Below are 144,179 nucleotides of genomic sequence, written 5' to 3' on the forward strand. Positions count from 1 at the left end.
AGCTCAGGTTACCTTTTATTTTTGGATAAATGAATGAGCTTTTCTCTGTTTTGAAGATTGGAGAACCCCTGGCCCCAACACACACACCTCACCCCTTGACCTCAGAGTTGCTTTACCTTTGCAGGAGCATGGAGAGGGAGGTCCCTGACTGGGAGTCAGGAGACTTGGCTACTGGTCTCAGCCTTGTCCCAAGCCAGTCATGAAGGGCCTCTCATTCCTCACGCTCCTCACCTGTAGAATGGCGGCTGCTGGGGGGCATTTTCTCCTTTACTTATACAAAGCTATGATGTGACAGGCTAGGAAGGGGCGGCTGTGCAAGCACACTGCGGGAACTGGGGCTGTCACTGAAGGAGTGGGACGGGGCAGTGCCCTTTAATGTGGCAGAGGGAATGCTGGTCCCCCAGAGTTCCCTCCACGGGCGTGGTGGGAGCGACAGTTGAATGGGGCAGTTGGAGAAGAGGGCTCCAGGTAGGTGGGACAGGGAAGCTGAATCTGAGGTCCGTGGATGGAAGAAGACTCAGGCTAACAGGCAGCAGGCAACAGCCGCTGAGCCCCGGGACTTTGGACCCTTCCTCCTCCTCGGGACCAGGACGCTAGCATTTCTGGCACAGGTAGAGCTTCTCTCTGAAGCAATCAGCCCCCAATGCCCATCTGTCTTCCCCAGGACAGGCTGTGGGGGGTGACACCACATCAAACGTGGCTGCCCACGTGGGAGTCGGCAGGGACCTGTGGCTTCCCAGAGTAGAAGGGAGGCTTGGGGCACTTCTGTCTTTGGAGCCCACTGGTATGTACAAGAAAAAGTAGAAATGCCAAGCCAGGATATCCAAATCTGTGACATACAAAAGCCTACATTGAATAAACGAAGTCTTTTAACACACACACATGGACACACTGTCTTGTTCACAGTTTAATCACAGGACTTTTAAATTTAAGAGAACGAAAAGCAACTTAAATTCACTGTGCACCCCCGCGTGGTTCCCACAGGTCTAAGATGGGAGTTCTCATCTTCCTTCCATCTTGTCAGAATATCTCTGTAACTGAATGGGTGACCTCATTTGGAGACTTCATCAGAGGTCACTGTGTGGGACCCCTGTTCTTGCTCCCCAGGCTTAGCATCCTCTCACCTGTTTGAGATTCCTTCTGCCCTCTCTTCACCTCCTGCCTCTCTCTCCCAAAAGCAGCCCCTCGTCCTGGGTCTGGCTACCCACTTGGGTGCTGGGGACAGCTGGACAGAGCTTCTCCTCTGAGCTGGAGGCTGGCCAGGGCATGGAGGAAGGGGCTATGGGAGTTGGGGAGAGGATATAAGACCATTTGATATTGGTTGTTTGGGTGGCTTAAAATTAAGAATGGATTTATCAAGAAATCAACAGGGTCATAATCTCTTATCTGGGAAGGATTTTATCATTAACAGTATATCTGCATTTGACTGATGCAGGGGAATGCTAAGGAAGGACTTCCATTATGGGCACAAAGGAACACTAAGAATCCAATTCTGAAACAAGAATTGCTACTTGTTAATTTTCTAGGTTAGAGAGGCAGAAATGGAACATAATTGAGCAAAGTAAGTAGATGTGGAAAATATTTCTTCTTGAAACGCCCTCTAGGTATCTTTTGTCCTCTACTTTTGTAGAGCAAGGATAGAGAAAAATGGATCTACTATAAGGAAAAGAGCAGTGCAAAGGTGAGGATAAATGCTGAGTCCCCAGAGCCCCAGAGTTGGGGAGACAATAAGGAGTGGTGGAATTGTGGCAAAAAAAGGGTTGCTGTTGCTCAGTATGAGGGGATTGTAGCCACATGGGCTTGCAGAGCTCTTGATGTTTCATCACTGGCCAGAGGTCTTTTCTCTTTTAATATGATATCTCCTAATTCAAATTCAGAAAAATTTAAAAACTGTACAGGCCAAATAAAATGGACCTGTAAATCATATGTGGTCCATAATCCACTGCTCTAAAGAGAGTCCTTCCTGCTTCTACCTTGTCAGGTCCATTGAGGTCAGGTTAGGAATGCCCTGCCAGAAAGCAGAGGGATGGATGCACCAGGGACCTTCTTCCATCCCCTGCCAAACCTCAGATGCTATGAGTGGAAAAAGGCTGCCAGGAACAGAGTCATGATAGCTGCAGGGGCCCTGGCCTGGTCCTGTCTTCACTCCTTTCAGCTCCCATCAGGCCCCCCCCACCCCCACCCCCTAGCTGCCAGCAAGCAGATTTGCCGCTCCAGGCATCTCCTCACGCCTGGCAGAGGATGGCACGACAGACGGGGGATAGAGACGTTAGCCAAAGCAGACTTCCTGATTTAAAAAGTCTCATTTTCCCCCGAGGCTGCCAAATTTAGCAAGGTGCCATTCCTGTTGCAACACTTCCAAACCATCTTAGGTAATCATAACTCTGCATTCCGTGTGGAGTACTCAAGGAAATTACCTCCCAGCACCAATTTCCTATGCACTCTGATTACCTGAACATGGCCAGGGAGGCCTGGTCTCCTGTTTGGCATTTTGGAATCCAGACCCCTTAAGATGAGCCCATGACAGCTTGCTGCCAGGATTCGTTGCCATTAGGAAAGCGAGAAAAATTACAGAGGTCATAGTAATGGTTCTCCATGGATGGTGAAGCCCACCCTCTCAGGAAGAGGAAATCTGGATTCTAGGGACTGGGGCATGTAGTTTGGACAGGGGAGAAATTGCAGATGGGTTGCTGAGGGTGAGCAGAGGAACACAATGATTGTCTTCACACATCTGAGGGCACGTAAGGAAGGATAAATGTAGCCCGCATGACACCTGAGCACAGAGTGACTGCTGCAGGAAAATCACGTTCAGTTCCACAGAAAGAAAACAATTCATTCCCTTTAGGGCTATTTCTTTAAAAAAAGGTTTAACTTTTTATTTTGAAATGATTTTAAACTACATAAAAGTGACAACAATAATGCTAAGAAATTTTAACTACCCTTCACTCCGAATTGCAAATTAACATTTTGCCGCATTTGCTTTAACATTCTCTCTCCATGCATAATTATTATTTTTCTGATACATTTGAGAGTAAATTGGAGACATTTTGCTCCATTATCTCTAAATACTGTAGTATATATTTCCTAGGAATAAAGACATTCTCTTATATAACTGTAATTATCACAATTATTAATTGTCAAATTGTACAATTATCAACATCAGAAAATTTTACTTTGATAAAATGCTACTATGTACCCTACAGTTCATACTCAAGTTTCCCCAGTTGTCCCAAAATAACATGCTTAATTTTTTTTTTCCTGGTCCAGGATCCAATGCAGGATTGGATATTGCTTTTAGCTGTCAAGTATCTTTAGTTGCTGTTAATCTTTCATAATGCAAACAATTTTAAAGACCACAGGCCAGTGGTTTTGTGGAATGTTCCTTTGGGTTTGTCTGATATTTTCTCATGACTAGAGTCAGGCTATCCATTTCTTTGCCGAAATATCCAGGAGGGCTGTCTTGAGAGGTGACTGGGGTCTGTTACCAAGGCTTGCTGAATCATGGTCTGGTTGGTTAGAAGAAAATTCTCACTCGAGACACTGAGTTTTCCATGGCTGATGTTTTCTTGAATTCTTTTAATTCTTGGATTCTGTGATTCTCTCTCCCCCAAATAATTTCAGATGGGTTTCAGAACTTGTAGTGAGCTCTTTCTTTATCAGCTGCCCTGCATTCTACCTCTGCTTTGCTCAGACTAAGCTTTTGCATAGCGCTCAGGGCACGGCAGGCAGGGGAAGTGGCCGAGAAGCTGTGGGATGTCACAGACAGCTGGTCAGGGACCACGGCTTAGCTGTTCATGCCCATGTTGTGACAGTAACAGGGAGGATAAGAATGTGGTAGAAAGACTGCATGCAAGGCTGTGCCCATGTCCAGATTTCCTTCCTCCTATCTCTCTGGCCAGGGCTGGATTGCATTTATTTAAGGAGCCAAGGACCCATCCAAGGATGAGAAGCCAATTTCTTTACTTTTCTCAGTCTGAGCATCCCTGAGCATCCCCCTTCATTGCCTTCCTGCAGGAAATCTGGAAAAGCTGATGGGACTATGGGGCTGTGCATGATGCTTTGGGTAGAGGAAGCTGTGAAGGGCTTTCTGATAAATAGCCAAACACGAAGTCTCATGGGAAGGCTCTTGGGGTTAGGGTGGGGGACTTTTGCCCAGGGTTTGGTCTTGCTCACGTGGTGCCCTTAAGAGCCTCACTGTGCAGGTACCACACACCCAGTATCAGCTGAATGCCTCACCTGGGCTTTCTCTCAAACTCTCCTTCTTATCTCTCTCTTTTGCAGTCACCCAGCTCTAGTGTCACTTCCTATAAGTTCTCCTTAACCCCATTCTCCTCCCACACCATACTGTTCTCTCCTTCCTCAGAACTTGGGTAGCACAGGTGGTCCACATTACTCAGTGACACTGAGCATAGACAGCCTGGTTCCAGGGTTTCCGTTCTTAAATATATGGTTAAATGTTACAACGTCATGGGGCAATCCCTGTGTAACTTCCAGGTCTCATTCCTTTGCCTCCTGGAGGTAACCATCATCTTGAAATTGGTGTATATTTTCTTACTCATTTTAAAAAAGTCAGCTATTTTTTAAGGATAGTTTTGGTTACAGAAAAGTTGTGAAAACAGTACAGACGGTTATTGCATCTTACTTCACTATTAAAATCTTACATATGTGTTAAGATTAATGAACACATATTGATACATCATTATTGACTAATATCCATACTTCATTTAGCTTTCCTTAGTTTTTACCTAATGTCCCCCCCCCCTTTTTTTTGTTTCAGGATCCCATCCAGGATACAGTCATCATGTTTCCTTAGGCTCTTCTTGGCTGTGGCAATTTCTTAGATTTTCCTTGTTTTTTGATGAACTTGAAAGTTTTAAGTAGTACTGGTCATGTATTTTGTAGAATGTTCCTCAATTAGGATTTGTCTGTTATTTTTCCTATGATTAGACTGGAATTATGGGTTTTGGGGAGGAGGACCACAGAAGTAAAGCGCCCTCCTCATCCCATTATATCAAAGACACGTGCTATCCCCATGACTTATCACTGTTGATGTTGACCCTGATCACCTGGTTGAGGTAGTATTTGTCAGGTTTCTCCCCTGTCAAGTCATTCCTTTTTTCTCTTTTCCACATCATACTGTACTCTTGGGAGCACTGTATTCTAGTTGATAGAGCTTTTTCTCACAGGCCTATATGTTGACAATTCTGATACTTCTGTGTCTGTGTATGGGAATTGAATTAAGCAAATAGCTGGTGAATGCTGAGAGCCAGGTTTCTCACTTTTGGAGTGGGAGTTTATAGGTAAGCAAGGGGAGGAGGTTAGAATTATGATAATTACAGTAATGAGTTATAGCTGGAGAATCAGGAGGAATCCATGCTTAGATTAAATATATTCAGATGGTTACATATAAAAATAATTTTAGATATGTCTATATATGCTAGTTAATACACACACATACATTTCCTTGCTCTGTCAGCCAAGGGGGTCCAGAAGAAACAAACAATATCCTAGTAACAACATACCCAGCACTCATATCTTGGTTTCTAATGCTATTTTCCAATAAGATGAATCAGGGCTACTTGGAGAAATGGAATTTTACTATAAATATATTTATCAGTGCACACTTGCTTTGCAAGTTTGTGAACTTTACACAAGTGGTTATCACAGTGTATGTGTTTTCTTGCAATGCCTCTTCCCCTTTCAATTTATCATGTGCAATATTCACATGGGTTGATGTGTGGATTTGCATTCATTTTTATTGTTGAATAGTAATATATGGTATTCATATTATACAACACACCCATTTTCCTATTGATGAATATTCAAAATGTTACAAAAAGAGCTGCTACAAATATTTCTATAGAGGGACCACTGAGATATTTTTACGTGAGATTCTGTCTTCTGTGGATTTTTTAAAAGTTTTTTATTTAAATTCAATTTAGTTAACATATAATATATTACTAGTTTCAGGGGTAAAATTTAGTGATTCATCAGTTGCATATAACACCCAGGGCTCATTACATCAAATGCCCTCCTTAATGCCCATCACCCAGTTACCCCATCTCCCCTCCCCTCCAGCAACTGTTTGTTTCCTAGAGTTAAGAGTCTCTAATAGTTTTGCCTCCCTCTCTGTTTTCATCTTATTTCATTTTTCCTTCCCTTCCCCCATGTTCATTTGTTTTATTTCTTAAATTCCACATATGAGTGAAATCATATGGTATTTGTCTTTCTCTGATTGACTTATTTTGCTTAGCATAATACCCTCTAGTTCCATGGATTGTTTGTGTTTTTCTAGATTGAAGTTCAGTGTTGACATTAGTATGATTGAAAAGAGGCAGCAGATGTAGGGGAGAATTTGTGAGGACAATGAAAAGGAGCATGCAAGGTTTATGGTTACTCTGATGGGACTCCTTGAACAGACGGAATTGGTTCTGAGCATTTATATACCTAAGGAGTATAATTGCTGGCTATGTTAGTAAAATAATCTTGAATTGGTTCAGATAATGCCAAGTTGAATTAGAAATTAGTTAAACAATTCTGTATGGAGCACTGGGTGTTATGAACAAACAATGAATCATGGAACACTACATCAAAAACTAACGATGTAGTATATGGTGATTAACATAACAATAAAAAATTAAAAAAAAAGAAATTAGTTAAACAATTTATATTCCTATCAGCAGGGTTTAAGAGCTGCTGTGATCCATACATATACCAAGACTTACAATTTTCAGACTTAAATATTACCTATCTGAAGAATGATAAATAGTTCTTACTATGATTGTGGCTTTAATGCGTACTTCCCTGATACTCAGAGATGGAGCATTTTTGTGTCTTTCTATTTGGCTCATCTGTGAATTGCCAGTTTATATCTTTTGCCCACTTCTCTAATTGATTGTCCTTTTTTTATTGATATATAGAGCATTCTTTGTAACTTTTGCATACTAATTCTTTGTAGTTAAGTGAATCACATTTATACCAGCATGTTGCTTTACTTTTTAATCTTTAAACAATGTTTTAAAATTTTTGATCTTTTAAAAAATTATGTCTTTTGATTAACATGACTTGTTACTGTTGATGTTGACCTTGGTCACCCGGTTTGAAGTAGTGTTTGTCAGGTTTCTCCACTGTAAAGAATGGTGTTGCTCACAGAGTTGACAATTCTGATACTGTTAGCATGGTAGTTCTTTTTTTATCTTGTTACTCACAATCTATTTGTGTCTTTATACTTAAAATCCATCTCTTGTAGGCACCATATCATTGTGTCTTGTTTTTACATCCAGTCTGACAATCTCTAGTTTTTAATTGAAGTGTTTACTCCATTTATATTTAATGTAATTATTGATGTCATTGCGTTTAAGTCTATCAGCTTACTATTTGTCTTCCACTTATCCCTCTGTTTTTTCTTTTTCTGTTCCTCCTTGCCCACTAAGGGTTAGCACTTAGATGTCAATTATATCTTAATAAAGCTGTTTGGGGTTAATCTACTATTTTATGCTCCTTTTTATTTCTTTGATTAAATTCTTAGCTTTAAGTCTTTGTTTTCTTTCTGTGTGCCCCCCCTACCCAGGGCTAACACTGTGCTGTGATTTACATTTTCATGTGTGTTATTGTGTGCTTATTTTTCAGTCTGTTTAGGGAAATAGATAAGTAGGAAAGTTTTCCCAGAGGAGAAAATGTCTGAATTGAGCCTTGAATGCTGAACAGGAATTGGTCAAGTGAAGGGAAGGATGTTACATTGTTCTAGGTTGTGACAGTGGTGAGTGCAAAGACCAAGAAGCAGAAATAATTGGGGATTTGTTCAGACTTGTGGCATTGCTGGAATGTAGTGTTAGGTGGTGCAAATGGAGGGTGGGCCATGGAGTACAGCTCAGGTTGACAAGAAGTTTAGGGAGTTCTTATTTAAATTAGGAATCTAGAGCTGGATCCATAGTATTCATGTCATTAATATTCATTAATAGAATGATAGAAGAGATTTTGAGCAGAATTATTACCTACAAAACATTTGCCACCTCCAGTTGTTTATGTTTCCATTTTGGGGGATTTGTCTTTTTGAAGTGAAGACATTTTAATTTTAAAATTCTATTGTAAGAAAGAATATATTATTCTAGAGGAGTGCTTCTTGTAATATAATATATGCAAGGGGTTTTCCAGGGTAACTGGAAAAAAGTGGGCATGTCAGTTTCTCTGTATCTAGCCTGCCCCAGATGAGATAGTGCCACTCATTTTATATACACTCTGCTTTCCCCCTAGCTTTATTGAGGTATAATTGACATATAATACAACTTCTTGTATCATACATGTAAATGTGTATGGCATGCAGATTTGATAGACTTCATTGTCTATCAAATGTGGTAGCCATTGAAATGGCTACCACAGTAACATTAATTAATACCTCCATCACCTCACATAATTACCATTCTCTTTTGAAGTGAAAATGTTTAAGATCCACTCTCTTAGCAACTCTCAAGTATATAATACAGTATTGTTAACTATAATCACCATGCTGTACATTTGATCCCTAGAATTTACTCATAACTATAAGTTCTAAACTACCTTTGACAGACATGTCCCCATTTCCTCCACCACCCAACCCCTGGCAACCACTGTTCTACTCTCTGTTACTAGGAGTTTAGCTTTTTTAGTTTTTAGATTCTAGATTTAAGTGGATATCATACAGTATTTGTCTTGTGTCTGTCTGACTTCCTTCACTCAGCATAATTCCTTCCAGGTCCATCTTTGTTGTCCCAAATGACAGAATGTCATTCTTTCTCAAGGCTGAATAATATTCCATTGTGTATGTACACCACATTTTCTTAATCCATTCATCCATAAATGGACACTTGGGTTGTTTCCATATCTTGACTATTGTGAATGATGCTGCAATGGGTGTGAAGGTGCAGGTATCTTTTTAGAATCCTGATTTCATTTCCTTTGGATATATACCCAGAATTGGGATTGCTGAATCATATGGCAGTTTTATTGTAAAATTTTTGAGGAGTTTACATGCTGTTTTCCATAGTGGCTGTGCCGATTTACATTCTCACCAACAGTGCACAAGAATTCCCTTTTCTCTATGTCTTTGTCAATACTTTGTTATCTCTTCTTGTTTTGGTGATAGCCATTCTAACAGGTATGAAGTGATATCCCTTTGTGGTTTTGACTTGCATTTCCCTAATGATCAGTGATATTGAGCACCTTTTCATGTACCCATTGGCCATTTGTATGTCTTCTTTGGAAAAATGTCTATTCAGTTCCTCTGCTCATTTTTTAATCAGATTTTTTAAATTTTATTTTGCTTTTGAGTTGTAGGAGTTCTTCATATATTTTGGATATTTACCCTTTATGAGACATGATTTGCAAATATTTTTTTCCCATTCTGTATGTTGCCTTCTCATTTTGTTGATTTTTTTCTTTTGCTGTGCAGAAGACTTTTAGCTTGATGTAGTTCCACGTAATTACTTTTGCTTTTTATTTCGCTTGTGCTTCTGATGTCACAAACAAAAGATTACTGCCAAGACAAGGAGATTTTCCCTCTATTTACTTCTAGGAATTTATGGTTTTAATTCTTATGTTTAAGCCTTTAATCCATTTCAAGTTAATTTTTTGTGAGTGAGATTAAGATAGGAGTCCAATTTTATTCATTTGCATGTGATTATCCAGTTTTCCCAGTATCATTTATTAAAGAGAATATCTTTTCCCATAGAGTATTCTTGGATCCCTTGTCAAATATTAGTTGACCGTATATGTGAGTATATATGTATATGTTTATTTGTGGGTTCTCAATTTTGTTCTATTGGTTTATGTGTCTATTTTTATGCCAGCACCATTGATTACTATAGCTTTGTAGTATAGTTTGAAATCAGGAAGTGTCATGCCTCCAGCTCTGTTCTTCTTTTGTGGCTATTCAAAGTCTTTTGTGATTTCAAACAAATTTTAGAATTGTTTTTTCTATTTCTGTGAAAAATATCATTAGGATTTTTATGGGGATTGTGTCAAATCTATAGATAACTGGTGTGGTATGGACACTTTAATAATATTAATTTTTCTGATCCATGAACACAAGATAGCTTTCCAGGTTTGTGTCTTCAATTTCTTTCCTCAAAGTGTTGTAGTTTTCAGTGTACAGATCTTTCACCTCCTTCATTAAGTTTAGCCAGGAGTATTTTATTGTTTTTGATGCTGTTGTAAATGAGATTGTTTTCTTTATTTCTTTTCATATATTTTGTTTTAGTGTATAGGAACACAACTGATTTTTGTATGTTGATTTAGTATCCTGCAACTTTACTGAATTTGTTGATTAGTTTCAACAGTTTTTTTTTTTTTTTGGTAGTCTTATGGATTTTCTATATATAAGATATCATCTGCAAGCAAAGACAGTTTTACACCTTTCCAATTTGAATATGCTTTATTTCCTTTTCTTACCTAATTGCTATGGCTAGGACTTCCAGTACTATGTTGAATAAAAGTGGTAAGAGCGAGCATCTTTGTCTTCTTCCTGATCTTAGGTGAAAAATTGTCAAACTTTTGCCATTTAGTATGATGTTAGGTGTGGACTTGTCATATATGGCCTTTATTATGCAGAGGTATATTCTTTCTATACCTGCTTTGTTGAGAGTTTTTATCATGAACAGATGTCATATTTTATCAAGTAATTTTTCTGCATCTATTAAGATGTATCTTAATGTATTAGATGAATTATTTTTCTGTATCTATTGAGAAGATCATATGACTTATATCTTTCATTCTATTAATGTGATGTCTCATATTTATTGATTTGCATATGTTGAACCATCCTTTCTTCCCAGGGATAAATTCCACTTGATCATAGTGTATGCTTTTAATGTGTTGTTGAATTCAGTTTGCTAATTTTTTTTGAGAATATTTGCATCTATATTCATCAGGGTATTGGCCTATAGTTTTCTTTTCTTGTAATGTCCTTATCTGGCTTTAGTATTAGGCTAATGCTTGTCTTATAAAATGAGTTTGGGGGTAATATCTCCTCTTCAATTTTCTGTAGGAGTTTGAGAAAGTTTGGCATTCTTCTTTAAATGTTTGGTAGAATTCACTAGAGAAACCATCTGGTCTTGGATTTTCTTTTTGAGGGATAGTTTGGATCACTGGTTCAATCTCCTTATTGTATTGGTCTGTTCAGATTTTCTATTTCTTCATTATTCAGTCTTGGTAAGTTGTGTGTTTCTAAGAATTTATCAATTACTTGTAGATTATCCAATCTGTCAATGTGTGGTTGTTCTAGTAGTCTCTTATGATCATTTGTATCTCTGTGGTATCAGTTGTAATATCTACTTTTTCTAATTTTATTTATGAGTCTTCTCTTTTTCCTTGTAGTCTAGCTAAAGTTTTGTCAATTTTGCTTATCCTTTCAAAATATCAGTTTTTACTTTCATTAATCTTTTCTATTGTTTTTTTCTGGCCTCTAGTTTATTTATTTCAGCACTGGTCTTTGTTATTTCCTTCTGCTAACTTTGGGCTTAATTTTTCTTCATTTTTTGGTTCATTGAAGTGTAAAGTTAAGTAACTTATTTGAAATCTTTCATTTTTCTTAATGTAGACATTTATCACTATAAACTTCCATTTGGGGGCTAGTTTTGCTACATCCCACAAGTTTTGGTATATTGTGTTTCCACTTTTTTCAATATTTTTTTTCATTTTCCTTTTGATTTCTTCTTTTATTCATTGGTTGATCAGAAATATGTTGTCTAATTTCCACATACTTGTGAATTCTACAGCTTTCTTTTGTTAATTGATTTCGTTTCATACCATTGTGATCAGAAAAAATATTTGGCACTATTTCAATCTTCTTAAATCTGCTAAGACTTGTTTTATGACCTATCATTTTCTATCCTGGAGAATGTTCCATGTGTTCCTGAGAAAAATGTGTATTCTACTGTTGTTGGACAGAACGTTCTGTATATGTTTGTTAGGTCCACTTGGTCTAAAGTGTAGGTCAAGTCCAGTGTTTCCTTACTGATTTTCTGTCCAGATGATCTAGCTAATGTTGAAAGTGGAATATTAATGTATCATTGAACACTACATCTAAAACTAATGGTGTACTATATGTTGGCTAATTGAATTAAAAAAAAAAGTTACCTACTCTTATTTTATATTTCTCCCTTCAGATCTGTTAATATTGCTTAATATATGTAGGTGCTCCATTTTTAAAACATATCTATCTATCATCTGTTTATATTTATACAATATATATGTGTGTGTATAATATATATATTTGTATATATATATATGATTGTTATATCTTTTTGAGGAACTGATCCTTTTATCATTATGTAGTACTTTTGTCTCTTGTTATAATTTTTGGCTTTAAAATCTATTTTGTTTGATATAAATGTCTGCTGTCTTTTGGTTTCCATTTGCAAGAAAAACCTTTTCCATCCCTTCACCTTGAGCCTGTGTGTGTCTTTAAAGCTGAAGTGAGTCTCTTGTAGGCAGCACATAGTTGGCTCTTATGTTTTCATCCAGCCAGCCACTCTAAGCCTTTTGATTAAAGAATTTAATCCATTTACATTTCACATATCTCTTGATAGGTAAGGACTTACTAATGCCATCTTACTGTTTTCTGGCTATTTTGTACTTCCCTTGTTCCTTTCTTCCTCTTTTGCTGCCTTCCATTGTAAGTTGATGATTTCATAGTGGTATGCTTTAATTCCCTTCTCTTTATCTTTGTAACTCTACTGTAGGTTTTTGCTTAAAAACCTTTTACCTTAAGGCTTACACAAAACATTTTATAGATGTAATAGTCTATTTTATGTGATAACTACTTAATTTTTTTATTATGTTATGTTAATCACCATACATTACATCATTAGTTTTTGATGTAGTCTTCCATGATTCACTGTTTGCGTATAGCATCCAGTGCTCCATGCAGTATGTGCCCTCTTTAATACCCATCACCAGGCTAACCCATCCCCTGATGCCCCATCCCTCTAGAACCCTCAGTTTGTTTCTCAGAGTCCATAGTCTTTCATGGTTCATCTTCCCCTCCGATTCCCCCCCCTTCATTTTTCCCTTCCTCCTATCTTCTTCTTCTTCTTTTTTTAACATATAATGTATCATTTGTTTCAGAGGTACAGGTCTGTGATTCAACAGTCTTACACAACTTACAGTGCTCACCATAGCACATACCTCCCCAATGTCTATTACCCAGTCAACCCATGCCTCCCACCCCCCACCACTCCAGCAACCCTCAGGTTGTTTCCTGAGATTAAGAATTCCTCATATCAGTGAGGTCATATGATACATGTCTTTCTCTGATTGACTTATTTCGCTCAGCATAATACCCTCCAGTTCCAACCACGTCATTGCAAATGGCAAGATTTCGAGTTTTTTTGATGGCTGCATAATATTCCATTGTATAAATATATACCACAGCTTCTTTATGGATCATATTTTGATGGGCATTGCATTGAATGTGTAGATTGCTCTAGGTAGCATTGACATCTTCACAATATTTGTTCTTCCAACCCATGACCATGGAACATTTTTCCATTTCTTTGTGTCTTCCTCAATTTCTTTCATAAGTGTTTTATAGTTTTCTGAGTACAGATTCTTTGCCTCTTTGGTTAGGTTTATTCCTAGGTATCTTATGGTTTTGGGTGCCATTGTAAATGGGATCGACTCCTTAATTTCTCTTTCTTCTGTCTTGTTGGTGTATAGGAATGCCACTGATTTGTGTAAATTGATTTTATATCCTGCCACTTTACTGAATTCCTGGATGAGTTCTAGCAGTTTTGGGGTGGAGTCTTTTGGATTTTCCACATAAAGTATCATATCATCTGCAAAGAGTGAGAGTTTGACTTCTTTGCCGATTTGGATGCCTTTGATTTCTTTTTGTTGTCTGATTGCTGTGGCTAGGACTTCTAGTACTATGTTGAATAGCAGTGGTGATAGTGGACATCCCTGCTGTGTTCCTGACCTTAGGGGGAAAGCTCTCAGTTTTTCCCCACTGAGAATGATATTCGCTGTGGGATTTTCATAGATGGCTTTTATGATATTGAGGTAGGTACCCTCTATCCCTATACTCTGAAGAGTTTTGATCAAGACAGGATGCTGTACTTTGTCAAATGCTTTTTCTGCATCTATTGAGAGGATCATATGATTCTTGTTCTTTCTTTTATTAATGTATTGTATCACATTGACTGATTTGCAGGTGTTGAACCAACCTTGCAGCCCAGGGATAAATCCCACTTGTTCATGGTGAATAATCCTTTTAATGTACTGTTGGATCTTATTGGCTAGTATTTGGGTGAGAATTTTTGCATCCATGTTCATCAAGGATATTGGTCTGTAATTCTCCTTTTTGATGCGGTCTTTGTCTGGTTTTGAGATCTAGGGAATGGTGGCCTCATAAAAAGAGTTTGGAAGTTTTCCTTCCATTTCTATTTTTTGGAACAGTTTCAGAAGGGTAGGTATTAATTATTCATTAAATGTTTGGTAGAATTCCCCTGGGAAACCATCTGGCCCTGGGCTCTTGTTTGTTGGGAGATTTTTGATGACTGCTTCAATTTCCTTAGTGGTTATAGGTCTGTTCAGGTTTTCTATTTCTTCCTGGTACAGTTTTGGGTGTTGATACATCTCTAGGAGTGCATCCATTTCTTCCAGGTTATCTAATTTGCTGACATATAGTTACTCATAATATATTCTTATAATTGTATTTCTTTGGTGTTGGTTGTGATCTCTCCTCTTTCATTCATGATTTTGTTGATTTGGGTCTTTTCTCTTTTCTTTTTGATCAGTCTGGCCAGGGGTTTATCAATCTTGTTAATTCTTTCAAAGAACCAGCTCCTAGTTTTGTTGATCTGTTCTACTGTTCTTTTGGTTTCTATTTCATTGATTTCTGCTCTGATCTTTATTATTTCTCTTCTCCTACTGGGTTTAGGCTTTATTTGCTGCTCTTTCTCTAGCTCCTTTAGGTGTAGGGTTAGGTTGTGTATTTGAGACTTTTCTTGTTTCTTAAGAAAGTCTTGTATTGCTATATACTTTCCTCTCAGGGCTGCCTTTGCTGCATCCCAAAGATTCTGAACAGTTGTGTTTTCATTTTCATTTGTTTCCATGAATTTTTTAATTCTTCTTTAATTTCCTGGTGGACCCATTCATTTTTTAGTAGGATGCTCTTTAGCCTCCATGTATTTGAGTTCTGACTTTCCTCCTGTGATTGAGTTCTAATTTCAAAGCATTGTGGCCTGAAAATATGCAGGGAATGATCCCAATCTTTTGGTACCAGTTGAGACCTGATTTGTGACCTAGGATGTTGTCTATTCTGGAGAATGTTCCATGGGCACTAGAGAAGAATGTGTATTCTGTTGCTTTGGGATGGAATGTTCTGAATATATCTGTGAAGTCCATTTGGTGGACTTCAAGTCCAGGGTGTCATTTAAAGTCTTTATTTCCTTGTTGATCTTTTGCTTAGGTGATCTGTCCATTTAAGTCAGGGGGGTGTTAAAGTCCCCCACTATTATTATATTGTTGTTGATGTGTTTCTTTGCTTTTGTTATTAATTGCCTTATGCAATTGGCTGCTCCCATGTTAAGGGCATAGATATTTACAATTGTTAGATCTTCTTGTTGGATAGACCCTTTAAGTAGGATATAGTGTCCTTCCTCATTTCTTATTATAGTCTTTGGTTTAAAATCTAATTTGTCTGATATAAAGATTGCCACCCCAGCTTTCTTTTGGTGTCCATTAGTATGGTAGTTTTCCACCCCCTTACTTTCAAACTGGGGGTGTGTTTGGGTCTAAAATTAGTCTCTTGCAGACAGCATATCGATTGGTCTTTTTTTTTTTTTTATCCAATCTGATAGCCTGTGTCTTTTGATTGGGGCATTTAACCCATTTACATTCAGGGTAACTATTGAAAGATATGAATTTAGTGCCATTGTATTGCCTGTAAGGTGACTGTTACTGTATATTGTCTGTTTTCCTTTCTTGTCTATGTTACTTTAGGCTCTCTCTTTTCTTAGAGGACCCCTTTCAATATTTCTTGTAGGGCTGGTTTTGTGTTTGCAAATTCCTTTAGTTTTTGTTTGTCCTGGAAGCTTTTTATGTCTCCTTCAATTTTCAATGACAGCCTAGCTGGATACAGTGTTCTTGGGTGCATATTTTTCTCATTTAGTGCTCTGAATATTTCATGCCAGTCCTTTCTGGCCTGTCAGTTCTCTGTGGCTAGGTCTGTTGCCACTCTCATGTTCTACCATTGCAGGTTATAGATCTCTTCTCCTGAGTTGGTTTCAGGATTTTCTCTTTGTCTCTGAGACTCGTATGTTTTACTATTAGATGTCGGGGTGTTGACCTATTTTATTGAATTTGAGGGGGGTTCTCTGTGCCTCCTGGATTTTGATGCCTGTTTCCTTCCCCACAGTAGGGAAGTTCTCTGCTATAATTCGCTCCAATATACCTTCTGCCCCTCTCTCCTTCTTCTTAATTGTCTGAGCAACCCAGGCACCCTGCCATTATTTCTTTAAATAAGTCTGCCCCATTCTCCCTCTTTTTTTCTGAAACTCCAACAATTCGCAAACTGTTTCTTTTGATGGTATTCTATAGATTGCATAGGCTTTCATCATTCTTTTTTTACTCTTTTTTTGTTCTCCTCTAACTGCATAATCTCAAAGTTCTTGTCTTCTAACTCATAGATTCTTTCTGTTGCTGATAATATTACACTTTTCATTTATTCATTGTATTTTTCACTTCCAGAATTTCTGTTTGGTACTTTTAATAATTTCTGTCTCTTTGTTAAACTTCTCCTTTTGGTTGTGTATTGTTTTCTTGATTTATCTGAATTGTCTTTCTGTGTTTTCTTATAACTCATCGAGTTTCCTTAAAACAGATGTTTTCACTTCTTTATTGGGTTCATTGCAGATCTCCATATCTTTGGGAAGATTATTATTGTCCTTTAGTGGTGTCATGTTTCCTTAATTTTTCATGCTCCTTGAAGTTTTGCATTGCTGTCTTCACATTTGAAATATCAGTTACCTTCTTGAATCTTTACTAACTGCCTCCGGGAGAGAAATACCTTCCATGATCCTTGCTATGGAGTCTAGGGCTTTCTCAGACCTTCTGTGGATATGCCTGCTCCATACTTCTTGCTCTTCCTTGTGGCAGAATTCTTAAGCCTATATGCTTTCTCTCAATTCTGCAAAGGCACCAGGCTAGGTTCTGACAGCCTCTCTTTTGTTTTTCCAAAAGTGGTGCTAAAGCTCAAGTTTGTGGTCTCTCCCTAGCCCACAGATTTGGTGTGGTTTTCTGTGCATGCTCACCAGCTGTCTGTCAAAGCTTCCTCTTACTGCTGCCATTGGCAGCATGCACAGGGAGCTGGCCACAGGATGGGTGTGTGTGTAGATGAGGCATGTGGAATTCTAGCAGTGCCTGTGAACCAGTTGGAGGCATGTGTGAATGAGGTATCCTCAGCAGCTCAAGAGCAGGTTTCTTGATATAGTCTGTGATGCAGTTAGTAGGATCCATGTTCCTTTAATGCCCACGAAGAGTCCTATGTGCCTCTTTTGCAGCATCTTCCTGCACCTGCCATGTAGCTCAGAATCTAGTCCTCTGAATATGGTGAAAGAAAAATAGGCTTCTTTGTCAGTATCCTGTACAGCTGGATGCCAGCTCTGGAAGCCAGTTCTCACCTTCCCCTGTGAGAGAAATCATGGGCTGAGAAGATCTCTTTTGACTCTAAACTATGCTGCCTTGGGGGAGTGGTAGTGTGAATAAAGTCAACTATTAACATTTCCCTCTCCAACACAACCAAACTTATATATGTTTTTGCTCCAGTGGTGTGCTGGAAATTTTCCACTTAGAAACCTTAACCTGGAAAAGTTCTCTTGTCCTTAGTGATTGTCTAAGGCAATATTTTTCAGGGACTCCTAGACCATGGCTAAGGGGTCTGGAGTTAGTTCATGGCCCACTTCAGGGCCCACAGTCAGGACCAAGGTCTCTATGTCCATTGTTTGATACCTGGGTGGGCAAGACTCCTCCTGGGTTTCTTGGCAGATGGTGCTGGATCCCACAGCTCCCAGAAGGGCAATTTTGCTGGTGAATAGATGCCAAATTGTTGTTGGGAGTAGGGGAAACACAAACAAAGGTTGTATTTTTTCAGCCACGATGCTAGTGTCACTACTATGTATATTCTTGAGTAAGTCCTTTCCCTTCTTTGGGCCTCTGTTTCCTCTTCTGTATAATGAAGAATTTGTAAAAGATTGAATCTGAGAACATTTCAAACTCTGTCATTAGTTTATTAGTCATTAAAACCTTGATGGGAATTGGTTCATTGGATGTTTCTAGCCAAGAAAACTTTCTGAGAAAATTCATGGGAATGGGACCCCCATGTATATATATAATAATGAGGCCTCTGGTGGTAAGTGACAGAAACCAACTCAAGATAGTTGGGTAAAAAGGGACAATTAATCTCTAGTGTCTAGGGAGGGAGGTGTTTGGAACCCTAGGGGAAGAATAGAGCTGGGGTCTCATTCAGGAAAGGACTGAAACCAGGAATAGGCAAACCTTCAAGGATTATTCTCTATTCATTAGGTTTAGGTGATTGGTGAATGGGGTGGTCGGTTTATGGACTGGACAGGCACTCCAGAAAGTGTTCTCTCCACTTAGATTGTTGGTCTTCCTTAGGGGCAGTGGTCCCAGAAGTGGGGTGGGGAGGAATGTGTGCTTGTCCAGATGTGCCTGGTCTTAAGAGGTAGTCCCATTGGAGGTCTCTAGTCCTTAGGTATGGGACAATGTGGACACACAAGAAGCAGGAAGAAAAAGAGGTGTGTGTGACAAACTTCACCCTGTGTGAAGCAAATTTGTGTGACAGCAAACACACTTTCCTGGAGCTCTTTTGTTGGTCTGGGATTCAGGGTTGGCCACAGACTGGCTCCTAACAGACAATCCACAATAGGCTTTCTGCTCCTCATCAACCCAAAATGGTAAAAAAGAGGCACTGAATGTCCTTGCTAATAAAGAAACCTCAGAATGGAGTTGAGGGATGTGGCAGGGTTTCTGGCCACACCTCACCCCCCATCCCCTACCCGACCCATAAATGTAGAAAGCTAATTGGTGAAACTGTCTAAGGGATTGGAGCAAGGAAGCTGATCTGGGTAAAGTATGGGTGGAGTAGGGACTGCCTGATCCCATTCCAGAGTGTCCTCATTTCTCAGTGACCTTCCTCATCTTTCTGCTCCAGAGTGAAATTGTCCCTAGGCCAAGAGCCCAGGGCTCCAGGCTGCCATCAGGATGGTGGGTGAAATCCCCTACCTTATCTCAGATCTGGATCAATGAGGCCATCGGAGATCCTTTATAGAAAGATATGACCCCAGCCTAAAGACCATGATCCCAGTGAGACCCTATGCAAGGTAAGCCAGGAGGAGGATTGGAGGGAGGGCCAGGGTAGAACCTCCAGAATTAGTTTCTAGACCATCAGGAGAGTAGGCACTGGCCCTGCTCCCCATGCTGCTGCTCTATATGCTTGTCTTTTTGTCTTCCTTCCATCCATCCATCCATCCATCCATCCATCCATTTATTAACCACTTCTTTACTCCTATTATCCTTTGGTGAGAGGGAAACAATAGCCAATGCTTAAGGAGAGCTTTCATTGTGTCAGAATCTGTCCAAGGTCTTCACAAATATGGTCTCATTTACTCTTTTTTAAAAATTTAATTTAATTTTATTATGTTATGTTAGTGACCATACATCATTAGTTTTTGATGTAGTGATCCATGATTCATTGTTTTTGTATAACACAACCACCATGGAGGTATTATTATCTTTATCCGATGGAAAAGTGAGGCACAGAGAAGTTAAGTAATTTGCCCAAATTTCATCAGTTAGCTTTTTCTCTGTAACACACAAACTTCCTAACTGTTAATACTTAGAAGCCTAAAACAATTGCCATTTAGTTAGCATGCAATTTTATGGTTGGGTCAGCAACTTGGGCTGGGCTCATTTGGGTGCTTCATCTGGTCTTGAGTGGTTTACTTATAAATCTGCTGGTCAGCAAGGTAGCTGTTGACTGGGGCAATGGGGATAAGTGGGCCACATGGGCTATCAATCCCCATCAGGGTATCCTGGGCTTGATCACTTAGTATTAGAGTAGACTGCCAAAAGGATGAGATGAAGAATGTAGGGTTTCTTGAGACTCAGGCTCAGAACTGGCACACAATTTCTTTCACAGCATTCTATTGACCAGATTAAGTCACAAATCAGCTCAGATTCAAGGTGTGGAGAAATAGACTCAATCTACTGATGGAAGCAGCTGCAAGCTCACATTCCAAGAGGTTGTTATACATATGGGGAGAGGGAATTAGGTCAATTTTGAACTGTAGGATAGGAACACATACAGCTTGACTTTCAAGCTCACATGCTTAACTATAACATGATATGATATGATATTATTATTATATTAGTTATACTATTATAAAATGCTGCCTTTTCTACATGGAAAGGGTCCTGTGTCTTCTGAACAGCAGAAGGCCAAGTGGCATCTCTATAGTGAGGTGATACAGCATTGATCTCTTCTAGAATCTCTGGACTGAAGATGCACCTTGAGCTCTCTGAGGGGAGAGGTGAAGTTTGAAAGGTGAGGGAATAGGCTACCATAATTAGCCCCAGGCAGGAAAGCGCTAACTACTTTGGTAGTAACCAAAGTAAAACTTTGGTTAAGTTTATAATTGCTTTGTGGAGAGGCAATGTGGTGTAGTGCTTAAGAGAATGATGGGACCCTGGAGTCAGCAAGCAGTGGGTTTGAATCATTGTTCTCCCACTGATCAACTGTAAGATTTTGGCCAAGTACTTTAACTTCTCTGTGCCATGATGTTCTTGTCTATGAAATGGTGTCATTATACTACCCTTCTGTACATTCCTCTGATTTGTTGTAATAATTCTATGAGGTAAGTATGACTTTATCATAAAAGCCATCTTTTAGAAAATTTTGCCATGTGCCAGGTACATAGTACATTGTTAATTTTCTCTTAGCTTGAGTTCTCCAAAAGCAGAGTGTGAGTTGAGAACTTGGGTGCAGTTAGCTCATTTAGGAGGTGATCCCAGGAAGAGGAAGCAGGAGGGAGGATTTAGGGGAAGTGAGTCAGGAAAAGACAACATGGTGTCATCAGTGTCACTGCTGTAGGAATGGGGACTGGATTCTACAAGTTCCTCCTGAGAAAGTGTAAAATTTTCCACCCAAAGGATGGGGGGTGCATTTATCCAGGGGCTCCTATACTCCATTTGTTAAGATTTTCTCCTGGAGGCATCAGCACCCTGCAATTCGGTGCTGCACTTATGCTCCTGAGAAGGCACCGAAACAGGTGGTGAGAAGAAGCATAGCTCTCATTCGAGTTGGGATGCTGTCAGCTTGAGCCAAGAGTCTGTGACCCAGGGCATCCTGGCAGCATCTGCTACAAATATAAAGCTCTTACAGGGTCCAGAATATACTAATGACTTAGTTATCAGTAGATATTACTCCATGTCTCTGACTTTATTCTGTCTTAGATGATTAATTTCTCAAGGGCAAAACCAAGGTCTTTTCCTCCTTCATTTCCTCTTCCTCTTCTTTCTTTTCTTCTCCTCCTTCTCTTCAACTGTTTACTCATTCTCCTCCTCCTCTTTTTCCTCCTGCTCCTCTCCATTTCTTCTTTCTCCTCTCCCTTCCCCCTTCTCCATCTTCTTTTTTTTTTATCTGCTAGCTAATATTTATGTAGCCAGAACACTTTAAATATTTTAATTCATTCCATCCTCCTGATCTGCAGAACCACGAGTTTGCCACCAGTATGTGCCTGCTTAGGTAGCCTCCCCACCGGTCCCTGCCCCCCACATGGTGGCATGTCCTGCTCTGCACCTTCCTCATCCTTCTGAGAGCACAAGACATGCACCTCACTCCTCTGATAATCAGCTTCTGGGTCTTCATTTCCTCCTGACAAATGGGTCAGGTGCTCTCTTTCCCATGGGATGGTCATGAGGCTTGAACACTGGCTCACTAAAATAATTCCATGGTTTGTAGCATTTATCAGCTCTGATGGCCTACCATGGCCGATTTCAAGTCAGTGTGATTTCACCAAATGCTGTTGGCAAGAGATGCACAGTAGCACCCTGTTATATGGTATTTCTACCATATAGATGCAACAGATTTACATAATCTAAAGACCATAGATACTAGCAAAATCTAGTAAAATAATTAGGAAGTGATGACTTTCAAGTGCTTATTACCTTTGTCCTTAAGATAATTTATTTAAAATTATGTAATTTTTAATACTGGTCATGTTTAGCAACTAACTTGCAAAACTCCTGAAAATTTTACAATCAGTTCTCACAAGCTGATATGAGCTGGTCCCAGCACACACCATTGCTCAAAGGGCTAACAGGTGGGCCTCACAGCTTCGAAGTGTGGCTGTGGTTATTACTACAGTCAAGAACTCAAGTCAGGGATTCAGGGCAATGACCACTATGCCCTGGAAGACAGAGTGTCTCATTTGTCTTAGGCTGGCACCCAACCCTGTGGATGATGCGGGACTGCTCTCTTTTGCTACATTTTCCTGGCTTACACCAGTGATGGTTAGGGGCTACAAGCACACACTCACTGTGGATACCCTGCCCCCGCTGTCACCATATGACTCATCGGACACCAATGCCAAAAGGTACCAAGATTCCCTTGGGTCACCTCAGGAGAGGAGCCCACCCTATGCAGGGGCCCATGAGCCCTTTGAGTGCTCCCCTTTCCCGGGTGTGGAAATGGACACCTCCAGGTTCTTGGGGGCCCTCATTGGTGGCTGTTCTCTGAAATGTGGGTTGGGCTGACTGAAATTGCTGGCCCAGTCTCTGGGGAGGTGAGGACTGGGGAGAGTTGGTGTGGAAAAAGGACTGCTTGTGAGCTACAGCTTGAGGCTCAGGAGCATGCTGGCTGGGCGGTCACTGGTTTGTAGGAGCTCTATATCAGGATGAAGGTGGCCAGAATTTCACTTTGCACTGTGCTGGTTGGTGCAGCTCCAGGCATCATGTTTGTTTTACTTTAAAAATCATCATTGGGTTTTTACATTGCAAAATACATTTAGGTTGAACCAAATGAAACTGCCAATATTTGAAAATTTTGACTTGCAGAAAATGTAAATTTATTGGTTCAACATAATTCATATTCATTCTAGAATGTTAAAGCGTAAGACATTTAAGCCATGGGAGCATCTCTACTGTACTCTTGCTCTGCTCCGCAGAGGTCAGCATTGTTAAATGTGGGTGTTGATATGTCTAGAATTTTTTCTACTCTAATTAAGCATATCCTGTGGTACCATCTTCTGCAGATCAGTAACTCTTCTTTCTCCCACTTACATGTCATATTTTTTTTTCTTTAAACAAAGTGAATCATACTATAGAATGGTTAACAATTTTGCTATTTTCAGTAAGCATTTATAAAGACTTCTCCATGTCAGCATAAGGATAAAGATATTAACTTCATTCTTTCTACCAGCTGCTTTGACCTTTGAGGTTGTGATGAATCATAATGTCTTAAACAATGGGGAACTTCTCTAAGCCTTTTCTGCACTTGTTTCTTTTGGGAGTCTTTTATCTTTGGCCACCGTGGGGTAAAGTGCAAGGCATAGCCTGAAGTATGTGCTTAAACGACTGGGAGTTTTAATCATGGTCTTGCAATTGTTTCTACAACTGTGCTTCCCCTCACCCATATGCTGCAGATATCTCATTCAATGGTAATTTCCCAAATCTACAGTTCAGAGAAAGTTGCCAGTGAGATCAGAGAGAAGGGGCTGGACCAGTGCCTGTGGAGTATTGCTTTTCTTTCTACTTCTCTGGTCCGAACTTCTCTTTCTATTTTTAATGTTTCCTTCTATCTACCCAACATCAACTTGGATCCTCTTCTCTTCCATGCTATGCCTATTCCTAGGTGAGCTTATCCACTGCAAAGACTCAACACCAAACACAACCTTTTAATAACATGCAACTTCAGTCCATGCCTCTCTTCTAGACTCTGAATTCATATGCCCTGCATCCAACTGGACGGCTGGACTTGGATGACTCACAAGCATCTTATATCTGAAGCTACTTTCTTGATCCTGGGCCCCAACCTGATGATGCTATTCTCTTCTTGACAAACTCCATTCACACATTTGGTTGAGCCAGAAAATTGGGGTTCTTGATCCTCCTTCCCTTTTCTTTCATGTCTACTTCATCAGTACATCCCTGTCCATTCTTCCTGAACTGTACTTCCCTTAAATCCAGTGTCAAACCATTGCCACTTCTCCCCTGGATGTCAACAGTCTCCTGCTGTGGTCCCTCTGCTTTTGCCTTTGTTCCTCCTATAACCCACTATTCTTACAGCAACCTGAACATTCTTTTAGATATGTAAAATGATCTTATCACTTCAGCTTAAAAACCTGCAATGGCTTCCTTTGCTTGAGAAAATAAATCTCAACTCCTTTCTGAGGACTATGAGGTCCCACAGGATTTGGTTTTGCCTCTCCTCCCAGTGTCATGTCAGCCCTTCTCCTCCTTCATCACACTCCTGTCACACTGGCCTTCTTTCAGATCTTTGAAATGGACAAACTCCTCCTCACCTTGGGGAAGATTACTCTTGTCATTTCTCTATTGCCTCCATCTTTTTTATCAGAACTGGTATTGTGCCAGAGATGGGCAGTAGGACTAGGAAATGAAAGCCTGGAAAGTACCCAAGTGCCAGGTACCAGCTGTGCTTGTGCCAAGGCTTTGCCCTCCTGTCCCTCCCATATCCCATCTGCCCTGGAAAAGAAGAAAAGAGAATCAGTACTGCTTGTGTGGAGCCACCACTGCCAGAGATGAGGGTTGTGCTGAGCACCCTTGGGAGGTTCGTCCATCGAAGTAGCTTCAAACAGCAAGTGGAAATGTAAGTCCCTTTCCTTCCTTCTTCCTGTTCTTTCATCACAGATTTCGAATCCTTTGGGATGAAGAGGTAGAAAGTGTGGGTCCTGAGAAAGCCTCTCTGGGCCGAGTGGTCTGGAAATTCCAGAGGACACGTGTTTTGATGGATATTGTGGCCAACATCCTGTGCATTATCATGGCAGCCATAGGGCCGGTGAGTGGCGGTGGCCCTTCTCCTGCCTTGTCAAACAGGTCCCCAGACTGACAAAGAATGTCATTAGTTACTTTCTCTACGAGCTGGTGGGTTTAGTACATTGTCATTATCTTTGAGCTCCTTGGGGGCAAATTTTCATAAAGCTAATCCTTGTCAAGCACAGCAGCCGCCACTGAAATTAATTAAAAAGTTTGCCTCATAAAGTCAGCTTGCCGGCATTATTTGAGGCTTCCTATACCAACCTCAACCCCAGTGGCCCTCTCATCTCTCCATTGTGCTGTTTTACAGACGGTTCTCATTCACCAAATCCTCCAACAGACCGAGAGCATTTCTAGGAATGTCTGGGTTGGCATTGGCCTGTGCATAGCACTTTTTGCTACTGAGTTTACCAAAGTGCTCTTTTGGGCTCTTGCCTGGGCCATAAATTACCGCACAGCAATCTGGTTGAAGGTGGCTGTCTCCACCCTGGTTTTTGAAAACCTGGTGTCCTTCAAGACGCTGACACACATCTCTGTTGGCGAGGTAAGCTGGTCCAGAGTTTAATCTTAGAAAATTAAATCCTGAGTTTTCAGAATATGATTGAGATGTGCTTCCTGGTTGGTGCATATGCCTTCCTTTTATTTGTCCAATGACCTGCCCATTATAGCCCATCTCCCTGCTAAATGAGGTGATGGAGACTCAAAACATCAGAGCAATTCAGTGAAAAGAGGGCTCCATTCAAGCTGAAGAATTTGGAAATGTTTTCCTGTTCCAGCTGAGACAGGGCTTGGGGGTGACCTCATTCAATCCCTTTGATTGTCAAAAGGGACATTGAGGCAGTATGGAATATACCACAGGCATTTAAAAAATGAGTGAGGGCAATTGCACTACTGGGTATTTACCCCAAAGATACAAATGTAGGGATCCAAATGGGGTACATGCACCCTGATGTTTATAGCAGCAATGTCCACAATAGCCAAACTGTGGAAAGAGCCAAGATGTCCATTGACAGATGAATGGCTAAAGAAGAGGTGGTATATATATACAATGGAATATTATGCAGCCACCAAAAGGAATGAGATCTTGCCATTTGCAATGACATGGATGGAACTGGAGGGTGTTATGCTGAGTGAAATAAGTCAATCAGAGAAAGACATGTATCATATGACCTCACTGATATGAAGAATTCTTAATCTCAGGAAACAAACTGAGGGTTGCTGGAGTGGGGAGGTGGGAGGGATTGGGTGGCTGGGTGATAGACATTGGGGAGGGTATGTGCTATGATGAGCGCTGTGAATTGTGCAAGACTGTTGAATCACAGACCTGTACCTCTGAAACAAATAATGCAATATATGTTAAGAAAAAAAAAAAGAAGATAGCAGGAGGGGAAGAATGAAGGGGGGAAATCAGAGAGGGAGACGAACCATGAGAGTTGATGGACTCTGAGAAACAAACTGAGGGTTCTAGAGGGGAGGGGGGCAGGGGGATGGGTTAGCCTGGTGATGGGTATTAAAGAGGGCACATTCTGCGTGGAGCACTGGGTGTTATGCACAAACAATGAATCATGGAACACTACATCAAAAACTAATAATGTAATGTATGGTGATTAACATAACAATAAAAAAATTAAAAAAATAAAAAATAAAAAATGAGTGAGGAATTGATCCAATAACTCTGATTGTGTAGAGTTTGGGGTGCTAAAGCCATAATAAAGACTATGCCTACTGGACTTCAGAATTTATATTTTCTCTGTCTTTTTTCTTTTCTTTTCTTTCTTTAGAGAGGGAGAAAGAGAGATGGTTGGGAAGAGGGGCAGAGGGAGAGAGAGAGAATCTCAAGCAGGCTCTACAACCAGTGCAGAGCCCAACATGGGACTTGATCTCACGACCCTGAGATCATGACCTGAACCCAAAACAAGAGTGGGATGCTTAACCAACTGAGCCACCCAACATTCTCTTAACTGACTGAATTTATATTTTCTTAAGCCCTTGAACCTTAGCAATAAAATCCTCACCATTTACACAATAAAATTTCCCTAGTCAAGGAAAGTCCAGTGAGGTAAGGGAGAAGACTTGCTTCTTTCTTACAGTTGCTCTTTCATTATGTCCAAAGCATCCTGTATCAGTTAAGATGAACTTGGCTGCATAGAACAAGAAAATCCAAAATAACAGTAGATTAAGCAAGATGAATTTATTCCACTTTTTGCAAAAGGAGTCTGGAAGAGAGCTATTCAGGGCTGTTATGGGGACTTCTGGATCTTCCCACCTTTCTTTGTCACTATCCTAGTGCTTGGCTCCCAAAAGGAGGATGCTGGGATGGATGCTGGAGGTCCAGCCATGTCAGTCATGTTTCAGATAGCTGGTAAAAGGAAGGAGAGAAGAATAAAGGTATATGTTCTCTAAGTTGAGTTGACTCCCTTTAAGAATGCATTTCCAAACTCCCATTTGATATTTTTGGCTTATATCTATCTCATTGACCTTGACACAGTCACATGGCCATACTCCTTCCACAAAGGAGGCTAAAAATGTAGTTTTTTAGCTGGGCATGTTGCTGCTCTGAATAAAGCAGGAAGAAGGAGAGATAGATAAAAGGTAGATGGTAAAAAAAGCTAGCCATCTCTCCAGCATGCTCTTAGATGATAATATTAATTACTCTTTATGTCTTTCTTCATTGGGATTCTCAGTCTTAAAATACTGGCCTCTCCAAAATCAGATCAGCATGAGAGCCACAAAATTCATCATGTTGGTCCCTTGACAAATACCCCTCCCCCTTAAGGCAGTTTTTTTCTCTCCTCTCCTCAGTTGAGGAGATGTTTGGGTGGTGCTTCCAAAGCCTGAATCCATGTGCTTTCTTTCCAGGTGCTCAATATACTATCAAGTGATAGTTATTCCTTGTTTGAAGCTGCCTTGTTTTGTCCCTTGCCAGCCACCATCCCTATCCTAATGGCTGTTTGTGCAGTGTATGCCTTTTTCATTCTGGGGCCCACAGCTCTCATTGGGATATCTGTTTACATCATATTCATCCCCATCCAGGTAATGGCAGGTCTTTGCAATTGTAACTGCTGTATGCTTGCATTTTGCACACATGTTCTCACTGAGTTGGATAGAAGGTTTCATTTCCAGGGCAGGGAACTGAAGACTGTGCTCCCACTTTGTGCTCCCAAATGTGCTTTCTTTTGTTGGCACAGTGTATTTTTTTTTTTTAAGAACTTGAATTTGAATGCCCTGGGGGAGGGAGGCATGCTTTTTCAGTTTGTCAAAGTCCCCAACATTCTCTTTGCATCCTAGCAACTCACGTATTTGTATCACCTGCCTGATCCCCAGTGGTGTCCCCTGTTCCACATTGGCTGCCACAATTTAAGGGAAGGATGGCTGAGAATTTCAGTCCAGTTTCCCTTAGAATTTTTCCTGGCACTTATACTCTGATCCCTGGATTTTTAGGTCAACTGCAACTCAGCAATTCTCTCTGAACACTGTTTGTACCTTGATTTCAGATGTTTATGGCTAAGCTCAATTCATCTTTCCGAAGATCAGCAATTTCAGTGACAGACAAGCGAGTTCAGACAATGAATGAGTTTCTGACCTGCATCAAGCTGATTAAAATGTATGCCTGGGAGAAATCTCTTACCAGTACCATTCAAGGTAGGATGTGCAAGTGCTTGAAGAACAACTTACCCTGTAGAATGAGCTCTTCTAAGGGGTTCTTAAGGTTCCTGGGGCCAGGCATTCCAGAAAGGGAGTTGTGGGGACCCCTGAACTGCTTTTCAGGTTTTTCAAGGATTACAGAGATTTTAATAGATCCAGGCATCTGTTCTGGTGAACCCAAATGCTTAGCAGGTGAGCGACATATGGCTTAGACTTTATGAAGGCATGTGGATGCTGGTACTGCCGGTTACCTTTTGCAAAAATAATCCATGAAAACATTATGAGAAGAAGAAGAGCTATCTCAAGCTATTTCCTTGACTTAGAAGATGTCTACACATACACAGTCACACACTCACACTTAACATATATATCTCCTTGCCTGCAGCAACCTCATCATGATTGCATGACCCCTGCTTTGACATTCCTTACACAGATATGAGGACACATATATAGCTTTAAAAAAATGATATTAAAACCATTACAATAAAATATAAATGCAAATCTAATTGCAGGAACATTTACATAATTGCTGACATAGACTCAGGTGGTTGGCCGGTTAATGATCCGAACCACTGTTACAATTGACTCTCTGGATCTACAATTACACTTTTAGATCAGCATGTAATTGGGCCTGAAGCTGTGTATCTGTGTTTTAGGAAGTGGCTTTAGAAAACTTGCTTCTGAGCTTGCCAAAGAAAGTGCTGCAGGTTGGGACACTGGCAACCCTTTGGAATCTTCCTTGAAGACCCAGAAATACCTCCTCATACATTGAACTTGCTTTAGTTCAATGATTTGGTTAAACTTGATTCCATTTGACTTGGTTCAATTTAATTTGAGTCAGTTTAACTCAATACATATTTATCAACTTCCTACTATGTGCCAGGTCATGGAGCTGTGTAAAATGATTAGAGAAAGATCCCTGCTTCTAAGATGAAGGGACAATGAGTTAACTAAGCTCAACAATAGCTATAAGTTTGTTGGCTCTACCTCTAGAATACCTCTGGAATCTGCTTCTCTTCATTCTGTTGCCACCCTAGTGCAAGCCAATATTCTCTTCCTTCTTGACTATGGAAAGAACATCCAGATGCAACACTTGCTTTCTTCCTTCCCGTACATAAAATCCATTATGTACTCAGAAACCACTGTGACCTATTAAAAATGTCAATCAGATCCTGTCCTTCCCTGCTGAAAAATCTTTAGTGGCTTCTTATCACACTTAGATTATTCCGATTTAGGACTTTTGATTTAAATCCAAATTCCTGGGGTGCCTGTGTAGCTCAGTCAGTTAAGTGTCTGCCTTCGGCTCAGGTCATGATCCCAAAGTCCCCAGGATTGAACCCTGCATCAGGCTCCCTGATCAGCAGTGAATCTGTTTCTCCCTCTCCCTCTGCCCCTCTGCCTGCTTGTTCTCTCTCTCTCTCAAATAAATAAATAAATAAAATATTTAAATCCAAATTCCTTTATATGGCCTATTATCCAACATGATCTGACCCTTGAAGACTTCTCTGATCTCATCACATCTTGTCTTAACCCTTGATAACTCACTTGGGCAATGGAACCTTCTGTCTTTTTTTAGAACAACATCCATGCTCATTCATGCCTCAGGATCTTCGCAGTTGCTCTTCCCTCTGCCTGAAATGCTCTTGTGCTAGATGTTCATGGTAACTTTGTGACTCTTCTCAATGTTGCTGACTCAAAGAGGCCTTCCTGACTATAGTTCTAAGCAGGTCCATTCTATACCAGTTCCTTTTAATCATTTCACCCTGTTCATTTCTTTCATATCATCCAACAAATTTGTAATGATAGAATTTGTATATTTTTTTATTGTCTATCTCCCCAGTGGAAAGAGAACTGAGACTCTGTTTATTCCTGTACTGTCCAACACCAAGCACAGCACCTGGCCAACAGTAGACATCAGGTTACAATTTGTTGAATGAGTGAACACATGAAATAACTGTAGGTTGAAATGGGGAAAACGCCACAAAGGAAATGAAGAGAAGTTCCAGGAGGGTGAGGGGGTGAGCACATCACATTGGAGAGATCAGAAAGAGCGTCATGGCAGAAGTGGCATTTTAGAAAGGCCTTGAAGGATAACAAGGATTCAGACACTGACAGAGCTGGGGAAGACCCCCAGCAGGAACAAAGGTCTAGAGGTGGGTATGTGAGAGTGTGCTTGGGGACAAGGAGGTGGGTGGTATCTTAGAGGCAAAGGGCATGTGGAAAGCAGAGCTTTGGACTGCTGTAGAACTGGGTTCCAACTCTGCCATGAACACTTAAAACGCAAGTTACTTAACCTGTGATGACTTTCCTGTCCTGCCAGAGAGCATAATGATAGCCCCTCCCTTGTCACACAGTGATGAGAGTGATCAAATGAGAGCCTTGTGCAGTGCTCAGTAGAGCACTCAGTAAGTGCTGGCCCCATGTTGCCAGTGTGAAAGGGTTCTTTCAGAAGAGGCTGGAATTGGAGTGAAGAACTTTAAACACCAGGAGAAGGAGGCTTGAATTTAACTTTTGAACAGTGCAAAGGCACGGACCCCATCTGGACTTATGAAAGGGATAAATGCTCTTGGGCTTTGGTAGCTGTACCTGGGACAAAAGACAGGAGTCCCAATCTGGCAGTCTTCAGGTTTGTCACATGTGTTTTGTTTGGTTTTACAGTTTAAAAACTTTTTTCAATTAGTTTCCAACATTTACAAGTAGAAAGATGTCCCACAAAATTCCAGATCCCAGACTTCGGAACAGTTGAAAGTCTGGTGACACTGAGCTGCCCTGCACTGAGAGGTGGAGGCCCCTTTCACTGAGGCATGTGGTCCCCATTTTGCTATACTCCACACCCTCCCTCTGGTCTAACTCTCTGCTCACTCCCTTCATTTTCATTACTTGGCCAGCTTCTGTAGGCATCCAAGTGTATGACTCCTGACACAGAGAATCAGGTTTGGAAGAGACCTCAAAAACCATCCAGTATGGCAGCTGGCATGCACTGAGCTCCCAGTTTGTGCCCAGGACATTCTGTGCTTCCTTTCATTTAAACTTCACAACAGGAATCCTTAACACTCTTTTGCAGGAGGATAAGATAAGGGTAAATACATTTCTTAGTGCTGCAAAAATAAATCCATCACGGACTATTTTCTATTTACAGATACGAGGAAGAGGGAAAGGAAATTACTGGAAAAAGCTGGATTTGTCCAAAGTGGAAACTCAGCCCTGGCCCCCATTGCATCTACAATAGCCATTGTATTGACGTTCACCTGCCACATCCTCCTGCGACGCAGGCTCACTGCCCCTGTGGTAAGAACCATCTCTAGAACTGGCCTTTTCACACTCCAACACTGGCAAGTGCCAGGTGGGAAGCTTCTCCCTGCTTGCAAAGGCCCAGGTTTGGCACCAGAATACCCAATCACAGAAAGGCCAGAATTCTATCTTGACTTTTAAAAACAAGTGCTTGGGCTGACAAGGAGCCCAGGAGAGCCTAACAGTGACTCTTATCCAGTCTGTGTCAGTGCAGGAGTAGTGTTTAATGTTGGAACACAGTTTGAAATTTGTAAAACAAAACTGAAATCAGATGACCACTTGGCTGTTTTAGTCACAATTATTCATACGCTTTACAAGAAGGAAAGTTTGTGGGAGTTCTCTGGGTGGGAGGAGTCTTAGGTACTGGGAGATGCTAGGGTCAGAACACCCCTTTTTAAAATCCCAACTCTGGTACTTTACTATGATGGAGGGTAATTCATTGAACCTCTCTTGCTTGGTTTTATTATCTATAAATGGGGTTATAATAGTCCCTGTGGTTGTGAAGACGGAAGGAGTTCTTTTATGTAAGGCACGTGGAACAGTGCCTGGTATGTTGTAAACGCTGTGTAAGTGTCTGTTGTTCTTATTAGCCTGATGCTCACCCAGGCCAGGAGATTTTGGGCTGAAAGCCTCAGAGGGAGAATTAGAATGAATGTGAGATGCTCGGGTTTTTTTTTTATAAGGGGGCCTGTGCACTCAAAGGTAAAGAAACTCTGGGCTGGATCAGAAACAACCCCTGGCTGAAATAAACAAACAGCTGAGATATTAAACCCAGTGTCTGAAGGGTAAGTGAATGGAGGAAAGTCAATAAAAGCAAGAAAAAAAAAAGGGAGAGAGAGAGAACGAAATAAGCAAGTGTGCTGGAAGAGCAATAATTGCACCAAAAATCACGGATCTTGAGGGGAAGGGGCATGTGTGAGAAGGCAGGATGCTCTTGCTGGGGTGGGGGCGGCATCTGTTGTGGGGCTGTCAGTCCTGTTACTTCCCTGTGTTTCTTTGTAATGTGCTTTTTATTTTCTTGGGTTCTTCACATGCAGTTTACTCACACACTCTGGGGGCTTGAATTCAGCCATGAACCCAAAGCCAGAATGAATGGCAATGACATACCAAAGCTTCAACAGAATGCTTCTCTATTATTGTGACTGTGTTCTGTGATCCCAAATGACAACAAAAATTCTTTCCCCAGAAACACACCAAGAAAATTTAAAACCGAATTGAGTGCACATGGTTAATATTTTCTAAAACGATGATTTAGAAGAAATGTAGACCAAGAACAAATTCCCCTGAATGCAAGGCACATATTTTTCAAATTCAGAATCCCTTGGCTTCTCTGTCAGGGCCACTTCAGTAGGAGGTCAGCCCCAGGTGCTGGCTCACATCAGGAAGCCTGAGTGCTCTGTCAACCAAGGCCTGGGTTTTCTGAGCCAAGATAGTGCTTGGGGACCTGGGGGAGCTGAGTTCTCTTTGGGGATGGATTTGAGATCAGATGTAATGAAAGCAGCATTCTTCATTGTCCCCTTACAGAACTAATGAGGGTTAGTTGAAGCCCAGGGCTCTGTCCAGGGAGCCCATTCAACAGCAGGAAGGATCACTCTGGATTTGTTGATGGAAATTGTGTTATTAATTTCTTAAATGGGTGGTTAGGGAGAAACTGCTAATTACAAGTCGGACAGATGAGAAGATGAAATGTGAGAGATGAAATCATGCGTCCCTGGGGCACCGATGGAGCAAGGAAACTTATCTTCATTGAGGCTGTATGATGTTAACCACCTACCAGGCAGGGTTCAGTAAGAAAGGCCCCAGTAAGGAGGGGAGGTGATTTTTGGGAATGGCAGTTGAACAGAGGCTTTCAAATTTGTCTCAGGCATGTGGTGAGGCAGGGCGTGGAGGCTAGACCCCGGGGGCAGGAGAGCCAGAAGTCACTCTCCACCAGCCAGCATGGGCCAACTGGTCCCTCCAGGAAACTTCTGTCTTCATCCTGGGGCTAAATATGGTTTGGAAAAGGATACTCTAGATCTGAAGTGTCAGAGACCTCTGAAGCAACCGGGAGAAGGGGATAATTTAGGAAAACCCATGGGGTTTTGAGTGAATGGTCTAGGCCATGTAAGGATGTGGGTGGAGACTTCCAAACACATTCAATTAGAGGCCTTCCTTGAACATTATCCTCTCTGGACTGACAAAGAAAAGGGGATAAATCTCCCACCATTTTGATGAAAACCCAAAGCAAAAGAGATTAAGATATTGCTATCCCTAATTTACCAGCCCATGATTTGTGAACCATGAAATGAAAAAAAAAAAAAAGTCCCTGTAAGAATTCCAACTGTGCCATCATTTCTCATCTCAGCAAATATAATTCCCATGGATATAATGGTTCAGAGCCAAGGCAATATCTCATCCTAAACCCTATACCTCTCTTTTGTTCTTCAGGCATTTAGTGTGATTGCCATGTTTAATGTAATGAAGTTTTCAATTGCAATCTTGCCTTTCTCTGTCAAAGCAATGGCTGAAGCCAATGTCTCTCTGAGGAGAATGAAGGTATAACTAATGCTGGGTGAGTAGGGAAGAGAGATCTCATTTTTGGGTGGAAAAATTCTCAGATATGGGGAAGCTGTGTAAACCCATTGGAGGGCTGGGTCACTGGTTTGAAGAACATTGGGAGAAGGCCCTGAATTCAGAGATGGATCAATAAATGTGCATCAAGGAGGGTACAAGCAGAGCTTTATAAGGTTGTCTGTCCTTTTAGTAAAAATGAAATAGAATCTACCTACATGGAGATGATGTTCCTGACCTCAACTCTTTTTCCAAACTATAAATCTTAAGTTGTTCCAGGAGTGGGGTTGAATTTGCACTGAACCATCCTCCTCCCCTTTACCTACTTGGTTTGTCCTATGATGGGCGAGGTGATGGTAGTGATGAAGAGGGTAGTGGGGCACCACATTTACGCACTCAGTTGCTTTATTCATTCAGTCAGTCATTCATCAGAGATATACTGTGTGCTTCCTATATATAAGGTATTGTGGGAAATGCAAATAAGAGGAAGAGAGAGTCTTTACACTCAAGAACCTTCAGTCTAGTGTAAGACCAGGTATCCCCGGAATTGATGTATGCAGTAAGGATATATGACTTGTACATAAAGTGGTTTTGAAGTTCAGGCAAGGGAAGGAAAAGGAAGATGGTGTTCCAGACGTGTGTGAATTAACGGAATGATTTTATTCACTCAGGCCAGCAACTGGAAGTCATCTTAGGCATCTGAGATGCCTGTATCCCACTTCTCCCTTACTATCCACATTCAACCAATCAAGAACCCTGTTGGGTCATCTTCTGCTCACTGTATTTCTTCAATTTTAAGAGACGCTGTTTGTAAGATTGGGTTGGAAGGTGGCACTGTTGACTCATCACTTTTTGAACAAACCACAAGCATGAACACCATCACATTAATTGTTTATATTATATCAGATATCTTAGGCTAGAGGAACAATGCTATTCTTGACTCCTCAACTTTTGGTCTGTCCCTACTGCCATCTCCTTCATTCAAGGCCTTATCATCTCTCATCTGAGTCATCCCAGTGACTTATGAACCAATCTTCCTTTTCCATTGTTGCTCTCCTCAAATCCCTATCACACTCAGCCCCCAGAGAGCTGTTAAAATATTGGTCTGACCACTGATATTCACCTGCTTGAAATCCTTGAGTCCTTGTTCCCTCCGGGACTGAGACGGAGCCTTCCATCAGCAGGTCCTTAGTTATGTCTCCACCTGATTTCCTGTACCTTCCCTATCTTGAGCGCTGTGGTAATCCTGAATTGCTTGTTTCATGCCCCCACCCCAATAAACCATGGTGTTGCATGCTTCCTTGCCTTTGCTAATGCAAATATCCTCTTCCACCCCTCATCTTTGCCTATACAGCACCTTTATGGACTCAGCTCAGGCACCAATACATGGCCCTCAGGATGGGGAGCCAAGTTCCCTTCTCTGGAAGTTGCAGTGTTTTGTTCTTATCACATTTCCCTGAAATGTCTGTGTATGTTCCCAACTCTTTAAGGATAGGAATCATGCCTTATTCATGGTTGCATTTCTGCTGTTTACCCCAGAATGGTAGAGGGTAGACACTTGGCAAATGTTTTGTTGAACTGAGCTGAGTGGGGTCTTAGGAAGAAGACACAGTAGAGGCTGAGCATGTGACCTTGGTTTCATAAGCATTAGTGCCAAGCAATGAAGCCCACTAACCAAAGACTGGCAAAAGCTTATTACCTTAGGCATGAGGAAGAAATGTAGCTGAGACTAGCATTCTCCAATGTGGGTGACCCACATAGACCTTGTGGTTAAGGAGGCATCTGTCCTAGATAGCAGGAGCTAGTAGACTATTTCTGCTGCAGCTTCTCCTAGGGGAATATCTTCAGAATATCTTCCCTGAATGTCCTAAGTAAAATTGCCAAGATTATGATTTTGGGTCATTAGAAGATATATTGGGGTGGTTCTTGCAAATGGATAATGTCTGCCCAGTTAATTTTGTCTCTTTAATCTTAGAAAATTCTCATAGATAAAAGCCCCCCATCTTACATCACCCAACCAGAAGACCCAGATACTGTCTTGCTTTTAGCAAATGCCACCTTGACATGGGATGAAGAAACCAGCATAAAAAGTGACCTAAAGAAAGTGCAGAACCAGAAAAAGCATTTTCTCAAGAAACAGAGCCTTAGAGGCATACCGTTTGAATTCATCATCCCAGGGAGTTGCTGGTCCAGAGGAGCAAAGTGATAGCTCCAAATTGGTTCTGCACAATATAAACTTTGTGGTGAGAAAGGTGGGTAAATAGCTCTACAGGTGTGGCTTCCATCTTTCTTCCTTGTATCACACAGCTATGGCCTTACCAAGGCCTAACATAATTCAGTTTGAGCTGGAGGTGGTGGTGGGGGGTAATGTCTCTAATAGGCTGTCTTCTTTCCCCAATTTTAAAACTATGTACATGGTAATGGAGACATTCTCTTCAAGCTGAGAGAAGATGGTGGTTGTATTAGTACTGATCTTCAAACTCCAAAGGAGCCAGCTGCAATGTTGAATGGACAATACATTTCAGGTGGCTAGGCTCAAATTGATGATCTTTTATAAATCTTTTTAGATTTGTTCTTAATTTCACATTGGGGAACTATGATAGATAATAACTGACAATTATGAGCACTTACTATTTACCAGGTACATAATTAACTCATTTAACCACCCCAATAACCCTAAGAGGTAGGTACTATGGCTACCCCTACTTTATGATTGAGAAACCTGACAGACAGGGAGGTTAAATATCTCACCCAAGATCACACTGCTAGAAAGTGAGAGGAGAGGGTTGCACACACAGGGCACCTGGCGCCAGAATCTGTGCTCTTCAGCAACACGCTTGTTAAAAGCAAATGAGATCAACAAGCAACCCAGCAAAGGAAGCCAGCCAGTCTGCTGGCTTCTCCCCTCAGGATTGGCGAATAGAGTCTTTAGACAAAGCTCTGCATTTATGGAATGTTTGGCCTTCTCCTGCATGTGGTTCTCTTGCACTGGGAACTCAGAAGCAGTGCTCTGGGGATGGCAGTATTTGTTGATTTTGCTGCAGAGGGCTCAGCATTAATCTTGTGCCTAGTATTTTAATCTCCCATGTTGTTGACTCACACTTTCCCCGTGCGAGCACTATAGAAGGAGAAGTTCTTATTTATTATGTGATGCTAAGCTCAATAGCTGGTGTAGAGTGGTACTTCTTGTCATTAACAAGGTTGTCTGCCATGTATTCATTGGAAATGGTATTTGCTTGGCTGAGTGCAATTGAGCTAGGTTCTCAGTTAAGTCCTGCTGGGTGCAACCCATTTTGCTTTCTCATTCCCTTCCTCCTGACAATAATGTGCATGCAGCACCTGGATTGCTCTAATCATGCCTTTGGAATTGCTCCAGAGAGGCCTCAGTGAACTACTCTTGTGTTTTAAAGAAAGAAGCTGCCTTTTAGCCACCTCGTTGCTTTCCTCCTTCTCATTATGTTGGTGACCCTTGGGCTTGTCCATCAAGAACATGGTCAATGTTTTCTGAAACAAGGGGCAACACAGCATTGTGTGGATTAAGAGTATGCTTCTGGAACCTGGTGTACATGTGTTCCAGTCCCAGCCACTTGCCAGTTGTGTGACTTTGAATATACTGCCTAACTTCTTAGAGCCTCTCCTCCTTGACCTGCTCAATGGATATTTTAATAATAGCAGAACTTCACAAGGTGGGTGTGAGAATTGAAAGAGATATCATACAAAAATGCTAAGCCCATAGTAAGTCTCAACTGATGTTAGCTATTGTTGCCTTTTTTCTCTCACAACCAAGTCCAGCTTGAGAGCTGCCCTTAAATATCCTAAATTCAGAACATCCATATTTTCCCAAAATTTTTTTTCTGAATGAAGGTAAAATTTCTAATTTTTCCATGTAGGGAGAGGAGTTTTAAGTGATTATAAAGTAAAACATAACATAAAATTATAAATATGTACTACAGAAATTATAAAAATAGATGATGTAGAAAAAAAATCTAAAGCACGTGGTTGGAAAACCACCTGTAATCCCATCACCCTAGACAACCACTATTAAATGTTGGTATGTATCTTTTAGGGATCTTTAATGTGTCTATAAACATGAAGATAGCTATTTGATTTCCAAATTAAGATTATCAGGAGGATAACTACAAAATATTACTAACCCACTTGTTTCATTTAGCACAGTGGGTTTCAATTTCTTCCCTATCTCTGCAAAATCACACTTAGAACATATTCTCTTCAGTTTTATTACCTGTACTGTTCTTTTTTTTTCCTATTTTTATTTTTTAATTTAACTTTTTTTTTTAGTTTTTGATGTAGTGTTCCATGATTCATTATTTGCGTATAACACCCAGTGCTCCATGCAGAAGGTGCCCTATAATACCCATCACCAGGCTAACACGTCCTCCCACCACCCTCCCCTCTAGAACCCTCAGTTTGTTTTTCAGAGTCCATCGTCTCTCATAGTTCATCTCCCCCTCCAATTACCCCCCCCTTGATTCTTCCCCTCCTGCTATCTTCTTCTTCTTCTTTTTTTTAAATATAATGTATTATTTGTTTCAGAGGTCCAGGTCTGTGATTCAACAGTCTTGCAAAATTCACAGTGCTCACCATAGCACATACCCTCCCCAATGTCTGTCACCCAGCCGCCCCATCTCTCCCACCCCCCACCACTCCAGCAACCCTCAGTTTGTTTCCTGAGATTAAGAATTCCTCATATCAGGGAGGTCGTATGATACATGTCTTTCTTTGATTGACTTATTTCACTCAGCATAACACTCTCCAGTTCCATCCACGTCGTTGCAAAAGGCAAGATCTCATTCCTTTTGGTGGCTGCATAATATTCCATTGTATATATATACCACCTCTTGATCCATTCATCTGTTGATGGAAATCTTGGCTCTTTCTACAGTTTGGCTATTGTGGACATTGCTGCTATAAACATTGGGGTGCATGTACCCCTTCGGATCACTACATTTGTATCTTTGGGGTAAATACCCAGAAGTGCAACTGCTGGATTGTAGGGTAGCTCTATTTTCAACTTTTTGAAGAACCTCCATGCTGTTTTCCAGAGAGGTTGCACCAGCTTGCATTCCCACCAACAGTGTAAGAGGGTTCCCCTTTCTCCGCATCCCCGCCAACATCTGTCGTTTCCTGACTTGTTAATTTGAGCCATTCTGACTGGTGTGAGGTGGTATCTCATTGAGGTTTTGATTTGGATTTCCCTGATGCCGAGCGATGTGGAGCACTTTTTCATGTGTCTGTTGGCCATTTGGATGTCTTCTCTGGAAAAATGTCTGTCCATGTCTTCTGCCCATTTCTTGATTGGATCATTTGTTCTTTGGGTGTTGAGTCTAAGAAGTTCTTTATAAATTTTGGATACTAGCCTTTTATCTGGTATGTCATTTGCAAATATCTTCTCCCATCCTGTTGGTTGTCTTTTGGTTTTGTTGAATGTTTCTTTTGCTGTGCAAAAGCTTTTTATCTTGATGAAGCCCCAATAGTTCATTTTTGCCCTTAATTCCCTTGCCTTTGACAATGTTTCTAGGAAGAAGTTGTTGCGGTTGAGGTCAAAGAGGTTGCTGCCTGTGTTCTCCTTTAGGATTTTGATGGACTCCTGTCTCACATTGAGGTCTTTCAACCATTTCATTCTTCTGCATGTGGCTGTCCAATTTTCCCAACACCATTTGTTGAAAAGACTGTCTTTTTGCCATTGGACATTCTTTCCTGCTTTGTCAAAGATTAGTTGACCATAGAGTTGAGGGTCCATTTCTGGGCTCTCTATTCTGTTCCATTGATCTATGTGTCTGTGTTTGTGCCAGTACCATACTGTCTTGATGATGACAGCTTTGTAATAGAGCTGGAAGTCCGGAATTGAGATGCCGCCAGCTTTGCTTTTCTTTTTCAACATTCCCGTAGCTATTTGGGGTCTTTTCTGATTCTGTACAAATTTTAGGATTATTTCTTCCATTTCTTTGAAATAAGTGGATGGTATTTTGATGGGGATTGCACTGAATGTGTAGATTGCTCTAGGTAGAATTGACCTCTTCACAATATTTGTTCTTCCAACCCATGACCATGGAACATTTTTCCATTTCTTTGTGTCTTCTTCAATTTCTTTCATGAGTCTTTTATAGTTTTCTGAGTACAAATTCTTTGCCTCTTTGGTTAGATTTATTCCTAGGTATGTTATGGTTTTGGGTGCCATTGTAAATGGGATCGACTCCTTAATTTTTCTTTCTTCTGTCTTGTTGTTGGTGTATAGGAATGCCACTGATTTCTGTGCATTGATTTTATATCCTGCTACTTTACTGAATTCCTGGATGAGTTCTAGCAGTTTGGGGGTTGAGTCTTTTGGATTTTCCACATAAAGTATCATATCATCTGCAAAGAGTGAGAGTTTGACTTCTTTGCCGATTTGGATGCCTTTGATTTCTTTTTGTTGTCTGATTGCTGTGGCTAGGACTTCCAATACTATGTTGAATAGCAGTGGTGAGAGTGGACATCCCTGCCATGTTCCTGACCTTAGGGGGAAAGCTCTCAGTTTTTCCCCATTGAGAATGATATTTGCTGTAGGTTTTTCATAGATGGCTTTTATGATATTGAGATATGTACCCTCTATCCCTATACTCTGAAGAGTTTTGATCAAGAAAGGATGCTGTACTTTGTCAAATGCTTTTTCTGCATCTATTGAGAGGATCATATGATTCTTGTTCTTTCTTTTATTAATGTATTGTATCACATTGACTGATTTTCAGATGTTGAACCAACCTTGCAGCCCAGGGATAAATCCCACTTGTTCATGATGAATAATCCTTTTAATGTACTGTTGGATCCTATTGGCTGTTATTTGGGTGAGAATTTTTGCACCCATGTTCATCAAGGATATTCGTCTGTAATTCTCCTTTTTGATGCGGTCTTTGTCTGGTTTTGGGATCAAGGGAATGGTGGCCTCATAAAAAGAGTTTGGAAGTTTTCCTTCCATTTCTATTTTTTGGAACAGTTTCTGAAGGATAGGTACTAATTCTTCTTTAAATGTTTGGTAGAATTCCCTGGGAAGCCATCTCGCCCTGGGCTCTTTTTTGTTGGGAGATTTTTGATGACTGCTTCAATTTCCTTAGTGGTTATAGGTCTGTTCAGGTTTTCTATTCTTCCTGGTACAGTTTTAGGAGTTGATACATCTCTAGGAATGCATCCATTTCTTCCAGATTATCTAATTTGCTGGCATAGAGTTGCTCATAGTCTGTTCTTTAATTGTTTGTATTTCTTTGGTGTTGGTTGTGATCTCTCCTCTTTCATTCATGATTTTGTGGATTTGGGTCATTTCCCTTTTCTTTTTGATAAGTCTGGCCAGGGGTTTAACAATCTGTTAATTCTTTCAAAGAACCAGCTCCTAGTTTTGTTGATCTGTTCTACTGTTCTTTTGGTTTCTAGTTCATTGATTTCTGCTCTGATCTTTATTATTTCTTTTCTCCTACTGGGTTTAGGCTTTATTTGCTGCTTTTTCTCCAGCTCCTTTAGGTGTAGGGTTAGGTTGTGTATTTGAGACCTTTTTGTTTCTTGAGAAAGGCTTGTATTGCTATATACTTTCCTCTTAGGACTGCCTTTGCTGCATCCCAGAGATTCAGAACAGTTGTGTTTTCATTTTCATTTGTTTCCAAGAATTTTTAAAATTCTTCTTTAATTTCCTGGTTGACCCATTCATTCTTTAGTAGGATGGTCTTTAGCCTCCATGTATTTGAGTTCTTTCTGACTTTCCTCTTGTGTTTGAGTTCTAGTTTCAAAGCATTGTGGTCTGAAAATATGCAGGGAATGATCCCAGTCTTTTGGTACCAGTTGAGACCTGATTTGTGACCCAGGATGTGGTCTATTCTGGAGAATGTTCCATGGGCACTAGAGAAGAACTTGTATTCTGTTGCTTTGGGATGGAATGTTCTGAATATATCTGTGAAGTCCATTTGGTCCAGTGTGTCATTTAAAATCTTTATTTCCTTGTTGATCTTTTGCTTAGATGATCTGTCCAATTCAGTGAGGGGGGTGTTAAAGTCCCCCACTATTATTGTATTGTTGTCGATGCGTTTCTTTGCTTTTGTTATTAATTTCCTTATATAATTGGCTGCTCCCATGTTAGGGGCATAGATACTTACAATTGTTAGATCTTTTTGTTGGATAGACCCTTTAAGTAGGATATAGTGTCCTTCCTCACCTCTATTACAGTCTTTGGTTTAAAATCTAATTTGTCTGATAGAAGGATTGCCACCCCAGCTCTCTTTTGGTGTCCATTAGCATGGTAAATCGTTTCCCACCCCTTCACTTTCAATCTGAGGGTGCCTTTGGGTCTACAATGAATCTCTTGCAGACAGCGTATTGATGGGTCTTGTTTTTTTATCCAGTCTGATAGCCTGTGTCTTTTGATTGGGGCCTTTAGCCCATTTACATTCAGGGTAACTATTGAAAGATATGAATTTAGTGCCATTGTATTGTCTGTAAGGTGACACTTACTGTATATTGTCTGTGTTCCTTTCTGGTCTATGTTGCTTTTAGGCTCTCTCTTTGCTTAGAGGACCCCTTTCAATATTTCTTGTAGGGCTGGTTTTGTGTTTGCAAATTCCTTTAGTTTTTGTTTGTCCTGGAAAGTTTTTATCTCTCCTTCTGTTTTCAATGACAGCCTAGCTGGATATCGTATTCTTGGCTGCATACTTTTCTCATTTAGTGCTCTGAATATATTATGCCAGTCCTTTCTGACCTTCTAGGTCTCTGTGGATAAGTCTGTTGCCAATCTAATGTTTCTACCATTGTAGTTTACATATCTCTTCTCCCGGGCTGCTTTCAAGATTTTCTCTTTGTCTCTGAGACTTGTAAGTTTTACTCTTAGATGTCGGGGTGTTGACCTATTTTTATTGATTTTGAGAGGGGTTCTCTGTGCCTTCTGGATTTTGATGCCTGTTTCCTTCCCCACATTAGGTAAGTTCTCTGCTATAATTTGTTCCAATATACTTTCTGCCCCTCTCTCTCTTTCTTCTTCTTCTGGGATCCCAATTATTCTAATGTAGTTTTGTCTTATGGTATCACTTATCTCTCGAATTCTGCCCTCATGACCCAGTAGTTGTTTCTCTCTCTTTTTCTCAGCTTCTTTATTTTCCATCATTTGGTCTTCTATATCACTGATTCTCTCTTCTGCCTCATTTATCCTAGCAGTTAGAGCCCCCATTTTTGATTACACCTCATTAAGAGCCTTTTTGATTTCGACTTGGTTAGATTTTAGTTCTTTTATTTCTCCACAAAGGGTTTCTCTAATAACTTACATGCTTTTTTCAATCCCAGCTAGTATCTTTAAAGTCATCATCCTGAACTCTAGTTCTGACATCTTACTCATGTCCGTATTGATTAGGTCCCTGGCAGTCGATATTGCCTCTTGTTCTTTTGTTGCAGTGATTTTTTTCCATCTTGTCATTTTGTCCAGAGGAGAATAGATGAATGAGAGAACAAAATGTCAACAGGGTAACAACGTCCCCAGAAAATATACACTAAACAAACAGAAAAGACCTGAAACCAGAGGAAAAGAAAGGGAAAGAATGAAAAAAGAAAGAAAAAAAGAAAAAGATAAAGTTGAAAACAAAAACAAAACAAAAGAAAACAGAATATGATCAAATATGATCAAACTGGTGCATAGATCAGTGCCACACACTAGATTTTGGGTGTATTTGGTCTGTTAGATTAAAGTGCCTCTCAAAATTTTAAAGAATAAAAACTTATATATGTACAAAAATAAGGGTTAATATGAGGAAGGGATGGAATATGACTGTAAAGATGAAAATTATAAAAGATTTTATAAAAGGAATTGATAAGAAGTTGGTTGAGAAAAGAAAGAAGAGGATTTAAAAAAAAAGGGAGGGAATGTAATCAGGCAGGCAACTAGAACAAAGGCATACACTAGAGATTTAGGGTATATTTTGATCTGTTAGAAGAAACTGTATTTCAAAATTTTAAAGAGAGAACAACTTACATATATATACCAAAAATAAGGGTAACTACTATGAAAGGATAGACTATGACTCTAAAAATGAAAAATAAAAAAGATTTTTTTTTAAAAAGGGATTGATAAGATGTTGGTTGAAAAAGGGAAAAAGAAAAATTCAAAAAAAACCAGTTAAACAAAAATTAAATTTGAAAGACTAAAGAATTCTGGGAAAAAAGCCATGAATTCTATGTGCAGTATCCCCCTAGCGCTGGAGTTGTGCTGTTCTCATTGATCGGTAAACTTGGTCTTGGCTGGCTGTTCTTGCTGATCTTTTGGGGGAGGGGACTGTTGCCGTGGTTCCAAAATGTCTTTGCCGGGTTTGTGTTAAGTAATCTGCTAGTGTTTCGCCTCGGGAGTTTTTGTTCCCTGCAAGCTTTCTGTACAGCTTTGGAGGACAAGAGTGAAAATGGCGGCCTTCCAGTCTCTGCCCCAGAGGAGCTTAGAGCTTGGGGTCCCACTCCTCAGCGAGCCCCCAGAGCAAAGCAGTCAATCACTCCTGTCTCCCCAGTCTCCGGCAGGACTCCATGCTCACCTGGCCTGTGACTGAGCATTTCTGTCTCTGGCACATGACCCCATGTGGAGTCTCCAAACCCAGCAGATCCCTGTGGTGCACTCCCATGCCACTCCTCCCAGGGGAGGAAGGGAAGTCTCCCCAGATCTGCCACTTGTTGGGTCCCTGCTGAAGAGCAGTGTCCCAACTGTGCCATGGATCACGGTTTATGGCAATCCTGTACTGACAGCCCATGCCTTGGCTCTGTCTCTGCAGCCAGCTTCCCCACTCTGATACGTGGGAGCTCTGTCGCACTCAGGCACCCCTGGTCTTTCTGTGACCCTGAGGGTCCTGAGACCACACTGTCCCAACGAGGGTTCCACCCCCTGCTTAGCCACTGTTGCGACGTCCCTCAGCGGAGCCAACTTCTAAAAGTTCCGATTTTGTGCCCTGCTGCTCTATCACTTGCCAGAAGTGGCCTACAGAGGCCCCCTCCCCCGCCATCTATCTTTCCAAAAATTGCCTCGCATTCACATCTCCACGTGTCCTACCTTCCAGAAAGTGGTCGCCTTTCTGTTCAGAGAGTTGTTGCTGTTCTTTTCTTTGATCTCCTGTTGAGTTCTTAGGTGTTCAGAATGGTTTGATCCCTATCGAGCTGAATTCCTGGGACCAGAAGAAATCCAGGTCTCCTACACCTCCGTCATCTTGCCCCTGTCCCATATTTTCCCAAATTTAGTTACAGGATTCCACTGGAGCATAGCCTCCTTGAGGTTAGGGCATGTGTCTGTCTTGTACACAGTTATGACCTTGCACCAAAACAAGTGCCTGGCACAGAGTAGGCTCCCAACACTTTTCTGAATGAACAAATGAATAATTGGAAACACCAAGGGTGCAGGCCTCATGAATTTTCTCCTGAAGACAAGGATGAATCTAGAAGGCTCAGACTTGGCCCCAGATGGTGGGTAGAACTCAAAAGAGAGCCAAATGCCTAGAAGCTGGATACATCCTTATGGTCTCTTTGTCCCAAACTCTTTGTAATGTCCCAGTTCTTTGAAGTCCTTTTAGTGGAATTAAAATGGATCAGCTTCACTTACTTTCAGCTTCAATGACAATGTGAGCTGCATAAGGCAGCGATCACATCTGTCTTGATTACTACTTTATCCCCAGTGCCTACCATGATGCCTGGTGTTCCATAAAGACTTGTCAATGAAATTCATGATGACAAGAAGCAATCTTTACATGCTGAGGGTGGCAGACAGGACCCTTCTGGTCTATCTCAGGTGGGAAGGGAGACATATTTAGCTCTATGATGGACATCTTTTCTCTAAGGGATCACAGAGAGCAAGTCTTAATGAGAATGCTCTTAAGATGTTCCAATTGCAGCATTACAGTATTCGCTTGAACACAAGAGTGGGCACATGTTTGCCCAAAAGTTTCCATAATGGACTCTTGCTCTGCCTGCAGTTGTTTCCCCCCAGATATCTATATGGCTCACTCCTTTACCTCCTTCAGGTCTTACTCAAATGGTGCCTGTAGCAGATACCGTCAGTGAGCCATCCATGTGCCCTGGCCATCTTCCAACTGCTGGATCTATGTCTATGCCTGAGGGCCCTCCCCACCTCCCACAAAACAGCAGGACATCCACAGCCAAGGGAGCCACTCTCAAGCACTGACTATTGGCTATTTATCCCCAACTCCCTCAGCCATTGGGGACATAGAACAATCCTCAGTTTCCCAGAATTTCCCAGCAGGATTGAACTTCACTTGCCTCCCATGGGAGCTGATATAATAGTACACCCTTGATGGGCCACCTTCCCCTTCCCACGGTACCTCCCAAACAAACTACCTTCACTCAAAGCTTTGATTCAGGGCCTGTTTCTGGGAGAACTCAAGCTAAGACGTTTACTTTTCCGGTAAGTTTCCCTCCACTCTCATCTCCCTCTCTCCTCTCTGCTTTATGTGTTTCTGTGGCATGTACTTGACATTCCCCATATTTTACTTACTTATCTTTTTGACTGTCGGTGGCCCCCAACTAAAACATAAGCTCCTTGTGGGCAGAGCCAAACTGTTGTCTGTCATGTACATTACTGTATTGTGCTATTGCTGGTGTCCAGAAGAGCATCTGGCACATAGCAGTCTCTTACAATGATTTGTGGTTGAATTAATAGATCTGTAGCTGTAGAATAATCCATGAATCCCATGTGTGGGAATAGCATAACTGCTCAGTAATTTCAGATTACGCTTTGGTATGGTGGAAGGATACTTTGAAAATGACTTTTGGAAAACACTAGGCTTTCTGTATTTCGAAAGGCTACCCTTGTCCCCCTGGGTTGTACAGCTTTTAACTTCTATTAGACTGGAGTGTGGGCATGGGACAATCTTCATGTCCAGGGCCTGTGTGTCCCAGACCAGCACAAGGTTGTTTCACCTCAGTGCTTGTACATGATTTCTGGAAGTCCTCCGGGCACTCTGCTGTGCTGTGCCAAGGAAAGCACTTAATTAAGACTTAGGTTCCTGCCTCCTCCCAAGCTGTGTTTCAAGTCTGGGGTGTGAGACTGTAGCTGCCACCTCTTAGAACCAGCAGTGACCCCTTGGTCACCACCTGGCCTGGCCAGCACAGTTTGTGGGCAACACCTTTGGCCCAAGACCCTCTAAGAACTGGTGGAATGACTGTGTCTTTTTTTCTGTTTCTCTGGTAAGGGAAGGTCTTGGGAATATGTGGCAATGTTGGAAGTGGAAAGAGTTCCCTCATTGCGGCTCTCCTAGGACAGGTAAGCTGCGAAGATGGAGCACTGACATGACAGTCAAATGGTCCCCACCTGCCATGTCTGGGGCCCTTTGAGAACAGGGGACCCAGCAGCTGGGCTCGATGGCATTGGACACTGTGCACACAGTTAATAGTGATTTATAGGAGGTTAATGTGCTCAGTAGCTCCATGCCCCTTTTCCAGGTGGTGCTGAGCTTTTCACATACCCTTGGGTTTACCTCCTAAGGACATGTGTTAAATAATGACTGTTTCCTTGAGACAAGTCATTAAGTACATGGTGTTTCCCATGACTTGGGCCCTCCTGATTAGAAAGGCCAGCAAGGTGGCTTGGCAGGGAAGGACCAAGGAACCTATGACTCACCATGTCCCTAGATGTGTTTTTCCCCATGTCCATCTCCATATCTCCAGTGTCTTCCCAGACCAACTGGCTCAGTCATAGCTTCTTTGATGGAGTGGTTGAATGCATGCATCAACTAAAACAGCAATGTGCCCTCAACTTCTCTGCAGACCTTGTGGTAGAAAGAGGGAAGAGCCCAGGTTTTTTTTGTCCTTTGCTACTTCTAGCTCTGTGACCCCAGCAAAATAGCCAAGCCATTTACTGTATTCACAGGGCTCTAAATTGATACGGTTTCTCATCCCAAATGAATGAATATTAAGTCCTCTTTCTTCCCACCCTGCTGTTCCTAAAGAGAAGTTTGGATGCCTGTAGTAGGGAGAGGAGGCACCTCTGAAAAAATGAGGACACTGGCTCAGAAGAGCTCGCTAGACTAGGGTGACTTCTTTTGGCCTCAGTTAACTTATTTCTAGAAAGAGTGATAACTCCTTCCCTGTCTGAAGGAGGTGGGGGCAGAATTAGGTGAGCTCCTGAGGTCCCTTATTCTCTAGGATTCTGTGTGTGTATCTCTGTCATAACCCTAGAGTCAGCAGGTGTGTTACAGGTGACCCATCCCAATTCTTTACTTAATAACAGGAGTCTCTCCACAGCATCCCCTAAGAGCTGAGCCAACCTCTGCTCAGATATCTTCAGCAACCCTCTTTGGAGAGTTTTGATGTATATGGAAGTAAAGTTTACCTCTTTTTAACTTCTGCCCTTTGGTCTGCTCCTTTGGAATCTCTCAGAGAAAATAGAATCTATCTCCCATGTGACAGTGGTGAGATTAGATGCCTTACCGTAGTCACTTGGATAGAGGCAGCAGGGTGACCGATGAGTGGGCTCCAGACTGCTTATGTTTACCACCTGTCTCAGCCTCATGCTCACTGTTTAACCTTGGATAAGTAACTGAGCCTCTCTGAACCTTGGTGTCTTCATCTGTAAAATGGGGGTTGGGAGGATCATGGTGAGGATTACACAAGATAATGTATATAGTAGTTATAAGGTAATTCCCAGGGACATTCGTGGTGATCAGCATATTGTATGTACTTAACCCTGTGCCTGGCATATACTCTATTCATTTAGCTATATTTATTACCATTATTGTCATTATCATTTTCTCTTCTCCAAGTCTAATGTTCTCTGTCCTTTGGACCATTCCTGAAGTGAAATGGCATCACATCCTTTGACCTTGGCTATCTTCCTTCCCTGTCCATGACATACTGCTGCTGCTGCATCAGCCCTGAGCACCATGCCATCTCTCACAAATCCTGCCTCCTCACAGCTTTGAACAGGGTATTATCACTAGTGTCCACTGTTACCTGTTAGATGCCCACCATGTGGGATCATCTTAAGTGAACTTATAAACTCAGGGTCACACACTAGAGCCCATGCAAGTTTTTAATTGGATTGCTTGATGTGCCACATGAAACTGGATTTTCCACTCCTCTTGAAGAATGAGAAATTCTGGCTGCACCAAGCCCAAGTCCTTGTACCAGGTCCTGCACCAAACGTACAGTCTGCTTCCTTGAGACAGGGCATACCAGGACCACCCTTCACAGCCATGCAGGCTATATCTTGCCCCTGGGGCCTGGCTGAGGAGGGTGGGATCCAGCTGGTGCACTTGGAGGAAAAGGGAACCTTTGTGATGGATTCTTTCAAAGGGTATCTGTTCTGGTTGTACGGAGGTATCATGCAGCCTCTGCAGCCTATAGTAGAACTCACCACTGCCTCTTTTGTGACATTCCTGCCTGGCCGCTTATAGATTTTTGACTTTGCGACCATTAGACTATACAGTTGTGCTTTGCAGTGTGGGTTAAGACATCTTGTTGACCCTCTTGCACCATCGTAATTAATGTTCATGGAATAAGTGGGTGGCAAGGGTTTAGTGGGCCCCTGAAGAGAAGTTTGTAAGGTTTAGCTTCTGAAGGTATTCCGGTATTTTGCTCCAGATGCAGTTACAGCAAGGGATCGTGGCAGTCAATGGGACTGTGGCCTATGTTTCCCAGCAAGCATGGATCTTTCATGGAAATGTGAGAGAAAACATACTATTTGGAGAAAAGTATGATCACCAAAGGTAATATTAACTTTGAAACAATGAGGCACTTTGGTATTTGATACCTTCTGCTATAGATGCTGATGCCATTTGTAATGCTTGCTAAGTGGGTTTCTTTAATGAATTCTGATTAAACATTCATCAGATCCAAATGGGTGTTGGTTTTTCTCTTCCTGACCCAAGAGTTCAGGAGAGGCGCTTTCTGCAGACCTGTGATCACACTCTGAGAAATGGATGAAATTGGCACTTCATTCCCAGTGCAGAGTAGCATATGTTCTGAGGTTTTCTTTAACAGTGCATATGTTGTCTGATTGGAGAAAGATATATCTGGGAATTTTGCTTTAGGCCAAGTAACCAAAACTGCTTGAAATCATGAGCAGCAGGTATGCAAATTAATCACCCCTGAAATTATTAATTGACATCAGATCTATAAGGATATATTGCCATTAATATACTGAAAATGATCTAATGGAAGAAAAACAAAGTTCAAGTCATAATTTTTGGATACACTTTGGACCATTATTTTAAGCACTGGAAAATAATAGCTTTCTGTGATTCCTTCTTGGATTTAGTATGCTGCCATGTACATTCTCTCATTAGAGTTCTATAAACACCTATTAAGGGAGATCCTGGCATCATATCCCCATTTTACAGATGAAGAGGCTGAAGCTCAGAAGGGGAGTGGACCTGCTCAAGGTCAAGGCTATTAAATGTCAGGGGTTGAGTCTTGAATGCCAGAACATCATTTGTTCTCACTGGAGCTTCCTGACATCTGGCTCCTCCTGAAGCCTCCCCAAGCTCCATGATGCTGAAGTAAAGACCAATGGAGTTGTTTTTTTTTTTTTAATTTGGCTGTCAGCTCTCCAGTGATAGTCTGGACTTTCATATTTTATTGTCTGAACCCACAAACTGTCCTTGCTGGCTGACATTGGCCAGCATGTGGGTTCCCAGCAAGAGGTCTATTACTTCCCTTCCTCTTCCCTGGCCGTGACACCCTATTGCCAGGAGGCTCAAGAGTGGCAGGAAGGTCTGATCAGTGCAGGACTCCTTGGCACCAGCTGAACTGCTCTGCTCAGCGTTTCCTGGCCTCCTCCTCACCCCACCTGGAATGGTTTTTCTTTCTGTAGTAGCCAGCTAGGAGGAAGGATTCCTATCTTTATCAGGCAGAATGTCAGGGCACATATTACCAAATACATGCAATTTGCAGGATCATGCAGAATGATGGGGGAAAGAAGGGTAGTTCAGATGTATCTTTGCCCCTGAGGTGTTACAAATCTGGAAGGGCAGTAAGAGATGTACAGAAATAACTATGCACCAAGAAGGAATGTGCCAAGTGTCAGGAGGTCCTGTTGGATTATTCAGAGGCAGCAGAGATCATGAGAAGGAACAGAAGGTGGTGCTTGAATTGGGTCTGGTAGAGTAGATCAAGGCACTCTTTGTGTGTGGCATCTCTAGGGTGACCATGGTGGCTCTCAGGCCACAGGAAGCAGGAGTGTAGGAGGAAAGTTAAGAAGAGGGGTAGAGGTGGCAAAAGAATGAAGATGTGCTGAGCAATCTGCATCTCATAAAGATTGACAAAGATAATAATATTAATAATAACCACCACTGATGGAGAATTTGCAGTGTGCCAGGAATTGTGCTAATGGCTCTACATACGAGTTCTTGTTCCCTTCTCAAATGAGAGTTATTAGCCCAATTTATAGATTGGAGGGTGAGGATCAGGGAGATACATTCACTTGTCCAAGGTTACCCAGCTGGATTCAAACACAGATTGTTCTGATTCCAAAGCCCCTGGTCTTTTAAAAAAGTTTTTTTTTATTTGAGTATATTTGACACACAATGTTACATTAGTTTCAGGTGTACAACATAGTGATTCAATTTCTCTATATGTTATGGCATGCTCACCCCAAGTGTAGCTACCATCAGTTACCATACAACTCTACTACAATATCATTGACTAGATACCCTGTGTTGTACCTTTCATCCCCATGACTTATTCATTCTATAACTGGAAGCCTGTACCTCCCACCACCCCCCCTTCACTCATTTTGCCCACTCCCTTCCCCCACCTGCAACCATCAATTTGTTCCCTGTATTTATGGGTCTGACTCTGCTTTTTGTTTGTTTATTCATTTGTTTTTTAAAATTGCATATATAAGTAAAACCATATGGTGTTTGTCTTTCTTAGTCTGACTTATTTCATTTAGTATAATATCCTCTAGGCCCATCCATGTTGCAAATGGCATGATCTCATCCTTTTTTAAGGTCATGTAATGTTCTATTACACACTATGTGTGCACGTGCACACACACGTGCACACACTCATCACATTTTCCTTATCCATTCATCCATCAATGGACACTTAGGTTGCTTCCATATCTTGGCTATTGTAAATAATGCTGCATTAAACATAGGTGTGCATATATCTTTTCCAATTAGTGTCTTTGTTTTCTATGGGTAAATACCCCATAGTGGAATCACTAGATCCTATGGTATTTCTATTTTTTAATTTTTGAGGAAATTTATACTATTTTCTGAGTGGCTGCACCAATTTACATTCCCACCAACAGTGTATGAGAGTCCCTTTTTATTCATATCCTCTCCAGCACTTGTTATTTCTTGCCTTTTTGATTTTAGCCATTCTGATGGGTGTAAGGTGATATCTCATTATGGTTTTGATTTTCCTGATGATTAATGATATTGAGCATCTTTTTATATGTCTCTTGGCCATCTGTATGTCTTTTTTAGAAAAATATCTATTCAGGTCCTCTGCCTATTTTTTATTTTTATTTATTTATTTATTTTTTTAAAGATTTATTGAGAGAGCGAGAATGAGAGAGAGAGTATACGAGAGGGGTGAGGGCCAGAGGGAGAAGCAGGTTCCTCGCTGAGCAGGGAGCCTGATGTGGGACTCGATCCCGGGACTCCAGGATCATGACCTGAGCCAAAGGCAGTTGCTTAACCAACTGAGCCACCCAGGCGCCCCTCTGCCTATTTTTTAATCAGATTTTTTTTTTTTTTTTGGTATTGAGCTGTGTAAATTCTTTATATATTTTGGATATTAGCCCTTTATTGGACGTGTCATTTGCAGATATCTTCTCCCATTTAGTAGGTTGCCTTTTGTTTTGTTGATGGTTTCCTTTGCTGTGCAAAAGTTACTTGTTTGTTTGTTTGTTTGTTTATTGGTGGGTCCGAATTCATGGCCCTGAGATCAAGACCTGAGCTGAGATCAAGGGTTGGACGCTTGACTGACTGAGCCATCTAGGTGGCCCCTAAAGTTTTTTATTTTGATGTAGTCCCAATAATTTATTTTTGCTTTTGTTTCTCTTGCCTTATCAGAGAAATTACTGCCTATGTTGTCTTCTAGGATTTTTATGGCCTTAGTTCTCACATTTAGGTCTAATCCATTTGGAGTTTATTTTTGTGTATGGTATTATAAATTGGCCCAGTTTCATTCTTTTGCACATAGCTGTCCAGTTTTCTCAGTACCATTTTTTTAAAAAAGATTTTATTTATTTATTTGAGAGAGTGAGTGAGAGAGAGAGAGAGCATGAGTGGGCTGAGAAGCAGAGGGAGAATCAGACTCCCAGCTGGCAGGGAGCCCGATGCAGGGCTCAATCCCAGGACCCCGGAATCATGACCTGAGCCGAAAGCAGATGCTTAACCAACAGCCACCCAGGCGCCCCTCAGCACTGTTTATTGAAGAGATTGTCTTTTCCCATTGTATATTTTTGCTTCCTTTGTCATAGATTAAGTGACCATTTAAGTATAGGTTTATTTCTGAGCTCTCTATTTTGTTCCTTTGATCTATGTGTCTATTTTTGTGCCAATACCATACTGTTTTGATTACTATATCTTTGTAGTATATCTTAAAATCTGGACTTGTGATACCTCCAGCTTTTTTTTTCTTTCTCAAGGTTGCTTTGGCTACTTGGTGTCTTTTGTATACAAAGATACAAATTTTAGTATCATTTGTTCTAGTTCTGTGAAAAATGCTATTGGTATTTTGATAGGGATTGCATCGAATCTATAGATTGCTTTGGATAGTGTGGACATTTTTAATTCTTCCAGTTCATGAGCACTGTATATCTTTCCATTTATTTGTGTCATCTTCAGTTTCTTTCATCAGTGTTTTATAGTTTTCAGAGTACAGAACTTTCATCTCCTTGGTTAAGTTTATTCTTAGGTATTTTATTATTTTCTTTGGTGCCATTGTAAATAGAACTGTTTTCTTAATTTCTCTTTCTGCTACTTCATTATGAGTGTATAGAAATGCTACCAATTTCTGGGTATTAATTTTGTATCCTGCAACTTCACAGAACTCATTTGTTACTTCTAGTAGTTTTTTGGCGGGGTTTTTAGGATTTTCTAATGTGTAGTATCATGTCATCTACAAATAGTGACACTTTAACTTCTTCTCTGCCAATATGAATAATACCTCATTTATTTTCTTGTCTGATTGCTGTGTCTAGAACTTCCAGTATTATGTCAAATAAAAGTGGCAAAGTGGATATCCTTGTCTCATTCCTGATCTTAGAGGAAAACCTCTCAGTTTTCCACCATTGAGTATGATATTAGGTATGGGTTTTTCATATGGCCTTTATTATGTTGAGGTATATTCCGTCTAAACCTAGTTTGTTGGGACTTTTTTTTTATTTGAATGAGTGTTGAATTTTGTCAGATGCTTTTTCTGCATCTAATGAAATGATCATATGATTTTTAGACTTCATTTTGTTGATGTGATGTACCATGTTGATTGATTTGCAAATATTGAAACATCCTTGCATCCCCAGAATAAATCCCACTTGATCATGGTGAATGATCCTTTTAATGTATTGTTAAATGGGGTTTGCTAATATTCTGAGGATTTGGGCATCTATGTTCATCACGGATATTGGCCTGTAGTTTTATTTTCTTTTATAGTGTCTTTGTCTAGTTTTGATATTAGGGTACTGCTGGCTTCATAGAATGTATTTGGAAGCTTTCCCTCCTCTTCTATTTTTAGAATAGTTTGAGGAGAATAGGTATTAACTCTTCTTAAATGTTTGGTAGAATTCACCTGTGAATCTATCCAGTCCTGGACTTTTATTTTTCAGTAGGTCATTATTATTATTATTATCATTATTACTGATTTAATTTTGTTACTAGTAATTGGTCTGTCAAAATTTTCTTTTTCTCCCCGATTTAGTTTTAGAAGATTGTATGTTTCTAGAAAAGTATCCATTTCTTCTAGGTTATCCAGTTTGTTGTCATATAATTTTTTTTTCTTTTTTTTTTATTGTTATGTTAATCACCATATATTACATCATTAGTTTTTGGTGTGTCATATAATTTTTATAGTATTCTCTTAAAATCTTTTGTATTTCTGTGATGTAAGTTGTTACTTCTCTTTCATTTCTGATTTTATTTTTTGGGGGGTCCTTTCTTTTACTTGGCAAATCTGGCTAAGTGTTTATCAATTTTATTTATCTTTTCAAAGAACCAACTCTTGGTTTCATTGATTTTTTTCTGATTAGTTTTCATCTCTATGTCATTTATTTCTTCTTTGATTTTTATTATCTTTTCCTTCTACTCTTCTTGGGCTTTGTTTTTCTTTTTCTAGTTATTTTAACTGTAAGGTTAGATTGTTTATTTCAGCTTTTTCTTGTTTCTTAGGTAGGCCTGTATCACTATATGTTTCCCTGTTAGAACTACTTTTGTTGTGTCCCAAAGATGCTGAACCATGGTGTTTTTGTCTGTCTCCATATGTTTTTTATTTCTTCTTTGATTGCTTCATTGACCCATTGGTTGTTAAATATCATGTTGTTTAGACTCCATGTGTTTGTGTTTTTCCCAGTTTTTTTTTCTTGTGATTGATTTCTAGTTTTATTTCTTTTTTTTTCTTTTTTATTGTTATGTTAATCACCATATATTACATCATTAGTTTTTGGTGCAGTGTCCCATGATTCATTGTTTGTTCATAACACCCAGTGCTCCATGCAGAATGTGCCCTCCTCAACACCCATCACCAGGCTAACCCATCCCCCTACCCCCTCCCCTCTAGAACCCTCAGTTTGTTTTTCAGACTCCATTATCTCTCATGGTTCGTCTCCCCCTCTGACATACTCCCCTTTTCTTCCTCTCCTGTTATCTTCTTCTTTTTCTTTTTTCTTAAAATATGTTGCGTTATTTGTTTCAGAAGTACAGAACTGTGATTCAACAGTCTTGCACAATTCACAGCGCTCACCATAGCACATACCCTCCCCAATGTCTATCACCCAGCCACCCCATCCCTCCCACCCCCAACCACTCCAGTAACACTCAGTTTCTTTCCTGAGATTAAGAATTCCTCATATCAGTGAGGTCATGTGATACATGTCTTTCTCTGATTGACTTATTTCACTCAGCATAACAGCCTCCAGTTCCATCCACGTCGTTGCAAATGGCAAGATCTCATTCCTTTTGATGGCTGCATAATATTCCATTGTGTATATATACCACCTCTTCTTTATCCATTCATCTGTCGATGGGCATCTTGGCTCTTTCCACAGTTTGGCTATGGTGGACATTGCTGCTATAAACATTGGGGTACACGTACCCCTTTGGGTCCCTACATTTGTATCTTTGTGGTAAATACCCAGTAGTGCAATTGCTGGATCGAACGGTAGCTCTAATTTCAACTGTTTGAGGAACCTCCATACTGTTTTCCAGAGGGGTTGCACCAGCTGGCATTCCCACCAACATTGTAGGAGGGTTCCCCTTTCTCCACATCCCCGCCAACATCTGTCGTTCCCTGACTTGTTAATTTTAGCCATTCTGACTGGTGTGAGGTGGTATCTCATTGAGGTTTTGATTTGGATTTCCCTGATGCCGAGCGATGTTGAGCACTTTTTCATGTGCCTGTTGGCCATTTGGATGTCTTCTTTGGAGAAATGTCTGTTCATGTCTTCTGCCCATTTCTTGCTTGGATTATTTGTTCTTTGGGTGTTGAGTTTGATAAGTTCTTTATAGATTTTGGATACTAGCCCTTTATCTGATATGTCATTGGCAACTATTTTCTCCCATTCTGTCGGTTGTCTTTTAGTTTTGTGGACTGTTTCTTTTGCTGTGCAAAAGCTTTTTATCTTAATGAAATCCCAATAGTTCATTTTTGCCCTGGCTTCCCGTGCCTTTGGCAATGTTTCTAGGAAGAAGTTGCTGCGGCTAAGGTCGAAAAGGTTGCTACCTGTGTTCTCCTTTAGGATTTGGATGGACTCCTGTCTCACGTTTAGGTCTTTCAACCATTTGGAGTCTATTTTTGTGTGTGGTGTAAGGAAATGGTCCAGTTTCATTCTTCTGCATGTGGCTGTCCAATTTTCCCAACACCATTTGTTGAAGAGACTGTCTTTATTCCATTGGACATTCTTTCCTGCTTTGTCAAAGATAAGTTGACCATAGAGTTGAGGGTCCATTTCTGGGCTCTCGATTCTGTTCCATTGATCTATGTGTCTGTTTTTGTGCCAGTACCATACTGTCTTGAGGATGACAGCTTTGTAATAGAGCTGGAAGTCCGGAATTGTGATGCCACCAGCTTTGCTTTTCTTTTTCAGTATTCCTCTGGCTATTCGGGGTCTCTTCTGGTTCCATACAAATTTTAGGATTCTTTGTTCCATTTCTTTGAAAAAAGTGGATGGTATTTTGATGGGGATTGCATTGAATGTGTCGATTGCTCTAGGTAGCATTGACATCTTCACAATGTGGATTCTCCCAATCCATGAGCATGGAACGTTTTTCCATTTCTTTGTGTCTTCTTCAATTTCTTTCATGAGTATTTTATAGTTTTCTGAGTACAGATCCTTTGCCTCTTTGGTTAGATTTATTCCTAGGTATCGAATGGTTTTGGGTGCAATTGTAAATGGGATCGACTCCTTGATTTGTCTCTCTTCTGTCTTGTTGTTGGTGTATAGGAATGCCACTGATTTCTGTGCATTGATTTTATATCCTGCTACTTTACTGAATTCCTGTATGAGTTCTAGCAGTTTTGGGGTGGAGTCTTTTGGGTTTTCCACATACAGTATCATATCATCTGCAAAGAGTGAGAGTTTGACTTCCTCTTTGCCGATTTGGATGCCTTTGATTTCTTTTTGTTGTCTGATTGCTGTGGCTAGGACTTCTAATCCTATGTTGAATAGCAGTGGTGAGAGTGGACATCCCTGCCGCGTTCCTGACCTTAGGGGAAAAGCTCTCAGCCTTTCCCCATTGAGAATGATATTTGCTGTAGGTTTTTCATAGATGGCTTTTATGATATGGAGGTATGTACCCTCTATCCCTATACTCTGAAGAGTTTTGATCAAGAAAGGATGTTGTACTTTGTCAAATGCTTTTTCTGCATCTATTGAGAGGATCATATGATTCTTGTTCTTTCTTTTGTTAATGTATTGTATCACGTTGATTGATTTGCGGATGTTGAACCAGCCTTGCAGCCCAGGAATAAATCCCACTTGGTCCTGGTGAATAATCCTTTTAATGTACTGTTGGATCCTATTGGCTAGTATTTTGGTAAGAATTTTTGCATCCATGTTCATCAAGGATATTGGTCTGTAATTCTCTTTTTTGATGGGGTCTTTGTCTGGTTTTGGGATCAAGGTAATGCTGGCCTCATAAAATGAGTTTGGAAGTTTCCCTTCCATTTCTATTTTTTGGAACAGTTTCAGGAGAATAGGTATTAATTCTTCTTGAAATGTCTGATAGAATTCCCCTGGGAAGCCATCTGGCCCTGGCTTTTGTTTCTTGGGAGATTTTTGATGACTGTTTCAATTTCCTTAGTGGTTATAGGTCTGTTCAGGTTTTCTATTTCTTCCTGGTTCAATTTTGGTAGTTGATACATCTCTAGGAATGCAGCCATTTCTTCCAGGTTATCTAATTTGCTGGCATAGAGTTGCTCATAATATGTTCTTATAATTGTATTTCTTTGGTGTTGGTTGTGATCTCTCCTCTTTCATTCATGATTTTGTTGATTTGGGTCATTTCTCTTTTCTTTTTGATCAGTCTGGCCAGGGGTTTATCAGTCTTGTTAATTCTTTCAAAGAACCAGCTCCTCGTTTCGTTGATCTGTTCTACTGTTCTTTTGGTTTCTAGTTCATTGATTTCTGCTCTGATCTTTATGATTTCTCTTCTCCTGCTGGGTTTAGGCTTTATTTGCTGTTCTTTCTCCAGCTCCTTTAGGTGTAGGGTTAGGTTGTGTATTTGAGACCTTTCTTGTTTCTTGAGAAAGGCTTGTATTGCTATATACTTTCCTCTCAGGACTGCCTTTGCTGTATCCCAAAGATTTTGAACAGTTGTGTTTTCATTTTCATTGGTTTCCATGAATTTTTTTAATTCTTCTTTAATTTCTTGGTTGACCCATTCATTCTTTAGTAGGATGCTCTTTAGCCTCCATGTATTTGAGTTCTTTCCGACTTTCCTCTTGTGGTTGAGTTCTAGTTTCAAAGCATTGTGGTCTGAAAATATGCAGGGAATAATCCCAATCTTTTGGTACCGATTGAGACCTGATTTGTGACCTAGGATGTGATCAATTCTGGAGAATGTTCCATGGGCACTAGAGAAGAATGTGTATTCCTTTGCTTTGGGATGGAATGTTCTGAATATGTCTGTGAAGTCCATTTGTTCCAGTGTGTCATTTAAAGTCTTTATTTCCTTGTTGATCTTTTGCTTAGATGATCTGTCCATTTCAGTCAGGGGGGTGTTAAAGTCCCCCACTATTATTGTATTGTTGTCAATGTGTTTCTTTGCTTTTGTTATTAATTGCCTTATATAATTGGCTGCTCCCATGTTCGGGGCATAGATATTTACAATTGTTAGATCTTCTTGTTGGATAGACCCTTTAAGTAGGATATAGTGTCCTTCCTCATCTCTTATTACAGCCTTTGTTTTAAAATCTAGTTTGTCTGATATAAGGATTGCCACCCCAGCTTTCTTTTGGTGTCCATTAGCATGGTAAATAGTTTTCCACCCCCTCACTTTCAATCTGGGGGTGTCTTTGGGTCTAAAATGAGTCTCTTGCAGACAGCATATGGATGGGTCTTGTTTTTTAATCCAATCTGATAGCCTGTGTCTTTTGATTGGGACATTTAGCCCATTTACATTCAGGGTAACTATTGAAAGGTATGAATTTAGTGCCATTGTATTACCTGTAAGGTGACTGTTAACTGTCTGTTGTCTGTGTTCGTTTCTGCTTTTTGCTGCTTTTAGGTTCTCTCTTTGCTTAGAGGACCCCTCTCAATATTTCTTGAAGGGCTGGTTTCGTGTTTGCAAATTCCTTTAGTTTTTGTTTGTTCTGGAAGCTTTTTATCTCTCCTTCTATTTTCAATGACAGCCTAGCTGGATATAGTATTCTTGGCTGCATATTTTTCTCGTTTAGTGCTCTGAAGATATCTTGCCAGTCCTTTCTGGCCTGCCAGGTCTCTGTGGATAGGTCTGTTGCCAATCTAATGTTTCTACCATTGTAGGTTACATATCTCTTCTCCCGAGCTGCTTTCAGGATTTTCTCTTTGTCTCTGAGACTCGTAAGTTTTACTATTAGATGTCGGGGTGTTGACCTATTATTATTGATTTTGAGAGGGGTTCTCTGTGCCTCCTGGATTTTAATGCCTCTTTCCTTCCTCACATTAGGGAAGTTCTCTGCTATAATTTGCTCCAATATACCTTCTGCCCCTCTCTCTCTCTCTTCTTCTTCTGGGATCCCAATTATTCTAATGTTGTTTCGTCTTATCGTATCACTTATCTCTCGAATTCTGCCCTCGTGATCCTGTAGTTGTTTCTCTCTCTTTTTCTCAGCCTCTTTATTTTCCATCATTTGGTCTTCTATATCGCTGATTCTCTCTTCTGCCTCATTTATCCTAGCATTTAGTGCCCCCATTTTTTATTGCACCTCATCAATAGCCTTTTTGATTTCGATTTGGTTAGATTTTAGTTCTTTTATTTCTCCAGAAAGGGTTTCTCTAATAACTTCCACGCTTTTTTCAAGCCCAGCTAGTATCTTTAAAGTCATGATTCTGAACTCTAGGTCCGACATCGTACTAATGTCTGTATTGAGTAGGTCCCTGGCTGACAGTACTACCTCTTGTTCTTTTTGCTGAGGTGATTTCTTTCATCTTGTCATTTTGTCCAGAGGAGAATAGATGAAGGAGAGAACAAAATGCTAACAGGTTTACAACGTCCCCAGCAAATATACTGTATACAAATCAGAAAAGACCTGAAACCAGGGGAAAAGAAAGGGAAAGAAAGAAAAAAGAAAGAGAAAAAGAAAAAAAAAGAAAAAAAGATAAAAACAAGAACAAAACAATACAAAAAAGGCAGAATATGATCAAATATGATCAGGCTAGTGCATAGATCAGTGCCACACACTAGATTTTGGGCGTATCTTGTTCTGTTAGAAAAAAGTGCCTCCTAAAATTTTAAAGGAAGAAAGACATATATGTACAAAATAAGGGTTGATACAATGAAGGGATGGAAGATGACTGTAAAGATGAAAATTATAAAAGATTTTATAAAAGGACTTGGTAAGATAAGTTGTTTGAAAAAAGAAAGAAGATTTAAGAAAAAAAAAAAAAGGAAAAAGGGAGAGAATGTGATCAGGCAGGAGACTAGAACAAAGCCATACACTAGTGATTTAGGGTATATTTTGATCTGTTAGAAGAAACTGTACCTCAAAATTTTAAAGAGAGAACAACTTATATATATATGCCAAAAATAAGGGTAACTACTATGAAGGGATAAAATATGACTCTAAAAATGAAAAATAAAAAATGTTTTTTTTTTTTTAAAAGGGATTTATAAGATGTTGGTTGAAAAAGGGAAAAAGAAAAATAAAAAAAACAGTCAACAAAAATTAACTTTGATGAAATAATGAATCATGGTAAAAAAAAAAAAAAAAAAGCCATGAATCTATGTGCAGTATTCCCCTAGCGCTGGAGTTCTCCTATTCTCCTTGATCGATCAACTTGGTCTTGGCTTGCTGGCTGTTTGTGCTGATCTTCTGGGGGAGGGGCCTGTTGCTGTGGTTTCCAAATGTCTTTGCCGGAGGCGGAATTGCCCCGCCCTTGTCGGTCCGGGCTAAGGAAGCTGCTCCGGTTTGCTCTCAGGAGTTTTTGTTCCCTGCAAGCTCTCAGTACAGCCTTGGAGGACCAGGGTAGAAATGGTGGCCTCCCAATCTCCACTCGGAGGAGCTGAGAACTCGGGGCCCCGCTCCTCAGTGTGCCCCCAGAGAAAAGCAGTCACTTCCGTGTCCCCGGTCTCCGGCTGCACTCCGTGCTCACCCGGCCTGTGATGGAGCGTTGCTATCTCTGGCACCCGACCCCGCACAGAGTCTCCAAACCCAGCAGATCCCTGCAGTGCGTTCCCGCACCGCTCTTCCCCGGGAAGGAAGGGGAGTCTCCCCGGATCTGCTGCTTGTTGGGTCCCTGCTGGGGGAGCCGTGCCCCGACTGGGCCGCAGATCACAGTTTATGGCAACCCCGAGCTGAGAGCCCGCGACTCTGCTCCATCTCTGCAGCCGGCTTCCCTGCTCTAATACCTGGGAGCTCTGGCGCACTCAGGCACCCCCGGTCTCTCTGTGACCCCAAGGCTCCTGAGACCACACTGTCCCGGGAGGATTCCACCCCCCGCTTAGCCACTGCAGCGACGTCCCTCTGCCGAGCCAACTTCTAAAAGGTCCGATTTTGTGCTCCGCGGTTCTATCACTTGCCAGAAGCGGCTGGCGGAGGCCCCTCCCCCGCCGTCTATCCTCCCGAATATCGCCTCGGATTCACTTCTCCGCACGCCCTACCTTCCAGTAAGTGGTCGCTTCTCTGTTCAGAGAGTTGTTGCTACTCTCCTGTTTGATCTCCTGTTGAGTTCGTAGGTGTTCAGAATGGTTTGATCCCTATTCAGCTGAATTCCTGAGACCAGACGAAATCTAGGTCTCCTACTCCTCCGCCATCTTGCTCCGCCTCCGATTTCTAGTTTTATTACTGTTATGATCAGAAAAGATTCGTGCTATGATTTCAATCTTCTTAAATTTATTGAGGATTGTTCTGTGGCCTAATATGCGATGTATTTTGGAGAATGTTTCATGTGCACTTGAAAAGAATGTATTTTCTTATTTTTGGATGGGATGTTCTTTATATATCTCTTACGTCCATCTGGTCAAATGCATCATTCAAAGACACTTTTCTTATTGATTTTCTGCCTAGATGATCTATCCATTGATGTACATGGGGTGTTAAAGTCTTTTACTATTATTGTAATACCATCAACCTCTCTCTTTATATTCATTAATATTTGCTTTATGTATTTAGGTGCTCCAATGTTGGATGCATAGATATTTACAATTGTTATATCCTCTAGTCGGATTGATCCCTTTATCATTATGTAATATCCTTCTTTGTCTCTTGTTACAGTTTTCGCTTTAAAGCCTATTTTGTCTAATGTAAATATTGCTACCTTGCCAAAGCCCTCAGTCTTAACCACCATATATATATACCACTCCTAAAGTTAGTGTATGGGCGTGATGCTCAGGGCTCTGCCGGCTTCTGTTCCAGAACATTAAGTTCTGCCAGGGGTCAGCATGCCACCTGAAGGGCAGCTACCCATGATCTGCCTGCTCACTCTCTTGTTGGTGCCTTTTATTGGGAGACTGTGTCCTGCAAAGTCTGAGTTGTGAGGCTTGCCCACTGTCATGCATTGAGAAGAGAGGACCCCAATGATGCTGATGATGCTGATGATATCAATCAGCTAATCAATCAATCAATTAATTAGTCAACTAATTAACCCTTGTGGAGGCAGGTTGCCTGTCAAGTGGGACAGAAACCTAGGGCCCAGTGGTGGGAACTGGCTGCTTCTTGCATAGGCCATGAGCTTGAACTGACACCAGGAACATCAGGGAATTCAGAGCAGGAACTAGTCCCTGAAGCAGTGACGTGGTGTACTGTGGTGCCCTGGGAAAGAGTTTATCTACAGTGCGGGCCATCTGAGCGGGAATGAGGCACAGAGAAAACCCAGGGAGGAAGGTGTGAAACTCTCCCATTTCTTGAGGCCTGAGCATTTTTGAGTTCCTACCCACTAGCTTATTGACTTTCCTGGATCCCTTGCTGTCCAAAGTTCCCAGGGAGTGAGACTGGGGTCATGCCCGGTAGGTCATGGGCCCCCCAGCTTTGCTGTCCTTTGCGGGATGAGGTGCTGATCCCAGCAACATGGCTGCTGAGAGTTGATTAGGGCCTTGCCCATTAGACTCCCTAAAGACTGGCCCAATGCTAGACAGTGGGCAATGCTGAGGGACAAAACAAAGAAGCTAGGAGGTCCAAGGCACTGAGATTCTATTCCTGCTTGGCCTCTGTTCCTCAGGCAGTATCCTCTGTGCCCAGCGTACTCAGGTGTCTCAGGGGGAGAAAGCCCTGGTCTTTCCAACCTGGTAGGAGTGACTGGTGGATTGAGGAGTATCCTGGAGCAGATGTCAGGGTCATCATTAGTAATCATCCCAGCACCTTGCTGTTACCCTCCATCCACACACATTTCTTCCATTCACGGTCTTGCATCCTCTGCGAAGCCTCCCACATTGACCTCAGCTCACACTGGTCATTCCCTTCTCTGACTCCCAAGAGCCATGCTAGCAGTTGGTGCCCCCAGTTTTGCCTTCTGAGGTTTCATGTCGTTGAATCATCTTCCCCTCAGGGCAGGAAGCCTGTGAGGGAAGGAGTCATCCCTGAGTCAACTCTGCATCAGGTGTGTGGGGAATGCCTAGGGGTCAAGGGGAAGCTGCCTTTGGACATCAAAGATGAAGCAACTGGCCAACTCCTTGCCTTAGCCCAGTGATACCAGCAATGGGGTCTTTTGTTACCATGCTGACTTCTGTTGTTTGTGTCCACAGGTATCAGCACACGGTTCGAGTCTGTGCCCTTCAGGAGGACCTGAGCAGCCTTCCTTATGGAGACCTGACTGAAGTGAGCAGAGCTAGGAGCTCAGCCGCACTGCAGCAGCATGGCAGCCTGGCTGTCCAGGTTGAAAGGGCTGAGGTTGGCAGGCCCTGGTTCCATCCACATTTGGATGCCCTGGAAGACAGAAAAGTCCTAGGAAGTATGGGAAAAGCCAAGTTCTACCATCCTGAATTCTCCATCTGGGTTTATTCTGGGGGAATATTATAATGGATGTGGTTCCAACTCTACCTGTGTTGGGTTCAGTGTGGTCACTCCTGGAGCCATTCCCAATCTGCCTGTTAACTTAGAGAAGGTTTCTGGTGAAAGCTGCTTCCATATCTTATGGACTGGCTCTGTCCTCCAAACACAGAGGTCCAGGGCTGCTGCATTGTGGCTGGAGTCTCAAGGGCCCCTACTTGCCTCATTTACTCTGCCTTCCAAACATTGCTCCCAGCTGCTTGTCCAAAAAGCTGCCTGGGCCCAGGGTTGAGCCTGCCAACTCAGGTGACCCAGGGTAGGGGGTCACCATGCCATCTTCCTGTTTCCCCATCCCAGTGTGTCCTCTGCTTAGTCTTCGACTTTGCCCAAGCTCGGAATACATTGCCTTTCTCTGCTAGGGCCCTCAATGTGCCTATGTCAAGGAAATGGACACCATAGCCATCCTGGCCTGGCATTCATCTTGCTGCAGCCCTGACCCACCTCCCCAGGGTTTGCTTCTACTCATGCCTACCTGCCTACGTGTGCACTTGCCTTCCAGCCTCCAGACCTCTGTTCCTGCTATTGTTATCACCTTTCAAGTTCCAACCACAAATCCACCCCCTTGAAGGAGACTTTTCTGAATCTCACAGTCTGCAGTATTTGCCCCAGAATACGTATCTTATGCTTCTCAGTTGGCAATTGTTAAATTCTGCTTTGTACCATTATTATGTGCATAACTGATCATGCCTCCACTTTCTGCTGATATGTGAACTCCCAGTAGATAGGGGACGTTGTTGTCCAGCTTCATGTGTCCTTCCCCTGTGCCCAGCCCAATGCCTGGCTGAACATAATAAGGGCTCACTTTGGGGTCAGTTGGACAGAATAACCTATCTAGCTATCTAGCTTTTCATGCTTTCTACAAATACTTACTGAGCACCTGCTCTGGGGTCAGGTGTGATGCCAGACCTTAGGGATATAGTGATAAACAAGGTAGACATGCCTTCTGTCTTTGTAGAGCTTAGAGCTCCTAGGGGAGGTGGGGAATTGGTCCAAAAGCAAATTGAGAGCCTCCTTGCCCATTTGCTCCCAGGCTCTGCTCCCTCCTGTTCACTTATCCACTCTCCCAGAGCTTTCTGCTACAATTCCCTTTGGTGTTAGTGGTCAAGACACAGCCCGTCTCTATGGGCTATGCACTGGAAGGACAGGTCCCCCTCACTCAACATTGGAGTTTTTCTCTAGTTGCCACTGCCCACCAGGCTTCCTACAGAAGTGAGTCTTCCACTTCCCAGGGCATCTAGTGCAGTCAGGGGGTCCCTGCAAAGGGTGGAGGATCTGGAATATAGTAATCATCAGTCTGCAGAAGAGTCTGAGAAGCTTCAAAAAGCTCTAGTTCCCTTGAGGACTGCAGGGTGGGAATGGGGCCCAGAGATGGACAGTAACATTGCTCCTGTCTACAGATTGGGGAGCGGGGCCTCAACCTCTCTGGGGGGCAGAGGCAGAGGATCAGTCTGGCCCGTGCTGTCTACTCAAACCACGAAATCTACCTGCTGGACGACCCCCTGTCAGCCGTGGATGCCCACGTGGGGAAGCATGTTTTTGAAGAGTGCATTAAGAAGATGCTCAGGGCGAAGACAATCGTCCTGGTGACCCATCAGCTGCAGGTGACTGGGACTGGCAGGATTCATGAGGTCACAGGATGGGGTGTGGCACCTAATGCTCACAGAGTCTCCTCTTCTGCCTAAACCTGTCCCATCCGAGGCTGGCATCACCTGGAAAGGGTCAGGGATGGAGGGAGCAAGGTGTGTAGGTTACATTCATGATTTTCCCCAGCCATCCCAGCTTGCACATAGCCCTGCCTACTGTTCTCTGGGCATAGCCTCTATTGGTTCTAAATTTGGGTTCAGCGGGGCCAAGTCTTTCTTCCACCAGAGGATAGGCTCTCCAGAAGCAAATGACCCCTATCTATGGGGTGGACATGGGCCACTTCCTCCAGCTCTGGACCACTGACTGTGGGGAGGTGGGAAGCCAGGTGGAAACAATTCAGGCCCCACCCTTCCTCCAGCAAGGCTAGGTGGGCCTGAGGACAGGAGTGCCTGGGAGGGGGGTAAGAGGCTCTGTTGCCCTTGGCTAGAGACCAGGGCTTTTGGGCTAAGGCAAGACTCTTTCTTTCTCAGAGCCACTCTCTCAGGCTTAGGAACACGAATCTTGCTGAGGAGTTACTAAGCTTGCCCTGAATGCACTTGAGAATTGGGTAGGGTGGGGAGAATTCTCACAGTGTCAGCCTCATCAAGGGTTCTGAATGCCTGGTAGGAATACAAGACTCCCCTCTGCCCTGAGACAAACCAGATTTCCCCCTGCCTCCATCTCCCCTCTCTACGGTGAGCCCCTATAGGTGTGGGGTATGTGTGTGTGTGTATGTGTGTATATACATGTGTGCATCTCCTGCTGGAGGAGAGATCCCATGGGACTGACCTGCACTGAGTGGACTGTTGGAGCAGAAGTCCTATCTTCTTTCCTTTCCTGCCACCTGTGGGGAAAATATTCAACAGGGGCCTGGTCTGGGGGTAAGAGGCAGACCTCATGGTCTTTGCAAGGGTAAGTCAACCTGGGGAGGGGGAGGCAAATGAGATCACCATGGCTACAGGGTGCTCTAACCAGCATTTCTAGGATCTTCTATCGGTGGCCAGAAGGGCCAGCTTGAAGATGGGGAAATTTCTTAAAGACCCAGGAAAACCGTTCTTTCCCATTGCGGTAGTTTTGCCCCCAGCTTGTATCTCTTTGCTGAAGACTGGAGTTCTCAGAATAAGCTCCAAGCATCTGAATTTTGGGTTCCCTCTGAGTGGGCTTGGTCACCTCCAGGAAGCATCCAGTGTGGTGCCGACAAGTTACTCTGCTGGCCGGGCATCAGAGTGGAAGAGAAGGTTGGATTTCTTCTGGACCCCCATGAGGTCAGTGGGAATGGGCTCTTGCCCAGCCAGTGTGCTAAATGTTGTAACCACAGCTCTGCACAGTGAGGGTCCAAGCCCTGGAGACCCCCTGCAGTGGGGAGGGCTGTCCTCCTGAGGGGTCCTGGGGATCTGGAGGGGGACTTCTGGCCCCTGACAACTGTGGGTCATAGCTGTCTTTGCAGGAATCTTCACTGGGGGGAGTCGTCACCTCAGCCCTGGTCCAGTCTTTGAACCTTGATGACTAGCAGCATGACCTCAGGCAAGAACTATCTTTTCCCCAGGCCTAAGTCTCTTCAAAGAGCCTACCTTTCACCAAGGTCATTTTCTCTTTGAGCGTTAAAAAATGCAAGCAGCCACTAGATGGCACTGGAGTTTCAGTCCAGCTGTCCGTTGTTGGGGAGGAGGGGGCTCCGAGCCCCTGAACTGAAGCCCCAGGGCTTTTCCAGAACATTGCTCCGCTGCTTTTACTCTCCAGCCCACAGCCAATCCGGATGCTTCCCGGTGCTTGGGCTGGGCGATTGCTCTTCCTTTCCATGAGGAAACAAATGAAATGAGGCCTGCGGTCACCACTGAAAACCATCCCAGGGTCAGATTTTGAGAATTTGCAGAACAAAGCTGCTCAAATCACGCCAGATCTCACTGGCATGAACTGGGGGGCTCACTAGCCAGAGGGCCTTCACCAGGAGCTTCTGGGGCTAGAATGTGGGCCCCCAGAGAGGAAGAAAAGGCTGTGAGGCTGCCACATGCCCCACACTGGTGCCTCAGTTTCCCTATCTGGAGAATGGGCTGATAACAAGGCTGCCACTTCCTTTACTGGCTTGTGAGAGATTGAGACATAAGAACCAAACAAGATGAGGCTTTGAAAGGCTAGAAGATGCTATATAAAGGTGAGAGGTTATTTTCAGGAAAAAGGTTCTCTCAGAAAGTGTCTCAACTGCACATTAAAAGCTAGGCTGTTGCTGCTTAGCTATCTGGGAAACTGGACAAGGAGCTGAGTCATTAGTCCAAGGGAGGCAGAAAGGCTGGAGCTGCCCAAGCTGTCAGAACTGTTGTCGTCTGGCCTTTTGGGCACCACCCTCATTCCCCCAACACCCCATTGGGAGTACAGTGACCAAACGCAGCTGCTTCTTTCAAGCTTTGAATCAGTGGACCCCGAATTTAGAGGAAGACCTTTGGCCTGTATTGCAAAGGCTTCGTTAGGCTGAACCATCTTAAATCTCACAACATGTGCTCCTGTAGGAGGGGCTTCCTGCTCTTAGATGGGTTGATCCTATGGAGAGAAATCTATCTCATTTCAAATAAGAGGAAACCCCTATTAGCAGAACTCTTTGATCTCAGGAGTGATATGTAAATGAAGGGAACTCAAATTAGAAAAACAGAAGTGCTTTGGGCGAAATGTGGCTATATTTTTATCATACAGATAAAGCTGGTGTAAACTCCTCAGGCTTGGTATGGGGGTGGTGGTCAGGGGAGGAGTAGGGCCTGGTGGCCAGGGACTGCTCTGTGTTCTGCTTCTCCTGGGCTAGATGAGGATGATGAGGTGGGCTTGTAACATTATACCAAAGGAAGGTCATTGCTGAGGTCTCCACCAGATCTTGTCTTACAGTAACTTGTCAATTTCATATTCCAAATCCCAACTGCCCCCTGATCAGATTTCTTAGCAGGGCAGCTCATTTTGGGAACAGTGTTTCAGTGACAACCAGATGCCCCCTTTGTACTCAAGACACCAGTAGACACTAGATCAGTGCTTCTCAACTGGTAGCCATTTTGCCCTTTAGAGGGCAATAGCTAGAGACATTTTTGCTTATCACAACTGGGGTAAGGGGTGCTACTGGCATCTAGGGGGTAGAGGGAAGGAGGAGGCTGCTAAATATCCTACAATGCACAGGACAGCCCCCGTCCCCACCCCAACAACAAAGAATGATCTGGCCCTCAGTGCCAACAGTGCCAAGGTTGAGAACCTCTGTACTAGAGGAGATTGGGATGCCACTGGAAGGAAGTTTGGCATGGCGCTCTTCTCTTACCAGGCAGAAGTTCACTGTAGATCATTTTAATATCTTTGCAGTTCTTGGAGTCTTGTGATGAAGTCATTTTGTTAGAAGATGGAGAGATTTGTGAAAAGGGAACCCACAAGGAGTTAATGGAGGAGAGAGGGTGCTATGCAAAACTGATTCACAATCTCCGAGGGTTGCAGTTCAAGGTAACTCTTTACACCTGGGTGCAAGAGATGAGGTCCTTCCCTCTCGATCTCTAGCCTGGAAGAAGTCCTGTCCTGTAGCTTTCAGAAGGACTGTCATTTTGTTTCCAGGATCCTGAGCACATTCACAATGCAGCAATGGTGGAAGCCCTTAAGGAGAGCCCCGCTGAGAGAGATGAAGATGCTGGTACAATCCGAGTTCGAACCATTCCTCTCTTATTGCCCATGGCTCACGAGCGGACACAGATCTCTCTTTATTTCTCACCCTAGTTTTGGCTCCAGGAGATGGGAAAGATGAAGGAAAAGAACCTGAAATGGACTCAGAATTTATAGACATAACAGGTATTTGCTATTCGTTCCCTCAGTTATATAGTCTTAAATATTTGTTGAGCATTCTGGATGGAGAAATGTAGGCACATTTTAAGTCCTTTGGGGACAGCTAGAATTAATACAGCTTACTGTCATGTGAGCCTTGGGGTTCAACTGCCTGAGTCCAAACTCTGGCTGAACCACTTACTAGTTTTATGAGTTGGTGCAAGGTACTTGTCCACTCTGAATCTTAGTTTCTTAATCCATAAAATGGGGAAATAATAACCAACCTCATAAATTCTTGCAAAGATTGCATGAGAAACTGCACATAAAATGATTAGCCCAGTGTCTGACGTATAGTAACTCTCAACAGTTGTTATTACTGTTATTAGTTAGAGAGGTCAAAGCAGTGCACAGAGATTGGTTAGAGGCAAAAGCACACACAAGAGAGATGTGTTACACTCTTTATGGGGAGCATTGAGCAAGGAATGTGCAGCACTGAAGAGACTGGATGGGAGGACTAACCATTCTGCTATGTGCTGGGCACCACCCTTGTCTGCATAGACAAAAATATGAGATCTCGGGATCTTATGGTCTGGTGGGCAACACACGCAAGGGGATAATCATGGGAAACTGGGATAAGGGTAATGGGAAGTTGGAGTGGGCATAACAAGTCAGGGAGGGCCTCACAGAGGTGGCAACCTTGGGACTAGTCCTTCGAAGATATGTAGAAGTTTTCTGGGGGGCACTGTGGTGAGAAGGTGGGGGAGGGGGAGGATTTTGAGGCTGAGGGCAGGAAGGAATTCCAGGAAGGCAGAGAGAAGAGATGTGGGAGATAAGATAAGCCTGGTGTGGGTCAGCCTCGCCAAGCTCCCTCTTCTCCTCCCCACACACTGTTCCCTTCCACCCCTATATCTGTTCAACACTTGTTGAACAGCTATTCTATGCCCTTCCCCAGGGCTGGGCACGGAGAGGGCAGGGATCCAGATCCACTGTCTCTTTCCTCAAAGTGCCATTGGTGGCTTTCCAAGTTAGAGCTCTATTCCTCAATAATGTGTAGCTGAAAAAAAAAAAAAAACCTCAGTGTATTTCGTCAAATTTCAGATATCATCCATTTTAAGATCACCATCGTTTTATGTACCACTTAGAAAGAAAAATCTCTGCCAATTAGATGATATGGCATACTACCGAATGGAAGGCACATCCTGATTTCAGAGATGTTAAAATGTGAAAAAAAAAATTGTGAGTCTTTGAATCGATGAAATTTGGCACCATTAATGGTGCTTGTGACAAATGCATGCACGTTTGGAAAGACAACATATTTTTATCGCTCTGGAGGCGGCCAAGGCTGAAGTGAGGTACCCACCCTCTCTTCCACGCCTTCCCAGGAAAGCTCCAGGCTGCCTAGGATGTGAAGTCCTGTGGAGAAAGTAAACCCTGCTCCTCTTTTTCTCCTCACCCCACTTCTCTGGAGGGGATATTGAGCGTGTGAAATCACCTGCTCTGAAAGCTATAGGAAGGGAGCCAGTTAAAGGCGGCTGTGCCCACCACGCCTGGCATCAGGGCATTTTCTAGAGCACAGCAAGGTGAAGAGCATCATCAGCACTCCTGGCTGGGCTGGTGGGCTACAGTGGGATTTGACTAGTTCCCTTTGTGCTCCACAATGCCTTTCATTAGGCTCTGGGGACCCACTGAGGCATCTCCCTCATCTTGCAGGTCCAGAGTGAGATACAATGAGAGGAAGTCAGGCTGAGCACTTTCAAAGAAGCACAAAGGTTCCCAGGCAGAGGGTATAATCGTAGCTCTATTCATGGCACCTTTGAGGTGTGATGGTTATTCCTCTTGGAGCAAGGTGCAGAGAGCCCATGCATGCGCAGGGGCACCCCTGGGTCTAGCTCCATTTATCTCTGTTTATAATAGCCATGTACAGTTTAGGATTCTGCTCTGGAGCTGACATTTTCATGCTTGTCTGTGAAGGAGAGGAAGGAGACAAGTACTCAGTTCTGACTGTTGGGAGCTTCTTGAGCCAGCATCCCTGGACTTCTGGATGTGTTTTCCATGAGAACTTGACAGTCATTTTCCCTTCCCTTTGGAACGTGGAGAGGACTTGGAATAGCCCCATGGAGGCGATCGGGAGTCTAGGCAGCGGCTCACCCCCGAGGAGGATGCCCTGGGTTTATTCTGCAAGGCATGAGCTCTGAGAAGACAGGAGCCACCTCTTTCTTGTTAACCCTTCAGTAGTTGCTGTGGGTGCCTTTAGCACTTCAGTGCCTGAAGCCGGACTCCCAGCTGTATTCTCTTGCCTGGGGGCTCTCTCTGCAAGCTGCCAGCCTCAGGTCAAGCTAGAAGAGCTGGGGAATTAAGCCCCACTGGGAGGAGCCCTCACCCAGGGGCCAATGGGATTTGTAGAAATATCCTCTATCCACCTGTGACGTGTGTGTTCCACACTGGCTCCAACACTTCTCTACATAGGATTAAGTTCCAGTTGCCCACAGGGCTCGCTGGCTTGATGAGATGCCTTCTATTGTTCCCTTTCCCATGCTCTACAGCTCCTGAATAAGCTGCGTGCATTCATACCCCCCTCTTAGGAACTACTTCTGGAGAACTAGACCCAAACAACCCCTGTATCCCAGGGCTGAGCACATAGTAGTTGCTTCATTAATATTGCTGGAAATACTGAAAGCCACCTGCCTTACAGGGCTGTGATAAGGATCAAATCAAATAACATGAGCAAAAGTGTGTTGGGAATTTCAAAGTGTAGGACAATGGAAGGAAGGGTGAAAACTGCCCCCGTTGGGGGTGTGGGTATGCAAGAGGGGTGTGCCTGACCCACTGGGCTCCCTCTCGCCCACCGCCAGCAGGTGCCACAGGACTTGTGTCTGCCTCCGTAGTTCCTCTGCACCAGCTCGTCCAGACTGAATCCCCTCAGGAAGGAACCGTGACCTGGAAAACGTATCACATGTACATTAAGGCTTCTGGAGGTTCGATATAAAACAACGGGTTTCTTGATTTAATTTGCATTAAAAAATCCTTTCTCAAACTGTTGGGTTCACATTTTATGATTTCCTTAACAATTACTCCTTTTGTGCTAGAGCTATTTATCAATGCTTTTATTTTTTTTTTCCATCTGAAGTCTGATAATACAGCCTTTTAAATGGAATCACCCTTTATCTCCATTAAAGTGGCCAGACTCTATTGAAATTGAGTGAGCAGCAGCATGAACCAGCCGTGGTTCTTCCGCACCTCGCTGCCTTTTCACTGAGCACTGCAGCAGTCTGCTCATGGCCTGCCTTAGTGCAAGGTTCCCATCTCGATGTGCAAAAATACCTTCCAGTTTTATTCCCTGTCTCTGCCCAGCAAGACTGAGCTTTTGTTTGTTTTTGAAGAACACTGCGTTGCTTCTATTAAGGTGCATATTGGTAGTTTTTTTTTCAATATATTGGCAATTTGGACCCATTTTCCAACCAGGTGGAACACATGTCCCCTTTGGGGTTCAGGGTCACAACACCCAGACTTGTGACAGCAGCCTGAAAGGCAGTTCCCAGGGGTGGGGGCCCTCTTCCTGTAGGCTTTGAATTTTCTATCAGGGTTGGGCCCACTGCAGCCCCCTCCTCTGTCACCCTCTGGACCCCTCCCCTCCTCTTGCAGGGTACCTCCTCTCTCTGTTCGTGGTGTCCCTCTTCCTCCTGATGATCGGCAGCTCTGCCTTCAGCAATTGGTGGCTGGGTCTCTGGCTAGACAAGGGCTCACAGGTGAGTTTCCCTTTGGCATTGGAAAATGATGAGTCAGTTGCTGACAGAGAGCATGAATGCACCCAACACCACACAATTTACCTCCCACTGCCCCTTTCCATGAAGTTGAGATCAGTTGCCTGCACAGTTCAATTCCTGAAATTCCCTTTGATTTTGCAAGACAAGCAGGGCATCTGGATTTTCATGTGCCACCTTCAGATTTTAAAGGATTGACTAAAAAGATTGTGATTGTGCCAGGCAAATGTAGCATGTCTGTGGAGTCATGCCTGTGTAGGATAGAGTCAGTCTTGCAGCCTCCATTGTGAGGCACCTCTGAGGATGTCCTTGGAGGGGCTGGGGAAACCTAGCATGGATTTTAATCTTTCTGCCTCTGAACAGAAACTGACATCTTATTGTTGACACTGTCAGGTGTCAGAGGGTTTCATCTCTCTCTGCCCTCCAAAGTCCCTCTACAGGAACTGGACATGCAAAAGCCAGACTCAGTTCCTGGTTGTGCTGCAGAGCTACCATGTATCTTTCTGAGACACCAGGTATCTGCCCCCCAAGGGTCTCCTCTAGACCAGGGACCCTCCTAGAAAGGACTGATAATTCTGCTCTTGCTGGAGCTTGATAAAAACTCTCCCAGCTTTTGGTCAATGGTTTCTAAGCTTTCCTGGAGCCCCTGGGATTGGTGTGGGCCCATCCTGCAAGATGACATTTTGGTATAGTTCTGTTGCTATGACAACCAAAGTGGGAAGGCACTGGGGAGATGTGGGCAGGGGAACGGTCACCATAGCTCTCCTGGAGGTTGGCACAGCTTCGAGGGCTTTCCCAAGGGGAGAAACCAGTGGGCGCTCTTCACTGTGTAGGAAGAGCGCCATTTCTAGAATATTCTCCCAGATCCTCCCTGGCTCATTAAGAGCTCTTTCCCTGGAGAGCCCAAAGTTTCTGGTCAGGATGGAAACTCCTAGGTATGGTGCTTCCCCAGTGGGCTAGTGCCATTGGCTAATTGAGCATGCAGCAGTAATGGCAGACCCGGGCATTTGCCCTGCGCCCAGACACTGTGGGCACAACTTGATGCACAATGAGGCCTCCTCTGTTCAAGCTGGGCCTTTCATCAATTAGCTCCCCAGGGATGCTTTTGCTTTTATGGATGTTCATCCATCAGCCGTCACCTCTGGTTTACATTTCTGCTATTGCTGTAATCAGCAAAATGGCATTTAAAAGAAAGATGCTTGTTTGCTCCCCAAAGGCAGTCTTGACTTTCAGCACATGGCTCAGAGAAAAATGAAGATGCCAATTTCTCAGGAGGAGAAGATGGCCTCTCCCCAGAAATGCTAGCAGAAATATGTGTTCTCCTCCCAGCAGGATGGAGCCACATGTGGTCTTCTTGAATCTTCCCAGAGCCCTGTGTTTGACCAGGCTCCCTCTGCCCTACCAGGGACTTCAGGGTAGTGGACCAGTGCCTCCCAAGGTGCTTCTTGAAAAAAGGAAAGGGAGGGGACTGTGGGGTTGGCTTGATATCCTGTTCTGTATGGGCTGCCTGAGGGCTCTTCAGCCAGCCTCACCACGGAATCCAGATTTCCTGTGCTTCTGTAATCTTCCTGGCCCAAAATCACCTCTCATCTCCTGATGCATAGTTCGCTTCTGGGACAGAAGCTATCTGGCTGCCCTGTGCCTGCCTAGTTTGTCTGCTTTGCTTGCCCACTGACTGTGCCGAGCCTCGAGCCTTGTAAGTCAGGTGCCCTGGGGGCAGGGAGCCCAGCAGGAGGACCCAGGCAAAGCTCAGAGGTCCTCAAAGGAAAGTGACCTGATTTTACTACCTGGTTCATTCTTTGCAATCATGTACCTCCTTTGTTTCTTCTCTCCGGAAAGATCCTCTGGCTAATTCCCACTTTCCTGACAATTTACCAATTCTTGGTGCTTCTCTTGTTTTTCTCCAAAGATGACCTGTGGGCCCCAGGGCAACAAGAGTGCGTGTGAGATTGGCCGCAGTGCTGGCAGACACAGGGCAGCACGTGTACCAGTGGGTGTACGCAGGGAGCATGGTGTCTGTGCTGACCTTTAGTGTCATCAAAGGTTTCACCTTCACCAAGACCACACTGATGGCGTCCTCTTCTTTACATGACTGCATGTTTGACAAGGTACTGCTCCCAGGGGCTGCACGCAGTTCCAGTCGTTGAGTCAATAGCATTTACTGAGCACCTATGACACATCAGGCACTGTGCTGGGTTTTGGGCACAGACACATGCTCAAGGCGCTTACAGTATCTACTGTTGACTGTGAAGGCAAACTCCAGGGACTGTGGGGATGTGTCATGGGCCCTTAGGCTAGACTGGGGGTGGAGGTGAAGGTAGTCAGGAAGGTTTCCCTGAGGACACTGCACTGCACAGGAACAGACATGCACCGGCCAGCAGGCCATCTCTAGCTCCAAAGAGCCCTGCGTCCACAGATGGCCTCCAGAAGTGCTTCTGGCCCCCTCCTCATTCCACTGCTGCAGTAGGCAGAATTGATCTATTTTACTGATTTATTGTATTGCCAGGGCCCTGGCCAGAGCCCACGGTGTGGCTCACACTAGTCAGAGAGACACAGGAGAACTTAGCTTTTTTATTGCTTCTGGGCACAAAATACCCTCCTCCTCCCAAGGCACCCCAGGCTGCATCCCAGGTTTGGAGGGTGGCCTGACCTGCGGGGTCTCTCACTGGGGCTCCACACACAGGCTGAATCTTTCCCCCACTCTCATTCATGGGGGGCATAAGGATGGGGAGCATCCTCACTTTCCCAAGATGGCCTGGGACACGGTGTTAGGCCCTGGAAAAATGCTCAAGCTGCTCGAAGTATCCCAGCCCCAGCAGAGTGGTCGGTGTTTCCTAAACACACACCTCATTGCGGACTCCCTGATTTTATCCACAGATCCTAAAGAGCCCAATGAGCTTCTTTGACACAACTCCCACTGGCAGGCTAATGAACCGTTTTTCCAAGGATATGGACGAGCTGGATGTGAGGCTGCCATTTCACGCAGAGAACTTTCTGCAGCAATTTTTTATGGTGCTGTTTATTCTTGTGATATTGGCTGCTGTGTTTCCTGCTGTCCTTTTAGTCCTGGCCAGCCTTGCTGTTGGCTTCTTCATTCTTTTACGGTAGGTCGATGCACTATTTAAAAAGAAGCACATGAAACCTTTATGTATTGGGTTAACTCTGCCCAATGACGAGGTAGTATCAAGTGATGCAGAATCCTTGCTGTCTTCTCTGAATGTGGGAGCGTATTGATTTTTAGTCTTGATGAAATGCCAGGTGCTACGCTCAGCGCTTTGTATACATCTGGCATTTTAGCCTCAAGTAACCCTGAGAGGTGGGCGTGATTGGGAAGGTTAAGTCAGTGGTCCTAGGCCAGGAAACTAGTAACCATGGTTGCCGTCTGTCTGCTGTTGTGTCCTCAGTCACGGAGCTCTCTCTGCCATCCTGTTGCTGGAGAAGAGAGAGAAGACCAGTCCTTAGTCACTCTGAGCTTTGGGAACTAGCGCCCACCCTAACCGCTGATATGGTTAGAGAAAGGTTTCAGGCAGCTAGGCACTGGGGCGTCCTGCTGAGGCTGTGCCCCATTGCCACTTCCTCACCCACCTTGGAGGGAAGCAGGAGGGTGGATTGACCCCAGCCCTCGAGGAACCCAGTTCTTCCCTGTTGCTGGGGTGAGCTGGAGCCCTCAGCGGGCAGCATGGTAGGTATTGTGTAAGGCCAGATGGTTGGAAATCAGAGAAATTTGCACCAGACCCCCAGCCCTACTGCAAAACTAGCTGGATGACCTTGGGGCAAGCCTGTTTCCTCATCCCTAAAGGTAATCGTTAAAACATACACCTGGCACATGAACCAGGGGGTTATTGAGAGGATCAAATGAGACTATAGGACTCTAAGTGGTTTATAAATTAAAAATGGAATACAGTTGACCCTTGAACAACACGAGTTTGAACTGCTCATGTCCACTTATATGTGGACTCTTTCTTTGATAAATACAGTACCATACTATGAATGGCTTTTCTCTTCCTTTTGATTTTTTTAATGACTTTCTTTTCTCTAGCTTACTTTACTGTAAGAACATAGTATATAATACATATAACATAAAATACGTGTTAGTCGACTGTTTATGTTATTGGTAAGGCTTCCAGTCAACAGTAAGCTATTAGTAGTTAAGTTTTTGGGGAGTCAAAAGTTATATGCAGATTTCCAACCGCATGGGGGATTGGCACCCCTACCCTTGCACTGTTCAAGAATCAGCTGTACAATGTTATAGAAACTTTGAGTTTTCATAAACTCAACAATATGTTTATTATGTTCCTAGATGTGCCAAATTTTGGGCTGGACACTGAGGGTCTCAAAGAGGGTCCCCCAAATTATAGAGGATTCAGCCCCAAATCCTGGACCTGCCTCCACCTGTAAGCAAGTTTGTTTGTTTTCATTCAGGGACACCACACTCAGAGCTGAGTTTTAGAAATATCACTTTGGCCCCAGCATGGAGGATGGATGGAGCTACAGAAAGATCAAGACCAGGGCTATGGGACGAGAGACTCTTGAAATGTAGAGTCTGAATGAGAGATGAGACAGGTGGAAGCAGTAGGGGACAGAAAAGAGGGGTCGATTTGGGAGCCATTTCTGAGATGGTCTTTGGGGTTGGGGGATGGGAGAGGCCAAGGATGGGTCCAAGATGGGGAGTGACGTGAAGAGAGATATAGGTGATATGGGAAGAGAAGCGGTTTGGGTAATCAAGTCTGTGGGCTTACATTTGGATGTTTGTAGTTTGTGGGTCAAGTCCACAGATGGTGCCAGCAGACAGTGGGAAGGGAGGGTATAGGGACGCACTGGGGCAGGAGAGTGGACTCTGTATCCTTGGCTTCTGTGTAGGAGCTGGTGTGACCGTGGGAACTAGCACCAGTGCCCTGGGCTCTCTCTTTGGTCTCCCACTATCTCCCTGGTGACTCCAAGAAAGGTCACATGGACTCACTGTCCAGCCTCAAGGGTTTATTGTGATGACCCAATAAAATACTTTCTTCAGATCCTTTGCAAAGATAAAGATGTCTTGGATACCACTTCTTAAAATGGACTCCTTGGCCTGGTGCTTGTTTTTGTAATCCCTGTGTTTGACCGACCATTGTTCCTGTCTGTTCTCCAGTTTATACTGTTGATTTACTTAGTAAAAGTTTTTCTCTGCTCTGCACCCCTCCTTCTTGCTACAAAGACAGGCCAGACCATGCCTGGCTATGACTGAATCACCTAAATATTTCCAGCTAACTCACTTGAGCTCTGAGCTAATGAGGTTTTCCTTCCTCTCCCCCAGGTAGTTTTAGCTGAGAGTCTGGAGGGCAGATTTGATTTGCTGTCATGGGCCAACCTGCCAATGTGCATGCCTGAGGGCAGTAGTCTGGTGCTCAGCAGGATTCTGGAGCTTCAACACCCAGGGGAGTTGCATCCTGTGGAGGGGTTTGGTTCTAAAGTCAGCTCCTGAGGCTATGATTCAAATTACCTTTGAAAATGCCTTTAGAAGACCACACATTGGCAGTTGAGGACCAGATTTTCCTCTAGAATTGGAAAAGATCATTTTTTCTTTGGTTGGGTCCCAAAAAGTGGTTGGCTTGTATTAGGAGCTACACTGTATGAAAATTTCTGGTCTTCAAAGACTGGAATCACATCTCCTGCAGTGTGACACACTCATGCCACAAGAAGCACTCAAAACTGAGACCACAGCAAGGAATGGTTCACATTTCTGAGACTTCCTCCCTTCCTCCCTTCCTCCCTTCTTCCCTCCCTCCCTCCCTCCCTCCCTCCCTCCCTCCCTCCCTCCCTCCCTTCCTTCCTTCCTTCCTTCCTTCCTTCCTATGTAACTTCAGGTTTAAATTCCAGTTAGTTAACATATAATGTAATAATAGTTTCGGAAGTAGAATTTAGTGATTCATCACTTCCATACAATACCCAGTGCTCATCACAAGTACCCTCTTTAATGCCCATCACCCATTCAACTCATTCCCCCACCTGTGTCCCTCCATCAACCCACAGTTTGTTCTCTATAGTTAAGTCTGTTTTATGGTTTGCCTCTCTCTCTTTTATTTTCCCCCATGTTCATCTGTTTTGTTTATTAAATTCCACAAAGAAGTGGAATCACACGGTATTTGTTTTTCTCTGACTGACTTCACTTAACATAATACAATCTAGCTCCATCCATGTCATTGCAAATGGCAAGATTTCATTCTTTTTTGATGGCTGAGTAATATTCCTGTGTGTGTGTGTGTGTGTGTGTGTACCACATCTTCTTTATCCATTCATCAGTCGATGGACATTTGGGCTCTTTCCATAATTTGGCTACTGTTGATAATGCTGCTATAAATACATCGTGGTGCAAGCATCCATTTGAATCAGTATTTTTGTATCTTTTGGGTAAATACCTAGTAGTGCAATTGCTGGGTAGTTCTATTTTGAACTTTTTGGGGAACCTCCATACTGTTTTCCAGAATGGCTGCACCAGTTTGCATTCCCATGAACAGTGTAAGAGAGTTCCCCTTTCTCTGCATCCTTGCCAACGTCTATTGTTTCCTGTGTTGTTAATTTTAGCCATTCTGACAGGTGTGAGGTGATACCTCATTGTAGTTTTGATTTGTATTTCCCTGATGATGAGTGATGTTGAGCATCTTTTCATGTGTCTGTTAGCCATCCCAATGTCTTCTTTGGAAAAATGTTTATTCATGTCGGAGACACATTTCTGAGACTCCATCTGTCCCACAACTGGGATGGCCTGTCCTAGAGGAGAGTGGTGGGCCAATCCCTTCTCCCTAGTTATATGGCATCCATCTGACTTAAACTTTGTCTTGAGTGCATAGTCAGACCTGTGTGTGCTAAGAGCGAGCCCTCTGAGACCCCACTTTGTGGCCCTCTTGATTTACCCACAGCATTTTCCATAGAGGAGTCCAGGAACTCAAGAAGGTGGAGAACGTCAGCCGGTCTCCTTGGTTCTCCCACATCACTTCATCCATGCAGGGCCTGGGCATCATCCATGCCTATGACAAGAAGGAGGACTGCATTAGCAAGTGAGTCCAGTGCAGGGCCCCTGTTCCAGGGCTCCCCACTTACCCCTGACCTTGAATGGGAGGTAACAGGAATAGATGGGTTCTCTGACTCTGAGAAGGGAAGTCTGGGATGCTGGGGACTCAGTTGGTGAATTGCTGGCAGAATCAAGAAGGAGCAGTCTAAGGCACTAGGCCTTTCTCGCTAGTATCTGGGGCCCCAAAAGTGGTGAGCTCATTCAATGACAACCTCAGTATGTGAATTTACATGTTTTATTTTTTGCACTAGAAGCAAAATTTGTCCAATTCAGGAAAGTAGGAGAAAGCGGGAAAAAGAAGGAAAAAAATCACTCATAGGTCCCCAATCCAAATTCCATTAGTATGTTCATATATTTCCTTACAGTCTTTCATTTTTTCTATTTCTTAAGTATTCATAATCATGTTTGTCTCATTTTATTTTTAAATGGCATTTTTTAAATGTTATAACATATTTCTCATAAAAATAAATTTTAAAGGCCATATTATATTTTACTTGATGGATACAGCACTTTCCTTCTTTTTAAAATGTGGGGACTAGATGAGTAAATTTCTCTGGAGTCTCCCAGCTCCAAACTTCTAAAATACAGTATAAATTGTATCAACCATGTAGGTTCGCTGTGATAGCAAAGACCTCCAAATTTTAGGGGCTTAACACAGTATGTGTTTATTCTTCCTAGAGTCACATTTTAATGAGAGTCCACAGGGCAGGGGAAAAGGGTGTTGTTCTACCTGGGGCTTTTCCAACCTGAGGGCCTTGGGGGTTTTCTCCAGGATCCTCTGTGTCTAACTGAAAGATAAGGTGAGGAATGGATGCAGAACCTCATGGGAAATTTTTTAACTCCAATGAAGATACTCATCAGTTCTGCACACTCATTGACCAGACTTCATTCACATGGGCTCACCAAACTGCAAGGGAGCCTGGGAAATGGAGTCCAGCTGTGCCCATAGGAGGAAAAGAAAATGAAGTTTGGTGAATCCATAGCGGTATCTGCCATATTGGGTGTTCCATTTTGTTTTGTTTGTTTGTTTGTTTCCCTATATTTTCCCACCTTAAAAACCTAAAGATTGGGGTACCTGGGTGGCTCCGTTGGTTAAGCATCTGACTTCAGCTCAGGTCATGATCTCATTGTCCTTGGATTGAGCCTCACATTGTGCTCTCTATTTAGTGGGGAGCCTGCTTCTCTCTCTCCCTCTGCCTGCTGCTCTGCCTGCTTGTGTGCTCTCTCTCTCTCTGTCAAATAAATAAATAAAATCTTAAAAAAAAAAAAACAAAAAACCTAACACACACTCCAAGTTTGGGACTAATTCTCTCTCTGTCTCTTCCCATACTTTGCTACCTAGGATTTCAGTGTAGACTCGGCATGCCAGCTTGCCTTTAGTTCAATCAGTGGCTGTGCTATTCCTAGTTTAACCTGCATGTCATCTGTCAAGAGTCCTGCATCACACATGGACCTTCCCATGTCCTGGTCATGAGGAAAGGCTCCTGTCCGTGGAGTCATTCATTGAATTACTCATGACAAACAAAACAGATACAAGCTTTGTCTTCCTGCAGATTCTCATCCAAGGTTTTCAGGGAAATTCTATGGGACAGCTGAGTCCTACATGATTGATGGGGTCCCTGGTCCCCTTCTTTTAATACTTTCTTTCCTGCCGTGGACTTTCCAGAGGGCTTGGGCTTCTGACATGTATTGCTTTTGTCACCAGACAAAAACGCCACAGGACTGAACAGAGTCTTGAGGTCAAATTCCAGTGTTTCTTTTGTTCCTTTGCAGTCTAACCAACCACACAGATAGGACTACACATGACTTCTAAGTCACTTAAACCGTCAGCTGCATTTGTAGGCTTTATAAGCTAAAGGATAGAAACACCACGGTGTTTGGAAGAATATTTTAACTAAGCTCTGGGGAAAATAAGTTAGGGTGGAAATAGAAGGGGGAGGATGTTACAGGCCCCAGCACGGCTGGTCAGAGGTGCTTCCAGACAGTCTTTTGAGGAGTTCTGGAACAGGATGGAGCAGCAATGCCTGGGGATGATGGTGATTGTACCAGGGGAAGAATCTTAACTCTTTAGGGGTTTAAACATTGAAAGGTTTTCGTTTTATCGCAATAACTTCTACCAGTTGTTCTGATGAAGCCCCTTTCCTAATAGATCAGGGGAACCCCAGTGGCAATTGAACCTGATGTCTCTTGTGGTTAATGGTTAAGCTCAGTTAAAATTTACATCTTGAATGTACAGTTGACCCTCGAACCATGCAGGTTTGGGAGCATCAACCCCCCACACAGTTGAAAATTTGCATCTAACTTTTGACTCCCCCCCAACTTAACTACTAATAACCTACTATTGATTGGAAGCCTTCCTGATGACATAAACAGTCAATTAACAACATATTTTATATGTTGTATGTATTATATACTCTATTCTTACAATAAAGTAAGCTAAAGAAAGTGTTATTAAGAAAATCATAAGGGGGGGGGCGGAGCAAGATGGCGGAGGAGTAGGAGACCTAGATTTCGTCTGGTCTCAGGAATTCAGCTGAATAAGGATCAAACCATTCTGAACACCTACGAACTCAACAGGAGATCGAACAGGAGAGTAGCAACAACTCTCTGAACAGAGAAGCGACCACTTACTGGAAGGTAGGGCTTGCGGAGAAGTGAATCCGAGGCGATATTCGGGAGGATAGACGGCGGGGGAGGGGCCTCCGCCAGCCGCTTCTGGCAAGTGCTAGAGCCGCGGAGCACAAAATCGGACCTTTTAGAAGTTGGCTCGGCGGAGGGAAGTCGCTGCAGTGGCTAAGCGGGGGGTGGAATCCTCCCGGGACAGTGTGGTCTCAGGACCCTTGGGGTCACAGAGAGACCGGGGTGCCTGAGTGCAGCAGAGCTCCCAGGTATCAGAGCAGGGAAGCCGGCTGCAGAGATGGAGCAGAGTCGCGGGCTCTCAGCTCGGGGTTGCCATAAACTGTGATCTGCGGCCCAGTCAGGCCACTGCTCCTCCAGCAGGGACCCAACAAGCAGCAGATCCGGGGAGACTCCCCTTCCTTCCCGGGGAGGAGCGGTGCGGGAACGCACTGCAGGGATCTGCTGGGTTTGGAGACTCCGCGCGGGGTCGGGTGCCAGAGATAGCAACGCTCGATCACAGGCCGGGTGAGCACGGAGTGCGGCCGGAGACCGGGGACACGGAAGTGACTGCTTTTCTCTGGGGGCGCACTGAGGAGCGGGGCCCCGAGTTCTCAGCTCCTTCAAGTGGAGATTGGGAGGCCACCATTTCTGCCCTGGGCCTCCAAAGCTGTACCGAGAGCTTGCAGGGAACAAAAGCTCCTGAGAGCAAACCGGAGCAGCTTCCTTAGCCCGGACTGACAAGGGCGGGGCAATTCCGCCTCCGGCAAAGACATTTGGAAACCACGGCAACAGGCCCCTCCCCCAGAAGATCAGCACAAACAGCCAGCAAGCCAAGACCAAGTTGATCGATCAAGGAGAATAGGAGAACTCCAGCGCTAGGGGAATACTGCACATAGATTCATGGCTTTTTTTTTTTTTTTTTTTTACCATGATTCATTATTTCATCAAAGTTAATTTTTCTTGACTGTTTTTTTTATTTTTCTTTTTCCCTTTTTCAACCAACATCTTATAAATCCCTTTTAAAAAAAAAAAAAAACATTTTTTATTTTTCATTTTTAGAGTCATATTTTATCCCTTCATAGTAGTTACCCTTATTTTTGGCATATATATATATAAGTTGTTCTCTCTTTAAAATTTTGAGGTACAGTTTCTTCTAACAGATCAAAATATACCCTAAATCACTAGTGTATGGCTTTGTTCTAGTCTCCTGCCTGATCACATTCTCTCCCTTTTTCCTTTTTTTTTTTCTTAAATCTTCTTTCTTTTTTCAAACAACTTATCTTACCAAGTCCTTTTATAAAATCTTTTATAATTTTCATCTTTACAGTCATCTTCCATCCCTTCATTGTATCAACCCTTATTTTGTACATATATGTCTTTCTTCCTTTAAAATTTTAGGAGGCACTTTTTTCTAACAGACCAAAATACGCCCAAAATCTAGTGTGTGGCACTGATCTATGCACTAGCCTGATCATATTTGATCATATTCTGCCTTTTTTGTATTGTTTTGTTTTAGTTTTTATCTTTTTTTTCTTTTTCTCTTTCTTTTTTCTTTCTTTCCCTTTCTTTTCCCCTGGTGTCAGGTCTTTTCTGATTTGTATACAGTATATTTGCTGGGGACGTTGTAAACCTGTTAGCATTTTGTTCTCTCATTCATCTATTCTCCTCTGGACAAAATGACAAGACGAAAGAAATCACCTCAGCAAAAAGAACAAGAGGTAGTACCGTCAGCCAGTGACCTACTCAATACGGATATTAGTACGATGTCGGACCTAGAGTTCACAATCATGATTTTAAAGATACTAGCTGGGCTTGAAAAAAGCGTGGAAGTTATTAGAGAAACCCTTTCTGGAGAAATAAAAGAACTCAAATCTAACCAAATCGAAATCAAAAAGGCTATTGATGAGGTGCAATCAAAAATGGGGGCACTAAATGCTAGGATAAATGAGGCAGAAGAGAGAATCAGCGATATAGAAGACCAAATGATGGAAAATAAAGAGGCTGAGAAAAAGAGGGAGAAACAACTACAGGATCACGAGGGCAGAATTCGAGAGATAAGTGATACGAGAAGACGAAACAACATTAGAATAATTGGGATCCCAGAAGAAGAAGAGAGAGAGAGAGGGGCAGAAGGTATATTGGAGCAAATTATAGCAGAGAACTTCCCTAATGTGAGGAAGGAAACAGGCATTAAAATCCAGGAGGCACAGAGAACCCCTCTCAAAATCAATAATAATAGGTCAACACCCCGACATCTAATAGTAAAACTTACGAGTCTCAGAGACAAAGAGAAAATCCTGAAAGCAGCTCGGGAGAAGAGATATGTAACCTACAATGGTAGAAACATTAGATTGGCAACAGACCTATCCACAGAGACCTGGCAGGCCAGAAAGGACTGGCAAGATATCTTCAGAGCACTAAACGAGAAAAATATGCAGCCAAGAATACTATATCCAGCTAGGCTATCATTGAAAATAGGAGAGATAAAAAGCTTCCAGAACAAACAAAAACTAAAGGAATTTGCAAACACGAAACCAGCCCTTCAAGAAATATTGAGAGGGATCCTCTAAGCAAAGAAAGAACCTAAAAGCAGCAAAGAGCAGAAACCAACACAGACAACAGACAGTTAACAGTCACCTTACAGGTAATACAATGACACTAAATTCATACCTTTCAATAGGTACCCTGAATGTAAATGGGCTAAATGCCCCAATCAAAAGACACAGGCTATCAGATTGGATTAAAAAACAAGACCCATCCATATGCTGTCTGCAAGAGACTCATTTTAGACCCAAAGACACCCCCAGATTGAAAGTGAGGGGGTGGAAAACCATTTACCATGCTAATGGACACCAAAAGAAAGCTGGGGTGGCAATCCTTATATCAGACAAACTAGATTTTAAAACAAAGAGTGTAATAAGAGATGAGGAAGGACACTATATCCTACTTAAAGGGTCTATCCAACAAGAAGATCTAACAATTGTAAATATCTATGCCCCGAACATGGGAGCAGCCAATTATATAAGGCAATTAATAACAAAAGCAAAGAAACACATTGACAACAATACAATAATAGTGGGGGACTTTAACACCCCCCTGACTGAAATGGACAGATCATCTAAGCAAAAGATCAACAAGGAAATAAAGACTTTAAATGACACACTGGACCAAATGGACTTCACAGACATATTCAGAACATTCCATCCCAAAACAAAGGAATACACAATCTTCTCTAGTGCCCATGGAACATTCTCCAGAATTGATCACATCCTAGGTCACAAATCAGGTCTCAATCGGTACCAAAAGATTGGGATCATTCCCTGCATATTTTCAGACCACAATGCTTTGAAACTAGAACTCAACCACAAGAGGAAAGTCGGAAAGAACTCAAATACATGGAGGCTAAAGAGCATCCTACTAAAGAATGAATGGGTCAACCAAGAAATCAAAGAAGAATTTAAAAAATTCCTGGAAACCAATGAAAATGAAAACACAACTGTTCAAAATCTTTGGGATACAGCAAAGGCAGTCCTGAGAGGAAAGTATATAGCAATACAAGCCTTTCTCAAGAAACAAGAGAGGTCTCAAATACACAACCTAACCCTACACCTAAAGGAGCTGGAGAAAGAACAGCAAATAAAGCCTAAACCCAGCAGGAGAAGAGAAATCATAAAGATCAGAGCAGAAATCAATGAACTAGAAACCAAAAGAACAGTAGAACAGATCAACGAAACTAGGAGCTGGTTCTTTGAAAGAATTAACAAGATTGATAAACCCCTGGCCAGACTTATCAAAAAGAAAAGAGAAATGACCCAAATCCACAAAATCATGAATGAAAGAGGAGAGATCACAACCAACACCAAAGAAATACAAACAATTATAAGAACATATTATGAGCAACTCTATGCCAGCAAATTAGATAACCTGGAAGAAATGGGTGCATTCCTAGAGATGTATCAACTACCAAAATTGAACCAGGAAGAAATAGAAAACCTGAACAGACCTATAACCACTAAGGAAATTGAAACAGTCATCAAAAATCTCCCAAGAAACAAAAGCCCAGGGCCAGATGGCTTCCCGGGGGAATTCTATCAGACATTTCAAGAAGAATTAATACCTATTCTCCTGAAACTGTTCCAAAAAATAGAAATGGAAGGGAAACTTCCAAACTCATTTTATGGGGCCAGCATTACCTTGATCCCAAAACCAGACAACGACCCCATCAAAAAAGAGAATTACAGACCAATATCCTTGATGAACATGGATGCAAAAATTCTCACCAAAATACTAGCCAATAGGATCCAACAGTACATTAAAAGGATTATTCACCAGGACCAAGTGGGATTTATTCCTGGGCTGCAAGGCTGGTTCAACATCCGCAAATCAATCAATGTGATACAATACATTAACAAAAGAAAGAGCAAGAATCATATGATCCTCTCAATAGATGCAGAAAAAGCATTTGACAAAGTACAACATCCTTTCTTGATCAAAACTCTTCAGAGTATAGGGATAGAGGGTACATACCTCAATATCATAAAAGCCATCTATGAAAAACCTACAGCGAATATCATTCTCAATGGGGAAAGGCTGAGAGCTTTTCCCCTAAGGTCAGGAACGCGGCAGGGATGTCCACTATCACCACTGCTATTCAACATAGTATTAGAAGTCCTAGCCACAGCAATCAGACAACAAAAAGAAATCAAAGGCATCCAAATCGGCAAAGAGGAAGTCAAACTCTCAGTCTTTGCAGATGATATGATACTGTATGTGGAAAACCCAAAAGACTCCACCCCAAAACTGCTAGAACTCATACAGGAATTCAGTAAAGTAGCAGGATATAAAATCAATGCACAGAAATCAGTGGCATTCCTATACACCAACAACAAGACAGAAGAGAGACAAATCAAGGAGTCGATCCCATTTACAATTGCACCCAAAACGATTAGATACCTAGGAATAAATCTAACCAAAGAGGCAAAGGATCTGTACTCAGAAAACTATAAAATACTCATGAAAGAAATTGAACAAGACACAAAGAAATGGAAAAACGTTCCATGCTCATGGATTGGGAGAATCAACATTGTGAAGATGTCAATGCTACCTAGAGCAATCTACACATTCAATGCAATCCCCATCAAAATACCATCCACTTTTTTCAAAGAAATGGAACAAATAATCCTAAAATTTGTATGGAACCAGAAGAGACCCAGAATAGCCAGAGGAATACTGAAAAAGAAAAGCAAAGCTGGCGGCATCACAATTCCGGACTTCCAGCTCTATTACAAAGCTGTCATCCTCAAAACAGTATGGTACTGGCACAAAAACAGACACATAGATCAATGGAACAGAATCGAGAGCCCAGAAAAGGACCCTCAACTCTATGGTCAACTTATCTTTGACAAAGCAGGAAAGAATGTCCAATGGCAAAAAGACAGTCTCTTCAACAAATGGTGTTGGGAAAATTGGACAGCCACATGCAGAGGAATGAAACTGGACCATTTCCTTACACCACACACAAAAATAGACTCCAAATGGTTGAAAGACCTAAACGTGAGACAGGAGTCCATCAAAATCCTAAAGGAGAACACAGGTAGCAACCTTTTCGACCTTAGCCGCAGCAACTTCTTCCTAGAAACATCGCCAAAAGCACGGGAAGCCAGGGCAAAAATGAACTATTGGGATTTCATCAAAATAAAAAGCTTTTGCACAGGAAAAGAAATAGTCCACAAAACCAAAAGACAACCGACAGAATGGGAGAAAATATTTGCAAATGACATATCAGATAAAGGGCTAGTATCCAAAATCTATAAAGAACTTATCAAACTCAACACCCAAAGAACAAATAATCCAATCAAGAAATGGGCAGAAGACATGAACAGACATTTCTCCAAAGAAGACATCCAAATGGCCAACAGGCACATGAAAAAGTGCTCAACATCGCTCGGCATCAGGGAAATCCAAATCAAAACCTCAATGAGATACCACCTCACACCCGTCAGAATGGCTAAAATTAACAAGTCAGGGAACGACAGATGTTGGCGGGGATGTGGAGAAAGGGGAACCCTCCTACACTGTTGGTGGGAATGCAAGCTGATGCAACCCCTCTGGAAAACAGTATGGAGGTTCCTCAAACAGTTGAAATTAGAGCTACCGTTCGATCCAGCAATTGCACTACTGGGTATTTACCACAAAGACACAAATGTAGGGACCCGAAGGGGTACGTGTACCCCAATGTTTATAGCGGCAATGTCCACCATAGCCAAACTGTGGAAAGAGCCAAGATGCCCATCGACAGATGAATGGATAAAGAAGATGTGGTATATATACACAAAGGAATATTATGCAGCCATCAAAAGGAATGAGATCTTGCCATTTGCAACGACGTGGATGGAACTGCAGGGTGTTATGCTGAGTGAAATAAGTCAATCAGAGAAAGACATGTATCACATGACCTCACTGATATGAGGAATTCTTAATCTCAGGAAACAAACTGAGTGTTACTGGAGTGGTTGGGGGTGGGAGGGATGGGGTGGCTGGGTGATAGACATTGGGGAGGGTATGTGCTACGGTGAGCGCTGTGAATTGTGCAAGACTGTTGAATCACAGTTCTGTACTTCTGAAACAAATAACGCAACATATTTTAAGAAAAAAGAAAAAGAAGATAACAGGAGAGGAAGAAAAGGGGAGTATGTCAGAGGGGGAGACGAACCATGAGAGATGATGGACTCTGAAAAACAAACTGAGGGTTCTAGGGGGGAGGGGGGTAGGGGGATGGGTTAGCCTGGTGATGGGTATTGAGGAGGGCACGTTCTGCATGGAGCACTGGGTGTTATGAACAAACAATGAATCATGGAACACTGCACCAAAAACTAATGATGTAATATATGGTGATTAACATAACAATAAAAAAAATAAAAAAAAAAAGAAAATCATAAGGAAGAGAAAATACATTTACAGTACCACATTGTATTTATTGAAAAAATCCATGCATAGGTAGATCCATGCAGTTCAAACCTGCATTGTTCAAGGATCCACTGTATTCCCTCCCTAACATACCCAGAGGCTTGGAGTAGTAACACGGTGCTTTGTGTATGAGCTGTGTAGGATGGGGGCCAGGTGTGCTGCTGGGAAACCCCTGATCTATTCTTTTAAACATCCTCTCCCTTTTCTCTAAGCCTGATTCCCTGAAGCTGGTGCATGGGAATGGAGTGGGGGAGGACACATCCTCAGGCCATTCTTTCCTTCCTGCTGCTCATTTCTGCTAGTCCAGCAAATTGTGCCGATGTGGTGTGGCAAGGTGGAGGCCCCAACAGGACCAAATCCCTAGCAGCTCTGCTGGGCATTGCTGATGGGCAAGACCTGCCTGGGTCTTCCAGAGAGCTCTTCCTGGGCAGCCTCACACTGCATTCCTTTGATGTGGGGCCTCTTTGCCTCATGCCGAGGAATACTGCATTAAGACTGCAGCACGAAAAGTCACTTCTCTGCACCCCCAACTGTAGCAACAGCAGGAATGGGCAGGATTTGTCTTCCACACATCTGGGGAATGAGCAACTCCAGGGGCAGGTTTTGCCCTCAACCTTGGTGTTGTCATCGCTCTGTCCCTCTACCCTGTGCCCTTCTCCTCTTTGGCTCAGTGAATACACAGCAGGGGTACAAGATGTCGGCTTTTTCTTCTGAAGGAGACCCCCAGCTTTATAAGCAATTGCCATGAATCTTCTTTCTCTGATTTGAGGAGGGAAGCAAGCATCCTCCTTTTTCTTATTTTACCATCATAAGCATTGATTCTCCCTAAAAGCAACCTCCTCCACAAACCAGCCCTCCCCCCTTTTATGGATCAAGGGGGCCAACTATCAATTCCACAAGGCCTTTGTAGGGAGTGGCTGACTCCAAAATAGGGATCTTCTGATTGTAGAGCATGAGATACTGAGCACCTTTTGTTCTCAGCTGTGAGTTCTAGTTGCCAGTTATGGGAAAGAGAAAGAACCCACTCAGCACAATACTGTCACATGGGATATGTGCAAATCAAAGATACCTATGGCAGCAGATTTTAGAGTATGGATATTTTCCTATCTTTGTAAGGGATTCCTATGTAAAGTGCATTAGCCCTTGATTAAAAATTCCCCTTGCCTTAATTTTCCAGTGGCCCCAACCCTAAGTTTTGGAAGCACACCTGATCTCCTGTTTTCTCTGATCTTTTAATTTTAGGTTTAAGATGCTAAATGATGAAAACTCTAGCCACCTCCTATACTTTAACTGTGCTCTCAGGTGGTTTGCTCTAAGAATGGACGTCCTCATGAACATCGTTACCTTCATTGTGGCCTTGTTGGTGACCCTGAGCTTCTCCTCAATTAGTGCTTCATCCAAAGGCTTGTCTTTGTCTTACATCATCCAGGTAACACCTCATGTAAGGTTAGGCTTGGCCTGGAGGCTCTGGCCATAGGGCATGTCAGGGAGGATGGATGTAATAGAAGATCCAACTCAAATGGGTTCAAAGAATAAAGAATTTACTGGCTTACATCATTAAAAGGCCTGGCGGTTATGTGGGCTTCAGGAACAGTTGGATCATAGCCCCTGGCTTTGTCCTTATTCTGTGATGACTTCCTTCATGGTTGTACAATGGTGACTGATAGTCTCTGAGGGCTGTAACAAGAAGGAAGGAGAAACAGAGCTTTTCCTACCCTAGCCACTGAGCAAAAGCCCTGAGCTTTACTCTTACTGGATTAATTTGGGCATCCCAGAATTAGTTAGTGCCTGGATAGAGTTGGGATGATTGGCTTAGGCCAATAGAATTGGAATGATTGGCTTAGGAGTCACACTCCATCTGACCCCCAGGTCACACAGCTGTCCCACAATAGAGAACAGGAAAAGAATGCTGGAGAGGCAACCGTGATGTCCATGACAAATAATACTGACTTCTCATTTTGGTTGCCTTGGTGTTTTTTCTTTTGAAAAGTAACAGTAATAAGGAAACAATAGTAATAGAGAATAATAATAATAATAATCAGGAAACACATGCCATTTTGGGTACTGTTGTAAGCCTTGTATGTAAATTAATTCATTTATTCCCATAACAACCCTATGAGACAGGTACTGCCATAGTCCTCATTTTATAGATGAGAAGACTGAGGTTCAGAAAGACTTGTACAACATGACACACCTGTCATGTGTGAGAGCTATGCTTTGAACCCACATCATTTGGGTCTGATACCCATCTGAAGATTGGGTATCAGATTGGTAGAAAATAAGGTCTGAGGCGTTGGCAGATGGGTTGGGGGAAAGATGAGGGGAGGGGAATAGATCGGTCTATAGACAGACTACCAATTAAATCAGTCTCTCTGTGGCCCCTTCTCACACCCGGAGCCTGTCTGAGTTCTGCTAGATAGAAGGCTCTGTAAGCCCCTGCAGGACATTCTGCCTCCATTCTGTCAAGAGGCTTTTCTTCCCTTTTCCTTCTTCCAGAAATCTGTGACTCTTTCATTCAAAGATATCTCTTCCCAACCCCCTTGCCCTTAAAGGTCTATTCCTTTTTGAAAATCTCTCTGATATCATTTTAATGGCATTTTGGGAAGGGGAAGGAACAAAAATAATTCTCAGGTCTTTATCCTAAGTGGGAAAAAATGAATTTTTCTTGGGTAGCCAATTTCCCTCATTGATGGATGTTTTTATTTGTTGTTGCCTAGTAAGATAGAAAGCAGATGATATTGAATAGATTCCCATACTTGGTCCAAGAGAAACAGCTTTCCTCAACTGAGGTTGTGTTTTTGGGGATATCATCAGCTTTCCATAAGATTATTTTCAAACATTGCTGTGAGGTTAGAGAATTTGAACACACTGAGATCTAGGGGAACACTTCTCTAGCTGGTTTTGTGGCTTTGTTGAGCATTAGCCCTCTTTGGAGAACACAGAATCCAAATGACAGAGCTTTCCTTGAGAACAGATGAGATTCCCTAGATGTGTGAAGTCCCACAGAGCAGAAAGTGAATGCAAAGTGGCATCACATAACATCATGGAGGAGAATGAGCACTTACTGGGCCAGCACTGTGCTGACAGGGGAGTTCTAAACTTGTGGAGGGCTGCCCAGAGCCTTGAGGGGCTGATACCCTTGAATTTAACAAAACATGTATAAGCCCTTCTCAAGGGCAGGGTTCATTCATTCACTGACTAGATAGCCACTGAGCACCTACCATGAGCCAGGAACTCTAGTAGGTGCTGTGGATTCAGCAGTGAACAGGCTGGATAGGTCCCAGCCCTCATGGAGCTTGTACTCCATAGGATAAAAAGAGATATAACGATCGCTTCTCGGCCTTTTGGCTAAGATCAAGTGTAAAAAGAGATATAACGTGGAATGGAATAAATAAGTGCCCAAGTAAATCAATGAGAAGACTTTGGAAATTGTTTAAGTGTTATGGAGATAATAAAGCAGGGAATGTGACTGTCACTGGGGAAGCAACATTAGATCCTATAGTCAGAGGAGACCTCTGCCAGGAGGTGACTTCCAAACTGATACATGAATGACAAAGAACCAGAGAAGATGGAAGGCAGAATGCTTCAGGCTGAGGGGCCAGGGCAAGGTTTGGGGTAGGCAGGAGCTCGGTGCATTTGAGGAACTCAGAAGGTCATGTAGTTTGAGCAGATTGGTAGAAAATAAGGTCTGAGGCGTTGGCAGAGATAGACTCTGCAGGACTTTGTCACCCATGGCAGAGGAGTTGTTTATATTCTAAGAAAGAGTTCTCAACTGCAGCACTATGGACATTTGGGCTGGATGATCCTCTTTTTGAGAGGCTGTCCTATGTGTTGTAGGATGTTAGCCTCCTTAATCTCTAACCAGGAAATCCTAGTAGAACCTCCCTCCTCCAAGGCTGTGACAACCAAAAGTATCCCTAGACATTGCTAAATGTCTCCTGAAGGGCATAATTACCCAGGTCAAGAGCCATTGCTCTAAGAGAAATGGAAAGCCAGTGGCACGTGTTAAGCCGGGAAGCAGCAAGGGAACCCTGAAAAGGGTCTGGACCTATACCGCTCCTCCCCTCATTCACCTGCTTGGGCCACACTGCCTCCTTCCTGTTAAGGCCACTTGATGCTACTCAGGAGCTACCCAAACCCTGAGTTTACCTTGTGGACTTCTTAACTGTAAATGCCTCCAATCACACAGTTCCTTACTTCCCTAACTGAGGCAACCCCACACCCAAACCTGGCCCTCTTTCACGTCATCCTGTTTTATTGGCATTCTCACCATTTCTTGAAATTACCCCTGTCTTATCCTGCCAGCCTACTAGAACATTAGCCTCATGAGGGCAGGGTTCATCATATTCAGCCCTGGAAAACCAGTCCCCCCCAGCAGTGCCTGGCCCACAGTCACTGCTCACCTAGAGAAAGAAGACCTGGTCCTGCCTCGAGCCCACTAGCCCACCTTGCAACTGAGACAGGTGTTGTTGGTGCACCAACCTTCCAGGGCAGGTCAGTTGGAATCCTGCTGCTACAGGAAGGTGATCAGTCCAAGCCCAGAGCAGCCTACAGGTGTGGGGAGTTCCCCCAGCTGGAAGTGGCCCAGCAATGATTGAAGGGGGTCAGTGGAGATGTAGCCCAGCTTCCTCAGGACAACTCAAGTGTGTTCCACGCAGTGTCCCAGAGCTTCCAGTGGGATCAAGTTTCATTTGCCCACACCTGAACCTCTTGTGACTTACCGTCTCTTCTGTGCCCCACTTCTCCCAGCTCCTTCTGGTACTTTTAGGGTCCACCTCCTGGATTAGTTTCCTAGGGCGGCTGTAACCAATTACCATAAGTTAGTGGCTTAAAACCAGAGAAATTTATTTTCTTGCAGTTTTGTAGGTCAGAAGTCCCAAAGGTATAGACAGGACCTTGAGCCCTCTGAATGCTCTAGAGGACAGTCCATTCCTTGTCCCTCCCAGCTTCTGGTGGCTCTTGGCATTCCTGGGCATTCCTTGGCTTGTAGCTGCATCATTTCAATCTTTGCCTCTGCCTTCGCATCTTCTTCTCCTTTGTGTCTTCTCTTCCTCTGTCTCTTGGAAGGACACTTGTCATTGGATTTAGGTCCATCTAATCCAGGATGATCTCAAGATCCTTAATTACAATTGCAAAGATCATTTTTTCAAATGAAGTAACATTCACAAGTCTCAGGGATTTGGATGCAAACATACCTTTTAGGGGGACCACCATTCAATCTGCCCTAATATACTTCTTATACTCAAATTTCAGGGTTGGCTTCTGGAGGATCCTGGCCTGAGGTGGGTAACCTTAGCAAGCCACATTCCCCACTCTGAGCCTAGATTTTCTCATGTCTGAAGCAAACAGACGGGCTTAATGGTTTTCTTCTACTCTGATGATCTGTGGTGATTGGATTTCAGTTGCTGTTTGGTTGTGGATGGGTTAAAGCGGGGAGGGCATAGAGGTACAGGACCCCACCAGATGGCAGCAAGAGGGGGAGATACCCAGCAGTTCTGTGGCTCTGGGAGATTCCAGCTCAACAGCATCTTCCTGTCGCTCAGACTAAGAGTGATCAAGTGATACTGTGGTAGGATGGTACTTGCCATCTGGAGTGCCAGGGAAAATGTCATTACCCATTTGTTTCTAAATGCACAGGAAATGTTTAAAGGCAAAACACCCCAGTATCTTCACTTCTAAGCACTTGGCTGGGAATGCAGGCCTACTCTCTGTGTGGCCCTGAGTGAGACTGGGGAGAGGTACTTCAACAAGGGCTGCCCCTGAAAGTGGGACAGTGGAATCCAAGGGAGGAAAGGGTTCTAACCCAGCTGCTTGCTTCTCTACAATAGCTCAGCAGACTGCTCCAAGTATGTGTGCGCACAGGGACAGAGACCCAGGCCAAATTCACCTCCGTGGAGTTGCTCAGAGAGTATATTTTGGTAAGAAATTAGTGCATGCCAGAGGAGGGGCTAGTTAGCTCTGGCAAAATTTATATAGGCATTTGATTTTTTAGACATGTGAAAGCCATTTTTTTAAAAAACTAAAATGGGACCACAACCCTCTTCTTAAAACCCATATTTACTCTAAAGTTCTTGAGGTTGAAGAATGTACACTTTTTAAAATATTTTTTTAGGGGGCAGTCTCTGCACACAAGAAGAGAAATCGGTGGCTAACTTTAGTTCCTAAAGATTAATATGTGATTGGCTGAAATTGTAAATTGCAAAAAAAAAATGGTTGAACTCTTTTCTAAAAGCTTTTTTTTCAAGATTTATTTATTTGAGAGAGAGAGCAGAGGGATGGGGCAGGAGAGGAAGAAGGGAAGAAGGAGAGAGAGAATCTCATGCAGACTTCCCACTGAGCAAGGAGCCGTATGCAGGTCTTGATCTCATGACCTTGAGACCATGACCCTGAGATCATGACCTTAGCCGAAACCAAGAGTTGGACGCTCAACTGACTCTACCACCCAGGTGCCCCTTCTCTAAATGCTTTTATGTTCAACTTAGAAATCCTTCAATTCTTTGAAAGGAAGTCTAGACAAGTCAAGCAATCACTTTTAAGGGACTCTGAATAGCATTTGGCCCTATTTACAAACTTAATTAATCTCTTTAAAATATTTTAAACTATATTTTAAAATTTAGCGCACTTTATTCCTTTCTTAAGTATCTTGATTATCTGATTTAACAAGCAAACCTTCCAGAGGTTATATAAATCTAATAAATTACACTTATAATACAGTAAGCTTTAAATATGTATAACCATTCCAATGCTGTAGATGAACAGTAAGCTTTTAACTTAAAATCATGTTTAAATAAATTATTCAATTATACATTTTAAATTAGAATCACAGGCCCTTATGTTACTAATATTATTATACTTAAAACACCAAATATGCAGAATCCTTAAACTGATAATTCTACCGTTACAATTTTGCTTCTCTTAAATATATATATATATTTATAAATATATAAATTTAAATATATATATATTTTATTGGGCATGGAGCTCAATGTGAGGCTTGAACTCATGACCCTGAGCTGAAATCAAGAGTCAGACGCTTAACAGACTGAGCCACCCAGGTGCCTCAAGCTTCTCTTAAATATTTTTGTTATGAATTCTAGGTCTCCTGGGGGTTAAAAATATTCACTAAGAATACAGTTATTTTCTCAGTTAATTGTGGTTGCTTATCACAGATTCAGGCTGGTCAACCACCTACAAGGGCACATGAGGGTCTTCTTATCGCTAACAAAGACTCATCACTACAGGGGAAGGGTTGATCTTATAACATAGCCAAGTTGCTCTGCTCCTTACTTAGACTTTGCATTTTTTGGATTTTTGGGCAACTAAAATGTCTTTCCCATGTCACTTTGAAGACCTCTGAACCTGACATTCTGCCTTCTTGTCATCTTCTTACTTCTAACACCATGATGACTCTCACAGATATTGAAATTATATCTCATTGAATTCTGCAAGTCTCAAGATTTGTTCTGGATTTGTCATATAGCTTCAAGGTCACACTGCTGACACTTGCCCAGGCCCACAAGGCCCAATAGGAGCTGTCCCTTATAGTTATCCATCTCTCTATTCACTAAGCTCCAGCCACATGATTTTTCTTTCTATTCCTCAAAGTGACCAAGCTTGCCCTGGCCTCAGGGCCTTTGCACTAGCTGTCCACTCTGCCTAGAAGGCTCTGGACTCAAATCTTCTTATAGCAGGCATTTTTGCAGCATTCCAGGTCTCAGCTTGTATGCCACATCCTCATAGATGCCTTCTTCAACCCTTAAGTTACTTTTATTCCGCCTCCCATTTCCACCACACACATTCTATATTGTTACAATACTCTGTTTTATTGTCTTCACTTCTGATTTCACTTCTTGTTTATCACCTGAGTTCCCCACTGGAATGTAAGTTCTTGACTGAATTTATTGGTTTAGCTCACCACCAAGAACACCAGGACCTAGAATTGTGGGAATGAAAGAATGAATTAAATGGATGGAAAAGGGAATGGTTATTAACCTGTCATTGGTCATTCTGCTTTTCAGACCTGTGTTCCTGAGTGCACTCACCCCCTCAAAGTGGAAACCTGTCCGCATGACTGGCCCAGCCATGGGAAAATAACATTCAGAGACTATCAGATGAGATACAGAAACAACACTCCCCTTGTTCTTGACGGGCTGAACTTGGTCATTCAAAGTGGGCAGACAGTTGGGATTGTTGGAAGAACAGGTTCTGGTGAGCTCTGACTATGCTTTTTTCAGGTTGTTTTCTTTGCATTTCCACTGGGTGTGCTGGTTAAGCCACACCAGAGGGTGGTGTGTGTGTGTGTGTGTGTGTGTGTGTGTGTGTGTGTGTGTGTGTGTGTGTGTGTGTGTGGTAGATTGGCTGTTTTTTTTCCCCTCAAATCTCTTTACTGTAAATTAGGATTTCAGGTTGAACGGGTGTGTGGAGTTGGAAACAAACACACATCGGTTTTTGAATTAATTAAATGAGAATCATTCTGGTGAAACGAGGCCCAGAGGATGAGTCCTCTGTTAACAGCCCCTGCAGGGATGGGCAGGTTAGAGACGTTAGGGCAGTGGATTGCCTGCACAGAGTGAGGCCTTTCTGTCTGCATGGTCATCTGCATGGAGACATTTCACTGCATTAGAAATTCCCTTGATGAGATACTTGGATATGATGGAAGTGCAAACTGATATTTGATTTGCTGTTCTTGCTTTTATTGCTCCCAGGAAAGTCATCATTGGGAATGGCCTTGTTTCGTCTGGTGGAGCCAGCCGGCGGTACAATCTTCATTGATGAGGTGGATATCTGCACGATTGGTTTGGAAGACCTCAGAACCAAGCTGACTGTGATCCCTCAGGATCCTGTCCTGTTTGTAGGTACAGTAAGGTAGCTGTTTTTTGATCGTTGTGCATTCCTATTTTTTGGATGGTAAAATCAGACCAGCCAGGAGCTTTGTGAAGTGCCCACAGTGGGGATGAGAGAAGCAGCATCCTGAGGTGCTGACGAGCACTACTAGTACCTGCTCTTCAGTGAAGCCTTGGGAGGAGCCAAGGACTAGGGCCCTGAACATTACCTATATCTTATGAGCTATATCACCAATAAGTGAGATGCTTACACGTAGGGTAAGCAGATATCCCAGTTGGTCCTGGAGAGCCCTGGTTTATGCCTGTCTCTCAGCATCCTATCATGTTTAACAATGGCCACTCTCAGAAGAGCCCAGTTTGCGAAATAAAATAAGTGGTTACCCTGTGTATGTAGCCATCCGTAGGGAAGTGCATCAATTTATTCCCATGAGGAGTGAACAGAAGTTGTTCAAGTATAAGAATGGTAGGGTTGTAACTTCTAGGACTCAAGATCTGATGTTAAGGGACAAGGAGAAAACCAGTTTCTCATTTAGTCCAGCACAATGGCTGCCCCTCTGATGAGAGGAATATTACTCCCATTGAGCACCAGATCAAGTAGTAGGCTGTATACTAGACTCACACCCTGCAAGTGGGATACCCACCTGTGCACGGGCCTGGGAGCTGCAGCTATACCTCTTGCTTCTGAAGGTGGAGTGAATGTAATGGCAGAGTGAATCCCCACCCCTTCACCTCCACCAAGAATTTGCAGAGGGCCAAATGCATTCTGCCATAAACGGCCATTGTGAGGACAAATGTGTCTTCCTGAGTGCCTTGCTCAGTGCTATCTCTCCTGCCTTGGTGGTCTCTGCCCCATCACAGAGCTGTGGGTTCTTGCTCTCTTGGCCTGAGGTTGGTTATTTTACAGACCATTGTCCTGGGCTAAGCACTACTTTTGGAGGCAAAGGAGTCATCACACATCACCTCTTACTCTCTCCCACAGGCTGCAGAAAACATGCTCCCCCCATCCTATCTTCCTCAGAAATCCAGCTCCCTGCTCTTTCCTTTATTGCAGGTATAACTTGGATCCCTTTGAGAACCACTCGGATGAGATGATCTGGCGGGTTCTGGAGAGGACATTCATGAGAGACACAGTAGGTCTCTGGGGCTGTCCAGGATGAACCTGTTTCTCAGCACCAGGGCCCCAGATACCTGGCCCAGGTTTGAACTGGACAAGCACTGGGCCAGCATTTGGCCAGGCTTATTTGTTGGCATCATATATGTCAGTAGAATGTGGTCCTTATTTACTCTCTATTGTTAAAAGCAACAATAGATAATATGTATTAGGCCTCTGCAATGGTCCAGTCAAGAGTTCTGCATGCATTATCTCATTTGGTCCTGTCCTGACTATAACCCTCTGAGGTTGGGACTCCTACCCCGATTTTTAGAGGTACAGTAATGAAGACTCAGGGAAGAAATATGTATAAGCTAGTAAGTGGCAGAATGGAGACTTGAACCCAAGTGCATCTGACTCTAGAGCAGATGGGGCATCCTTCTGCTCTGCCAATAGCCTCATTTGCTTCTGGGAACAGAGAAGCCCCAGGAAGGTGAGGGAGCATGGCATGCTCCAGGAATGGCAAATATGGCCAGTTTCTGTGAGATGGGGTCCTGTCCTATAAGAGCTGCAGCTGGGGTCAACAGGTGAGTGTGGCCACCTCTGCAGCATAGAGGGGATTGTTTCCACCAAGACTTGGTACCAAGGTGAGCATGCCCCAATGCCACCATGACTGTATGAATCAGACACTTCCTTACCTTTCTTTGATGACTAGAAAACTCTCCCATCCCATGTCTATTTTGTCTAGGGAACTAGGGACCCTGGAAGCCATTTACACTTCATTTGTGTTTCTCTGGAGCCATATGTGCACCATTTGTCCTCTTTTGGCAAGGTGTCTACGGGGCTCTATGAATCATACTGTGATTTTACATTATTAATGTCCGCCTACTCCCTGGTCTTTCCCTGGTGCCTGTTTGCGATGAAGTGATTGTTGTTTTGTATTTTCTTTTCCTCAGTAAAATAAAGCCAGCTGATGAATGCATGAGAAGGGGGCAATCAATATAGATGATGCAGGACAATTTTATAGATCATCAGCATAAATGTGACATTTTCTGTGTTTTATAGATAATGAAACTCCCGGAAAAATTACATGCAGAAGTCACAGAAAATGGAGAAAACTTCTCAGTGGGGGAACGTCAGTTGCTTTGTATGGCCCGAGCACTTCTCCGTAATTCAAAAGTAAGGAAACAGCACGGAAAATGGATTGGTCAAATTTTGGATATTTCCCGCAGCGCCACTCAATCCAGGAGGTAGAGCCACGCATTTGTCTTTCAGCAAAGAGAGAACAATTGAGCCATTTAAAAACCAATCAATTTCTTTTAAGACAAAGTTGTAAGGGATAAAAATTGAAAAATAACAGCCATTTACAGCAATAGCACCTGCCTCCCCTGGGCCTCCCCATGGGAAGCCTTGCTTCGGTATTCTCTCTGTCCTCCTAAGTGGTTTGAGTATATGAAATCTGCCTCTTGACTTTTTTTTTTGCCTTGTCCCTGAACAATCCTGAGGCCTGATAAACAACACCCAGGATGTTAAAGAACACCTTCAGAATGCTAAGAAATGAGAATCGTAAAAATTATACTCATTTTTCTTGGTGACTTAGTCATCCTTGGCTACTGATTTCAAGGAATGGGTTGCAGTTGCTTTTGAAATCCCATTCTCTGAACCCTGATCAAAGTGTAACCCATCGTGTATGTTGTGTAGATGTCCTAATGGCAGGGAGGGAGCCAGCCCCAGCATGCATTCCATCTCGACTGAGGCACTATATGCTGCTAAGTGGTTTGTGTGCTGTGTTGTCTTTGTGTTTCGTGCCCCGAAGAAGGTATAACGCTCTTTTACAGATGAGGACATGGAGTCTTGGGGAATTTAAGTAATTTAACCATGGTCAAGCGGAGCTAGAGCTGAGCTCGAGCCCTCTGACTTGCAAACCAGCACTGTGGTCAGCAGAACAGTGCCCTCCCCCTCCAAAGATGTCCACGTCCTGATAGCCAGAACCAGTGAATGCACCACCTTACCTGAGAGAAAGGGGCCTTGCAGATGTGACTAAGCCAAGGATTTTGGGGTGGGAGATTTTCCTGCATTACCTGGGTGGGCTTAGTATAGTCGTGCAGATCTGTCTAAGAGGGAGGCAGGAGAGTCAGAAAGAGAAGAGGCGATGTGACCGATGGAAGTATGCATTAGAGCAATGCCAGAAAGGTAGCACGAGCCAAGGAACACAGGCAGGCCGGAGCAGCTGGTACAGGCAAGGGAACAGTTTCTCCCTAGAGCCTGCAAAAGGAATGCAGCCCTGGCAAAACCTTGACTTTAGGACTTCTGACTTCCAGCTCTACAAGACACTAACTTTGTGTTGTTTTTAATCCTCTGAGTTTGTGCTCATTTGTTATAGCTGCGATCGGAAACAAATACAAGTTATTATAGCTCATGCTGATTCATGTTAGCACGATAGATGAAGCCTCCTACCAGTTTGTAAGATAGAATAAACCACTTAAAAAGAGAAGTAAATCATATATCACCTTATTCTTTCAGTCAGTCCCTCTGAAGGAGATGGAGGAGGTGTGAACTGACTTTTACTTTGCTGTTACTTTTCTAACCTTTTGAGATGGACACTTAGCTCATGACTTTTCAGCCTTTCTTCTTCTTCTTCTTTTAATAAGTAGAGCTAAGACCGTGAGTTTCCCTCAGCTGTAGTTTTGGCTTAGTGTGACTTTTACAATGTGCCTTCCTTCAACAGATCATTCTCCTTGATGAAGCCACCGCCTCCATGGACTCCAAGACCGACACCCTTGTTCAGAGCACCATCAAAGATGCCTTCAAAGGCTGCACAGTATTGACCATTGCCCACCGCCTCAACACGGTTCTCAACTGCGACCTCGTTCTGGTCATGGAAAATGGGAAGGTACAGGAAGTTGTTGGCGTAACCTCCCCAGAAGCTTCAGTGGTTTGGACTCTAGGTGAGTGGATCTTTTCTGCCAATTTCAGCTCTTTTTCTCTGACTTGCAGGTGGTCGAGTTTGACAAGCCTGAAGTCCTTGCTGAGAAGCCAGATTCTGCGTTTGCAATGTTACTAGCCGCAGAAAACAAAGTTCGACTGTAGAGGTCCCTGATGGGGCCACATCAGCTGATTTTAGAGGAGGAGGAGGACGCGTCAGATGAGTTGGAGGAGCCTGCAGGAGAAGGGCCTGCCATTTCCACAGGCAGCCCTGGCCCATTGTCCCTTCCATCTCTGACACATGAGCTGGGGCGGAGGTTGCTGTCCTGCCTTACCCAGCCCATGCCTCCCGACCTCACCTGGCAGGCTTGGGGTTGGTTCTGGGTGGTGAACTGAGTCAGAAGAAACTAATGGATTAAAAAACTGCCCCTCACCTCCTAAAACCCCAAGGTCCCCATCAATGTGTCTCCATCAATACCACCTTGGTGCTTGAGACTGGAAACATTGTAACTTTCAGTTAAACCTGATCAAATGGAATGGGAGAATGCCTAAGGATGGAATTTGTAGAAGTTTCCTGCCTTGTTACCAGAGGGGAAAAGAGCAGAGTTTCCTTCCTGTTGAAGTCCTATTCACATCTATTTTGAGTGTGTGACAAGCAGTAACTACACAGATCTGTAGCATGAAAGATTGATTACAGTGTTTGGTGAAAAATTAAAAAAAAAATCATATTATATGTTCCATTTAATCTATTAGAATAACGAGGAAAACAAAAGGTTGGAGTTTCTCTATAAATGACATTTTTATATCTTCTATATTGGTCACTAAAATGCAGTAGGAAATTAAACTACCCTGAAATGTTGCCTTGCAATTATTTTACTGAAGATCTTCCACTTTCTGTACTACTTCCCTCCACAGACCCTCATTGCTTTCTGGGTAGACTCAGTAATAGACCCCCACAGCATCCCCAAATAAAAGGCTTCCTTTCCAACTTTAAGGTATGCTATGTCAGAAGCAGGAAAGATACGTTTCCAGTAGCCCAGCAGTGAGTGCTGTTAATTCATGGTAACATTTGGAAGAAAATAGGAAAGGAAAGGAAAAGAAAAAAGAAAGGAGAAAAGAGGAAAAAAGAAAAGAAAAAAGATCCAAAGGGTTCTTGTGCAGTGTCTCCCAAGGGCACACCCACAGTCTGATTGTCTTCTTTTACCTTTGAATTCCCCAGTGATGTTTTGGTGAGGTTTTCTGGACTCACCTCCCAGCCCCCCAGCTGAGGGAAACTCACAGTCTTAGCTCTACTTATTAAAAGAAGAAGAAGAAGAAGAAGGGCTGAAAAGTCATGAGCTCTAGATGTGGCACAGGGCAGCCATGGCCAACATAAGCTTCTGTTTGATATCTCCTATACACCTCCCCTTCTTAGTCTTAGTCACATACCTCTCCCCATCCTTCCAAACATGCCTGGCACACATGAGCACTCAAGAATGAGTAGCATGAGTGTGTGGGGTTAATAATTTAGCTACAGAGGCACAGGAAGGAGAGACAGAGATAGTATTTGAACCCTAATCAGGCTGACCCTGGGAGCCCTGCTCCTAACCCCTCTGCAACAGCCTCTCATGTCCCTTCCCCTCAGCCTATAGCAGGGACAGTGATGACTGTCAGCACTGCACACTGGGGAGAGTGACTTCTGGAAGGATGGCTGTTGTTTTCATGTGTAATGACACGAAGTAGTCTTAGTGAGCCCCCCACCACCCACAACTTACTATTGCTGAACTGTTTCCAGGGAGAGACTATGCTGAATAATAGCAACCAACATTTAGCTAGGAGTCCTCAAAACACAGGATTAGTTATTGAATCCTCACCGTATCCCCAGGGGGTAGGCACCAGTGTTATATTACAGATGAAGATACTGAGGGCCAGAGAGTAACATGACCAATGTCACACAGCTAGTGAAATCTCAACCCAGGCAGGCTGACTCTAAAATGTGTGTTCTTCAGTCCATTTAATACTGCCTGGAACCTGAGGTTCTCCAAGTGAGAAGGAGCTCAGCGTTTAGTGTTGTACAGCCCATGTATTTGTCAGCATAGACTCAGTTGTGCTGTGGTAACAAACAGCCCCAGATCTCAGGGGTATATGCCCGATTTGTGGGACATGTCAATCCCGGTCAGCTGTGCCTGTGCTTTTTATCCTCTTCTCTCTGTGGCCCAGGCTGCCAGGGCAGCCTCTGCCTAGCACATCACCAGTTTTGTGGCAGAGGGCAGACACGCATGACAATCAGAAGTGACTCGTGCCATTTCACCCATGTCCCACTGGCAAAGCAAGTCACATGGCCACTCCTGAGCTCCACAGTAAGGAGGGGCACCACAAACATATGGTGGAATTTGTCCCTGCAGGAAGCTGTATAATCCACCTCTTGGGAGAGGGAGCAGGTATTTTGAATAACACTACAACCTACCACAGCCTGAATTTGGGTCTTGGTTTTGCCACTGGGTAGCTGTGTGATCTGGGGAAATTAGCTTGCCCTCTGAGCCTCCATTCCCTCATCTGTAAAATTTGGGGTTTGGACTGAGTGCTAAGGTTCTTTCCAGTCCTGACTTAACTATGGGAGGAAAAAAAAGGAGGTTATGAAAACACTTTCTGAAGAGTGGAATTTAAACTCTTAGGGGAATTACAGTGAACCCTAAATATAATTAAAACATTTCTGGTAAAGGTTCTATTTGTAAAATAAGTTGAACAAAGTTTAACCAAGTTCTGAGTCTTCCACAGTGCCTCCTTTGATGCTCTTTGCACATAAGAACTTCTTTGAAATCTTGTTCTCACTTTATTTTGGTGGCCCAGTTCTACTGTGCTCTGTTCATCTGCCTACCTATTGAGTGATCTTCTATGAATTAGAACCTCTTGAATATCCTTTCTTGGGTGCCAGCAGAGAATAAACCACTTACAAATATTATTATTATAAATTAATAACAAATTGCCTGTGTCATGTTTCCCAGTTAGTTGTGTCCTGAAGCTAATTGTGAAATGGTTGATCTGAAACAGGGGTGAGCAAACCATAGCCTGTAGGCCAAATCCAGCAAGCCACCTGTCTTTATAAAGAAAGTTTTATTGGAACACAGCCATTCTCATTTGTTAATGCATTACCTATGGCTGCTTTCACATTCCAATGGCAGAGCTGAGTTTTTGCAACCAAAAGCATGTCTTCAAAGCCAGTGATATTTACTAACCTGGCCCTTTACAGAAAATTTGATCACTCCTGGTTTAGGTATTTGTGTGTGATACAATTCAGGTCAATGAGATGTGAGAGGGAAGTCAGCTGGGGCTTGGGGGGGCAGGTTCTGGAAAGCATTCTTTCCCATTGCCTGGTGTGTATTTGGTGTCTGAAGCTGTGGCAGCTCTCTTATGACCACAGAGGAAGTGGAGAGATGGGTCCTTGTTTATAACATTGATCTGCTGGCTTACCAACTCTGCCCTCACTCCACCTCTTATTGTGCCAGAAGATGCATTTTCCTTATTGTTCAAGCCAGCTTGAGTTGACTTACTGTTACTTACAACCCACGATATCATAAACAGTGCAGAGGACAGTGATGTCTTCCTTCCTGGGACATTGTTGATTCTGACTCAAGGGAAAGAGAATCTGGATCCCTGCCTTGGGAGTCACCTGTCTTCCCTACCTTAGATGTGGCCCATATGAGGATTAGGTCATATCTAAGCAAGGAGGAGTTTCCAATTCACATCTCCCCCCCAAAAATCCATGCCATTTATGAATATTTCCCTCAACTTTCCTCCCTGCTGCTTAAGATCAGAAAGACTCAGAAAGAACTCTCAGAGTTTGTTCTTGCTATTCGAGTGAACAGATCTGAAATTGGCCCAGAATTGTTGGTAAAAATGTGAAATATTCTCTGCTAGGAGTTGGGATCGCTTTGGCCAGAACAGCATGATTTAAAATGAATTGAAAAGCGCAGGAGGTCAGTTTGGGGTCAAATGGACTATCAAAGAAATCACTTTTCTTTTGGCCCTGTGTAGAAGGTCACCTCTGGGTGAGCTAAATCCGGCACTAAAGCCTTCAAATAAATGCTGATTTCCATAGAAAAGGTCTGCCTGACTTCACAATGCGCCTGTTCATGGCTCCTGCTGAAAAGCTTTCTCTATGGTGGGACCGGCATTAAAGGGCCAAGCTGAGTCTGTTTTTAGGGTTTCAGCACAAAGCACGGCAGCATGATCTGTACTCTCAGCTCCAGGAGCCACTGGAGCTCTGGGCCTCCTTCACCTGGCAAAAAATTACACCCAAAGGAAACTAATTTTGGTTTTACATTTCTTTAAAACATTAAGTACACTCACATTGTTGTACAACCGTCACCACCACCCATCTCTAAAACTTTCTCATCTCCCCAAGCTGAAACTCTAACCATTGAACAATAACTTCCCATTCCACCCCCCCACCCTGCAACTCTCTGATAGGCACCATTTTACTTTCCTTCTCTGTGAATTTGACTACTCTAGGTGCATCCTAAAAGTGGAATCATAGGATGTCTTTTTGTGACTGGAAGAATTCTTTTAGCATAATGTCCTCAAGGCACATGTCAGACATTCATTCCTTTTTTAATTTTTTAAATTTTATTTTATTATGTTATGTCACCATACATTACATCATTAGTTTTTGATGCAGTGTTCCATGATTCATTGTTTGCATATAACACCCAGTGATCCATTCAACACGTGCCCTCAATACCCATCATGGGGCTAACCCGTCCCCCCACCCCCTCCCCTCTAAAACCCTCAATTTGTTTCTCAGAGTCCATAGTCTATCATGGTTTGTTTCCCCCTCCGATTTCCCCCCCTTCATTTTTCCCTTCCTACCATCTTCTTTTTCTTCTTCTTCTTTTTTTTAACATATATTATTTGTTTCAGAGGTACAGTTCTCTGATTCATCAGCCTTACACAATTCACAGCGCTTACCATAGCACATAACCTTCCCAATGTTTATCACCCAGCCACCCCATCCCTCCCGCCCCCCACCACTCCAGCAACCCAGTTTGTTTCCTGAGATTAAGAATTCCTCATATCAGTGAGATCATATGATACTAGACATTCATTCCTTTTTAAGGCCATCCTAGTAAGTGTGAAGTGGTATCTCTTTGTGGTTTTGACTTGTCCCTAATGTTTAGTGATGCAGAACATCTTTTCTTGTGCTCATTGACCTTGCATTTCTTTAAAGATAATTTACATAGCATGTAAAAATCTTAACGGAAGAGACAGTGTTCTACCATTTTGCAAAGTTCCTTCTCTAATACAGCATCTTGAATGGATAGTCTTTGTCAGCATCTGGACAGGAATTTAGAGGATATAATTATTAACTATGGGCTTAGCACCTGATGTATATCATTATCATTAAGTCTTTAAAACAGCTCACGAGGTAGAAATGGTTCTTCCTGTTTGCTTGGGGAAATCATGCAACTTGCCCAAGGTTACCTAGATGGTAGGTAGGGGAAAGCTCAGAGCCTACTCTCTCAGCCCAATCCCTTCACTTCACAGATTAGAAAACTAAGGCCCACAAAGCCTAAAACTGATCTAACATCTTCCAGAGAGCTGTGGGGGAAGATTAGTATCCTGAATTCAAACTTAGTGTTATATCTATGACTTCACATTGATTGATGCACAGACTATTCTCAAAAAGGCCAATGGTGGCCCAGTTCTGTGACCCGAGTCATAAAAGAAATAAAAAACAATAGTACTTTCCTGCAGGTAGCTTATAATATTACCGGGGAGATGACCTAAAAGTGCCAAAGAGAATACCATAACATGCTTGAGGACAGCATGTAAGGTTAGATGTGAGCTCATTCAGTCCTCCTTTCATTCATTCATTCATTCATTCATTCACTCATTTACCTGATTCTTCATTCTTTTGATCCATCCTTCCATTTAAAAAAGGGAGAGGTGAATGAAAGTTGGCAGAGATGAAGATGATTCTGGAAATCACCAATGGTCCTTGTAGGGCAAGAAGGGGCCATGAATATGATTCTGGTTGGGGGAATCATCCAGAGACCTAGAGATAAGGATTAGCTTGGTTGAGGGAGACAGCAGGCAACTATCTAACTAGGGCTGATGACTATTTGGAAAATTGTCAGGTATTTTACTGTCTGAGCCTCCAAACACAGTCGGAGACCACCAATGACTTGGATACAATTGGTAATGGGAGAACAGTTTGTTGTAGAAACAATTAGGGCAGCACTGGGAAGAACCCATTAGCAGTCATGGGAGTCTGGCCAAGGAAAAGCAGGGCTTCCGACAGTCCCACTGCAGCAGAGCCAACAAGTTATGGGGGACAAAAACTGGGTGGTTCCAACATATCACCCCCTTCTCCAGGGCAGGATGGGCATCCCAAGGAGAAACTGCCAGTGTGGCACACAAGGGTCACATGCACCTGTAACATGCACCTTGCCCCCACCAGCAGGAAGCTCTCTCTCAGGCATGCAGTGGAAGAGACAGGAAGGCCAAGTTCCTTCTGTTGCCTCCATTTCAATTGTGTGCCTCTTTGCTTCTGCAATTGGTAAATCAGAGATCATCTGCATAGCAGGATAATTTTGGAAATGATGAGACCACGCTGTGCAGAGAACACATTTGGCTTGGCAGCCAAAAGGGTTCTTTGGGAAGTGGTCATAATGGCCTTACCACACTAATCAAATTCTTCCATTTTCTCTGATGAGGGGATTTTAGAGCCAAACCTCAGTCTAAGCAAAGGCAACATGTTAACATCTGAATTGGCCAACTGAGGACAGGGACGTGTGGTATAGAGAAACAAGCCTAGGCTTTATGATTCTAGGAAGTGTTGTTAGTACTCTGCCCAGGTCCTTCTTCTTGTTTGTTTCAGCGTGCTTTTGGTCTTTACCTTTAATTCTTCTCAGGATTGCCTTGCACTACTAGAGCCACTCATGAGGAAAACCAGAAAAGCCTAGAAGCAAATCCATCATTTAAAGTCTCCAGCACCTCTTGGGAGACCACTATCCACTCTATTCTTAGCCCAGGATCTAGGCAGTTCAGGCTGACCCCAACAATTACCTCTAGGGGTGAGGCTGGGGACCCAGGCCAGACTGATATGAGTCACATCTCCGTGGTGTACTGAGAAGTTTGGGGTGGGCACATGACCCAAGCTGGGCCAGTCAAGGTCAAACCCTGGAACTAAGAGGAAAATGGGGAGTTCTCCTTCTTGGATGGTGAAGTCCACAGACCTCTTTAGCTTAGAGCTTCCAAATGCCATTTTCAATATTGAAAGGAGAGTGTCTGCCTGAGAGTGAAGCCAACATAGAAGAAAGAGCCCAGATATGGAGAAGCTGTTACCATGAGTCCTGGGTTTTGCTTATCTGCTATGAGGTAGCATAGTCTCTATTGATGGACTAGCAACTGATGGCCTGCCTGGGTTGCTGACTTCTGGTATCCCCAGAACTTCCTAACCCCCCAAAGACCTAAATGTTCCCACTGTGTCAGAGTCGTGCTATATCATGCCCTAAATGGGAAGAAGGCCCTCACCAGATAGCCCCACCCCAGCACATGGGGCAAGACTAGGAGCTAGATGCTCTTCCAGATCCAGGCCTCCCTTGCATACACCTCCTCCTGCAGATCAGTCCCTGAATCATGGTCTCAGCACAGGGAGGTCCCTCTGTTACACTGTCCTACAGGTGTCTTGAAGCATATAAATAATAAGACACTTATTTAGTGCTTGCCATGTGCCAGACATTGTTTCATGAGTTTTGCCTGGCAACCTCATTTACTTCTCACAAGAGCTCGATGAGCACATGTGTTTGTTATCCACATTTTACTGAAGCACAGGCAGGCTGAGTTACTTGCCCAAGGATCTTGCATTTTTAAAGTACCATTAAGTTTTTAAAATGATTTCACATCTTTAATCTACTTTAGTATCACAATAGTTTCCAGAATTGGGATTTTTATCCTTCATTTAGAATTTTTTTTAAAAGCATAAAAAGTTGAGATAAATTGCCAATGGTCAAACTGTGACTCTTAAGTCAGCATTCATTCATAAAACCACAGAAGCTCAGAGTTGGCAGGAACTACTAAAGACACCCAATTCTGACTGCTCATCTAACGGGAGGGGAGACAGAGGCTCAAAACACAGAGAGAGGTTTGCCTAAATGCAAGTTGGCATCTAGAGTCTTAATCTCCCAGTTCTTGTATTATACCCTGCTCCTTGGAGAAGTGTGACTCTCTCTCTCTGTGTGTGTCTTTGTCTCTGCATCTCTCTTTGTCTCTGTCTCTGTCTCTGTCTCTCTCCCTCTCTCTCTCTCTCACACACACACACACACACACTGCACCTACCCACCCTCTCAGAAACTACTCCTCTCTACCCTCACCCCCACCTCCCTACCCAGAATGGCCACCCTCTAAATTCAGAAGGAACAGAGGGTCTGTGGTAGTCCTAGTCCTCTGATGAACTAGATCCAAATAGACCCAAATAGCTTTATTTCCCTCAGGAAGTGTCCTCAGTGTCCAAGGGACTTCCAAGTTTCCCTCAATTTTTAGGGGAAGACAAGCGGAAGGGGGAAGAAAGTACATGATGAAGGAACCAACATCTTTTAGGGATGGTCAGGGCTCTCATATGACATGGCTGCTGAGAAGCTTCTGGCCTTCTTCTGCACCCCCCGCCCCCCGCCCAGACTGAGTGTCTGAGAGAGCCAAGCAGGAGGAGGATGGGAATGGATCAGCCAGACGAGCAGGCCAGTGAGCAGCCACAGCCAGCAAGCCGTGTATCACAGCGCAGAGAAGACATGAGGAAGACAGCCAGGGGCAATCCATAGTCAGAAGGAAAAACCCAAGCAAATGAAAACTATCAACTGCACTTGAGAGGTAATGAAGAAAGTGGATCAGTAGAGGCAATGCAGACTCCCACCGCTAGCCAAGCCTCTTTCTTTTCCCTTCGAAAAAACTAACATGTGGATTGTTGGATATCTCCTGAGTCGGAGTCGACAGCACAAGTAGAATTAATGAGGGCAATAGCATAGAAATGCATTGTATTAATAGACCCAAGCAGAAAACAGATTCAAATGACTTTCATAAATGAGTCCAAGCTCAGAACAGAAAGAAGATGCAGAGGACAATAGAAGGTGGGGGAGGGGTCACAGGGAAGGGTGGGAAGACTTTGAAAATGATTACCAAAAGTTATTTATTTGAAGCCCTTGGTAACAGCAACTCAAGAGATGAGATATCTGATTAAACTGCAATATGAAAACATAACAGTATTCAAGGCATTGGCACCAGAGAGGAATGAAGATGAGCAGAGGAAAATTTGAAAGTCAAGAAAGTGAAGAGCATGACTCCACAAAATTGCATTTGCAACTGTGTGCAAAGTGGAGTCCATGGGGGCAGAGTCCCACTGGACATTGATGGATGCAGTGACAGAGAAGCATCGCTCATTGGGCCTCTGGCACTTGCATTAAGATGGAGCTCTTCTAATGGGGATGGTGACTGTATTGGAGAAGGCCAGGGACCAGTCAGATCTGAACAGTGGTTAGCATTTCCAAAGAAAGATGAATATAACATGAGTGTTTCAAAAACAAAAACAAAAATACCCCCCAAAACATGAGTGTTTCTTAAGGCTTCAGGCTTCACAAGTTCTCTGTGAATTAACTGGAGCCAGGACAATGGGATCTCAGGCCACACTGTGTGGGTTGGTGACTTTCCCCCAATGGTGCCTATTTTCCTAATCTGGTGAAAAAAAGGTGTTGGGGATTTTAGTTTCTACCTGTAGCAGGGTCAGTGGTCTCACCAAACATTCCATCTATGACTCCCTACCCCCTCCTTTCCTGGCTCCCTTGCTATCAGGGAGAGATTTTTGCAATTCTTTTACAATTTTGGTTAATAGGCTTAAATGGAAGTGACACATGTCAAAATAAATTGATGTACGGAAGAGCCAGTGAAAACCCTCTAGATATCTCTTCCATTGTTTTGACCACATTCCAAATGGTGAAGCCTCCACCATCCTGGGTCCCTGAGTAAGTAGGTGAAGAAGAATTTCTCCCACCCTCCCTTTCCTACCACAGGTTGACCTGAATAGATCAGGTGGTATGAGTGAGAAATAAATTTCTGCCATATTAAGTATAAGATAAACCTTTGTTGGGTTGAGATCTTATTACAGTATCATGGCCTAGCATCCTCTGACTAATACACTCCCTAATAGGCACCAACCACTATCCAAATTGATACTTGCAAAAGCTCTATGACATCTGTAAGCTGTCTTAAGATTTGATTGTTTCAACTCAACAAACACTGAGTACCTACTAGGTTCCAGGATTGTGCTAGACCCTGTGGCTACTGAGATGAACAAGACCTAGGGACTTTCCATTTGTCTGGGGAGATAGATTCATGGGTACATAATAATGATGTAGCAGGAGAAGTTTTATTGCATTGGATTCAAAAGTACCATGAGGAAACCAGAGAGCTGAGTCCCAGAAGCTGAGGTGGGGTAACGGAGTCAGAAAGACCCTAGAGAGGTGATGTCTAAGCTGGGCTTTGGAGGAAGTATATGGATGTATCAGGTAAAGAAGACTCAAAGAACACTCAAGTCAGAGAATTCAGGAAGATTAGAACACTTTCCTTTTGCTTCTCTTTTGGACTAACCTACCTGCTATCTATTTTTTAAAATCTTCCCAGGCATTGCTCCTTCCAAAAGCCTTTCTCACCTCTACCCCTACCTCCCTCATCACCCACCACCACACACAGAACCCCAACCCCAGGCTAGGTTGTTTGGCTCTTCTCTATGCTTCTGCAACAGCCCCACCAAAATAGCATTTTGTAGTTCTCCACCATCTTGTCTGTCTTCCCAAGTGTGCTGGAACCTTGATGTCAAGGTCTGTCACTATATTCCTAGAGACCAGCAAAGGGATTACTTGTCATACTAAAAAAAATTTTTTTAAGTAAATAAAACCAGGAAAAATGAATAATCAAATCAGAAACAACTCAAGATTTCATCACAGACCTAAGGAAATCTGGCTTCTATCTGGCTCCAAGTTCTAGGTGTAATGAGGAGGAGGAAATCAGAGGGGTGGGGCTACAACAAGGCAGGAAGGAGTCTAGGGACCCAGAGAAAGTGCAGTCCAACTGGGAAAAATCAGCTGAACCAGGAAAGGACTGACGTTTAAAAGCAAAAGGAAGGGCAGCAATTTAATGAGGAAGGTCATGGAGATGTCACAAGCTATTGATTTTGTTCAGTCATTAGTGCATTGACTGTTGACCAGAAAATAGCATCTCTCTCTCCTACAATTTCTAATTTCTCCAGGAGCTTCTCTATCATTCTGGAATTTCTATTAACACATGTAAACATCTCGATGGTAAATTCAAAGTGTCACAGTTGTTACTGGCATTTTCCCCAGACTGAAATCTAAAGATGATCCTGTGTCTGGGAATCAACAGATACTTGATAAGCCCTTGCTCTAGACAAGGTGCAGGGATAGGAGTGTGGAGGACACCATGATAAACCAGACCTATCTGGGGTCTTGAGTAGTTACAGTACTACAGCCAGTAGTTACAGGCTACTGGGAAAACAGCCATGTTCTACACTATCTAATGACCCCTCAAGGCCAAAGTGGGGTGTGAAGCAAGCCCAGCTAACATTAGGCATCATGGTGGCCCAGGGACTGGAGCCGGGCTGGGCTGGAGCTCACGCTTGAGGCTTAGGATAGGAGAGAGCCAGAAAGGAAAAAAAGCTGTTTCCTGTCGTCAGCAAGGATCAATACCAGGGAAGTCAACTTCTGTGCTCAAGTTCAAGAAAGAAGGGCAGGGCCAAAAATGGGAGAATTGTTGAAAATCAGAAGTCAAGAAAAGATTAAACAGTAAAAGAGTAGAGGAACAGGATGGGAGGAGAGAGAAAATCCAAGACACTAATCTGTAAAGTAGGCTGGAGGTCCCAATGTCCATTTTTATTGGTCATTAGACAAACCTTCTGTGGATAGGTAGATTTATTTATAGGCTCAGGATTTGGGTATACATCTATGTAGTGCTTTAAGCCATGACCCACAAAATCCAGTGCCAGGGTGGTTTAGAGATCCAGAGAAACCACAATCGAGAGTAATTTCAAAGCAGGCACTCCTATCCTTTTGGACCAGATGTCCAAGGAGAGCATGTGTTGAACTTAGTCATCCTTAACACATTTTTGTTTTTTCTCTCATCCTCTTTGCTCATGTGCTACAGCATCCCAGACTTACTATTTTCCAAACCACTCTGAAAAATCTTCATCCTTCCAGCCCTGCCTCCCCAAGACCTCTTGTATTTTCCTCCTTCTCCCTTTCTCCAGATTCTGCGCTACTGAGTCTAAAGAGCCGGCCTGCCGAGTGGTGCCCTTCTTAATGGATAGGGAGAAGTCTCAGCCAGAATGCTCATTAGTGGGTATGGGGTCAGGGAAGACTGGGAACATTCATCTTTTAAATGTTATGTTCCATCACATATCACCGGCCACCAAATGCCAAACGTGAAGCCAATGTTTGGTGGAGGCCTAAGGATCTGTGCAGGCTCAGACAGCACTCCTGAGTCATGGAGATTTCCTGGGACAGTGCTGTGAAGTGTCCCAGAGAGAACATTCCAGTCCTTCTAGGGCAAAATTAAGGCTCCCACTTCATGTCAAAATCTAGAGGATGTCTCCCTGTGCCTCTGTGATGGTCCAGACTCCAGATGTAGGTTTGACCAAGCGTTTCATGGTTGATTTCCCCCTTCACTGCTTCCACATTCTCAACCAACATTATTAAATGTCTGTGCTTTGATGGTAGGGCACACCTTAGATTTTCCAACTATAAAATGATCCTATTTTATAACACTGCAGGCACTGTATTGCTTGAATGCTTCTCAGTCCTGGAATCAATCCTGCTCAAGCCAAGTTGTTGAAAAAAAACTCCCCAGCCATTTTCCATTCATCTCAAATGTTGAATTTCCTGACATAATTGCCCAAACCTGGGGTGTCTCTGCCTCTTTGTCTCGCAGCTGGAGATTGGTACCATTTCCTTACAGATAGAAGCAGAGCAGGAGGGTTAGTTCCCTCACAGACAGTGAAAATATAATTTTTTCATGAAGTGTGAATTTTCTAGGAGTTAGCCTAGTCCACACACTGCACTTAAAGTGTGAGAATGATAATTCCAAGCAGGTCTTGTAACAACAGATGAACTTGTTTAACGACCACATCAGCCACTTTCTGGCAGACTGGGCTCTGTCCCTGAGGAATCTTAATCTCAGGCATTTCTAGGTGGCTGAATATTTCCTAGCTAGCATCATCTTGCCTTATGCATCCATCCTCAACTTCTTTCCTCTCAACAACAAGTGACAGGTGTGTGTGCTGCCTGGGAATTAGAACAGGGCTTCCTGAAGAAGAGTGTTCTCTGGAACCCTGGTCCTTAAGATGAACTGCGAGAAAAGGGTTCCTTGATTAAACACATTCGTGAAAGGCCTCAGACTATGGAGATTTACGATGCAAGTTGGCTGTGTTTTAATTTGGGCTTCCCAAAAGCATTTACTGAGATAGAGACTCCTGATTCCTGGAAGATGCAGAACAAGAGTGGTGAAGTGAGTCAGGAAAGGGAAAGCAGCCAGTAAAGGGTGAGTTAGAGGACAAGCTACCACTGTGAACTGAAGTTTAATCCCACTGTGGACCTTTGCAGCCAGATAGAACACAGGCTTGTCATCCCATCTGAGGGTGGTGCAGGAGAGCTGGGGTAGCTCCACACCACCTCTATCCCTCTTTGCTTGAGGGCTTCTCCTTAGGTGTGTTCATTTCTCGGCACCTCTTACTTGCCTTTGGCTGAGCAAAGTGGGTTCCAAGGATCAAACAAGGCCCTCAGGAACAGAAATGTGTTCACTGACCGTGGAAGTAGGGCTGGTGTGCACTGAAGGAGGGCGAGTGAAGAATATGGATGGATGATGACAGTATTTGCTGAAGATCATCAATTCATACACTGTGACAAATTTTGGATAAACCTGATTCAAATACTTAATAGGTAGACATACAAAATCAGAGCTGAGTGTAGTGCTTATCAGGCTTTTCAGCCAGGAGAAAAGAAGAAATAAACCAATGCATGGAAGAGCCCTTCTTTTCTGGAATGCAGTGGACAGATTTGGCTCAGTGAAAGGAAAAAGTGTAGTGTTTGGACCTGCCACCAAAGGGATGGAGGGAAGCGAACTTCCCAGTGCTGGACATATTCTAAGAGCATCAGGATTCTGTGTGTTGGGGTGGGGTAAGGGGGTTGGGAGAGGGGATATTAAGGGAGGGGACATTTATTAGAAGGCCAGACATTTGGGTTCTGAGTTTGTGGTTTTTAAATTTTGTTTATTTTTAGAGAGGGAGGGAGCGGAAGGGGCAGAGGGAGGAGAGAATCTTAAGCAGGCTCCACATCCAACCTGAGCTTGATGTAGGGCTCAATCTCACAAACCTGAGAATCATGACCTGTGCCAAAATTGAGAGTCAGATGCTTACTTGACAGAGCCACCCAGGTGCCCTGAGTTTAAATTATTTTAAAGTCTTCATTTTCATTCTTCCTCCAGGATTGGAGGGCAGGAAGAAAAAAAAAAAAGCCAGGGCATTTATCTCTAGTTTCTGTGCTTACTTGGCATCTCTAGCACTAGTTGTGTCTCTCAGTGCCCCCTGGCCAGCCTCAGCCATTATTTGTTTTTTGCTGGAAGGCTCTAGCTTCTGAACTTCAGACAAAAGATAGAAGACTCATTTCTCCTCCCCATTACAGATTTACCCATTGACTGAGGGGAAACCTGCTCTTTCACAGAACTGGGATGGGAAGAGGGCAAAGAAGGGTAATAGCCTGAGGTGCTGATGGCCTGAGGTCATCACCTAGTGTGGCAAAGACCATTCTCTCTCTTCCCTTATCACCACATTAGCAGTCCCACAAGAAACTCAGTCTGTGTTGAGATCCCTAACCAAGTCTCAAGCCTCCAGATTGCTGAGGAGGCGGGGAACTTCCTGTACTCTTAACTCAGAAAGTTGGGCTTTTCTGTTGATAAGAAATATTAGTTGTCTTTTGTTCAAAGAGTCAGAAAAATGGATTAGCCTCTTGGGAACCTCCAGATTTGGTTTAAATTAATCTTCCAAAGATGCATGGAGGACATGAAAGAAAAATCCAAGATTAATAATAAAAAAGAACTGAGACACTTGTCATAAAAAAAATTAAAGGAAACAAGCCAATCAAATTCCCCAAATCCCAGAAGTGCTTGCTTCTCTGCTCTCGGTAGTAGTCTATATTCTAACAGAGCAGCCCTGGGTATGCAGTGTGTTTCTAGGGCCCTTCTGATTCAGTTTACCCAGTGCCTCTGACACTTCCCAGGTGAGAGATGCCTTTTTGTATTTTAGTTCATCCAATGAGACAAAGTTCTGTGCTGACTCCAGGGGAAACAAGTGCAGTAGGAATTGCGGAAGGAGGCTATGCTCCTCAGGCAACTGTTTGCTTCCAGATCCGTTCCCTGCATTCTCAAATCCATGTGGTGTCATTGGAAACTACATTTCCCAGACTCCCTTGCTCCCTGGGGTGGGGTGAGAGAAGGAGAAAAGCCAGGGTATTTCTTCTCACCTCCTTCTGCCTACTTGGGTGTAGGTGGCTATGTCTCCTCTGCTGTTTCAGCTTCCACCAGGCAATCCCTCCTTTCATTGTCCTAGATACTTCCCAGAAGCCCCTGCCATGGTTTTAGCTCCTACCAGAAGGCCTAGCTTCTGCACTTTGTGGACCCATCTCTTCCTATCATCCTTCCAGACCTCAGGTGATGGTGACTTGTCCCTGTTGCTAATTTCTGGCTCTCTGCATTGTCCTCTGCATGGCATCTTGGTTTTTGCATTGTCTGTGTCACAGTTTCCCAATATCAAATTGCTTCTGCTTGGAAGACCTGGACTGACTTTTGCTTTTCTGACTGGATCCTCATTACTATAGTGGTCTATCCTGTGAGTCGAGGACAAAAGTGTGCTTATTACCCTCCACTGACCAATGAGATGAGAAGCTGATTCTCCCATTTGAGGAGTGTGATAAACAGAAGCCAGGCTACAGGGAACAAGGATTTGGATCAACATTATTATCACATAATAGTCATAGAGGCTCCTCAGTGCCATAGCTCCCACAATTAGTTCCTTCTGCCCTGACCCAGAACTTTCTAGGATTGTTACTATTACTTACTATTTTTATCCTATTTTACAAATATAGGAATTAAAGGCTAACATGAAGTCAGTTGCCAAAGTTCAGTGTGACTCCAGAGCTTGTACTCCTGACCCATATACTACTCCAAGCCCCTGACATGTTCTCCACATGGTCCCCAAAGTAAGCACTGCCCAAGACCCTCTGTTTCTGATCTATTCAGACCTGTCCTGGTTTCTTCTGGCTTTAAATGGAAGGTGGGCTACAGAAGAAATAAAAACATGTCCGGTTTTTGCATCTTAGATCTCATTTGACTTCTAACCAAGATAAGCCCCTAATCAGCACTGCCATAAAATGGCAGAGACAGCCCCCAGGTCCTGATACTTAGGCTGTAACTATGGGGACTACTTCATAGATACACATGTGCTTTCTAATCTGGCAGTAACCAGCCATCCTCCACACTCTCTTACCATCTATAGGAATGTCTGAGGGCATTTGCAAGATGCTGAGTGAGATCAGGGATGGGCTTCACTCACAGAATGGACAAAGCTCATTACTCTATGAGGGGTTGGAGCCATGACACCAGCCTCATTAGCAAATGTCTCTAAACAACTGACAACAGCCATTGACGCCAACTCCTTTTCTTCCAAGAATGTTTTAGGCCATAGACTAAAAGGCTGTGCCCCTACCTATTCCCTGGGAGCCAGACCTCATTAAGAAAAGAACTTAGATGGGTCCAAAAGTTCCTTGGAATGACAAATTAACTAAACTTTTTATAAACTGCAGCCTTGGGGATGAGGAGGAACTGGGTTATTCCCAGTGAGTCTGCTTCACTGATGCAGGAAGCCTGTTGTCTTGCAAAGAGCCCTGAATGGAGTGACTGGGAAGGCACCAGGCACCTATTAGGGAAGAAAAGAATTTGCGGAGATTGAACTGGGGCTGACCTGATTTCTTGCTGGGTAACTGTTGCCTGGTGCTGCAAGTAGAACACAGAGGGAATTTGTTTCAGGTTTGTATCATCATGACTATCATCATCGTCCTCATCAATGACATTATCATCCTCAACCCCAAACAATATTTATTAATTAGGTTATTATGGCAGCCAGATATATTTAGGGTAATTAACTATGAAATCTGGGTCCACATCTAGACTCAAGCCAATCAATCAAATATCCATCAACCATTTTCTGAGTATTTTTGATGTGCTGGACCACTAGTTTCCCAGCCTGGTTGTACATTAGAATCACCTGGGCCTGGGCCTCACATCAGAACAATTAAATCTAAATCTCTGGTTGTGGGACATGGCATTTGTATTTTTTAAGAAGCTCCACTGGAGACTCTAATGTACAACTAAAGTTGAGAAGAAATGTGCTAGGAACTGTGGAAAGATAAGCAAAACAAAACCAAACACCTGACCTCTAGGTACTTACTGCCTAGTTAGGGAAATGTATGCAGTTAAATAACAGTGTATGTGTTAACTAAAGAAATGAGACAACAACTCCAAGGGATAAACAAATTTGGAAGGTGTGGAGGGAAGAGTAGTTTCAAGACTTTGTGAGAGCTTTGTGGAAGAATTGCAAATTGAGAAGGGACTGAAGGACAGTCAGATAGCAGTTGGATTATTCCAAGCTGAAGTGGCCCAATAGCTCTAGAAAAGGAGATTAAACTTGTTATATTCTGGAAGCAGTGGCTTGATCAAGAATATATTAAATGGTGGGTCACTACAAGAGAAGATTAAAAAGGTTGGTCACAGGCTGGATTGAAGTCAGCCTTGATTATGTTTCCCAGCAAATTTCCAGAACTTATTCATCATGTATAACTGAAATTTTTATACGAATTGAACATAGTGCCTAGTTAACAATACTGTATTGTGCACTTAAAAATATGAAATTTGGGGGTGCCTGGGTGGCTCAGTTGGTTAAGCGACTGCCTTTGGCTCAGGTCATGATCTTGGAGTCCCGGGATCAAGTTCCGCATTGGGCTCCCTGCTCAGCAGGAAGCCTGCTTCTCCCTCTGACCCTCCTCCCTCTCATGCTCTCTGTCTCTCATTCTCTGTCTCTCAAATAAATAAATAAAATCTTTAAAAAAATGTGAAACTTGTTAAGAGGGTAGAGCTTATGTTAAACATTTTTACCACATATACAAAAAGAACACAAGGAAACATTTAGAAGTGTTGGGCACATCTATTACCTCGATTGTGATGATGGTTTCTTGTATGTATGTGTGTGTCCAAACTCATCGGATTGTACACATTAAATATGTACATTTTTTTGTATATCAATTACACTTCAATAAAGCTGTTTTAAAAAAGGAAGAAAGGAGGGGCTCCTGGGTGGCTCAGTTGGGTAAACGTCTGACTCTTGATTTTGGCTCAGGTCATAATCTCAGGGTTGTGAGATTGAGCCCTGCATTGGGCTCTGTGCTAGGCATGGAACCTGCTTAAGATTCCCTCTCTCTCTCCCTCTGCCCCTCCCCCACCTCTAAAAAGAAAGAAAGAAAAAAAAAAAAAGGATAAAACTGGCCCTGACTGAAAACTAAGGTGCTTGGGTGATGGAGGAACTGTTCTGTTGATTTCTGAGAAGGGGAGTTCAAGACGCAGAGAATTTTTATTTTTGGTCATTCACAGTTTGGATTTATAATGTAATGAAATGTAGTATGGACTGGAGTGGAATGGAAGGACCTGGAGAATGGAAGGGTATTTGGATATCTATTGTATCATCTCAGGAATGAGAACTTCGACCAAGACAAAGACTATATATAGAGAAGAAGCTAAAGAAGATGGTCTGGAAGAAGAGTCACTGGGTCCTAGTGACCAGTAGGATACTGAAGTTCCTGGCTTGGATGCCTGATTGGGTACTGGTGCTATTAACCAAACAGGAAGGCTGACAGACTAGCATAGTAGAGGATCAAGGTTTAGGACAGCTGGCCTGAAGTTCAGCGGTGGGTCAGGCTCTCACTGAACAAATGAGCTTAGACTCTGAGATATAGTTTTCTCATCTGTATAGAGAAGCTTACAATATCTGCCTTGCATGCTAGCTGGGAAGATTAAAAATAATGTATATGTAATGCTACCATAGGGCCTTGCACAGAGTAGTAACCCAGTTGGTGTTATTATTTTTAGTATTGTTACAAAACATAGGGGAAGATGTTAGGATGAGTTGCGCTGTAGACATGTTATACTTGCAGGATATCTCAGCGGAAATGTCCAATAGGCGGTAGGTAGTATGGGCCCAGTACTAAAGTCAGGGCCCAAAATAAAGATAGGAGGATCATCTACTTAGAGGTTATAGCAGAAATTCATGGAGGTGGATGAGATTTCCCAGGGAAAGTATACAGAGTAAGCAGAAAGGGCCTTCAAGAATGGTTTTGTATCCGTCAATACTCTGGTTACAAGTGATAGAACCCTAACTCAAGTGGCTTAAGAACAAAAATGCAGAAAGGAGGAACTTTTATTGACTCCAGTAACTGAAGTTACCAGGGGCGGTTCACACGTGGCTTCACACATGGTTACATGTCAATCCACTAGTAAGTTGTAGAATTGTTGAATCACTACGTTGCACACCTGAAACTAATATAACACTGCATGTCAACTATATTTCGATAATAAATGTAAAAAACACACCAACTCTGCTTCAGTTGTATTTAAATCAATTCACATATTTGCAGAGTCCATTGAAGGCAGGATTCCATTCCTCCAAGTGTCACAGATGTCATGGATGTCATGAGGATTCTTCTTTCTGCTCTCCTTCTGTATGGCTTCATTCTCAAGTATGTTCTTCCCATGTAGGGCAAAAATGACCCTGAGGCTTTATTCTATAACTTAGAAATACCAACAGAAAAAGGTCATGTCTTTCTCAGCAGTTCCAGCAAAGGAACCAAGACTGATTCTCATTAGTTCATTATTCTTGTGCCCATCCCTGAGACAATCCCCATGACTCTGAGCCTGGGTTACATGACCACCTTTAGGCCTGAGGAGTGGGCTCAGGGCCACCAAAACAATATGAACTGAGGGTAGAGAAGGTATGTCTGCACAAAGGAAAATTGGAGGTGCTGTCAATCCACTAGAAAAGGGGTCCACAGGCCAAATCCTCCCTCCCACAGCCCATTTTTATAATTAAAGTTTATTTGGAACACAGCTGCATCCACATGTTTATGCATTGTCTGTGGTAGCTTTAGAGTTACAGCAACAGAGATGTGTCATTACTACTGAGACCACCTGGCCTGCAAAACCTGTAATATATACTATCCTACTATTATGTCCCCTTACAAACTAACTAACATTTTCCTCCAATACCTAGAGCTCTGAGCTTCTCTCTATGGGTTTAACATCTTCTGGATCTTTGTAATAAGCCGTGGGGGAATTGTCCTGTGTACATTGTTAAAATTTAAAGAATATACTGGTTCTTTACAGAAAAGTTTGCCAAGACCTGCACTAGAACCTAAGCCATAAGAACAGGAATTTGTCTGTTATATGTACTGCTGTATGCCCAATGCTGGCAGAATGTCTGATAGATGGTAGGTACTTAATGAGTATTTGTGGCATGAATAGGGAAGGGGATACTGGGTTTGTATAAAGATTGGATATCTGCTACCAAACCACAGAGAGCTTTAACACTTAACAGAGGTCAGCTTTAGGGACAGGAGGGAGAACAGAGGAGGAAAGGGCACTTGAGCAGGAGCCATGTCTCCAGAGCTGCATGAGGAGAACAGATCAGAGAGGCAGGCCAACTGCAGGAAGGGGAGAGGAGGCTCATGGATCTGGATGGTAAGAGGGCACTCAACATACTCAACTTCTCCAAAGCCAAGTCAGTGGATGCAGCCTGATGAAGGGTGGGTTGAAGAGGTAGAAACAGTTCAGGCTTAGGGCTTGAGAGAAACAAATGCTGGGCAATGAAGGGTCATGTGGGAAGGGGACAATCTTTCACGTTCAGGTTGATAGGAAGGACAGGCCATGATGGGGAGGCGGCTGGGGTTCTTAAAAATGCCTGGGTCCCTTGGGAAGGCCTTCTCTCCTGATCATGGCTTGGAAGTGCATTCCTAAGAACCCAACCAGCTTGCTCTGACATCCATCCTTCAAACAGCTGGGAAGCATGCCACACCAAGTCCATTATCACACATGGTTAAAATGATCTACTGTCCCCTTACTGACTAACTCACATTTTCTTCCAAGATCCAGAGCTCTGGGATTTTCCCTGTGGATTTAACATCTTCTGAGTCTTTGTAATAAGCCTTAAGGGAATTGCCCTGTATATACTGTTAAAATTTAAAGCAGGAAGTATAAAGCCTGGTCTTTCTTCTTTTTATTCTTGCGCTTAATTCAAAGACCCCTTCTACTAACCTTATCGGAGTATATTAATCAATGTTGAAATCACCCATCTCAGACGTACAAACTTTCAGTTACAAAATAAATAAGTCACAGAGATGAAAAGTACAGCAGAGGGAATATAGTTAATACTATTATAATAATGTTGCATGGCAACAGATGGTGACTACATTTATGGTGGTGAGCAATTAGTAATGTGTAGGATTGTTGAATCACTACATTGCATACCTGAAACTAATAACATTGCATGTCAACTATACTTCGATAATAAATTAAAAAAAAAACACACACACCAACTCAGCTTCAGTTGTATTTAAATCAGTTCACGTATTTGCAGAGTCCATTGAAGGCAGGATTCCAGTCCTTCAAGTGTCAATTCCCTCCCAGAGGGATTCTTCACATGTTGGTTTCCTCTGTGTGATTCTGAAGTGAGCTAAGGTTTAATGAAAGAAGCATCCAGCAGAGTCTCAGGACTCAGTAGGCACTCACAAATCCATTTCCCCTGTCCTTTCCAGCCCTTCCAAAATGGACCTGGGCAGGGGCTGGTGCTTCCCACAGGCATTTGATCCTAGGAAGGGGAATTTCAGGGGACCTTGACTATTTAGACTCCCTTCAGGGAAAGTACCTGGGGTTGGGAATCCAAGGACACCGTTGGTATGCTGTTTCAAATAAGCTTTTGCATTTAGGTTTTCTTTAAGAAAAGTTGGGTAAGCTGTCCTCCAAGGTAGGAGTTTCAGGTTTTGTTAAGTCATTCCCTGGGAAGAGAGAAGACACTCTGCTGTTAATGCAAGACCCTCTCTCAAAGGTTGCCATTATGCTTTTCTCACCCTGGCTGGTGGCAGCTCCTTGTGTGGGTGTGAGGATAAAGGCAGAGATTGTGAGCCCTGGGTGAGGTCTGGCTTGCCTACCCCTCATTCTTCGACAGCTAATTCCTCTGGACAAAAATCAAGTCAGAGCTGGGGCCCAGCTTCACGAGATACACTGGGCCAGTGAACACAGGAATTTGCTGAGAATCATTCCCTGCCTCACCAATCTCCAGCTCTGCACCCCCCACCCCAGGGACTGGTTGACCCAGATGCTTTCCCAGGCCTCACACAGGGTGTCAGTATGAGTCTACAACTAACCTAGGCCCTAAGAAATAAAATCAATGAAGGTGAGCAGGGAGTCGGGGTGAGGATATTTCAGGCTCCTACTAACATCTGGAGACATATTTAGAGCAATCTAAACTCTAAAGCCCTTCTATTTGGGATCCTTTTGCAGTCCTGTGTGTTGCAGCTTACTGCCACTAGGGGCTGCTGTGGTCAGGGAGTAGAACCAAGAACCTAGAGCTGTTTACAAAAGGAAAAAGAGAAAAAGACAAAGCAATGATTATTTCAGTTCGTGAATATTTTTGTGATTTGGGTAGTGTGCTTGCTCTCTGCCCCCATTTTGCAAGTATGTGACTCCTTTCTTCAGAGTGGCCCTGCCAGGAAGGCCCCATTAGAAGGTCCCCTCCATTTGATCTGCAGACCTTGTGTTGACAGGTGCAGGCTGTTATGGCTGATACAGGCTGGGCTGGACTCCATGCTTCATCCAACACAGTATCTAGGGAGGAAAAGCTCTTCTGAGGATACAGAGCGGAGTTGGATTTTCCATTACAAGTCTGGTAATGAACATGGAAGAGAGCAAACTAGATTGGGGGACAAGGTGTGATCAGTCCTTCTCCCCAGATTCTGTAGTTCTCTATAGGGCTAACACCAAGATAAGAAACTGTCAGTGCTTCAGTTTAATCCCACACAGCATTTACTGGGCACCTATATATGCAGTATACCTGATTTAATTCAAGAGTATTTATATAAGCCCTCTGGAAGAGCCAAGTTAGAAATTTGTAAGGTGGCGTAGGGGAAGAACTGAGAGACTTTTGAAAACAGCTCACAGGAGCGAGGAAAGTAAGAAAAACCTGTAAACTGCATTTATTTAATTTGCCAGGAAACAAATTGGAAGGGGAAAACAGTGAATTAAAGGATAAGGTGTATGCTTTCTTTATTTCTTATGACTAAAAAGCATGAAAGCTGGAAAAATGAATCCCTGCTGAAGAATGATTTCCTCCATATTGCTAAAAGGTCATGGTGGCATTGTTTTATTATTGTTGTTGTTGTTGTTGCTGCTGTTGTTCTTGTTCTTACTGTGGACATTTTTTTGCCAGTGTGAGCAATTGTCTGCAAAGGACAAGCATTGTTACTTATCAGTTTAGCCTCAAAATCAAACCCCATTCCTCTCCTACTGGAAATAGACCTGAAATTGGCAGCATTAATAATGGGATCTTCATGCTTCAGCATTATGGTCTAGGTTTGAACACTCTTATGGTTTGGCACTTCAGGCCCCAGGAAAGGATTTTTGTGAAGGCAGAATCTAGGCAGGACTTCTGCATTTGCTCTCTGCAGCCCTCCCCCAGGAGCAGACAACACTGGAAGGAAATAATGACAGCCTACAGCCACCTTCACTATATTCTTCTCATGCAGCAGTCTGGGCATGCTTTGGTGTCTGTTCTGGCTCTCCAGACACAGTGGGAGATTTTGGGACATAGTCAAAGTCACGATCTGTGTGTAAAGGGACACGGGAGCAGTCTGGGAAATGTGTGATCACCCCCGAAGCCCATGCATATCTGGAAACTTCTTTACCCTCTATTGCCTTGTAACAATGTATAATGAGCAGAGGGAAAATGTATGGAATGAGTCTGGTCCATTGTCTGGCATGTAGCAGGTGCTCAACAAATGTGATTCCCTCCTCTTCTCCCTTCCCTGTTGACTTACTCCCCTGTGTCAACCAGAAGTTGTCAATTTAAGGATTTCTGGTGAGGAAGAACTGGCCTTTTATCTGGTGTTTCAGGAATAGCCAGTGTGGTCCGCTGAAGGGGGGGAGGGCATTTTCTCCTGCTCTCCAAGGCCAAGTAGGGGAGCAGCATCAGGGTGGACGTCTGAATGGAAAACTGGTGACTCAGACACACACCTAATGGAGAGGCTGTTGGAGGGTGAGAGATCATTTTGCTGAGAGTAACAGCAAGGGGCTTTAAAGTGTCTACAGGTTCTGCATGAGTTATGTATTTTCTTCTTATAAAGCATTTGACAGGTTTTTAAATGCATCAAACTGAGCAGATTTGTTGTGAAATGCAGCACACATATGCTGAGCATTTTAGTAGAATCATAGCCACCAGGAATGCTTTTCTCCTGGTGTGAAAATACAAATACCTCCTCCTTCCTTTGATCACAGTTCCCAGCACAGAGATCTCTGGATTTGCATAAATAGAAAGATTAATTTGCTGGAGTGGTGGGGGGTGGGAGGGATGGGGTGGCTGGGTGATAGGCATTGGGAAGGGTATGTGCTATGGTGAACGCTGTGAATTGTGTAAGACTTGAATCACAGAACTGTACCTCTGAAACAAATAATACATTATATGTTAGAAAAAAGAAGAAGAAGAAAAAGAAGAAGAAGATAGCAGGAAGGGAAGAATGAAGGGGGGGAAATCGGAGGGGGAGACAAACCATGAGAGACTATGGACTCTGAAAAACAAACTGAGGGTTCTAGAGGGGAGGGGGGTGGGGGGATGGGTTAGCCTGGTGATGGGTATTAAAGAGGGCACGTATTGCATGGAGCACAGGGTGTTATACGCAAACAATGAATCATGGAACACTACATCAAAAACTAATGATGTAATGTATGGTGATTAACATAACATAATAATAAATAAATAAATAAATAAATAAAAGATTGATTTGTATGTCTGGAAATCACACCCCACCAGATTTCTCAACTTTGTCTTTTTTGTTGAAGCCTCAGCACTCAGGGACTCTTAGGGATGGAGGTGACCTACAATGATTACTGACACTAACCCATCTGAGGAGTTTCATCTATATCCTCCCTGCCCAAAGGGTGGTCTATGAGCAGCAAGCACCAGCATCACCTGGAAACTCACTGACAATGCAGAATCTCAGCTGCACTGCAGACCTAATGAATCAGAATCTGCATTTTAACAAGACCTCCAGATGATTCACGAACAATTGAAGTTTGAGAAGTATTGTTCTCCTTCCGCTCTGACAGATGCCACCCACTTCCCCCTAAGAGAGCCAGCTCTTGGAAACTTTTCTACTCATTAGCTATCATGAGCTTTCTGAAGTGGCATGTAGAATATCAGTCCTCTCTTCTCCAAGCAAAGCAATTAATTGACTCACCCAACAAATATTTATGGTCTGCCAACTCTGTGCTAAGTGTTTGTGGGGGAGGAAAGAAATGTATGTGAAGATAGCAGCTCTGCACCCCATTGCCCTTCCTTCTCCAGAATCCCAGTGTATTCAGCTGGTTCTCAAATGATACGGCTTTCTGACCTAGTTGTCATTCTTTTTCAATTCATCCCAGTTGTCAAAGTAATTCTTTTAACATCAATTCATTCAAAAAATATTTATTGAACCCCTCTTGAAATCTGGCACTTAGACAGGATCATATATTTCTTATTTTTCTAACCTTATAATCCAGCAATCCCACTTCTGTGTATTTTTCCAAAATAATTGAAATCAGGATCTTGAAGAGATACCTGCACTCCCATGTTCATTGCAGCATTATTCACAATAGCCAAGATGTAGAAACTATCAAAATATCCATCAGCAGATGCATGGATAAAGAAAATGTGGTGCATACATAAATGGAAACAGAGGCACTTGGGTGACTTAGTCAGTTAACCGTCTGCCTTTGGCTCAGGTCATGATCCCAGGGTCTTGGGATCGAGCCCCGCATCAGGCTCCCTCCTTGGTGGGGTGTCTGCTTCTCCCTGTCTCTCTTACTCTCTGCCCTGCTTGTGCTCTCTCTCTCAGATAAATAAATAAAATCTTAAAAAAAAAATAAATGAAACCTTAGAAAAGGGGGAAGTTCTACAATATGCAATGACAGAGATGAACCATGAGGACGTCATGCTGAGTGAAATAAGACAGTCACAGGAGGACAAACACCGCATGATTCCATTTACATGAAGTATCTCAAATAGTCAAATCCATAGATGCAAAAAGTGGCATGGTGGTTTCCCATGGTTGAGGGAAGAGGGAAATGGGGAATTACTAATCAACAGGTATAAAGTTTCAGTTAAGAAAGATAAAGAAGTTCTAGAGATCTGCTGTACAACATTGTACCTGTCATTAACAATGCTGTATGTACACTTAAAAATTTGTTGAGTGTTAAGTGTTCTTGCCACTATAAAATTAAATTTAAAAATCTCATATTTCTTATATAACCTGAAAAAATTAACAATTTAAGGGGACTTCTGTGGTCTGGACAGAATTGTCTAAAGTCTCTAGTGTGAGTCCCATAGCTACCACTAATTAGCTGGTGACTCAGGGGCAAATGCTTTTATTTCTTCGGGCATCTTCATCCTAAAGTATGGCTATTGGAGTACATCACTAAGATCTCTTCACGTTCTACATTTTATTCCAGATACTCTGAAAAAGAAGAAAAAGAGACCCCCCCTGCCACATAGCACCACTTGGTGAGCACCACTTCCTTCCCACCATATTTACTGAGCACGCCTCTCCCTCAGTGCCAGGCACATTCCCAGGCCCTGGAGATGTAGCAGTAACTAGAGCAAACAGCCTCTGCCCTCATGGATCTTCTATTCTAGGAGGGAAAGACCAAAAAAAGAGGGCCCATAAATGAGCTTCTTGTCCAAGAGCTCTGGCCCACATACTGCAGCTCAGGCAGTGTTGCTGGAAAGGCAATGAGAGGAGAGTCAGGAGAGAAGGATTTGCTTCTTCTATTGCTGTCACACTATTGGTTCTTCATCTCTGTTTTGCAAGCAGCCTTAAGACTGAGGGAATGAATAAAGTAAAATAAAAGCTCTTTGTTTCTTGCCAAACCAACTCTTTCCTTTAACACTGACTCCCACCATTAGAACTATGTTGCCTTTCCTATGCAGCAAGAGCAGGCAAAGAGGAGAGAAGCAGAAACCTGCAGCATCAGGGAAACAGTCATCCTTCAGCCCTCAGGCAGCAGGGAAGAGCCTGTGAAGTGGGCTCCGAGGTATGATTTATGGAGGCCTGCTGGCTAGGCCACTCCACTGAGTGCTCTGGAAACAAAGCTCTGCCACAAAATGGAAAATGCATGTTTACAGGCTGCCCCGGTGCTGGTCCAGGGGTGAGTGCTTAAGAGCTGACTCACTGACATTTCCCGGCAGGTTCTTTCAAGCATCTCTTCTGCAAATAGTGAGACTTGGAGGATGGCCTTTCTTCAGGACGCCTGCCATTCTGCTGGTGCAGGGAATCATTTGCAGGAGAAAATGACACCTTGAACAAGCCTGGTGAAGGAGACGCATTTCTACATTCCAGAAGAATGTGCCTGTGTCCCTTCCCTCAGGCAACTCCAGCTTAATGCAGACTTCAGTCCCATAGTCCCCCAGGAACTCCTCTGTTTGGGCATGAATCCACCATTCTGGAGATTCCAGGTACTTCTCACTGATTAGACAAGGATTGCTGAACATCTGCCATACAGGATCTGTTCATCTATAGCTTCATGGTCCAAGAAAGACTTAGTCTTCTCTGCTACCTTCCCAATTCCTTGACTGTCCATCTAGGGTCTCTGTGGCCATGTAGGGGGCTGGAGCTTTGAGAAGATTATAAGCCCTGCCAAATCCTTTGTGTCCATTAGGATTCTGGGCTGCACACAACAGAAAACGCCTTTGGTCTCTTTATACAAATGGAGACTGATAGGAAAGATATAACAAGTAGGAGTGGTTCTATCTCAACTGTGGATGCCATGGCCACTACCACCTCCACCATTGCCATGATGAATGGCCTCATCATGGGTCATTTACTTTTAAATGGTTTTACTTTTCCTTTCAGCACTTTTTCAAGATTCAAAGTCTGGAGAGAGAGCATCTGCTCTAGCTATCCTGAAGTAGCTCCCTTAGTTTTATAGTGAAAGGTGATCATCTGGAATTGTTTTTCACCAAGACTATCCCCAATGGGGAGCACAGGAAGTAATTTCCCAATAGGAAAGTAGTGGGCCATTGATGGATGTCCATGACATAGTTGACCAGCATCCATCTTGCAAAAGACAACCAAAAGAAAATCCAGAGGAAGATGTCTAAAGCTCTCCCAGTTTTATCCTCTTTGTCTTTTGAATACACCAGAAACATCACAAAGGAACCCCCATTTAGATCAGCGTGTAGGGACCTAGTCCTAGCCCCGCCATATCCCAGCTTGGTGTCTTTGTCTGTAAAATGGGGCTAGTCCTGTCAACTTTGCAGTGTTGCTGTGAACTGAATGAGGAAATGAGTATAAATGTTTTTGAAGAGCAGAGCTCATCCTGTAATTGAGAGATATTAAGCTTGTTCTGAATGGGCCAGCTGTGCTTGATCACCAGCTTTTCATTCCTTCCTATACTCACTGCCCCTGTTAATTTGCTTTTGCTCTGATTTATTTAGTTGGTTAGTTTTACTCTGCTTTATCCCTCAGAGGGTTTGGCTTTCAGGTGGCAGAATTTCCTCCTTCATTCCCTGGCAGGCTGGTTTTTGCTCACCATCTCTGCTTCTGTAATTTCGCGAGGGCATTGCTTCTCCTCCTTTGGGTTTCATGTGTAGCTGATAGAAGAGCTGGAAAAGTGTGGGGCTCACCCTTTGATGGGCAGCCTTTCCTTGGCACCCACAAAGGACCAGGGTACCTTTTTCTCATCCAGGTTCCCACAGAATTATTCGCACTCTCCTGCCCCAATACATCTCCCTCTTCCTCCTCTTCCGTTTGCTTCTAAGTGTTACTGCATTGAGACCACTGGGAGCCAACAGGCTGAGTAAGATACTGTCAAGATCTCTGCCCAAGGTTTTCAGGGTCTGGGACCTTCCTAATCTATTCTACTCCAACAAGATGTCCTTTGGCTATAATAGTTGCAGACTGAGATTCTCAGTGGAAAGAACCATAGAAAAACAACCCACCTGAGTCCTCTTGAAAAGAACACCCATGAGAGACTATGGACTCTGAGAAACAAACTGAGGGTTCTAGAGGGGAGGGGCGTGGGGGGAATGGGTTAGCCTGGTGATGGGTATTAAATGTATTAAATGCATGTACTGCATGGAGCATTGGGTGTTATATGCAAACAATGAATCATGGAACACTACATCAAAAACTAATGATGTATGGTGATTAACATAACATAATAAAATTAAATTAAAAAAAGAAAAGAATACCCAATAACAAAATATAGCCAATTAAGAGAGAAGTCAAGGGGCGGAGCAAGATGGCGGAGGAGTAGGAGACCTAGATTTCGTCTGGTCTCAGGAATTCAGCTGAATAGGGATCAAACCATTCTGAACACCTACGAACTCAACAGGAGATCGAAGAGGAGAGTAGCAACAACTCTCTGAACAGAGAAGCGACCACTTACTGGAAGGTAGGACGTGCGGAGAAGTGAATCCGAGGCGATATTCGGGAGGATAGACGGTGGGGGAGGGGCCTCCGCCGGCCGCTTCTGGCAAGTGCTAGAGCCGCGGAGCACAAAATCGGACCTTTTAGAAGTCCGCTCCGCTGAGGGACGTCGCTCCAGTGGCTAAGCGGGGTGAAACCCTCGCGGGACAGTGGGGTCTCAGGACCCTTGGGGTCACAGAAAGACCGGGGGAGCCTGAGTGCGCCAGAGCTCCCAGGTATCGGAGCGGGGAAGCCGGCTGCAGAGATGGAGCCAAGGCGCGGGCTCTCAGCTCGGGGTGGCCATAAACTGTGATCCGCGGCCCAGTCGGGCCACTGCTCCTGCAGCAGGGACCCAACAAGCGGCAGAGCCGGGGAGACTCCCCTTCCTTCCCGGGGAGGAGCGGCGCGGGAACGCACCGCAGGGATCTGCTGGGTTTGGAGACTCCACACGGGGTCGGGTGCCAGAGATAGCAACGCTCGGTCACAGGCCGGGTGAGCACGGAGTGCGGCCGGAGACCGGGGACAAGGGAGTGACTGCTTTTCTCTGGGGGCACACTGAGGAGCGGGGCCCCAAGTTCTCACCTCCTCCGGGTGGAGATTGGGAGGCCACCATTTTTGCCCTGGTCCTCCAAGGCTGTACGGAGAGCTTGCAGGGAACAAAAGCTCCTGAGATCAAAACCGAGCAGCTTGCTTAGCCCGGACCAACAAGGGCGGGGCAATTCAGCCTCCGGCAAAGACATTTGGAAACCACGGCAACAGGCCCCTCCCCCAGAAGATCAGCACGAACAGCCAGCAAGCCAAGACCAAGTTTACCGATCAAGGAGAACGGGAGAACTCCAGCGCTAGGGGAATACTGCACATAGAATTCATGGCTTTTTTTTACCATGATTCATTAGTTCATCAAAGTTAATTTTTGTTAACTGTTATTTTTTTCTTTTTCTTTTTCCCTTTTTCAACCAACATCTTATCAATCTCTTTTTAAAAAAAAAAAAAAACAACATTTTTTATTTTTCATTTTTAGAGTCATATTTTATCCCTTCATAGTAGGTACCCTTATTTTTGGCATATATATATAAGTTGTTCTCTCTTTAAAATTTTGAGGTACAGTTTCCTCTAACAGATCAAAATATACCCGAAATCACTAGTGTATGGTTCTGTTCTAGTCTCCTGCCTGATCACATTCTCTCCCTTTTTTCTTTTTTTTTTTAAATCTTCTTTCTTTTTTCAAACAACTTCTTATCAAGTCCTTTTATAAAATCTTTTATAATTTTTATCTTTACAGTCATCTTCTATCCCTTCATTGTATCAACCCTTATTTTGTACATATAGGTCTCTCTTCCTTTAAAATTTTAGGAGGCACTTTTTTCTGACAGATCAAAATACGCCCAAAATCTAGTGTGTGGCACTGATCTATGCACTAGCCTGATCATATTTGATCACATTCTTTTTTTTTTTTGTATTGTTCTGTTTTTGTTTTTATCTTCTTTTTTCTTTCTTTTTTCTTTCTTTCCCTTTCTTTTCCCCTGGTTTCAGGTCTTTTCTGATTTGTAAACAGTATATTTGCTGGGGACGTTGTAAACCTGTTAGCATTTTGTTCTCTCATTCATCTATTCTCCTCTGGACAAAATGACAAGATGAAAAAAACCACCTCAGCAAAAAGAACAAGAGGTAGTACAGTCAGCCAGGGACCTACTCAATACGGACATTAGTACGATGTCGGACCTAGAGTTCAGAATCATGACTTTAAAGATACTAGCTGGGCTTGAAAAAAGCGTGGAAGTTATTAGAGAAACGCTTTCTGCAGAAATAAAAGAACGAAAATCTAACCAAGTCGAAATCAAAAAGGCTATTGATGAGGTGCAATCAAAAATGGGGGCACTAACTGCTAGGATAAATGAGGCAGAAGAGAGAATCAGTGATATAGAAGACCAAATGATGGAAAGTAAAGAGGCTGAGAAAAAGAGGGAGAAACAACTACAGGATCACGAGGGCAGAATTCGAGAGATAAGTGATTCGATAAGACGAAACAACATTAGAATAATTGGGATCCCAGAAGAAGAAGAAAGAGAGAGAGGGGCAGAAGGTATATTGGAGCAAATAATAGCAGAGAACTTCCCTAATGTGAGGAAGGAAACAGGCATCAAAATCCAGGAGGCACAGAGAACCCCTCTCAAAATCAATAAAAATAGGTCAACACCCTGACATCTAATAGTAAAACTTACGAGTCTCAGAGACAAAGAGAAAATCCTGAAAGCAGCTCGGGAGAAGAGATATGTAACCTACAAGGGTAAAAATATTAGATTGGCAACAGACCTATCCACAGAGACCTGGCAGGCCAGAAAGGACTGGCAAGATATCTTCAGAGCACTAAACGAGAAAAATATGCAGCCAAGAATACTATATCCAGCTAGGCTCTCATTGAAAATTGAAGGAGAGATAAAAAGCTTCCAGAACAAACAAAAACTAAAGGAATTTGCAAACATGAAACCAGCCCTCCATGAAATATTGAAAGGGGTCCTCTAAGCAAAGAGAGAGCCTAAAAGCAGCAAAGATCAGAAAGGAACACAGACAACATACAGTAACAGTCACCTTACAGGCAATACAATGGCACTAAATTCATACCTTTCAATAGTTACCCTGAATGTAAATGGGCTCAATTCCCCAATCAAAAGACACAGGCTATCAGATTGGATTAAAAAACAAGACCCATCCATATGCTGTCTGCAAGAGACTCATTTGAGACCCAAAGACACCCCCAGATTGAAAGTGAGGGGGTGGAAAACCATTTACCATGCTAATGGACACCAAAAGAAAGCTGGGGTGGCAATCCTTATATCAGACAAACTAGATTTTAAAACAAAGACTGTAATAAGAGATGAGGAAGGACACTATATCCTACTTAAAGGCTCTCTCCAACAAGAAGATCTAACAATTGTAAATATCTATGCCCCGAACATGGGAGCAGCCAATTATATAAGGCAATTAATAACAAAAGCAAAGAAACACATTGACAACAATACAATAATAGTGGGGGACTTTAACACCCCCCTGACTGAAATGGACAGATCCTCTAAGCAAAACATCAACAAGAAAATAAAGACTTTAAATGACACACTGGACCAAATGGACTTCACAGACATATTCAGAACATTCCATCCCAAAGCAACAGAATACACATTCTTCTCTAGTGCCCATGGAACATTCTCCAGAATTGATCACATCCTAGGTCACAAATCAGGTCTCAACCGGTACCAAAAGATTGGGATCATTCCCTGCATATTTTCAGACCACAATGCTTTGAAACTAGAACTCAATCACAAGAGGAAAGTCGGAAAGAACTCAAATCCATGGAGGCTAAAGAGCATCCTACTAAAGAATGAATGGGTCAACCAGGAAATTAAAGAAGAATTAAAAAAAATTCATGGAAACCAATGAAAATGAAAACACAACTGTCCAAAATCTTTGGGATGCAGCAAAGGCAGTCCTGAGAGGAAAGTATATAGCAATACAAGCCTTTCTCAAGAAACAAGAAAGGTCTCAAATACACAACCTAACCCTACACCTAAAGGAGCTGGAGAAAGAACAGCAAATAAAGCCTAAACCCAGCAGGAGAAGAGAAATCATAAAGATCAGAGCAGAAATCAATGAACTAGAAACCAAAAGAACAGTAGAACAGATCAACGAAACGAGGAGCTGGTTCTTTGAAAGAATTAACAAGATTGATAAACCCCTGGCCAGACTGATCAAAAAGAAAAGAGAAATGACCCAAATCAACCAAATCATGAATGAAAGAGGAGAGATCACAACCAACACCAAAGAAATACGAACAATTATAAGAACATATTATGAGCAACTCTATGCCAGCAAATTAGATAACCTGGAAGAAATGGGTGCATTCCTCGAGATGTATCAACTACCAAAACTGAACCAGGAAGAATAGAAAACCTGAACAGACCTATAACCACTAAGGAAATTGAAGCAGTCATCAAAAATCTCCCAAGAAACAAAAGCCCAGGGCCAGGTGGCTTCCCAGGGGAATTCTATCAGACATTTAAAGAAGAATTAATACCTATTCTCCTGAAAGTGTTCCAAAAAATAGAAATGGAAGGAAAACTTCCAAATTCATTTTATGAGGCCACCATTACCTTGATCCCAAAACCAGACAAAGATCCCATGAAAAAGGAGAATTACAGACCAATATCCTTGATGAACATGGATGCAAAAATTCTCACCAAAATACTAGCCAATAGGATCAACAGTACATTAAAAGGATTATTCACCACGACCAAGTGGGATTTATCCCTGGGCTGCAAGGCTGGTTCAACATCCGCAAATCTATCAACGTGATACAATACATTAACAAAAGAAAGAACAAGAATCATATGATCCTCTCAATAGATGCAGAAAAAGCATTTGACAAAGTACAGCATCTTTTCTTGATCAAAACTTTTCAAAGCATAGGGATAGAGGGTACCTACCTCAATATCATAAAAGCCATCTACGAAAAAACTACAGCAAATATCATTCTCAATGGGGAAAAGCTGAGAGCTTTTCCCCTAAGGTCAGGAACGCGGCAGGGATGTCCACTCTCACCACTGCTATTCAACATAGTATTAGAAGTCCTAGCCACAGCAATCAGACAACAAAAAGAAATCAAAGGCATCCAAATCGGCAAAGAGGAAGTCAAACTCTCACTCTTTGCAGATGATATGATACTTTACGTGGAAAACCCAAAAGAGTCCACCCCAAAACTGCTAGAACTCATACAGGAATTCAGTCAAGTAGCAGGCTATAAAATCAATGCACAGAAATCAGTGGCATTCCTATACACCAACAACAAGACAGAAGAGAGACAAATCAAGGAGTCGATCCCATTCACAATTGCACCCAAAAGCATAAGATACCTAGGAATAAATTTAACCAAAGAGGCAAAGGATCTGTACTCAGAAAACTATAAAATACTCATGAAAGAAATTGAAGAAGACACAAAGAAATGGAAAAACATTCCATGCTCATGGATTGGAAGAACCAACATTGTGAAGATGTCAATGCTACCTAGAGCAATCTACACATTCAATGCAATCCCCATCAAAATACCATCCACTTTTTTAAAATAAATGGAACAAATAATGCTAAGATTTGTATGGAACCAGAAGAGACCCCGAATAGCCAGAGGAATATTGAAAAAGAAAAGCAAAGCTGGCGGCATCACAATTCCAGACTTCCAGCTCTATTACAAAGCTGTCATCATCAAGACAGTATGGTACTGGCACAAAAACAGACACATACATCAATGGAACGAATCGAGAGCCCAGAAATGGACCCTCAACTCTATGGTCAACTAATCTTTGACAAAGCAGGAAAGAATGTCCAGTGGAAAAAAGACAGTCTCTTCAACAAATGGTGTTGGGAAAATTGGACAGCCACATGCAGAAGAATGAAACTGGACCATTTCCTTACACCACACACAAAAATAGACTCCAAATGGTTGAAAGACCTAAACGTGAGACAGGAGTCCATCCAAATCCTAAAGGAGAACACAGGTAGCAACCTCTTCGACCTCAGCCGCAGCAACTTCTTCCTAGAAACATCACCAAAGGCACAGGAATCCAGGGCAAAAATGAACTATTGGGATTTCATCAAGATAAAAAGCTTTTGCACAGCAAAAGAAACAGTGCACAAAACCAAAAGACAACCGACAGAATGGGAGAAAATATTTGCAAATGACATATCAGATAAAGGGCTAGTATCCAAAATCTATAAAGAACTTATCAAACTCAACAACCAAAGAACAAATAATCCAATCAAGAAATGGGCAGAAGACATGAACAGACATTTTTCCAAAGAAGACATCCAAATGGCCAACAGGCACATGAAAAAGTGCCCAACATCCCTCGGCATCAGGGAAATCCAAATCAAAACCTCAATGAGATACCACCTCACACCCTTCAGAATGGCTAAAATTAACAAGTCAGGGAACGACAGATGTTGGCGGGGATGTGGAGAAAGGGGAACCCTCCTACACTGTTGGTGGGAATGCAAGCTGGTGCAACCCCTCTGGAAAACAGTATGGAGGTTCCTCAAACAGTTGAAATTAGAGCTACCATTCGATCCAGCAATTGCACTACTGGGTATTTACCCCAAAGATACAAATGTAGGGACCCGAAGGGGTACGTGCACCCCAATGTTTATAGCAGCAATGTCCACAATAGCCAAACTGTGGAAAGAGCCAAGATGTCCATCAACAGATGAATGGCTAAAGAAGAGGTGGTATATATACACAATGGAATATTATGCAGCCATCAAAAGGAATGAGATCATGCCATTTGCAACGATGTGGATGGAACTGGACAGTGTTATGCTGAGTGAAATAAGTCAATCAGAGAAAGACATGTATCATATGACCTCACTGATATGAGGAATTCTTAATCTCAGGAACAAACTGAGGGTTGCTGGAGTGGTCGGGGGTGGGAGGGATGGGGTGGCTGGGTGATGGACATTGGGGAAGATATGTGCTACGGTGAGCGCTGTGAATTGTGTAAGACTGTTGAATCACGGATCTGTACTTCTGAAACAAATAACGCAACATATGTTAAGATAAAAGAAAAAGAAGAAGATAGCAGGAGCGGAAGAATGAAGGGGAGTAAGTCAGAGGGGGAGACGAACCAGGAGAGATGATGGACTCTGAAAAACAAACTGAGGTTTCTGGAGGGGAGGAGGGTGGGGGGATGGGTTAGCCTGGTGATGGGTATTGAGGAGGGCACGTTCTGCATGGAGCAGTGGGTGTTATGAACAAACAATGAATCATGGAACAGTACAACAAAACAAATGATGTAATATATGGTGATTAACATAACAATAAAAAATTTAAAAAAGAGAGAAGTCAAAATAAAGTAGGGGTGGAAAAGTCATGGAAAGGAGCAGGTTCTGAACACTAGAGTCACTTAATTGTGAACCAGAACTAAATAAATTATAATTGGGAATTAAAATTATAGAATAGTCTGCAAATGTCATAAACCTCGAAAATTAAGAAAAAAAAACAACAAAAATAAGGGTAGGGCAGTGCTGATTTACATATGGAGTAAGTAAATATTTGAAATTGGTATATATAAACAACACCTAAAAATTGATATAGATAGCTAAAAATACCATTAGGCATTTTCAAGTTTTAATTGTTATTATTAATTTATCCAAGGGAGCTCTTTTAGGAATTAATACCTTGATGGTACAGTAACTTTTACTTGAAATTTATAAATTATTTTAGTTTAATGTCAATTTTTTCCTACTAAATTCAAGTAAAATAAATTTATTTTTTTTAGAAGTAACATGTAGGGTATCATCTACTTCATAGAAACATGTTTTACATGATTTATCTGTCCTCCCATCTGTATATATGCAAAAGAAAAAGAGGTATTTGGAATGATATTCTGACAATTTGAAAAAATATTCATGTTATTTTAATAATATCCATTTCTAGGGGTTAGATTCAGTATAATTCTTTTACTTTCTTCTTTATAGATTTGGCATTGCTTAAATTCTTTAAAATAAACACAAACTATTTTTTTAAAGCCCAATACAGTCATTACTCTCAAAAAAAAAAAAAAACCATCTTAAAGTAAAAGACTCTGGGTTCATTGAAAAATCTGCTGTATAGATGAATAATTTAATATAGATTCTTAGGATAATATACATGATTACTCATGTTTACATGGACTGTTTGAGTATATCTATAAATCCCTCTAATTTATAATGCAGATACATATTTTTTAAGCTTAAAGTCTTCCAATTTGGAAATGTTTCTGTATGTTAATATATGTCTATGCCATTGTTGAAGTATGGTACCCATGCTTTCTTAATCCATGTTGGGGTGCAAAACTGGTGACAAAGTTGGGGCAGAGGGTAAAGAACAAGCTCCTTTTTAAAAGGCAAATGAATTTATTACAATCAGAACTACCAGAGTGAAGCAAAAAGTGAATTTACAGTGAATTAATGATGTGAGGGAAGAGCTGAAAGGAAAGACTCCCGTCAGAGTGACAGCAAGCTTAACAGTGTGACTTAAGGCTCTCTTTTTATGCCTCCACCACTTCCAGTTTGGGCTTGATATAGAGACAGTCCCATGCTTTAAGACTCTCTCTTGTTCAAGTTATTTTTCCCTGGGTGGCAATTTTTCTGTTCTCAATTCAGGGAGAGTGAGCTGAGAGCAAGTGAATTGGTGGGAGAAGCCTAGCCTGTGGAAATCATGGTGGGGACAGGCTGTTTTTCCTAATCTCCAGCCCCTACTAAGGAAAAGCCCTGGGAGAGTTGATAATATAGTGCCCTCTGTAAAAGTGGGTGGTTTTAAATTTGAATTCATCTGGGAAAATTGCATTTCTCCACATTTATGCCAATATTCTGACCCAAGCTCTGACACTGATACCCCCAAAGCACTGATGTTTAAGCAGGGCCTTCAAAATTTTCCCAAAAAGGAAGGAAACAATGACCCTAGTATCTTTCTACTGAAACTCTGGGAAATATTTGAAATTGCTTGTATAAAAAAAAAATCAGCAAATACATGCATATATTTTTTACCATGGAGAAATACGTGGATTTATTTTGTGTGTATTTTAATATAAACTGTATCATACTGTATATCTATATAAATGCATCTAAAAAGGTCTGCAAATCTTACTTCAACAATGAGGGCCTTTAGGGAGAAGGGAGGGGACCAAGGTTGGGCATGAAGAGTAGAGACCTTAGCAAAGAGCTATCTGTGATTTTCTCACATCTCTCTTCTCTCTTCCTCTCTTTCTTTTCCTTCCTTTTGTTTGTCTTTTTAAGAAATAGTCATACTTAACTTTCATAACTAAAAATTACTTTTAAAATTTGGGAATAATATTTTCCAGAAAGTCCAGTTATACATTTAATAATTGCCTAATCAAATTGTTTATTTGGTTATTTAACTTAATTTAATTAATTTATTTATTTGGCAGAGAGAGAGACACAGTGAGAGAAGGAACACAAGCAGGGGGAGTAGGAGAGAGAGAAGCAGGCTTTCCGCCAGCGGGGAGACCGATGTGGAGCTCGATGCCAGGACCCTGGGATCATGACCTGAGCCGAAGGCAGACACTTAATGACTGAGCCACCTAGGTGACCCTATTTGGTTATTTTAAAAACCGACCTCTGCATAGTAGCTAGCTATGTCTTGTGATGCAGCTGATTCCATATGGTCACTGAGATGAATGAATATATCAAAGAAATGGGTTTTTTTATTTGATTTTTTTTATCTGAATAAATGTTATTGATGGATGGATGATTGGATACGTGGCTGGATGTATGGTTGGATGAAAATGGTTGGATGGATGGATGAATAGGTTGATGAACAGATGGTTGGAGGGATGGATGAAAGAATGGAGGATGTATGGATGACTAGATAGGTGGATGGTTGGATGGGTGGATGCATGGGTGGATGGAAAGATGGATAGATGAGTGATTACTGTGGTGTGAGAGATAATTACTTGTTAGATTAAGGATGACCTTGAGCACAGGTTATATATTTGAAAAAATATGATTTAAAACACATTCTTATTTTCTTCAGGTCAATAACTGAATGTGATAAAGGCATTATTTCTTATCTTTAAAAAATCAGCAAAATAAGGGGTTGGACAATGAAGCTGAGACTTTGTAGAGATGCAAAAGGGAGCAATAAACTGTTTCTTCTCTCTCAGTGAAACGAGAGGAAAACATACAAATGAACACCAAAATCATTTAGGAATGTAGAAGGGTGATTACACAAGTTACAGGGAAGACAATAGTGCCCAGAGGTGTAGCAAAGCAGTCAGGAAAACTGGATCTGCTGTACAAATATGGGTTTTATTCCAAAAGGGACAGAAGAAGGAGACAGTCACTGGCAGCAAGCTTGCTCTCCAGCCCAAATGTGATAATGGCACCAATAATTCCATAAAAGGAAGCAAGAGACTCATCGTCTCATGGACATTCAGTGAGAGGAGACTAGAAAGTTGCATTTTTGCTTGACAACAGTGATGCTTTTTCCTAAATGATCACCTCCCACTCACTTTCTCCTTCCCAGCTCAGGGTCACTGCCCTCTCCCCCTACCAACAGAGTCTCTTTATATTTTCACAGATCTGGATGTGGAGAAAAATGAAGACTGAATGTGAAGCATAACACCTTCATCCTGTGTTTCCATTACTAGCCTACTCCATCCCAGCCTATCAGGGAAAACAAAATCTTTTCTCTAAGCCCTAGAAGGCTTTTGGCAGGCATCTTGCCAGAAAACACCTCCTGGCTTACAC

General features: G+C 42.8%; 1 protein-coding gene across 1 annotated transcript; it reads left to right on the top strand.

Annotated features, from left to right (window-relative positions):
- Positions 1–474: 474 nt before the first annotated feature.
- Positions 475–105,006, top strand: ABCC12 (ATP binding cassette subfamily C member 12). Its single transcript, XM_027617235.2, is given in 32 exon segments — positions 475–611; positions 19,208–19,376; positions 22,494–22,649; positions 24,922–25,069; positions 25,358–25,591; positions 27,907–28,080; positions 28,542–28,689; positions 31,832–31,980; positions 34,411–34,518; positions 36,509–36,673; positions 36,675–36,789; positions 47,736–47,806; positions 50,125–50,249; positions 65,091–65,163; positions 66,792–66,995; positions 70,348–70,482; positions 70,591–70,672; positions 70,747–70,821; positions 73,680–73,769; positions 74,437–74,540; positions 76,465–76,509; positions 76,511–76,663; positions 77,433–77,659; positions 81,452–81,589; positions 92,461–92,617; positions 97,017–97,106; positions 99,207–99,396; positions 99,894–100,053; positions 101,083–101,161; positions 102,187–102,300; positions 103,850–104,014; positions 104,119–105,006. Coding segments are annotated over 31 exon segments (4,086 nt in total). The 5' UTR covers positions 475–611; positions 19,208–19,257; the 3' UTR covers positions 104,212–105,006.
- The last annotated feature ends 39,173 nt before the right edge of the window (positions 105,007–144,179 follow it).

The sequence above is a fragment of the Zalophus californianus genome, chromosome 17, assembly GCF_009762305.2.
Source record: "Zalophus californianus isolate mZalCal1 chromosome 17, mZalCal1.pri.v2, whole genome shotgun sequence".
Classification (NCBI taxonomy): domain Eukaryota; kingdom Metazoa; phylum Chordata; class Mammalia; order Carnivora; family Otariidae; genus Zalophus; species Zalophus californianus.